General features: G+C 47.5%; 2 protein-coding genes across 9 annotated transcripts; both read right to left on the bottom strand.

The window, feature by feature from the left end:
* Positions 1-25,915: 25,915 nt before the first annotated feature.
* On the bottom strand, positions 25,916-76,937 carry MKNK1 (MAPK interacting serine/threonine kinase 1). Of its 7 annotated transcripts, none has more exons than XM_029617921.1 (14): positions 76,691-76,937; positions 74,320-74,474; positions 70,111-70,205; positions 69,135-69,236; positions 67,012-67,109; positions 53,826-53,905; positions 42,632-42,705; positions 40,690-40,794; positions 40,067-40,122; positions 38,873-38,968; positions 32,018-32,212; positions 28,373-28,537; positions 27,683-27,726; positions 25,916-27,407 (listed from the first exon to the last, which is right to left on the bottom strand). In XM_029617921.1, exons 3-14 carry the CDS (start codon positions 70,124-70,126, stop codon positions 27,176-27,178), a joined length of 1,263 nt encoding a protein of 420 aa, XP_029473781.1. In that variant the 5' UTR covers positions 70,127-70,205; positions 74,320-74,474; positions 76,691-76,937; the 3' UTR covers positions 25,916-27,175. The 7 variants fall into 7 exon arrangements, with proteins under 7 accessions (XP_029473781.1, XP_029473779.1, XP_029473780.1 ...); XM_029617919.1 differs by lacking the exon at positions 76,691-76,937 and adding an exon at positions 76,244-76,368; XM_029617920.1 differs by lacking the exon at positions 76,691-76,937 and adding an exon at positions 76,087-76,204.
* An 11,229-nt stretch (positions 76,938-88,166) lies between these two features.
* Positions 88,167-142,364, bottom strand: MOB3C (MOB kinase activator 3C). 2 transcript variants are annotated; one of them, XM_029618484.1, is made up of 4 exons: positions 142,099-142,364; positions 125,040-125,576; positions 102,971-103,173; positions 88,167-90,074 (listed from the first exon to the last, which is right to left on the bottom strand). In XM_029618484.1, exons 2-4 carry the CDS (start codon positions 125,455-125,457, stop codon positions 90,045-90,047), a joined length of 651 nt encoding a protein of 216 aa, XP_029474344.1. In that variant the 5' UTR covers positions 125,458-125,576; positions 142,099-142,364; the 3' UTR covers positions 88,167-90,044. The 2 variants fall into 2 exon arrangements, with proteins under 2 accessions (XP_029474344.1, XP_029474346.1); XM_029618486.1 differs by lacking the exon at positions 142,099-142,364 and adding an exon at positions 141,703-142,084.
* Positions 142,365-144,179: the final 1,815 nt, after the last annotated feature.

Here is a 144,179-nt window from a genome sequence, read left to right as displayed (position 1 = left end):
CATGGGTATACAATTGCACGCGCACACACAAAAAAATGTATGTAGTATACTTATTGTGTACACACACACACACACAGAAACATTTCATGACCATGTAAGTATAAAAGAAGTACTGAATAAAAGACAAACATATAGAAAGTTCCAACACTGTAATCTAGTGCAAATTGTAAATACTCAATATATCATTTATAAAATATTTCAGTAAGCACGTTCAATCAAGAAGAAACCTACTAGTTTGAGTACCTTTTCTACTTTCAGTGGAAGAGCAGGTGGCAGGCAATACAACAATGCAGTGTCCCAGAGTCACCAGCAGCTCGAGCGGACGGGCTTAATCCCAGAGTCAGAAAACGCTGCTGAGCATTTCCCCTTACCACTCGCTAGAGAAAAATAAAAATATTCAAATGCTGGGTGTCACCTCAGTAAACAGCAACAACAAATCCCTCCACTACCAGCAACATTGTACAATCCAAAATCCTGAAAAAAGTACTCCTGCCATATGATAACATACTGACTGCCAGACAGACTCAAACAGTAACAGTCCTACCTATAAAAAAGTTAAACTGGAAATATAACATCAGACTCTAAAACACCAATACACCTCCTATTAGGAAAATAGAACAAGCCAGGCTACTATAGATCCCTACACAGAAACTCCATGCTAGCAGAATACCTCACCCTGGTCACATATGCAGAATTCAAATAGACCCTCATTAAACACAGAATAAAGAGACCTTAAACTATACATGGAAATGTGCAACAACTGAATTAGAAACTGATGGATTCTGTAATTAGTGCAATGTAAAAACAGAAACATTACCATTCCTCAAAAAACAATAAAATCAAGAATATATAAAAAAATATAATTAAAGAGTCAATCATACTAATACAAATATTCCAAAATAGATATTTAAAACATCCAATAATTTAAAAAGCTCATTAAAAAGTTTAAACATTTACTACAAATAAAATATTTCAAAACAGCAGACATCAAATACAACCAATAATTAAAACTAATAGGGATGAAAAAGAATCCTCTGTCATCCATACCTGGGAACTTTTCGATTTCTAGTTACCCTCAAATTGTCATGGATTAGTAGGGGAGGCGGAAGGCAAACTATCTTCTCTTTGCCACACACACACACATTCATTCTCTTAAACACAATCATACTGTACATGTTCACTCTCACTCTCTCTCATATATACACATACCCACTCACTGTTCTTTCCCCCCTCATACATACACTCACACCGGCTCTCTTCCTCTCATAGACACACACACACACACACACACACACACACACACACACAGACCGGCTCCCTTCCTCTCATAGACACACACACAGACCGGCTCTCTTCCTCTCAGACACACACACACACAGACCGGCTCTCTTCCTCTCAGACACACACACACACACAGACCGGCTCTCTTCCTCTCATAGACACACACACACACAGACCGGCTCTCTTCCTCTCATAGACACACACACACACAGACCGGCTCTCTTCCTCTCAGACACAGACACAGGCTCTCTTCCTCTCATAGACATAGACACACACACACACACACACACACACACAAGGCTTTCTCACAAACCAGGCCTGCTGCAGGCACCAGGGGATATGCTGGGGTTTTGTACTAAGCAACTGCTGGGAGGGGTGTGCTGGCTCTGGTAGCCCTCTTCTTTACCTGTTGGCTGGAGCGACAGGGTCGGTGGCCCCACGGGTCTTTCGTAGTTAGCATCCTGTGGAGAGGGTGTGCCGGCCCCTTCCCGTTAAACCTCCTATTCAGCCCCACTGGTTCCTTTCTTCTGCCGCAGGTGCAAAGGTTTTTTTCTGGCGGCCCTATTAAGAGTTTTTTTCCGGTCGCTGGCAGGAGAGGAAATGTTGGTGGCCCCACTGGTCTTTTTTTTTTGGCCACAAGTGGGTGGGTTGGTGCCAACAGCCTTTCTAGGCCTCCTCTTCTATTGCTTGTTTGCAGGCTGCAGGAGCCGGGGACACTTTCTGCTGGTGTTGCCTTACAATTTTGCACCATGCCCGGCCCACGGTTCCTCAATTAGACCAATTTTGGCCTTATGATGAAAAGGAGTTGATTTGTACAATATATCTAGCAGAGACTGTAGTGTACAAATCAACTCCTCCTGTTAGAATTTTCATCGCTTATAAGGTAAAAAAAATTCTTTAATGATGTCAATTTTATAATGGATACCTCTGAATGTGTCTGTAACACCAATCCCCTAACTCCAACCCACCTCCCGAAAACTCACCCCGATTCAAAGTGCCCCCTTACAATGGTGCATATATAGAGTATCAGGCTGAGCCCTATAAAAAGGCTCTCACTCACTCACAGACTCCTGCGCCTAACCAGGAGCTGTCGCAAACCATATGTTATGCTCACCAGCTGAGGAAAATTACAGGCTGACCCTGCCCATTTGTTCTAGGTGTGTGTACACGCACCCTTCCCAGCTATTCATGTAGCTCCCGTGCAGCCCACTTACACGCATATCTGCCCATCTTTGCGCACACAAGGCTTTTAAAATCTGCCTTAAAGTTTGGTCTGTGGTGGGAGCCAGACAGTTTATAAAATACCACATATCTCTGCCCCAAAATTACACACATGTTTCAGTACATGCACATTTTTTTAATGCAGGGAGCCACATACTTTGTATACCTATTTTATAGAAGTACACAAATATTTTACATGCAAAATAATTCTAATGTGCGTGAAAGCACCAGTTTATGCACAGAGGCAGGCATTTTATATAGAATGCAGGTACTCAGTTTATAAAAATAATTAATTGTGCATGCATTTTTAATCACCTCCACCAGTTCACCCAGACTCTCCAGCACTTAACTCAGACCTCCCATCCAGAAACTGCAGGCAAATGACAAATGCAATTTCATTTCTGTGACTCAATTATCAGGTGTAAAAGCATACATGTAAGTTTGGTAATGTATGATAGGGATGTGCATTCATTTAAAATGAATGTGGCATCTGAAACAAATGAGTCCCATTCATTGTATTCATGGGGGTCCTGAAACAAATGGGGGCTATCCAATGAATGAAACATATCCTATTTGTCTCCCATTCATTTCTATGGGCCACTGAAGTCAATGGGGATTGAGGAGCAGGTGCAGTGCCAGTTAGTAATTGTCAGCCAGCCCCTTCCCTGTGAGTCATGTGTGACCTTGCAGCCTTGTCAGACTGGTGGGCACTGAGCAGGACTTGTTGGCATGGAGACCATTAGAGATTACATATGGACGTGAAGCGCTTTTGTATGACAGCCTATCCCTACTCTCTGGATGCAGGGATGCTGATCCTAGAGTTGGGGCCTGTGTGCAGAATACTGTGTATTTCTTCTGAGACTTTGTTCTGGAAGGAGAGCTTTGTTTGTTCAAAATGTTAAAATTCACTTGTTCTTCAACTTTAGGAAAAATCTTGTTGGCTGCCTGCTGCTACGGTACTGATGCACTAACACGATGGCAGGCAGCTAGCAGCGGCACTTTGCTGCTGAGTGTTTTTTGCTCCCCGGGGGGGGGGGAAGGTGCAGACAGGGTCTGGCTGAAGCAGGCTCAGACGTAACTGTGAAAAGTCCACCCTGGGCTTTCCAAATGAAAGCTCCATGCCTACTTTCCCTCTCCCAACCTCTCTCTGCCTCTTCCACCATCCTATGCTTCCAGACGCATGATGCTAGTTTTAGTTTAAAGACCAGTTCAGTCCAAGTAAACGGGAAAGTGTGCGACAGACTGAAAAGATACGAAGGCTGACGTGGGATGTGGCATTGCTGACTGCTGGAGAACACACAGGGAAACATTAGGTCAGAAACAATGAGAGAGTACAAAATGACATCAGAGGTGAGTGACAGGTCTGCTTTCTAACTCACTCTGTCACGTTCCTTGTCCTTTCATCATCTCATTACTATGCTAATCCTCACCAAGACATTCCCTCTCTTGTCTGGTTAATTCAATAGTTTGAAGTTTAGAATAGGAGGCGTTACAACCTACGTATTATGTATACAAAACCCAACGAGGAACGTAGGAAAACTTTAAGATATATTAAACAAACAAAAAAACAAACAACTTTTTCTGAAGTTTTAAGGCAGGCATCAAGTTTTAAAAGGGAAGGCTCCCCCTCCCAATGTCATCATTTGCCCCAAAATAATCCATTGTTCTTTTGTTGTTCAAAGAAACCGTGCCTTGTGTACTGCAACAATTCAGCCAAATAAATTAATTCTCTTCAATAATTATAAAAGCGACGATGCCCACAACATCAGGCAAGAGAATCCTTAGCTTCTCAGATGAAAATCCACCCAAAACGAGAGCTCGTGACTTCCTCGCTCCCTTGCTGCAGGTCTCTGGAGAACGAATCATTCGAAACATCGATGCTGGGACTTGCTTTCTAGTTTGGGTGGAAAATGTTTGCCCCTCACAAGGCAGGTTTTCTTTTAATATATATATATATATATATTAACGTTTTCTGACGTTCATCATTGTTTTTCTAATTCAGTAGTTTGACATGAAACGCTTCCCTCACCCTATCCTTGTGAGGATGCAGACACTTGCCAGGCATTGAGCCTCTTGTATTTTTAGCTGTCCAAGTGTTTCCCTGGAGTAAAGCATCTGAACATGGGCGCTCACAGTCTCATACCTGTAAACTCCCCTTCACCCTCTTTTGCTTTGCCAATCAGGTGATGGCTCTCACCCTTCTACACTTTTCTCTGTTTTCATCCAGAACATGTGGTTTTAAATGGTTTCAGATGTTGACTGGATTCGAAGGTCGTGGAGATGCAGGGGCATTCTTGTGGACAACGGCATTTTGGAAACCTTTAATAGTAAATTCTCTCAAACAGGTCGATACAATGGAGCACAGCTCTGTTTATTTTTTTTAGTAAGGGCGCAATCCAGCAAGAAACACAAACTGTACGAATTTGTTCACGTACAAGCCTCAAATTGGTCAAGCCAAGATGAGCTCATCATGCAATTAAAAAGCAAGCTTGCAGAATAGGTTCATCTATCATGTGGCACAGCTCTTACGGTGGATCGCTTCATGCTTTAAATTCAAGGCAGATTGTCTAGCCAGGTCATAGTGCCTGCTTGACTGTAACTCAAGAGCTCGTCTTGAGAAGGATTCTTTGCTGCGGCTGCTGGAAATATGCAGCTTATTGCTGCCACAGTAACAGTCATCAGCGATGTCAGCATCTCTCCCAGTTTCCACAAAGAAGGCAGGACATGCTGACACTCATTACCCAGCAGAAGCTAACTTTTCCTGCAGTTTTTACTCCAGTAGATGACTTGACGAGCCAATCCACCGTGTGTGTTTTTTTTCTCTCCTTTGGACACAGAACGTGTGTTAATTTACAATACTATAAGAATATAAAACATGAGACTTCTAAAGCTGAGTGTGAACGCAGAGCAGAAGGGCAGGAAAGAGTTTTTACCACATCAGTGAAATTTCTACCATGCTTGATAAGTTATATTTGGGAATATAACCATAAGACAACATAGCCAGCAATCAGCATGGTAACACCACCGATACCCCCCACCCCCTTTCTTCACATTGATGTACTTGTTAAAATACCTGTCTGTCATGACCTCTGCGGAAAGCTCCCAGGAACCCATTGAGGGTGAAATCACAACTTGCAAACCATGAGGGCAACTCTCCTAGCTTGATATCCATCAGTTTCTTTTGCAAAAGTGACACTGGTCTGTCTGCCATCTTGGTGCTCTGCAGGTGTCAGTACCGCACAGAATCCAGATGTTTATTTACACTAGTGAGAAAAATGCTCCAATTAGAGCAAAAACCTTGAATATATTTGAATCCTTGGCCATTTAACTCATCAGTTAAAAGGCTTAGACCAGGAAAAATGCCAGTGATATTTGTCCAAGGTATAGTTAAACTCTGAAAAAAAGGAACTAGGAAAAAGTAAAAACCACATGTGTTACCATATGTACGTTACATTTGTACATCAGAAGAACTACTGAAAAATTTGTATTCACATCCGCCAAATGGATTCTGCAGCATTAGAGCAATTTCCTGTGAAAGTGATATGATAAATGCACAGACATGTGCCACAACAGGTTGTAGATATGAATTTCTTTGTCCGAGTCTAACATTCGAGGGAAATGTTGCTGAAACATGCATCAACGTAAGCATTCTCCATGAGTTTGTTTAAAGCATGGAAAATATTTTTCTAATAATTAATCCCTTATTAATGTCTTAAACATTACAAGCAAGGCCTTAAAGAATTTTCTGCAAAGATTGTTGCACCAAATTCTACACAGTACCTGCTCATTAATATACAACTTAAAAAAAAAAGTTATTCATGTATGAAAGTTATAACCGATATGAAAATTTGACATCTCTTGCTTTCAGCCAATTTACACATCATTTTGAAAAAACTTCCTGTTTTATCATTGTTAAAGTTAAAAACAGGTTTGCAACTTTTTAAGTGAGATGTCTACTCAACTCAAGTGGAAATTTGATGTAACAGTTGACTGCAGATTGTTTATATCTCCATAATTTTTGATCAGAACTTGACTGTCGTGCATATACAGCTTTACACTTTGCAGCTACTGGATTAGTCGGTTGACTTTATTCACAGGAGATAGTGAAAGGTCAATGGAGTGTTAAGATTTTACATAATAAAAAAAGATTTCTGATATTTTCTCTGTACACTGTGGAATATATTTGGCAGAAGTGAATACAAGTTTTTCAGTAGTTCTTCCGACGTACAAATGTAATGTCCATATGGTAACTCATGTGGTGTTCACTTTTTCCTAGCTCTTTTCTTTCAGAGCTTAACTATACCTTCAACAAATATCACTGGCATTTTTCCCAGTCTCAAGCTTCAATTGAGGAGTTAAACAGCCAAGGATTCAAACATATTCAAGGGGTTTTTTTTTTTTTTTGCTCTAATTGGAGCATTTTTCTCACTAATCCATTCTTTTTGCAGCCTGTAAAGGCTGATTGTTTATTTTCATACTTTGCAGGTGAATTTCTTGCATTTCATAATCATATTCCCAAAAATGTTGAATTTGGACCTCTTATTCAGCTTGCTACTAGTTATATATAGTCAGATTTGACCTATGTCTCATGTCAGAATGGGAAACAATTAAAAAAAAAAATCAAAGGAGTATTTTTCTAAGTTTGTTTCTACTCAAAACTCTCACTTCATATATTTGAAAATTTCTTTTTTTGTCGTTAATATGGATAAGAAAATTACAGTTGACCGTCACCTAAGTGACAGTCAACTGTATATATATATATATATATATATATATATATATATATATATATGTCCTTCAACTTCAAGTTCTATAATACAACCAGCTCATTTAACTGTTCGTTGTAAATATTTAAAATGCTATTAACCTTTTCTTTTTCCTTCCTCTCCCAGTTTAAGCATCCCTGTTTTTTGTAACTGCTTTCTTCCGCACTACAGTTCCAGTTTGTTTTTTCTTTCTATGCACCACTGTTTTAATGTAAACCAGCATGATGTGATTTTATCATGAATGCCGGTATATAAAAACCTTAAATAAATAAATAAATAAATAAATAAGTGCTTTACATTCAAACACTGTTTATTCATTTAGGGACAGATTTTAAAACTTATGCGCGAGCGTAGATTTGTTCGCGCAACCCGGCGCGAACAAATCTACGCCTGATTTTTATAACATGCGCTCGCTGCCACGCGCATGTTATAAAATCCGGGGTCGGCACGCGCAAGGGGTTGCACACGTGCACCTTGCGTGTGCCGAGCCAGAGGGGAACACCGACGCCTTTCCTCATTCCCTCCAAGGCCGCTCCGAAATCAGAGCGGCCTTGGAGGGAGATTTTTTTTCGGTCTCCCCACCTTCCCCCTCCCTTATCTAACCCACCCCCCAACCGTACCTAAATCCCACCTCCTACCTTATTTCATTTCTTATGCCTGCCCGAAGCAGACGTATCTTGCGCGCGCGCTGGCCGGCGAACCTCCGGCAAGGCCGCACGAAGGAGGCCTCGGGACCGCCCCCGGACAGTCGCCACGCCCCGGATGTCCTGGGGCTTGTGCGTGCCGCCGAGCCTATGCAAAATAGGCTCGGCGCACGCAGGGGCAGATTTTCTCAGGTTACGCGCGTAGCCTTTGAAAATCTGCCCCTAAGAATGAGACAGAGGTACATTTTTGAAAGCCTGGTGTGCGCCAAAATCGGGAGATCTGCCCACCGAATTTAAAAATCCACGCAGATGCTCCTGAATCTCCCCCAGCGCGCACATTTCAAAAGTTTTCAAAAAAGGGGCGGGATGTGGGCGTGGCCAAGAGATGTGCACGGAAATCCTTATGAGCCTGGGCGCGTGCCCAGATGCCCTGCTGCGTACGTTTACGTCTGCTAGGGATGAGGGGTAAGTTTAAAAAAAATACAAGACCAGCCATACCTGAGGGGTTTAAAAGGTCTGGGGTAACTGAGGGGAGGGTGAGCTACCAAGCAGGGGGTTTGGAGGGCCCGTTGTTAATTGGGTGAACTGGTGGACGAACTGCTGAAACTGGAAATGGCTTAGACATGCGCCCCTTACGCGGTAGAAGCGGGATATACGCGTACAGGCGCGTGCACGTTTATAAAATGGCCACACATCTGGGCGCGCATGCTGATGCACTTGCGCCAAAGCGCGCCGCAAACCAGTTTGAAAGTTACCCTCCCTGTGTACAAAAGTTTGACGTTACCAGGAAACACAACCGTACAGATATAGATCACTCTCTCTTCAAACCGGTACATGGCTTCAAGGAGTCAGCATCATGACGGTAACGTTCAAACAGCGGCACGGGCTCACGCCCAGAGACGCGGCCATTTTATAGCATCATATGCGCTGTGATATAAAATCGGGTGTACGCACAATTTCATATGGACGCACGCACCCGCGCGCAGAAATGCCAGCTCTATCGCGACAGCGGGGGTATTTTATTAGTACGCGCCGCCGAAGCAATTATCAATTTCTCCAGTCCGTTCCCAGTTCGCCCAGGTAAAGGCTAGGACTTCCTAACCCCCCCGAGTTAATGTGCCCCCCTTTTACCCCAACCCTTAAAACCCCGCTAACTCGGCTCGTTTTGTTTCATTACTTACACGCCCGCCATCCACAGCAGAAGTAATGTTACACGATAGGGGACCCCGGCGCGCGCTTGTGAGCGTAAATACGCGCACATTTCACGTCAACATTCCCGGACCGACCGTGCCCCACCCTTTTTTTTTTTTTTTGCCTATTTGTGCGCGTACTCGAGGGCTTCTTAAAATCTGCGTGGCTGGCGTCGGCCCAAGTTATTCGTGTATCTCCCGGCTTTGGCACATTTAGGGCTTTTAAAGTTCGCCTTTCAGTGGTGCGTTTGACTATTAAAATGCACGTGATCCATGATATTAATCTGACATTCACCTCAGCCCAGGAGGGCAGCGAGGCGCAAGCTTTGGAAGTTGTAACCTGTCTGAAGGGGCATCACACCACGATGACTGTAACCACCACCGTAGGGACAGTATTAGGCTACAATGGTCATCGTGACCCCAAGGCCTCAGGCCAAAAGTTGTTATTGTTCATTGAACAAGCAATTCTGTACAGCTTTCTTACGAGACTATTGTGTATCCTCATTACAAGCCTAACATGTAACAAGCACACACAGATGATTTATTTAAAACATTAATTCCTTTTTCAATAAGGCTGCCCTCCTGTTTCACTGTCAACAGAGCTGGCGAGCAAGGGGATATGTGTGAGGCAAGGAGGCAGTGACGTAGGGAGAACAGGGGTGGAGGGAGAGTACCTGGCGCCTTCCACGGCCACCAGTTTATTATGGCTGACTCCACTGGGGACAGGCAATAGGTACAGTAGCTAGGCAGGGGTGTACCTTGGAGAGGCTGGGCGGACTGCGGGCTCCGTTTTCTGCCTGAAGCAGTCACCATGTTCCATGTGTTGAGCCCTTGGGTGCAGCAGCTGCCCCGACCTCCCCGGGCAGAAAGAGGCATCAGGAAGAACCAAAGACCAAGACCAGAGCAGAACCCAGGAACACAGCCAGGCACCAGTACCCCCAGAGCAAACGCTGTATGGACTGGTAGAACAGCAAAGGGGTCAGGCTGGAGCTCTTTAATTGGGACACACCTAGTGCTGGTCCAACAGGTGGCCTCTGGAGGTGGGTCTCAGTGGCCCAAATAGGGCCTAGGATTTTTTTTGGTAGTCTTCTGTGCCTCCACCAGGGGACCTAGAAGAAATGTTGTTGTGTCACCTAAAGCGGTGCAGGGTCACCTTTAGAGGCTCCACGACCCAACTAGCTTGAAATATTCTGGAGGCCGGTCTCTCTAACTTTACTTTGCTTTGGTATTTGCTGCGGGGTTCTTGGTGGTTCAGAGTCCCTGTAGCTTGCCTGCAAGATCTCCTCCTCTTGAACATCTGGGGCTACAGGTTTAATCCCTGCTGCCCCTAGCACAAGGTTAGTCCTGTGGGGTGGGTGACTGGGGGCCCTGGCATGCATTTAATTCATTTTTAAAACACAAGAATGACAAAAAAAAAAAATGAAAAATACTTTATAAAACCTGCTAAACACAACATAGAAAAAAATAGACCCCTCAAGAGAATTGTACTAATATTCATTTATTGCCATATCTGCATTCCTCATGTACCAATCCTTGTTGACAGGTTTCATGACAACTGTCTCACTGACTTATCAAAATATGAAATACAGAAATTAAAAATATGAGTCATAGAAGCAGAAACCAAACAGCCTCGAGATTGTAAGCCTTATTACCACAGTTTGTATAAATAACACCCGATTATTGCTGTTGGGTAGGAGGGCCCTTTTAAACCCAAACTCCCAAGCATAGTATAGTACAGTTATAGGCAGTCCTACTGCACGGTCTAGAATCATCCTGCATCCCCAGCTCTCCCCCACCAGCATGGATGTCCTTGGAGGGCTCCAGGCCCGCTATCCTGCGGTGGGTGAGCAGGGGCCCTGACCTTCATACATCATAAAGCCTATCAGACCCAACATATCAAAAAATTGAAAAAAAGACCCCATCTGGAAAACTGCCCTGGCTAATATTCACTAAACTTTTATCAGTGTGTGTCATCCTTCGTGTAGCAATCCATGCTGACAGGTTTCATAACAGCTGTCTCACTGAAGAATTATCAAAATACGACATACAGACAAAGAAATAGAGTCGTAGAAACAAATAAAAATATCCCAAGTTGTAAGTCTTAGTGCTACAGTTTACAAAAACCTCCATCTTTCTACGTTGCCTGGTTATTGCTGGGGGGGAGTGGCACTTTTAGCCAAAAATCCCAATCATATTATAGGCAGTGCTACCAGCACTGCCTACAACAAATAGATGCCAAATATCACAGGTAAGAAAAAAAAAGGAGAGAACTACACAGCAGTGTTAATAGTCCACTAGGTTTTAGAAGCACTCAATGTTTCTCCTTTCAGCAGTGAGTAAGTAGAAAACAGGTTTAAAAGTGGTTTCATGCAGTATATAAAGCCCAGCTACAAACTATGCAGAAAAGACCTTTAATGCTAGCATAATCCGTGCAATGGGGCTGACATTATCAGGATAGCTGCTTAATAAAGACATTTCTCTGGAAATGAATTTTAGTAGCGATTCAGATTATCTCTGTCGTATGTGCATTTTATTTACAGGGATCAGATGACCATAAAGAGAGCAAAGAACAGGATACAGGATTACATACTGTGTATGCCTTGATATCAGTTTTTGCAGATGTGAGTCAGGTAATATGACCAGGACCGGGGAGAGAGAGACTGTCAACTGTCTTCTCCCACCTGAAGAGAGAAAAGCCTTTATCTTCTTTGATACCTACATCACAGAGCGCTAATGACATGCATTCTGTGAAGGCCAAGAAGCATCAGCATCAGTTTGCATTGATGAGCGATGCTGGGAGCAGGACCATTCTGGTGGCAGCCTGGATTTCTCTGAAGCGTATCCATGAGGAGGAGAGCTCATCCTCCATGCATTCCTGGGAACTACGACAGTCTAAGGGTGCAGGTGTCAGCCATTGATACACCTTTGACGTCCCAAGAAGACATGACCTCTCTGCCTGTTTCCCAGACCCCATTGGGGGTAATATCCACAGAGTTACAACCTTAAACATTTTGCATCTTTATCTGCCATTTGTTATGTTATTTTACAGGTTCCATGTTGGCTAGGACAGGAAGATCCAGGAGGCTCTGGTTTGTAAGATGTAGAACATCAATGCACCAGCATCAGCGTTTCTGCAGATGGACATCCAGTTTCTGCTGGAATTCTTGCTGGTAGCCACTAGAAGGGCTCTGATACTGGGTCCTAAAGGGGAATCAATATTGAGTACCTCCATACTGATGTTAATCGGGGGAGGAAGTTTTATTGAGGTGCAGGAGTTCATCAGGATCTAGGATGCAGCCAACATGTGCTGTCCTCTTTGAGGCCTTGTCTGTTAGCTGGGTGATATCCAGGTCTATGCCCCTGATCGACCAGTTGGGCTCAAAATACTCCTGGGGGGGGGGGGGGGGGGGGGGGGTATACGCAGTGGACCTAAGGATGTCTCTGATCAAGAGAGGTCAACCCTTGGACCCTTCCCCGCAAGCAAGGAGAAGGTTTGCTCTGGAGGACATCTCCTGCACTGATTTTGTAAACATAATAGTGACTGCCATCACACATTTAAGTTTTAAAAGGAGGAAGAGTCCAGGGCAAAGATGCTTGACACCCTCCAGTTTGTGGAACCCCCAAAGGATATTGAAGCAGTGTCTGTCTAAGATCATTCAGGAGATTCAGATGAGAATTATGGAGGGTCCTCTCTCTGTAGATCCAGTTAATAAGGAGGAGGATGCAATATAGCAAGTCCAGAAGTATTTGAAAAGCAACAGCTGTCTAACAAATTGGTGGTGGTTGGATCTTCTCTCAAGAAAGCCAAGAGGTCTAGAACCCTGGTGCTCCTGGGGAAGGATTCTCATCCCCTGCCTTGCTTAGGAGAAAGGTTTACGGGAACTATGCTCAATACCCACATAGCATCTTAACAGCTCTTCATGAGGCAGTAAATACAGAACATACTAAAGAATGGGAAGGAGATGGTAGAGATGCTTCCTCAGAAGTAAGTGCTTAAAGTCACAGGTGGAAAGGGGTATGGGGTGCAGAAATCACATAGTCTGGCCAAACTTTGAAGTTCACAAGACAGCACTGAGAGCCTAGTGGTGCTTGCAGACTTACCTCTCTGTCCTGGTGGTTGATTCATTGGCATATGGCTGGGGGAATACCCTTCAATTTCCTCCAGTACAAGTTGTCCTAGCCATGGATGCATCCAGCTTTGGCTGGGGTACCCACATAAAGGATCCAGGGCCTTTGGCCTGCTCAGAAGAAACTTCATCAAATAATCTTCCTGGAGCTACGGGTAGTACAGTACACTCTGAAGGCTTTCAGAGATTGGACAGCCAACAAAGTTATCCATGTCCAGATAGGCAATCAAGTAGCAAGGTTCGACATCAGCAAACAGAGAGGAACGGGCTCATACTTCTTGTAGCAGGAGATTGTCCAGATGTGGGATTGGGCCATTTCTCAGGGAATGGTCTTTGGATCCACATATTGGTGGGTGAGGAAAATGTCCTGGCAGACAGATTGAGTTTGGTCATGGAACTCCATGAATGGTCCCTAGACAGGCAGGAGAGGCAGACCAGATATTGTATTATTGGGCTTTCCCATAGATCTGTTTGCATTCCCTCTGAACAGAAAATACCTGCTCTTCTGCTCCAGGATGACTTGAGGCAAATTAGCCTTGGGTGTCTTTGCTGTGAATTGGGGTCAGGGTCTACTGTACACATTCATATCTTTTACTTATGTTATTTTACTTATGTTATCTTTTACTTATGTTATTAACCCCATATGTACTAATCCAAGTTATATCGACCTGTTCATTGTAAGACATTTACTTGTCAATGTTATTGTTTAGAATGTAAACCGAATTGATCAGTAATTCTGTTATTGGAAAGTCGGTATATAAAAATGCTAAATAAATAAATAAATAATATTCAATTCATCAAATGGCAAAGACCTTACTGAAATTCAGAAGAGGCTGGGGAACTATGATTCTCCTAGTGCCTCATTGGCCAAGACAGATTTGTTTTCCACTCCCACAGGTGATGTCCATCAGGTATCTAAATCAGTTTGGGGAATTCACCAATTCTCATTCACGATTGGGGGCTGTTGTGCCATTCCAACACAGAGTCCCTGGCCCTCACAGCCTGGATGTTGAGAGGGTTGCTTTGCAACCCCTAGATATTCCAGAGGATGTAGTTCATATCCTTCTGGCTTCCAAGAAGGATTCAATGAGGAAGTCCTATGGGTTAAAGATGAGGTTTGCCTTTTGGTGTGAGGGAATGCCCTAGATCTTTTATCCTGCTCCACAATAAAAAAAAAAAAAAGCAAAGCTGTGCAATTACCTTTTACATCTTTCAAAATCAGGTCTTAAGATCAACTCAGTTAGGGTTAACCTCTGTGCAATTAGCACTTACTACCACTATAGAAAGTGGACCCATCTCTGCATAGCTTTTAGTTGTCCATTTCATGCAAGGCTTGTTGCATTTGAAGCCTCCTATCAAAGCTGTGTCATGGGATCTCACTGTGGTATTGACTCAGCTAATGAAAGTTCCTTTTAAGCTTACAGATGCCTGTGAGCTGGAAAGTCATATTTTTGGTGGCTGTCACTTCGACTCAAAGTCAATAAGCTCCAGGCCCTAGTGACTTATCTACCCTCTACCAAAATGTTTCACCATACAGATGGTTCTGCTCATGCATCCTGTGTTCTGCTTAATGTACCGTTGGATGGTCTACTGGGACCTCACCAGGAATTACACTGGGAATAAAAAATTGCACACCATCCACATAAAAGTTGTAAACTAAATCCAAGCCAGATAAAATCTTCCATAAAGGTCTAATATGCACATTAAAAGGTGCCACAGAAAGCACAAGAGCTTTGTGGAACACCAATCTTGCATAAAAACTACTCTGAAGAACGACCATTCTAGCAAACTTCTGTGTCCTACCTGTACTAGATAAGTTAAAGCATTTCCAATCCTATCCCATCAATTCTCAATGTAGTTAGTAACTTATTGTGACATACCATATCAAAGGCAGACGAGTCGTCAAGTTGGACCAATATTCCTGATTTTTTATGTTCTAAGGCGCAATGCACTTCTTCTAGCAATGACAAATTATTCCTTATCAGACACATTATGCTAAAAAAGAAAAATCATCCAATTACTTCTAAATACAATTTTAGAAAAATGGGTTCTTAAGGAACATCATCTTCCTGAAAGAGTTTTGCCAGGGGCAGTACTGTCTGGACTTATTACAGGCCCAAGTTTCAGTGGCTCCAATGTCTTTACTACAAAATTAATTCCAGTGGCCTGATCAGAGAAATATTGATAACTGCCCTATAAGAGTCCTGCTTCCCTTCCTCTAATGAGGTCCTGTAATCTAACAGGCATTGTTATCATACTCTGTGATCTTTGCCACCTTTTTTTCTATCTTATGCAAATTCTTTATAAGCTCAACCAACGTTTTGTAAAGCATGGGGCATTGTGCATATGGGATTTCCATCTAACATTTTTCTGAAGGAATTTTATCACAAAGCTCAGAAAGTGTGGTATTCCACTCAATTTCCTCCTCAGGGCAATGCAAATTATCTTCCACCCTAACCTTTTCCCAAAGCTCCATAAAATCCATCATAATCTGGCTCTGCTCCCACCTTTTCGTAAAACATTCACTTTTTATGGCATCACCAGATTTTAAATTGAATTTTAAGAGATGAAGATGTAAGATACATAAATATTACCAGTAGCAGAGGGGAAAGTGTATTATGTTATTTCACCGTTGGAACAGCAATCGTGCGTCCTTCTGCACGTAGTAGACGACGCACTTAATGCCTTGGGCTCTGGAGGACAGACCCCTGCCCCAATACAGAATCCACTGAAGAGGGGCTTGAAGGGAGCAGCTGCGACTGACCCTACGAATGAAAGCATTCCCCGAGCTCAGGGCTACGTGTGGATATAAACACACAGGGGAAGGAGTACAACCCCACCCTGCACGCCATGCAGAGAGGATCTGTAGAATTAGGCGCATTTCTACAGATATTTTCACACCGTATTTTGTGAACTTAAAACCAAAAAAAAAAAAAAAAAGGGTTTCAGAAATGAATTGCTGCCGTTACCTGCAACTGACGCGTAATTACTACCCTAGGAGGTGGACGGGGCCAGCTCCACCCTTTCGGGACAGTTATGGGTAACTAAACTTTGGGAAGGAAAGTGTTGCATCTGTTTCTGAAACTTGCATTTGGCGTAACTGTAGAGCACCAGAAATGCTTAATATTGTTCAGCCACTGAGTGCAGACAGGAGACAGAGATGTCAAGGCTGGCTGTGGTTATGCCCCGCAGGATCTGCACAATGGAGGCCACCTTTCCGCAGCAAGGCAGAATAGGTACTTCAGCAACAGATGACAAGTCCTCCCCCTGCAGTGTTAAGCTACCCATAAATCACTCACACTATGCAGACTTCTGGAAAAGTCTGGGTACTTCCTCCAGCTCCAGAGGGATTATGGGAAAATATGACCAGGAACCAATACCCAGCTTTAAATCTATGGAAAGACCATCTTATGCTTAAAACGTAAGTTGATATATGGTTTGCTTAGGCTCACATTAAAAAATTAATGCAACTTAAATGCTTTGACACCCCCCCCCCAATCACAAACAAAACTCTTTTGGGCAGGGAGGTTGCAAATGTCTTAAGTTGAAGCGTTTTGAGAGAGGGAGACGAGATAGTGCTTGATAAAATCCCTATCTTTCAGTTTCTAAATCAGGTTTTAAGTGAATCTTTTGCCCACTTCAGGATAAGAGCTTGAGGCAGCTGATAAGAAGGTAATTTGAGGAGGGGGACGGGACGACGCAGTGGCTTTTAGTAGCAGTGCTGTGCAGCCCCCTGCAGAGGACCCGGCTCGGTTCTCAGTGAAGCCCATGTGCTGCCCTGGTTGGCCAGCAGGGAGGCAGTGTTTACAGCTTGGGGTGAGGGTGAGGAGGGGGTGTGCCTTAGTCCTTGTGCAATGCCAGGATGCAGGGCCTGTGGGTAAAGGTTTCGGGAAGGAACGCTGTTGCACGGCCCATGGCTGAGGACCGTCTCTGTAATAACTGGGCCACAGTGAGCCGGGAGAGGAATTCCCCAGGGAGCTGCAAAATGAAGCTCGTGGTTCCGGTTCTCAGCACCTGCTTTCCACTCAGCTGAAAGCCCAAAAGGAGCACAAAGGACACCAACAGGACAGAAGGAAAGGAAAAAAAAAAAAAGGAATGTAAATGATGGGATTTGATCTTTGCTTATTTTGAATTCCTACTCGGGAAATCTCTCGGTAACGCTGCCACAGAGAGGGGCCCTGTGTCTGTTCTGCAGGTTGGCCAGGGCTGGGGATGCTGCAGAAGCAGCACTCGTTCTCTGGGGGGGGTTAGAGAGAGACAGAGAGGGGGAACTGTTCAGCTGCAACATCTAGTGGCCAGATTTAGGATGCATGATTGCAGGATCCCAGGGGTAAACCTGAGATCTGTCACCCCGATGGCTGGATTAGCGCTGGGAAGGGGAAATCCACATACACAGCTACAAACAAAAGTTCATGACACCGTGGTCCAACGGGGGTAGGCAGCTCCAACCAAGCAGAAAGGAAGAGAAGAGCAAAGTGCCTGGCCAAAAATAAATAAATAAAAGCAGGTTTATAGCAAACTCCCTCGGTCTTCCCTCCATCCCCTATTTCATGTTGTAAAATAATTCCACCTCCAGTGGCACCTCAGTAACATAAATATCACTCATTCCAGTGACAAGAAAGACAAAGGAGAAGGCCCAGCCCTGTACGTCGCTTCTGCAGATCCGGCAAGTCTTTTGGTTGCCATGGTGCTTCGTTTCCATGGCACCCAAAACAGAAGCCAGTTCACTCGGGATACTGCGGAATGGGCCAGCAGAAGATGTAAAGATAGAGATATATATTTATATAATCAGGCTCGGAAATTAAGCAAGTTCTCAGCTGTTGGAAGAATGTTTATAGGCATTAGGAGGTTGACCTATTCTACTTCTAAAGAAGCAGTAACCTGTTGATGGCATTTGAGCTCGTTTTGCTGCAGTGTTTTCACCTGCTCAAAACTAGGATGGCGTTAAGCAACACGTCAGACCATTTCATAGGGCTGGTGCGCAGTGGCATCTCTAATCGCCTTCAAAACGAGGCGAGAGGCATTGGCATGGACCCCATGTGAATTACAGGACGGGTTAGGGCTTCACTTTTACAACCGGAGACAGTGAGCAGTACAAGAGGGCCTTAAACCAGCTCAGATCGGGATGGAAACCAGTCTTAAATGCATTTGAAAGAAGGAGCCTGCCAGACCTCACACAGTGTTGCGTGCAACGATGGTGCTACATAAAAACACAATGTCACATGTAAAGACACCAAGTCAGCCGTCTTAGACTAAAGAAAGATGTTGAATGGTCCATACACATTTGTGCTCATTCTGAGCAGGAGTAAATGCCACAGTGGGCTTAACGTTTTTTAATCAAACTTCTCAGGACATACTAAGACCTTTTAATTTAATTTAAAAAAAAAAAAATTGGAGGAGGAATTTAATTTACGAAGAACCTCGCAAGTCATGCCATTACAAGTTGTTTGATTTAGAGTCTAAAAATCTCATAATGATAGAGACAGGAGGTTGTCAGAGCTCCAGGAAAGGGCTGTTAGTAACAGAAAAGTTCTGACGGCGCAGTGTAAGAGCGTAAATGTACAGCAGGCTGCCAGCTTTCAAGAAATGGCCTTCCCTCCACAGAGAACAGTTCTCACTAATCATATCAGAGAAACATGCTGGGTCCTTGTGTATCTGTTTAAAAAGGTAAGCAACGATTTGTTGTCCTCCAGCTCTTAGCACTTTTTGTCAACTGTAACAAACGTCTTCACAGAATCGGCAGAGACAAATTTTTTTTTTTTTTATGTAGGCATGCGTTCATAGGCCACCTTTCTGAGGAGCAACCAAAAAGGCTCAAGTCCACATCTCTTCTTTCAGAGGACCATCACTCTTCCAAGGAGCCACACAAGAAACCAATAGATTGTGGATGATAATAGCTAATACTTTAATTGTAAAGCAGCACATGAGATTCAAGATCGTTCTATGTTATCATAGTTTTTCTGGACCTAAGTCGTGTCTAACCTGTATCCTTACTTTCTAAATTGTACTGATGTCCAAAGTTGGCGACCCTGATGTGGTCTCACACGCTTGTGACTTGGTCCTATCAGGAATTGGTATGATCGAAGGGATTCCTGTGATCTTCCAACTCATGTCCACCACTCTAGAGTCTGCCCTTCTCTCACTGCCCTGGCAAGTGAGCAAGGTGTTAAGATGCAGGTCCAAAGAAAACCATCCCAGCACTGTCACTTCACAGGCTGTTAATGGAAGGATTCTTTGCTCTGACCCATCACAACCGTGACTTGCTGTGTCACATAAATCTAAATAAGAACTGCCTTTCCTACAGTTCACAGAGTAAAATGTCTGAAAAATGCCACTGAGGGGACATTAGAAATATGAAGGATGCTCAGTGGACCTGCTAGCTATTCAAACATTGTTTATTCTTTTACCAAGAGATCAAACTTTTTTTTTTAATCAATTGCATGGCTGCCTTTGTAATGTACTTAATACGATGACTAAAATAATCAGTGGAACCAGACTTACAAAACATTGCTCATGTTTACAAACAAAAAAGAGCTGAAGCTCAGATGGTGGGCAATTGCATTTTGTTCTAACATCCCTTTGAAGATCTGTGGTGGTTGGTTATGCGCATTTGGACTGCAGGAGTGAATTGTGAGAAATACATTGAATAATAGATTTTTTTTGATGCCCTGGTCCAGCCTGACTTAATGCAGATACTGAATGGAATGACTTCTGTGTGCACCAGGTGCAAGGAGCTCCTAGCCCTCAGAAAATGAGTGATCTCTGGCAGCTCGAGTTTCAGACCTGGAACTACTAGACAAGACAGAGGAGTCTTTCAGGGACATAGTAGGACCCCAGAGGCAGGCAGGGCTCCAGAGTCTCACTGCATGGATGAGACAATGGTGCAAAGAAGAGGGTTTTTAGGTTCGTTAGGAACAGGGCATCATTTCCGAAAGGATGAGCTCCACCCTTAACCAAAGCGGAACCAGGCTGCTAGCACCAACCTTTAAAAAGGAGATAGCACAGCTTTTAAACCAGATGATGGGGAAAGCAGTCGCTCAGGAGCGCACGGTTCACAATGATATACCTTTGAAGGATACTAAGAGAACAGGGGAATTAGTTCATCCCAGTAGAGAGGTTGCAAGAAATATTAAAGAGGACCAGGTGCCTTTAAGAGCAGAAAGATTTCAAAATTGCCTCTTAACTGATAAGCAAGCTGTTAATATAAAAATATATACTTTGAAATGTCCATATATAAATGCTAGAAGTCTAAAAAATAAGATGGGAGAATTAGAGAGTGTATAGCACTGGATGAAGAGGTAGATATAACCGGCATCTCAGAGACCTGGTGGAAGGAGGATAACCAATGGGAAACTGTGATACCAGGGTACAAATTATATCAAAATGGTAGGAAGGATGGTGCTATACGTTAAAGATGGCATTGAGCCAAACAGGATAAAAATGCAATGTTGAATCTTTATAGATAGAAATTCCAGGTGAAAAGAGGAGTAAAATAGCAGTGGGAGTATTACCGTCCACTCAGCCAGAATGAACAGATAATGAAATGCTAAAAGAAATTAAGAAAGCTAACAAAATCAGCAGCACAGTAATAATGGGTGATTTCAATTACCCCAGTATCGACTGTGTGAATGTTACATTGGGACATTCTAAGAGGGAAAATTCCTGGATGAAATAAATGACTGCTTCATGGAGTAATTGGTACAAGAACCAACAAGAAGGGAAACTATTTTAGACCTAAACCTTAGTGCAACACAGGATTTGGTGCAAGAGGTAACAGTGTTGGAACAACTTGGCAATAGTGATCACAATGTGATCCAAATTCAACTTAAAAACAAGGAGGATACTAAAGAAATCTACTGTGACAGCATTTAACTTTCAAAAGGGTGACTATGATAAAATAAGGAAGACTGTTAGGGAAAAAAACTTAAAGGAGCTGCTGCAAAAGTTAAGAATTTACATCAGGCATGAACCTTGTTAAAAAAAAAAAAATCTTGGAAGCCCAGACCAGATGTATTCCACACATCAGAAAAATTGGAAGGAAGACTAAACAACTACCAGCATGGTTAAAAGTTGAGGTACAGGGGAGGGGGGAAAGAGTCTCACTGTGTGCATCTATTTATCTCTCTAAAGGAGGGCCACCTGATAGTTCGAGGTGAGGTCTTAGTGGTGGTTTAGGGGCCAGTTTCGCATGTAGAATGAGACGTACGAACAGCACAGTACACTTTGGTGAAGATTTGACATCATTTTGAGTGAGGAAAATCTCCAAAAGATGAAATTTTGTACTATGTTCCCTCACCCTAGCTTCATGGTCCCCTGTTATAGAGTCTATCAAGCTAGGGCGAGAGAACATCTCTACATGCGAAACTGGCACCTAAACCACCACTAAGACCTCACCTATCAGGTGGCCCTCCTATAGAGTTATAAATAACTTTACTATGAGGGCCTTGTAAAATAGTCTCCCTCGCTCCCCCCTTAGTACAGGATGTGAAAAATAGGATTCTCGCATTGTGCAGCAAGTTCAATGCAATAATTACCTATGCAAAGTGGTAAGTTACCATGTGGTGTGGTAACTTACTAATTTCCATTAACTCGCCCCTTTTTCATAACACGTGTTAACTTTTTTTTGATAAATGATGGGGATTGTTTGTGAGGAGCTAACTAAACTTAAAGTAAATAAGGCGATGGGGCCAGATGGGATACATCCGAGGGTATTACAGGACCAGAGATGTCCTGGTAGCTCCTCTGGCTGACTTTTTCAATGCCTCCTTAGAGAGTCTGGAGTAATTCTGGAGAACTGGAAAAAGGCAGATGTGGTTCCTACTCATGAAAAGTGGAAGTAAGGAGGCGGCTGGGAACTGCAGGCCAGTTAGTCTGATTTCTCTGGCGAGCAAATTAATGGGATCACTGATAGAGGGATAGTGCAATTTTTGGAATCCAATGGATCAGAGGCAGTGTGGGGACCCCACAGCCAGTCGGGTTTTCAGGATCTCATGCATATTCATTGCGGATATCTTGAAAACCTGACTGGCTGTGGGGTCCCCAGGACAGACTTGGGAAGCCCCGAGGTAAAGTGAAGTTACTTACCTGTAACGGTGGTTCTCTGATGGACAGCAGGTGTCAGTCCTCATGTGCGTTACATCATCAGATGGAGCCCAGATGTGCAGCCCTAGCCACTTCCCTGCCTCCCAGCCCAGGATAAAGCTAAGACTTTGAGAAACCAACTCCAAGGGCAGGCAGGAGGGTTTGGAGACCATGGTTACAGGTAACTTCGCTTTCTGACATGCAGGGTATTATTAATTCTCACGTGGCAGGACCCCAGGCCACAGGCAGCCACAAACAAAAACGGAAAAGCTAGACCCTGCCAGAGGCACTATTGCTTTGGGTGGCAACAGGCCAACCTCACGTTATCTGTTTTTCTATTTTTTTTTTTTGCAGTCTAATAATGGGCTCTAGGAGGGAATGTACAGTGTTTAAAAACCTGATTCGTACCAGAAACCTCTGCGAAAAAAGGGATGCGTTGGCCGATGTGGCAGAATCCTGCTTCAGCATTTTGAATCTGATGCAGTCAGAGCTCCAGCACGGTGAGCCTCGACGGGCCCCTCTAGACCCATAATTCACCCACCAAGAGAGCTCTTGCCTATGCTCATTACAGGTTGTTTTTTTTTTTTGGTGTCAAGAGGAAAATCTGAGTAGACTACCTGGGGTTTTTAGAGTCCTCCAGATGGAAGGCTGATTACTTGTATCCTAAGAGTAACCGGTTGCTTTTACAGATTCATGCATAATATTATTGTGACTAAACACACAGATAGAAAATAGGAAAGGCAGTCTGTGGCAGACCCTGCCTGCCGAGTGACCACTAACAAACGTTTGACCTTCCAGGTCAGATAAGAGAGCAGAGGCTCAAAAGAGCTAAGCCTGGGAGAGCACCTTGCCGAGATCCCACCACACCAGGGAAGGCTCAGCGGGACTGAAGCATTGAACCAAGGCCGTACAGAGATGGACTTACCTTCTCCATGGTGGGGAAAACCCCTCACCGCATCTGTTATCCGACTAATATGGGAAAATGTTGAAGGCAGGTAAACAAGTTTCCTAGGACCCTTCCCCTGAAGCAGACAGCAAAACCTCGTCCTTCCACATCACGGCTTTCCTCCTGGATGCCAGAGGAATAGGAGATAAGTTACCAGGCAGATTATGTGGCTGTGGGGCTATGCCTCAGGCTGAGAGCCCGAACCCAGTGCTGGGAAAGAGCACAGATCAATGCTGGGGGAATTCCCCGGCCTGACAAATGTTCACCAAGGGAACTTCTACTGAATCTGTCTCAGCCAAGAGAGAGCTATGAGGAACTCAGCTGCAGAGCTTCTTCTAGATTTACATAGGGCCTTGTAAACAGAGTATTTGAGGAGAAAGTTATCAAAATGTGAATTAGCCTAGGGTAAGGATGCTGGAACAGGAGACCAGGAAGCTGTTCAAGAGATGGAAACAGCAGTACAGGCGGGTTTGCACGTGTAGAAATCCAGGGACACGAGAGAAGGTTCCAGAACTGGATTCAGTCTCACCATCAGGACTGACAACTCATTCGATTTGCGTAGGGTTTACCCTTACTAACCTCACCTTTTCCTGCTCCGGAAAAGGACCATCGCTCGCAGGACTTGGAGTCTCTTAATATTTCAGTGCCGTGTGAAGCTTTTAGCTTTTTAGGAAGGGGGGGGTGGGGGGGGGGGGGGGGGGGGGGGAGGGGGAAGATATGCAAACTGAAACAGGCCTGGTGCACCCACCGAAGCACCATTACGTGCACTCACACCATAAATAAATGAAGTGCTGCATTGCATTGATCAATGCCTCAGATTATACAGAACGAGCGAGCCAGCTAAAAATTTGTGGGCCTCGTTGTGTTGTTCAACCGGCAAGAATCCAAACCCCGTTTCCAGCAGGGAGGAGTACATGGTCAAGGTGACACTGTGGGTGTTTGTATGAAAGACGCTTGAATTTACATCCCTTAGTCTCAGTTCAGAGCTCTTAACTGCTGAACACCTTGGGACGCCTCCATAAGTTAGTGGCTCAGTCTAAAATGCAAATACTGTTCCTAACAATAAGAAGTGCAACAAACCAGTTACGACCGGGCCAAGTACTCCCGCGCAATCAGACTCCCGAGTGGGCCAACCTTTACCGGTGGCCACCTGGGTAAGCAGGAGCCAAGAGCTGGCTGCACACATTCAGGCGCCCCTATGAAGCCCCATTTAATCTGACAGGAAGCACAGCTTTACGAAGCCTCTCACCTCTAGGTCATGGATGAACATAAGAAAATGCCATACTGGGTCAGACCAAGGGTCCATCAAGCCCAGCATCCTGTTTCCAACAGTGGCCAATAAGGGCCATAAGAACCTGGCAATTACCCAAAAACTAAGTCTATTCCATGTAACCATTGCTAATGGCAGTGGCTATTCTCTAAGTGAACTTAATAGCAGGTAATGGACTTCTCCTCCAAGAACTTATCCAATCCTTTTTTAAACACAGCTATACTAACTGCATGAAATCCTAGATCTGCAGGGATTTTATAAGCCAGCTTCCAATTTCACATCACGTCCCCGATTCCTAGGAGATTGATTTTTTGCTGCACACCTTACTCCTGGTTTGTGACGAGGGCATGGAAGTGAGAAGCCCGTGATGTTCTACATTTGTGGTTTAAAGTTTGACCTACGTTTTCCCTGCATGCCTCACTACCCTCATCCTGTGCCACCAAGATCCTGCTGGTCACACTCTTCCAAGGCAGAGCAGTTTTCTTTGCTTAAACCTACAATATGTAAGAGAAAAATGTGAACGGGTGTGCAGAAAGCCTCCCCCAGCTTAAAGTTCTCTGTGTAGCTTTTGGCCTGCCCGTGCCATCCTGCTTCTTTGCATTTCCAGCTCAAACAAGAAACAGAGCTGGAACCTGGCACCATCTGCTTCTATTTGCAGCTATCCAGGCAGCGTTTCTCCACGGTTATATCCCCTCACAATCTTTGCAGAGGGTCCTGGCCGAGGGACCTGCTCCTTCTGGACCCCTATTCCCACCCCCCACCCCCAGATTCTGAACACGGCCTCCACAACATCCCCAGCACCGACCAGTTCAGGGCGCAGAAGATCCAAGCCATTGACTGAGCCCAGGTCTTCTGTATGGGAGTGGATGGCACTGGCCCCCCCTACATGAACATTTCTGAAAGGCAGGCCCCATGGCACCAGGGTCACATCCACCAAGCAGTGGTTAACCTGCAGAGGTGGCACCCGTGAGAGCGGCCTCAGAGGGGACTTCCACTCTGCCAATAAGGCAACGAAGCCACCTTGACATGCGCTCTCTAGAGTTAGAGAACAGCCAAACCAACTGCAGTACAGACACCCAACCTGCAAGTCTCCTTCTACATTCTCCCCTCACCCCACCCCCCGTTAAATATAATTTTCCTTTTTTTGAGTTAATTGTAAACCGGCGTGATGTGTCCCACGAATGTCTGTATATTAAAAGTTCATAAATAAATAAATACAGGAAATCTGCAAGCAAAGGAAATGTTTTAAAGTGTTTATTCTTAAGACTTAGCATAAGATTTTAATGTAAATGCCTACAGGTCAGGTATTTTGTAAGAACAATGTCAACCCCTGAAATAGCCAAGTTCATCTGGCAACATGAAAAAAGTAATCTTTACGAGACCATCAGGGGCAGTTTAAGATTCCTCAGAGGATCGTTTATTTCATTTTCAGAAAGCACAATTAAAAAACCATGATGTGAGGTAAATGCATTTTGTACATAGGACCATGCACATTAAATACCTGAGTGACAAAAAGCAGCACTTGACATGGAATGTTTCCATAAGTTATTCTCCATTTAAAAAAATAAAAATAAGACAGAATTCTAACATTTAGTTTTATATAAAAAAAAAAAAGCCTTATGTATAACCTTTTTCTAAAAATACTGCAGCGCTGTTTCCAACACATTTCACAAGGGCTTGCGTCCCGACTCCTGCACAGCTCTGCAGGTTGCCTCAGCCCATTAGCTCACGTGTGGAAACCATGCCACTTCCAGGCTCACTGCAAGGTGACTGAATAACTTACATCAAATACAACTGTTTAGCACCATCTTCACCCGCTAGCTTACTGGATATGGAAGTTCTGAAAACTGGCGAGCCAAATTCAGAAAAAAGGAGACCCTCTGCTTTGTGCATTTATGCGCCTATTGTACAATTTTGGTTGCAACTGATGCAGCCTGATTAGAACTCGTATCCTATTCAGCGATGCTGCACAGGAACCTAGCAAGTCCAAAAGATAAATGCAAATTCTGCCCAAAAGGTATCCCCCACACCCAGGGGGGGGTCTCATTTTATGAAGCAAGTAGTTATAGTGATAGGAAATAATTCAAACATTAACAAAAGTTGGATATGGCTCCACAGATAAATACATTTACCGGTATATAAATAAAACAAGCAGATGAGACTTGATGCTCGATAAAGTTTACAGACTGCATAAATAGCAATTTTAAAAATGGCGTAAAATAGATTACTATGATGGGAAGCAGGATCAGAATAAGTCAAAGAAACCAGCGACAAAAGAAAAGCTTCTCGCAAAAAGAATTCAACAAGCTTGATGTTAAAGATAGGAAGGGCCTGTATTTCTCCCGCATTAGTGTCAGACGAGTCTACATTTTGAAAAAAACTTGTTCTTTTGGCACATAAGTCAGTCCTTGCTTGAGCTCTTTTTACGTCGTAACAAAATTGCATCTCAGCCGTGAAAGTGAATAAAAACGCGTTCTGAACAAAATCCAAAAAAACTTCTCACCTAGTATTCATGCTTTTAAAATGTTCATCCACTAAAACCAAATTCTTGACGGGACGAGGTCTTCCAGCAGTCAAATAAGATGCCACTTTTTTTCACCATTCCCGTGAGATGCGGCGGAACAGCGGCCACCAGCGAACGAACGCGGGTTACGAAAGGGCCCCCGAGCTGGACGGCTGGAGGGCGTCGTCTGCACTGGCATGGGTCTTGGCTCTGCGCTTGGCAAGGCGTGACTTGGAAGGGGGAGAAAGCCTCACGGAGCAGACTGCCTGGACGAGGTTCTCGTGCTCTTCGTTTAGCTCACTGTCACGCTGGGAGAGCTGGCGATTCAGGGCCATGGCCTCCGCCGCAAAGAGCGTCAGGTCCTTCGCACTGCCGTTCCTGTAGAGGAGGACAGAAAGCATTTACCTACGAGCCCAAGAGAGATCGTATGACAAAAAACCGCTAGACCTTCTGTGCAAGGACTGGAATCTGAGACAGAGAATTATCAAAGCTATGCTTCTGCGCTATTCCTCACAGCAGAAGGATCTGTGCCCATAATACGCATCGGCAAAGTATTAGGGTCGATTAAAAAAGTTACAAGGTTCTGTAAATTCTTTGCTTTTTAAACACCAGTGAAATCCATAGATTTAAACAGCTTTCAAAGCAGGCATTACCTCTGAAGAGCCAGTGGTGTTGGTAAACGCCGTTCAGGAGCATCCTATAAAATTCCACAAAGCAACAAAATATAAATTTGAAAAGGTTGGTAAAGACATCATGCACTTGGAAAAATGTTTTATTTTGGAATGAAGTCACTTAGTCTGCGTGGGGCAGTCTGGGGCTTAAAACACGTAGCTCCAGAGCAGCCTTGTAATCAGGTCCTGAAGTGAGCGGGCAGCTTAGGCAGCAGATGCCCCAGATCCCAGGGCTTAACAGTCAAGTACTCCCTAAAGCAAAACGTTAACCTATTCCTTTTTGTGCCCCAGGTTGCATTAAAGACTCAATGCCTTGTTCGTTATTTAGATTCTGCTTTCCAGGTACCTCAAAGCAGATTACACTGAGGAACTGTTTGTTCGTACTTGCCTGAATAAATTAAGTTTATATCCTGAATCCTAGTTCTGCACCTTCAGACAAGTTGCAACCATCCCCTTGTCTCAGTTTGCCCAGCCGAAATAATGGAAGCCACCTCACTTTCCCATCCAACTCTACTAGCAGAGCATCCGTGTTTTGCACTGCGACTATAATTAGAAAGCAGATGGGGCGAATCCCATGTGAAGGAAAAGGAGACTGGAGTAAGTGATCTAGCACCCCATACTGGTTAAAGAGAAAAGATCCCGAGAGCCCACAATGCAAGCTTTAGCACTCACCCCCTGCAGCCACGGGTGCTGCAGAACCTGCCCAGCACTCAGCCTCTTCTTGGCATCCCGAACTAGCAGCTTGGAGATCAAATCTTTAGCGTCCATGGAGATGTCAGCCCAGTCCTTTTCAGGAAACTCATATTTGCCTTCCTGGATACTTTCAAAGAGCTTGCTCTGTCCAAGAGATTGATTTTTTTAAGTCATGACGTAGCATGTGTGCTGCAATGGGTGGAGACCCCTGTATATTCAGCAGAGCTCTCCACAAAAAGTTAACAGGTCACCAGACTGACATTTTCAGAAGCAGCTGCCACCGTTTCAGTGAGAACGAGCTTTTGAAAAGTTCATTTTAAGAAATGTTAATAGTAAAAAGGCAATTTAGCATAGAGAGATTACACTGCACCATATCTTCCTCATAAAAAACGTTATCAATTCTTATTTTGTCAAGGAAACAGAGAAGTAAAATGTTAGAACGTCACACGTATCTCGTCTCGTCCCCCACACCATTCCCTCAGCCATTAAACAGCTCATCCTGAACACCAGGAGCATGATTTAAAGCACCTTTGCCTTCCTCTTCCACAGAGCATGAACCTGCCTGCTGCAGAGGCAGAATCTGCTTTGTCTGGCTGTAAATTCCTTCCATGTAGGGCATTGTAAGGCAGCACCAGATTGGAAATTTCGTGTGGAAGCAGGTGTGTGGGGGGCACGTTACCAGAGGTCTCGCAATTCCTAAAAATACAGCCACAGAAGAGCAGACTGCAGAGCCGTCCAAGGAGCTGGCCCTGAACCAAAAGGGCCAGCCCCATGATTACTGTCTGCTGCCCTTAAGTCTGGGCAGAACTGCTACTGAAATATCGCTTTCCGCCCCTGGAGCGGGGGCGAACCACAAATACTCCTCTTATCAGTCACAGCTTGCACAGAACACGAGGCAGCGAGTCCAAGGATCCCTACTCAACGGAGAGCAGACCAGGACGTTACAACTCTAGTAGCCATATTAACCCTAGAGAGAGTACAAAGTGTAAGTAGCTTTCATATGAAGACATCCAGAGAGCATCCCCTTCAACTGAAAGATTGCAAAGCCCATCTTTTTTTTTTTTTTTTTACTGCTCCAATCTAAAAGCTGCCACAGCCTGCACACAGGTGACTGCAGTGGAAGACAAAAGAAAAGCTCAGTCGTTGACAACGAATGACTTATTGACCAACTCTCCTACTTTCTAAAGGGAACACTGCTGAGGTTGTTAAAACTGTGAATTTGAAAGTTAAGGATGTTTACTTACAATTATGGTCTAGCAGCAAAGGCCTCTGAACTGCAGCAACAGGATTTGCTCATCCTGCTGAGCTGTTACTGGGTCTCTGCTGCTTCAATTTGCAGATTTTTTGCTGCTGCTAGATGCACATTGATGGACACAAGCAAGAATACCCACGGCTTAAACTCAATTTTTCATTAAGAAGTTGAAGGGAAAAAAAAAACCAAGGCATAACGAAATAAGCAACACTGGGATAATGAGATTTACCATTAAGGAAGTGTCTCAACCCCTAACAGGATCTTTTATTTAATAAAGTCTTTATTTAAAATGTTAAAGAATAAGTACACACGCTACCAACCGTCGTAATTCAATAGAAAACTATTTACAGCCATCTAAACCTGAGAAAACGAGAGTTAAATGACTCTGCACTCAGACCTAGAGATGACGGCACCCTATTAAACCGACACCGTCCAAGGTGTACATAATCCCAGCTTTACTACTTATGCTGCCTTAGCACAGAAGAAATGTGCAGGGTCACAAGGCAGCGCCAGCTGCTTAGAAGGCAGAGCCATGAACAGGCAAGGGTATCGCAACTGCGTGACAGGAGGACGATACGGCCCATCTAGTCTGCTGACCGTAGACACCAGCGGATCTCTGGCTTTCACTTCGTTTCTCTACAACTAGGGATTCTCTGGGCTTATTCTTTGTTCCCTAAATTTCGATACCCCAGGTTTCTGAAGAGACAAAGCAATAGGGTGAAATATCCAAGCAGATCTCTCTGCCTACCGGACATACTAAAACGGAAGTCGCATGGTTGAATGCAGCTAGAGATGACATTTTCAGTCACAGCACCCTGGATGTGGAAGAGTTAAGACTTCAGAAAGGACACAAAGGGGGTTATTCAGATCTTTGTAGGTCCTCTCTGGGTTTTAAGAACGGCTGGGCAGTACGCAGTGTTTTTGAGGCGAGCGAGTTGGAGAATTTGCTCAGAGAAGGGGGTATTGTATAAGGGTTAGGATTAACTAGAATTGCCTGGATGACCTCCAATGCTGCCATCTAGTGAGCGACGAGATTGATGTTTCTGGATAGGGGCAGTCTTGGATAAATTGTGGGAGCTTCAGTTGTATTATGGGGAGGAGGGTTTGATAAAAGGAGCTGCTGGTTGCTTGCGGCTCGTTAACGTAACAAAGGAAATGGATAGCTGCAATCATTTGGATAGCATAGAAGAGGAATGCACAGCTGTACAGTGTTTCCTAATGGGCGTCTTGACAAAGATGCAAATGAATACGAAGGAACTGTGGAATATTAAATTGTGTAAGGATATTTATATTTGATTCGTATGTTATGTTTGCATGTAAATCACTTTGGACCAGCTAACAGTGCTTCAAAGAACAATAGACCGCCACTAAAACTCAAAGAACAAACAGAGAAACAGATAATCTTCAAGAGTAGAGAGAGACAAGAAAAGCAGAACACATCCTACACAAGAGGTGGACTGGTTTGTGACGGACAGTAAGGGCAGCCAGTACGCGACAGATCACCCACAAGGAAGTTTCTCCAACTGCCATCTCAGCAACATGTCAAAGGTCGAGTGAAGGAGCAGATTTCCAAGAGGCTGATCTAGTGCATCTAGTTATACAGCTTCAGCATAGGGCGTTAGCTATCAGGCCGATTCAGAAGGGATGGCGGGAGAACGGGCGCTCCGTGTCTGGCACCTGCTCTCCCGAAGCGCGCCCAGCCACCTCTCCTGGGCACATGATCCTATATTTAAATGAGTCGCCGCGCTAAAAGGAGGTGCTAGGGGTGATTACGCTCCCCTAGCACCTCCTTGGCCCAGAAGAGAGGTGGCTCTGTCATCAGGTTCAGGAAACAGACGCTCAGTTTTACAAGCGTCTGTTTTCCAAACCTGCTGACAGTGATTGGTTAGGGAAAGACGGACGCCGGTAAAATTGAGCATCCGTTCTAACCAGACCGGCAGCACTTTTTATTTTACATTGGTTATTAAGTAGGAGGCTGTACAAAAAAAGCAGTATTTTCTGCTTTTCTGTACACTTTTCTGGGCTGCTCATAAATTAATGCCTGCCTTTGGGATTGGCTGCACATTTTACTTCAGGAACCCCGGGTGACTTAACAGCCTCAACATGCATTTGTGGATATCCCGAAAAACCCAACTGCCTGCGTCTCCCCCAAGGCCTGGCTCGGCAACCACTGGTCTATGGCACTAGCAAAAAGCAAATCCAGCTCCAAGTCCTCATCTGCCATCTCTTCGAGAGCTTTTGCATCTTCTATTGGTCATTGAAAATGGAGTGCAGGAATCCTCTTAAACATAAAACGAACGGTCAGCTTATTCTGAGGATTGCTCGACTCTGGCAGCCACAGGAGGACCACGGAGTTGAGATGCAGCACTTACCTGACAGACCCTGCACACTTCCCCTCTGTCCCAGCCGCAGTCTGTCCCACAGTTCCCTACGAAAGGAGGATATCCGCTGAGCATGATATAGAGAATGACTCCCAGACTCCAGAGGTCACAGCGTTTGTCGTAGAACGTGGCCTCCTCCGTGAACACCTCCACCACCTCCGGCGCCATGTACTCCGCCGAGCCGCACTGAAAGGAGAAAGGGACGGGTCGGTTTTCAAATGCTGCGAGCCAATCGCTCTGAACTTAAACACGTTCAGTGTGTCAGGTAAGGATTACAAAAGCGCAGGTCAATGGGTCAGACAAGGGAGGAAATCTACAATATATTAAAAAAATAAATAAATAAAATAGATCTTTGGGATAAAGCATTTACCTGGCCAAGAGAACCCTTATCAGTTTCTCGTTTCTATAACGATCAGGTTCAACCTCTTACGTGGATCAAGACATACTGGGCACCTAAGTTTTTGCTTGGGATCCCTTAAAGCAGTGGTCCCCAACCCTGTCCTGGGGGCCCACCAGCCAATCGGGTTTTCAAGATATCCACAACGAATATGCATGAGAGAGAATTTGCATGCACTGCCTCCATATCATGCAAATTTCCTCTCATGCATATTCATTGTGGATATCCTGAAAACCCAACTGACTGGTGGGCCCCCAGGACAGGGTTGGGGGATCACTGCCTTAAAGAGCTGAGAGCTTATCTATAGAGAAAGGTGGTCTTAGCGAGCTGAGAGCTGCATGCTTAGCTCTTATTGATCCAAGAAAGGTGAGTGATTAAGAGATCCATAGATTTTTGTATTGAAAGTAATTGAATTATGAATGCTTATAAAAGATGCATAAAAAAACAAAACACAAAAAGCCAGTGGCTAGGTTTGGAGCCTTGACCGACACTGCTGCTCTCAAGAAGCAAACGTATGTCATTTACAACAGGACTGGTGCTCTCAGTATTAGTCATTGCCAAATTTAAGGCTGAGCAGAGATTTCTAGAGCACAGATAACAGGTAGAAACATGACGGCTCATTGGCAGCAGGATCCCGGTACCCGCTTATGCATTATAAGAAAAACCGGAGAGAGACGGGGTGTGCACCTCTGATACAACTGGAGAAGTTGCACAAAAAGGCCAAGGAATTGTCAGATTCTGCGTTCAGGTCTTCGGTAGGAAATGACAAATGTGCTCCGAGCTTGCTTGAATAAATGCTGCAACACACAATACAGCCGTTGCTAAGCAACAAGCGGGGCTCTGCTGAAGCAGGCACACGGGTGTGACAACTTAATATCAACCTGGACCCCGGGCCAAGGTGATCCAGCACTTCAAAAGCAATTAACTTGCTAAGAAATTTGGATAACTATGTTTCCAAATACAGAAATGCACATCCAATTTATCGGGAAACCTTTTAAAGAAGCTGCAGAACGCAAACCACACAGTACAATTTAGCATTCAAATAGTTTTGAGGAGTTGGACGTATTTTGATCACTGGAACGCCAGAATCAAATTCAATAAGCAATGTGTTTGGAGGAAAAACTGCGGAAGAGTTTACTGCGTTTGCCAACCATTTGTAAAAAGCCCACGCAAGCTTGGTAGCCTAGGAATGTGACAACCAGAGCGGCTGCAGTCTTGCAGAACGAGGGTCCAAGTTTAAGAGGTAGCAGAAAGGCCGGCAGAGAAGCGGCAGTGCAGAAGCCGACCGGCGTCTCCTTCCAAAGCGAGGCCACGTTTGGCTTTCAGTCTAGCACGTCACTAATGAGAGAAGGCTTCGCTTCCAGCGAGACAGAGCAGCGACCTGGGAGTTACGAGCATGCAGCCGCGAGAAGAGGTGCGAGCTTCCAGCGAGGGCCCTGTGCGTCCTGCGCGAGAGAACGAAAGCTACAGGAGACAACATGCTGTCGTCGTCGTCCCCCACTCCCCCGTGCGCTCCGGCAGCCCGACGAGGTCCTCCGAGCGACAAACTGCCGATGAAAAACGGAGCAGGACCCTGGAGAGGTCTTGGATTTCCTCACTTTTTGGACGCGTCACAGCAGGGAGGCGAGCAGCAGCAGCAGCCGCCTCTAGGTTTCGGCTGGAGGGGGCCAGCAGAACGTCCCATCGAGAGCCACAAGCGCAAGTGAGCAGGGCTGCAGATTCCAAAAAACGGGTGAAGGGCAGACGCAGAGCCCGAGCAAGAGTAAAACGCTGCAGAAGTACTTGTGAAAGGTTATTTGAAGCTGGAAAAGCACGGCACTGTGCCAGCACGGTATACCCGGCCGGGGGCAGGGACAGACTGCATCTGAATGGGCCTTGGTAACCATACAGTGGAAGAAACTCAAATTCCAGGTGTCTGCAGGTTCCCATGTCACATTCCCCCCCCCCACCCCTCCTTTCCCTGGTCAGTAAGAGACCGAGTCACGGATCGTGCAGCTCCGTGCCACTAGGCCACTGCCTGGCTTCGTTCAGTGAGGGAATTAAGCAGCCCACGGTGAGCAGAAGTAAGCAGGAAGGAGCTGCAACTGTGGGAGGGAGGAAGACCAGGAGGAAGAAGCAGAAGGCAAGGGAAGAAACAGGCTACTGGGAAAAATATAAGATGAGAGAAGGGAAGCGGAGAAAAAAAGAAGAAAACAAAAATTCAGATGTACCATGTTAGAAAAGATTTAGAAGGGGGATTTGGGAAAGAGATGCATATGTTTGGTAATACACCATCTGTAAAGGCGCTGCTGCAAGCCCTCAACTGCTTCAGGAAACTGGGAACTTTCTGGGCAGACTGGATAGGTCGTCATGTTCTATGTTTCGCCACCTTAAATGCAAAAAAAAAAAAATGTTTCCCCGAGTCTGCCTCCACCAGTGCGGGAGCCCTGCTGCCTGTCAGCTGCACCTTTTGCAGCCTTCTGCTTGCTTTCCATCTTTCGCAGCACCCCTTATAGCCTGGTGGGACTTTTGCTCTGCCCCCTCGTTAAGAGGGACAGCGCAGTGCTGCCGGTGCGCTGTAGCAGCGCAGTGCTGCCGGTGCGCCGTAGGAGCGCAACAAAGGGTCCTGCCCAGGCCTCTACTGGTCGCCTGAAACTCCTTAGCCTTGTTGTTCTATCGACTGAGGTCAGTAAATCCCACCGTACATTTCATCCACTGCAACTATCAGACTTGTCATGAATATCCCAGTTATTACCGGTAACGGGAAATATGAAGAACTCTCAAATAAACGTCAGTGCGCCAGACTATGTATATACAGCCAGGTCATAAGTCCATAACTACTTCTACACTTTCATTACTCATTCTTAATGCTCAGTCTGTAAAGCAAAAGTACCAATTACTTGCAATTTAATTCAGTCTTGTAAACCTGTTTTCTAATTACTGAATCCTGGTTGGTAGAATCCGATGTCGTTTAACGAGTTATGTTCTGAAGGTTATGATTCAGTCTCTCTACCTAGACCAAACCTCCGATGGTTTGCAATGGCCCTTCTGAAATGCTATTTCAGCTTCTGTAGATAACACATGCCTCGTTTACTGACTGCCGTACCAGCATCCTCTGGTTTTACGTTCCTTGAGGCCAGCTGGTCTACGTTCAGAATAATTAATAAAAGTTTAGTTACGCATGAACACGGATACGTGTTGATCTTGTTTTCAGCTATCCTTCTTTTGTTCAAGGAACTTCTATAGACCTAAACTTAAAAATACCTTGGTGTGATCATCTGCTCCTCTCTCTAAGATATTCAATCAAAACCAAACAACAACAAGAAAACTTCTAACTCACACTAACCAAAAAAAAAAAAAAAAAAAGTCTAGCCTGATCAGATCATAGCAACTTTAATGCCTTTGTTACCAGATACACCTGCTGATATTGAAGATGCTGTAGCAGATTGGAATAGGTCCAACACAGATGTCTTGAACACTACTGCACCTGAAAAATCTCTCGCATTGTAAAAATAATGCACCATGGTTTATGCCTCATTTAAGAAACATGAAGAAAATATTAAGTCATGAACATCACTGGAGAAAAAAATCTTACCTATTTGCAAATCTGCCTTTATGGCTTACTTGGGGAAATATTAAAAAAAATAAAAATAAAAATATCCAACTAGCTAATGGCAACCCAGCCATCCTATTCACTATTGTTAAATCATTACCATCTCTAAAAGAAAAGCCTTTCAATCAAATTGATAATGGTTTTTGTAACAAAATGGCCACTTCCTTCACAGGAGAAGTGACAAACATCTCCAAGGAATTCCCTCATCTTACTGTCCCAAAACCTAATGAGATAATCCTGCTCCATTTCTGGGATTCCTTACAAGTAGTACTGTATGTTCCGACACTAACTCAAATACTAGCCAAAATGAAGTCTTCCAGTACTCTAAAGCCCATTCAGACTTCCCTTCTCAAATTAATTCCTGACAATATTTGTCACATATTTGTTTAACTTATCCCCCTCCTCAGGTACATTTCCTACAGCTTTCACCAAGCCCTTAAAAAATAAAACACAGATTCAGATTTGAAAAAGTTAATCAAATAGATTGCTTCAACCTCATTAACAAAAGTTAAGACTACATTAAATGACAATTCCACCTTAAATCGCAAACGGTTTCAGACAAGGACGCGGTACTCAAAACGCTTCGTCATTTGATACCATCATACGCTTTGACTAACGCAGACCATATCCTAGTCCTGTTAGACACTGCGATTGCATTTGACACCCTTGCCCATATCATCTTAAGAACATAAGAACATAAGAAAATGCCATACTGGGTCAGACCAAGGGTCCATCAAGCCCAGCATCCTGTTTCCAACAGTGGCCAATCCAGGCCATAAGAACCTGGCAAGTACCCAAACACTAAGTCTATTCCATGTAACCATTGCTAATGGCAGTGGCTATTCTCTAAGTGAACTTAATAGCAGGTAATGGACTTCTCCTCCAAGAACTTATCCAATCCTTTTTTAAACACAGCTATACTAACTGCACTAACCACATCCTCTGGCAACAAATTCCAGAGTTTAATTGTGCGTTGAGTAAAAAAGAACTTTCTCCGATTAGTTTTAAATGTGCCCCATGCTAACTTCATGGAGTGTCCCCTAGTCTTTCTACTATCCGAAAGAGTAAATAACCGATTCACATCTACCCGTTCTAGACCTCTCATGATTTTAAACACCTCTATCATATCCCCCCTCAGTCGTCTCTTCTCCAAGCTGAAAAGTCCTAACCACTTTAGTCTTTCCTCATAGGAGAGTTGTTCCATTCCCCTTATCATTTTGGTAGCCCTTCTCTGTACCTTCTCCATCGCAATTATATCTTTTTTGAGATGCGGCGACCAGAATTGTACACAGTATTCAAGGTGCAGTCTCACCATGGAGCGATACAGAGGCATTATGACATTTTCCGTTTTATTCACCATTCCCTTTCTAATAATTCCCAACATTGTTTGCTTTTTTGCCTGCCGCAGCACACTGCACCGACGATTTCAATGTGTTATCCACTATGACACCTAGATCTCTTTCTTGGGTTGTAGCACCTAATATGGAACCCAACATTGTGTAATTATAGCATGGGTTATTTTTCCCTATATGCATCACCTTGCACTTATCCACATTAAATTTCATCTGCCATTTGGATGCCCAATTTTCCAGTCTTACAAGGTCTTCCTGCAATTTATCACAATCTGCTTGTGATTTAACTACTCTGAACAATTTTGTGTCATCTGCAAATTTGATTATCTCACTCGTCGTATTTCTTTCCAGATCTTATTCACATGTCTAAAATCCATTGGCATCACTGGATCTGTACTTCAATGGTTCACTTCTTACCTACTCATACTCAAGAACTGGACTCTATAGTTCTGACTGGTTCCTCTCAGCCTGACTTTTCAAAATTTCTTACCCTGTCAACTGCTTTCTGGCCTCAGCATATATTTCAAAATGTATGCAGACATCCAGTTTATCATCCCTTACAATTCTTCGTGGTTTAATACAGCTCTCATTTGTAGTTCTCTGTATATAAAAACTCAGTCAATATTTGGTTCCCATAATCCCCTCAAACTCAATACATCTAAAATAGAAATCCTGCAGTTATCCGTGCTATCAAACCCCTCACACTGCCCACCAAACTAACACCATTGATGGCCACTGCATTCCTAACGCACAAAAGGCTGGAAACGTAGGGATAACTCTGGACTCCGAATTTTCAATGAACTCAGTTGTCAAATCTTTTTATAAAATAAGTTTACTTAAACAAAATTACTTCTGAATGGTACTACAGGCATTGATTGCAGCCAGTCTTGACTGCCTCCACTATCTGTCCTTTAGAGTTAATTCTAACTTCAGCATCTCCCATTCTAACACACATCCCCTATTCTGTCCTCATTGCATCGGTTACAGATTTTATTCTGCATTAAATACAAAATTTTAAAACGGTCTTCAACTTACTTCATCTGGCTATGTATCTCTTCGAATTTACAGACCCACTGGACAACTCCTGACCCGCAGACAAAATTTATTAAATGTACCTGCACCTAAAATAGCTCGACTAGATCTTACCAGGAAGCGCGCATTCTCAACTGCAGAGCCCATCTCTGGAACAAGTTACCTGACTCGTTACGATTAATCTCAGACTCAAAAAAGAGTTTTAAATAAATCTAAAAACTTTTAAAAAGGCCTTTAATAATCCAAGGTCGACGTCTGCTCCCTCTTAATACTGAGAGTTCAGGATACTGTAATGCCCTCTCACGCTTTTTACTCCAGCAGCATTTCTGTATATTTTTACTGCATAGCATCTTTTTATTTCTGTTGATTCAGTTTTAACTTTGAATGTTAGCTTGCAAACCACCCCGAGCAATTTTTTATTGTGCAGCTCGGTATACAAGACTTTTTAAAATAAAAATAAAAAATGTGCTCACTGGTGTTGTCAGCTCGGGGGTTGTGATAGGAGTACATCTGCTGTTCAGTTTCACCCCACTTCCAAGATCAAAGTCACATATTTTCACTGGCGACATCTGCAAACAAACAGAGAAATGGCGAAAGCCAGTTATTCATGCAACTGCGCCAAGTAACGAGCTTTGAGGCGCACGAAGCTCATGACTACACGAGACATCCCTCGGTCTCCATGTGCGTTTTGCTGTTACTGCTTGTCCCGGCCACATGAAAGCTTTCCTTGCTAGCACCGAAAGCAGAACCTGCTCCAGAGGACTGCACACGCCCTTCCTGTGGCGCTTCTGAATTCAGGAAATATTTGTAGCGGCGTGCGGGCCCCAAGCAGATACTGGATCCCAGGAATGCTAGAACAGATTACAGCTTTCAAAAACAGGTGTGCAGCTTAAAAGCAGCCTAAAGGGGTAAACTAGCCCAAACCCCAGGCTAGTTTACCCCTTTAATCACAGATGTTCCAAGATTACTAGAACTTTCCTTTTATCTAACCCAACAGAAACCGGGGCTAGGATAGGAAGAGCAGCCAGAGTTAACACCTCATTACAGACCTCTGTTTCAGAAGAAGCTGTCCTAGAAAGGCAGCCTAATCATGCAACTCTCCAAAGGGGCAGGAGCTTTCCCCCCCCCAGTAGAAAAGCAGCAGGGTGGTCCTTTAGTGCAGACTGGCAGAGCCCCATGCAGGGCCGAGTGCACCGCACCAGCACCTCTGCTCCGTGAGAAGGGGAGATCATTGCCTTCCCCACAGACGACTCTCCTACCAGACTGGCAGGCCAGCAGCACAGGGCTCCAAGCAGCCTCTGATGTCCACATCGGCTCCCCCTGAGCACGGGAAGTCTCGGGGTAGAGAGAGGAGGGAGACTGTCACATGGACCGAGTGCACTGCCCCCATTCTAGCCCGATTAATGCCTGGCACAGTAAGGGAGGAGAGAGCGAGAACACAGGCTTCAGTTCCTTTCTTGCTGGCTTTTCATTTTTCTGCCTTGGCTATTAAGAGCCCCCACTTAGAAGAGATTGTAGGTAGCACAGCACCGTTTGGAGAGGGAGGGCAAAAGAAAATCCACCAATTTAACGCAAAATGGACCTGGGCTTTGCGTTTCTGAAGGAAGAGGTGTGTGCACACAGTATTTGACGCAGCAGAGCAAACCTGCCAGACTAAAATCCCTTACCTTCTCCTCAAACACGCACAATATATTCTCCGGCTTCAGGTCTCGATGAGCAATGCCTGAAAAGAACGGCAAGCAAACGTTGTGCTAAGATTGCTTCGTACGCGTCAGATAAGACCTTCTAGTAATACACTTTGGATAGATTATAATCACAGAGTTACTGTGTTTGACTGAACTAGTCTGCCTCGGTGCACCTTCCTAATCACATTCTAGCAACAGATGTGGGCGAGTTTCACACCATGACGCCAAACAGCTGCCTCACCTGCCAAGCTCAGTTCCGTTACCCTGCCCCTAAATCTGATAAGAGGACGAATCCAGGAACAGACTCATTCAAAATACAGGTCTAAGCCTAGGGAATTCAACTCCAGTGCTGCTCACCCCAGATTAAACGAAGAGCAACAAGCAGCATGCGGACAAGATTATACTTTTACATTCTCTCTTTCACTTTATAAAGAGGCAGAGGCAGGGAACATGCGCCAGCGCCGTCTTACATCTCATCTACAGTGCTGCATTTTTTAAAAAGCCCGGCCCTCGCATACTTAGCGTTAACTCGCATCTGCCATCGCTTTGAAATTACACCCAAACCGGCCGAAGTCTCCGATTAGGAAAGCCTCAGCATTAAGCACCTTTTGTATGCAGGAAGTCCAGAGCAGAAGCAATGTCCTGTACCACTCTGCTGGCCTCTCGCTCACTGAAGTGCTTCCTCCTTTGGATATGAGTCAAGATGGAACCTAGGATAGTGGCAGAGAAGGGAAGATGTGGTTGGGAGCAGCCACTGGTAACACTGGCACAAGTGGCTGAATGGGGCATCACGTTGTCTGGTCCAGGCTTAAGAGAGCATCATGCAAAGCACCAAGCCATCACCAACAGAAAGGTAGCAAACATGGGGGGGAAAAAGCAAAATCAGGACCATCTGATCACACGTACAACCAATAAGAAAATTAGCATATTTACCCTCAGGTGTAAATGATTCCACAAGAAGAGCCATCGCCAAAGCCCTTGTATGAAAACCCAGTCATCAACTGCTATAGCAGCACAATAGTGCAGAGCTTGCATGTTGATTGCAAGTATTGGCAGAATGCCTGCTTTAATGACAATTACCTGCATGTGACATCAAAAAAAGGAGAATCTGAAACCTATGGATTATACTAATGAGATGGACTATGAAATCGTTTAGCATCCACTCAGTGATATGACGGTCTCTCGACGGCGCACTGCTCATCTGTGTTAGCTTTTACAGTAGCGGTGCATTATAGTTTTATGTTCCCTGGCATCACACATTTGGACTACTTAGTACACATCTGGATTCATTTTAGACACAGATCTCCAGAGCTTCTCAGTCTGTATCACTTTGTACACGAGCTGCCCCCTATCACAAACGTGACAGTATTGCTATTCAGACCAGGACTCCCACTACTTGACTTAGCATCACAAGCGTTCTTGTTTGCCTAAGATTAGTTTAATAGTTTACTAGTCTCACATGCAGAGAATCATCCTTTAAAGAGGCGTTCTGCCTACACATCAGAATTGCAGGGATCGATGACCTCTTGCACTATTCATGGCAAGCAATGGCTCGACTCATGCTTCTGGTCCTTGAGCTGTATAGCAGAGATTAACATCCATGACACTACTGTAGGGCTCAAGCAATGCATTTTCTGTACAATGGCACTTCTCACAGTCGATCTACCTTGTAAATAGTTACTGTCAGGGTCACATGTCTTATGAATCGCTTTGTTTTGTTTCCTGGTCTTGAGGTTTCTCAAATGTATAAAACATGGCAGCGATCTTATGAAAAGGAATGGCTGCTCGGTTCTACTCTAGCAGAGATTAAGCACAGTGGAGGAGTCAGTTTAGCAGGCCAGCACTTACTGTCTGCTTGCAAAGGGTCTCGAAGCACAAGTCTGCCAGAGCAACATTTATTTTTCCCCCATCAGGCAATGACTGAAGGAAAAGTAAAATGGCCAGGGCTTTCTGAAATCCCACACAGGGCAATAATCCACACTGCTCCACATGCAGCCTGGGCTGATCACTGAAATCCAAATGTTACAAACAGGGGGAAAGATCTGTTTCGTGAAGCTTCACAATCTGCAGCAGCAAGAGATCTTCCAGTTAATGTGCAGACTCTACCAGTTTAGATGTTGCATGCTCCGCTTTCAGAACTACTGCGGATTTGCTCTACAGTTCCTGAGCCGCGTTAGGGAGGGCACCACAAACATGGCAGGGACACAGTCACAAGTGCTACACAATCACGTGTGTTTAAATAAGGGCAGCACACCAGCCTCTCTGCCACACAATCTGCAGCGCGGACCTTCAGCACCTTTAAGCTGGTGCTAAACCAAACGCTCCTGCAAGATATTGAAAGCCTATTCCCTACTGAGCAAGTAGCAAAACTAAACTCCAGACAGCGATGTTAATGTAGTGCGATGACAGGACTGAAAGTCAATTACGTTTTAGGAGGATTAAACTGAGACACTGATATAAACAACCCCCACACACACACAAACCTTTACTCAATTTCCACCCCTCCCCCGGCTTGAATATCAGACGTGCTCATTGGCTGTACAGTACCTCCTCGCAATTTCTCAAAGACGAGATAAAACCTTCTGTCATCTTCAAAAAATTCTATTAACTCCAAAATGTTCCTTGAGAGGGGGGAAGGAAAAAAACAAAAAAAGGAAAACCAATTAAAAAAAGGGACAAAACCGATGAAGTCTTATATGCATAATATGCCTGGGAATCATCTAGAAACAATGACTAATTCAATTTGCAATCTACAGACTCCTCTGCCTCCCCCATCAGAAGTTTACAGTAAAGGATTTGATTCTGTAACACATCTGCACATGCCGGGCTCCTGGGAGCGGTGTGCCATGTACGCAGGGAGGTCGCGGTGCACGCCGACAGGAGAAATGGGCTGAAGTCCCCCAGAACATATTTCTTTTCATGCAAATCTGCTTGATAAATAAAAAACGCAAGAAAAGGAAAGGCAAACAGCCAGTTTCTCTACATATATTTCCCCAAGGTGCCAGAAGGAATGAACACAAAATGAAAACAGTTCATCAACAATTTGAATTTGCAGCTTTTGGTCTTAAGCTGCAGGCAACGCCACCAGCTCCATGTGCTCCGAGCCCTGCAGTATACACCAGACTGTCACAGGGCAGCACAGTAAGGGACGGTCTTAATAAGCTGAAGGGTAACCCAAGACATTCAGTGACCGGTCAAGCCGAGAGGCAATTAAACCTTTAAATTCCGAGAGGTTAAAAAGTACCCCAAGACTCCCACTGTCAGCAGTCTGAGCCGTAGCCAAGGTGGTCAAAAGGACGAAAGCCTTCAAGTCTAAAAGGCCAGAGCAAAAGCTGGAAAGGCTGAAATAGCTGCATCATTGACCGGTACAGTCTCAGGTAGAAGCCTAGGCAAACACAAGTGGCAACCTGGCACAGAGAAAATATAAAAAAATCCAGTTAGCACACATTGCTGCACTGATTCATGTGAATCGAGGGCTATATCGTCCCGGTCTGTGCAATGCACCAGAGAGGGAATGCATCCAGGAGGTGCTCCTGGAAGGGGATCCAGAACGTAAGCCAATGAGGGAGAAAGCCCATAACGGTCCCATCCTGAAAAGGGGGAGGTATCCTGGTATCCACCTCAAGAGGGGGTGAATAGGATCATATTCTCGGCCAAGACCTCCCAGCACACAGGCGACTGCAGTGCACCAGTAGAAGATGTCTGCCAGTACCTGAAGAACACACATACACATGCAAACAGGTACTTAGTAATTGAACTACAACAGCAGCACTGTGCACCCGCGCTGCCGTACTCCGTCAGTCACGTGCATGCACAGAAAGATGCAGCACCCGTAGGCCTAGCAATCTATACCATGGCCAGGACGGGCACAAAAACAGCAGCAGTGGACCCCGTGTGAGGTGTCACCATTAGTATCCAATAGCAATCCCCAGGTGCCAGAGACATGAAGGCACTAAGAAGTGCCCCTAGCACCACCTGTCAATGGCTCTTGATAGCGCTCAAGAGACTGTATGGTTGTGCACGATACCGGGGTCACCCTGTGTGCTACCTATCACATGCAGTGGGTGTCACCTACAACAGGAATGCCTGAACATACCTACAGTGATGTGGTAGTGCTGCCACTCATGGCACACTCGCAATGACTGTAGCACCCTGGCGAAATGAGGCAGAGACTATTTTTGACAATGACAACCCATCATTGCTCCACAATCTTGATGCACTATGGCAGCGGCAGCACTCACCATGCTCAAACGAGGGCAACGGCGCCAACTACTGCAGGAGCTTGTAAGCCTCCTCTGGCAGCGCCTTTATGATGTCCCTGCTGCTTGCTGGCGTTGACTGCATTCAGTGGCTTCAAGCCCAATGGCAAGATACCTGTGGCACTCAACTTGGAAGGTGGCCCTAGAATCCATCAACACACCTGGCAGGTGAGGGCGACCATGGTGCTCAACGGCATGTGAAAGCAACCCTGGTGCTCAATGGCTCCCAGGTGCTTGTGGTGAACATGGAGCTTTATGTGCACGATAAGCAGAAGACAGTGTCACTGACAGCCTCAACATCCAAGCTGCCCATGCCTCTTTATGGCATCCATGGCACCTAGGTACATGGTGCTCCATGTTGAGGCACCTGATGGCACCCTTGGTGCTCAATGGCAGTGAGGGCAATCTTGGTGCTCACTGGCATCCATGGCATGTGGCACTCAATAAGGCCCCTCTGAACCGTGCCAACAGTGCTCATTTGGAGCTCTGACTGCTCACAGTACTTGACCCAAAGGCACAGACTATGCCCATGGCACTTGATAGTATCCATCAATGGTACCCACGGTGCTTGATGACTTCCCTGACATTGATGGCTGCTATACCATGATGCTTACAGCACAATGAGGCTCAACAGCATTATCGTCTTCAGTGGAGCCCATAGTACTTGATAGTGCCTATGGCGCTCACTGGCATCGATGATGCACATTAGCTCTCGACAGCCCCCATGCCATGGTGCTCAACAGCACTGAGGGTATCAGATAGTGCCTGCGAGGCTGGCTGGCCCTGAAGATGCCCATAGCGCACGATGGCCTCCAAGATGCTCGACAGTGCCTATGGCACTACCGGCACACAATGGCATTGTGCTGTGTATAGCACTTTGTGTTAAGGGCATCCATGGAGCTTGATAGTGGCCATAGTCAGTGCCCCCAGCGCTCAATGGCATCCATGGTGCTCAATGCGCTCCTGGGCCATCTGTGTCCAGCAAGGAGAACTTATTCTGGGCATGGCACTGATGGTGCATCAGTGAAGCTGATCACCCAGGCTCAAGCACATCCTTCTCTGAAGGAGATGCATTGCCAGATCAATCTGACATACTAGAGGGGAGTCTACGTCTTGCTGGGCACCAGCCAAGGAGACTAGTTCCCTGCAGTGTGGGGGAGGATGACCTCTCCTCCCTACAGAAACATCTGGCTCTAAATTCCTCCACTGAGTTTAAGTCTATGCTCAGTGGTCAGACAATTTCCTGGAACACCTGCCTGGGTAGAAAGTCAAGTCCCCCAAGCCAGAGGCCTACAGAGACCACACATGGACTGCACACTGAGAGTCCGAACAGACACGTTAAGGAGAAGACATAGAACATGCTGCAGCATTAAGGAGAAAACCTCTGTTGGCCAAACTGCTCTCTAGGCTTGCCATGCAGCCCACAGAGGTGCTAGGAAGAGGGGGGAAAAAAAACCCCCACACACAAAGGCTCTGCCTGAAAAACAAAAACAAAACAGCTGCTTGCAGCTCTGGAACTGACACAGCCTTAGGTATGAGAACAAAGAAGCTTAATCCCAATCACACAACTCTGCGGGAAGAGAAGGACTGAGGGGGTGTGGCTACAGCTGCACATGCTCAGTAGAGCAGGCTGAAAGCTCTAGAATCTTTTCCACGCTGGGCTCCATCGGATGATGTCAGCCACGTGCGAGGAGAAACATCCTGCTTGTCCTCCGAGAAGAGGGTTTGCATGGCGATGCTAACCCTGTGTGGTGGGTGTGCACTGAGGGACAGCACAGTTTGAAAGCTGCTGGAGGGAAAACAGTGATTCTCTGTATGCTGAGCCCTCAGTTAAAAAAACACAAAAAAGGAAAATTAGTTTCTTACCTGATAATTTTCGTTCCTGTAGTACCAAGGATCAGTCCAGGACACCTGGGTTGTGACTCCGCACCAGTAGATGGAGACAGACTAAAACTTGTGGGCGGAGCATATATGCCCCTGTGCCAGTCACAGCCCCTCAGTCATACGTAATGTCAAAGTAGACAAAAGCCAAAAGGCAACCATAGCTAACCATACAACTTGGTAGGGAAAAGAAAACCAACACCCCTACAGGAACCAGACTCCCCAACCGGGAGAGCGAATGGATCAGCGTACTGAAAAACACAATAATGAGCGGACTCTCCGTTACTATAACGCAACACTGCGGGCGGGATCCTGGACTGATCCTTGGTACTACAGGAACGAAAATTATCAGGTAAGAAACTAATTTTCCTTTCCCTGTACGTACCAGGATCAGTCCAGGACACCTGGGATGTACCAGAGCTAACTTACCGAGGGTGGGAAGCAGAGAGTCCCGCTCGGAGTACCCTCTCTCCAAAACCCCCAGCTTCAGTAGCCTGAACATCCAACCGGCAATGTTTAATGAAGGTATGCAACGACTTCCAGGTATCCGCCCTGCAAAGCGTGTCGAATGAGCCCGAAGACCCACCGGCGGCGATTTTCCGCGCAGAATGTACGCAGAACCAATGGCTTCCTTGAGCCAACGGGCAATTGTCGTGCGGGACGCCGCAGCACCTTTCTTTGGACCCGAAGTTAACACAAACAGATGATCCGTCACCCGAAACGGATTAGTAACCTCCAGATAGCGAAGCCGGGACCTCCGCACATCTAGTTCTCTCAAGTCTTTTGTTTTCGGGTCCGAAGACTCCGCAACTAAGAAAGCGGGAAGTTCAATTGACTGATTCAAATGGAACGACGACACGACCTTAGGAAGGAAGGAGGTAACCGTCCGCAAGGAGACCACCGAATCGGAGATGCGCAAGAAGGTCTCCCTACAGGACAACGCCTGTAATTCTGAAAACACGACGGGCCGATGCAATCGCCACTAGGAATACGGTCTTCAAGGTGAAATCCTTGAGCGTAGAACGTTTCAGGGGCTCAAAACGGCACTGAGCATAAGGCTGAGAGTACCCAGTTGAGGTTCCAAGACGGGCAAGGGGGCCGCAACGGAGGACGGAGGTGCTTAGCCCCCCTAAGAAAGCGGGAGATATCCGGGTGGAGAGCCAGAGAGATCCCCCGGACCTTACCACGCAAACAGCCAAGCGCTGCCACTTGAACCCGAAGGGAATTACACGCTAAACCTTCGGCGAGCCCCGCCTGGAAAAAAAGCCAGAATATCGGGAATAGAAGCGGAAGTGGGGTCTAGGCCCCACTTCATGCACCATTCCTCAAAAACTACCCAGACCCGAACATAAGCTAGGGACGTAGACTGTTTTCTGGATCTCAGCAACGTAGCAACGACCGCATCCGAGTAGCCTTTTCTCTTCAACCGATACCTCTCAAAAACCATGCTGCGAGACAAAAGTGAGCCACATCCTCCAAACAGACGGGGCCCTGACGAAGGAACCCCGGGAATCCCTGTAGACGAAGGGGTGCGGCCACTGACAGCTGGACCAGGTCCGCAAACCACGGACGGCGTGGCCACTCCGGCGCCACCATGATCACATTGGATGGATGCAATTCTATGCGCCGTAGGATCTTTCCGATCATGGGCCACGGTGGGAACACATAGAGAAGCACATCCACCGGCCAGGGAAGCACCAACGCGTCGACTCCTTCTGCTCCCCTTTCGCGACTTCGACTGTAAAATCGCGGAGCCTTCGCGTCGTGCCAGGTGGCCATCAGATCCATGTGGGGCATTCCCCAAGTCCGGCGAATGAAGAGAAACGCCTCGTCCGCCAACTCCCACTCTCCGGGATCCAAGCGGTGACGACTGAGAAAATCCACCTGGACGTTGTCGATTCCCACTATGTGGGAAGCCACGAGATGGCTGAGATGCCGTTCTGCCCAGAGCATCAAGAGCCGCGCCTCCTCCGCCACTAGAGGACTTCTTGTCCCTCCCTGGCGATTGATGTAAGCCACGGTGGTAGCGTTGTCCGACCATACCCGGACCGCCTGTCCGCGCACGAGGGGTAGAAAAGCTTGCAGCGCCAGACGGACCGCTCTGGTCTCCAGCCGGTTGATAGACCACCGGGTCTGCGACTCTGACCACAGACCCTGAACCGACTTCCAGCTCAGGCTGGATCGCGCCTGCCCCTCGAGAGGTAGAGGTAGATAGAAATCCTCGGAAACCGGTTTCCAGCGGGAAAGCAATGAGGACTGCAGCGGCCATAGATGAGCGAACGCCCAAGGGACTAACGCCAGCTTGGATGCCATAGACCCCAGAACCGTCAGGTAATCGCAGACTCGTGGCCGGTGTAGCGACAAAAAACGTAGCACCTGAGACTGCAGTTTGCATATCCGGTCCTGCGAGAGAATCATACTGCCTCGCTACGTGTCGAACAGGGCTCCAAGATATTCCAAGGACTGAGAGGGTTCGAGATAACTCTTGTTGAAGTTGACCACCCAGCCCAGGGACTGCAAGAGCTGTAACACCCTGGCCACCGCCTGCCGACACAGACTCTGAGACTTCGCCCGGCTCAGCCAATCGTCGAGGTAAGGGTGAACCAGCAGGCCTTCCCGCCGCAACTGCGCCGCCACGACCACCATCACTTTCGTGAATGTCCGAGGCGCTGTCGCCAGGCCGAACGGAAGCGCCCGGAACTGGAAGTGCCTGCCCAGAATGCCAAACCTCAGAAACCGCTGAAACGCTGGTTGAATTTCCACATGAAGGTATGCTTCTGTGAGATCTAGGGACGCCCGGAATTCGCCGGGACGCACTGACGCGATCACTGACCGAATGGTCTCCATTTTGAAGTGAGGGACTCGAAGGCATCTGTTGACTCCTTTCAGATCCAGAATTGGGCGGAAAGTGCCGTCTTTCTTGGGGACTAAGAAGTAAATGGAGTACCGGCCCTTGCCGTACTGAGCGGCCGGAACCGGCGAGATGGCTCCCAGTCTTTCTAGTCTTTGGATGGTATCTAGCACCGCCGCCTTCTTCTTGGGATCCTTGCAGGGTGAGACCAGGAATTTGTCCGTTGGGATGCGAGCCAAATCTAACTCGTAGCCATGTTTTATCACGTCGAGGACCCATTGATCCGATGTCACGCTGGCCCATTCCTCGAGGAATAAGGATAGACGCGTCCCCACGTTTGGAACAGCGTGCCGAGGACGCGACGAGGGATGGGCCGGCCGAACTTCATTGCGAAGGCTTGGACCCCGCACCCGACGGGGCCCCTCCTTGCCGGCCAAAACGTTTGCCCCGAAAGGACTGCTGCCACTGGGTGTACCGAGAGGAAGACGGCCTAGGGTCCAGAGGATCTTTGTGGCCTAGACTTCCTGGGCCCCCTGAACCGGGCTCTGCCTGAAAAGGAAAATCTCGACCGGGTCCTATCCTCCGGCAGCTTAAACGCTCGGTTCTCCCCCAGGTAAACCATCAAATCGTCCAACTCCTTGCCGAACAGCAATGTCCCCTTAAAAGGCAAAGCCCCGAGGTGAGCCTTGGAAGAGCCATCCGCTGCCCAATTGCGCAGCCAAAGGAGACGACGTGCCGACACCGCTGCCACCATGGACCTAGCTGAGGTGCGCAAAAGATCATGGAATGCATCCGCGCCATAGGCAATGGCCGCCTCCAATCTGTCAGCTTGGGAAGCCTCCTCTGAAGAGAGACCCGCATTCGCCTGCAGGACTTGAGTCCAGCGCAGACTAGCACGCATAGCAAAATTTGTGCAACTGGCGGCACGCACCCCTAGGGCAGAAACCTCAAAAATATTTTGAGTTGAACCTCCAACGTACGGTCTTGAATATCCCGGAGGGCCGTCGCTCCCGTGACCGGGATGGTAGACCTCTTCGTGACAGCTGACACTGCCGAATCCACCTTTGGGAGTCGGAGGAGCTCTAGCGCGTCCTCCGGCAAAGGGTAAAGTTTGTCCATGGCCTTGCTGACCTTCAGACCTAACTCCGGAGTATCCCATTCCTTGAAGAGGATATCCGTGGACGAAAAAAATGAAAAACGACCGCCGGCCCTGTGAACCCAATCAGAACAGGATCCATATTTGCCTCCTGGCGGACCACCACCGGAGGAGCCTCAATCCCCAGCTCCTGGAGGATGGCCGGAATGAGTGGCGACAGTTCCTCTCTGCGGAACAGACGCACCACCTTGGGGTCATCCCCGTCGACGGCCTGCGCTCCTTTACCTGTACTGGGCTGTGCCGAGCCATCTGCTGCTGCCGTCCCGGCCCCAGGCAGGGGCTCCTCGGAGGCCTCTGTGTCCGCCCCGGAGGTATCTTCGGAATCCGAGTTCTGCGGCACCCCTCGGGGAAGCCGTTTGCCCCAGGCCGCTCTCTGGGTGGTCTTCGCCACCCTCCTTGCCATCTTCTTCTGCGGCGGGGACCGGTGGACCCTTGAACGCGAGGCGTCCCCCCGTCTGCGCTTGCTGCGCTTATAACGGCGCAGCAAAAGCGCCAAATCTTCAGAAAACTTGCCCGAATCCGTTGCGTCGCTTTCCGAATGCCCCCGGGACTGGGGCCCCTCTGAAGGGACCTCCACCGCTGCACCCCGCTGCGGGGAAAGCGTAGGAGGTAAAACCGAGGCCCCCACTGTTTCCCGCGAAGCTACCCGGCCGGTAGACAAAATGGCCGCCATTCCCGCGCTGACCAGGAACAGGTCAGGAGGCCTATCAGGGGGACCCCCCCCTTGCGACGGCGATCGCGCGACCCGGGAACGGGCCCCCCGAGGAGCCGCCGACGATCCCTCGTCTCCCGGGACGCAGGCCGAGCAAAGCCCGTCCCGGGAGAGATGCGCGCGCGCCGAGTCGCAGGCCCTGCACTGCGAGCCGCGCGGCCCTGCAAAAAACCGCGGGAAACCAAAGACGCGCCGAAAAGCACTGAGGGACGCCGAATAAACACAAAAATTCAACGCGGCGAAAATCGGCGACCTCCCCCCTGCCGAAGACGCCCCCCCTCGAGCGGAACGGAGCGCAACGCCAGGGAACGGAGAGCCGACTGAAAACAAAAGTAAAAACACTTTTTTTTTTTTTTTTTTAAATAAGAAAAAACGCTGTCCCAGGTGCTGAAAAGCCCTATGTCCTGCAGGGGTGAGTGAACCGGGCTCCCCGGTGTCACCCCTGACGCTGCTACTAGTCCAGCCGGGTCCTCAACCCTAGCAGCGGCCTCAACCTGGGGAGGGTAGTCCCCTCAGGACCTCTCAACTCCCCAGGGAGGCAGGGCAACTGGGACTAGAATTAAACAAGATTAAATAAAACCCAATTTGAAGAAAAAAACCAAGTTAGGCCTAATAAAATCAACCACAAAAGCGAACCTGACTAACCACACAGAATCAGGCCCGACAGGGCTGTGACCAGACCTGCACCACCTACTGGAGACAGAGTAAGACTGAGGGGCTGTGACTGGCACAGGGGCATATATGCTCCGCCCACAAGTTTTAGTCTGTCTCCATCTACTGGTGCGGAGTCACAACCCAGGTGTCCTGGACTGATCCTGGTACGTACAGGGAAAAACACTATTCATTAAGTTGAGGGAATGGATTGACTTCAGCTCTAAAGTTCAGAAAACATTTTAATCCAAGTCAGCAAGGGGCACCGAAAGTGTTCTAGAAGCGGTTCAACCCACCCCCTGGTCCAGAGGAAGGCTCCTCGCTGACCTGCACGTCACGCTCCTGCTAGAAATGCAGGCCCAGGGTTTTCTCTTACTTCCTAGGCAATTACTTGCCCTTCTCTGCAAACTGGTACAGAAGGGACCACCCCCACCCATAGTTCATAGCTTGTCAGGAAGCTTCCCTGCAGCTGCACATACTTAGTCTGCTCTCCACGGACAAGTCCCCTGCCTTAACCAAAAAAGTAAAGAAATGCCATTTGTAAAATCTCATTTAAATTCAGACCCTCTTAGCTGCTTCCACACCCCTCAACTCATTCACTGCACAGGGAAAGCCAGCTGCAAACTTCAGAATGGCCACTTGACAGCTACAGAAAAACCAACTTTAGGATCAAAGGATTTATCCTAGTGCAAGACGTCCATTTCAGTGAGAGCCCATCTTAGGCCTTTGAAACCTCTCTGCACTGTAATCCTGAAAAGTGATTTTAACAAGCACACTGAGCAGACATGAGCTGAAGTCAGAGGGCGGCCATGTTAGGCTGCAGTAGCTGGTGGCACCTTACAGATTAAGATTTATTGAGGCAGAGGCGTTCAAGGACAAGACTCCACATCAGATGCACGTCACGGCCGTTATTTACAAGCATCTCCAATGTCTCACTTTCACAGCGGCTTACCACTGGGGAAGTGTTTAATACGATGAAATTCTTTGGCTGGCATCAGAGATGCAATACCACGAACAGCTGTCAGATCCTCCAAAATGGACTTGTCTCATCTTGCATTAATATGTAAGGGGTTTTGGTTTAGTTTTCTCACTTCAAGGATTAAGCTCATTTCCAGCTCTGAAGTCAGGTGCAGATAAAAAACTTCCAAAATATTCCCACATTTGCAGATATTGGTATAATTCTTGTTTAGTGCAGTACTTGACAGTCATGGGAGCCGGGCTGCCACGTGCTTGAGATTTTCATGCCCAAATGCAGGAAGAGCTGCCACCACAGGAACAGCTATTCTTTTGTCTGCGTCATACAGCTCAAATCATCAGGAGCCATGCGACGCCCGGATCCCCTCAGTCTTGAGAGAGCTGAGCCAGGTGAGCGTGGGGAGCTCAGGTACCCACTGAGAGATGTGCATGGTGAACAGCTGTTTGCATGGCAGCAGCTAGCAAGGGGGGATTTGAGACACACAGATCGCCAACGTAATGAAAGGTGCGCTGTGCGTGTACGACTGTACTCCCAATCCAGCAGTTCAGTGCACAAAAATGTGCCCCCAGCCCTCCCTGCAAATCCCACATTAAATCAAGGCATTAGCTAATACCCCCCAATGCAGAGAGGTGCACAGGCTTAACTCCTGGCCAGAGATGGGGGTAAGGTTTCTGGGGCTGTGTAATCCACGAGGATGAACCCCGATTTGTGCACAGATTATGCTCTGCATGCACACAGGTTGTTCTGTAAGAAAACATGTTTGCTGCTTTTTATTAAAACTCCTGATGTGGTGGCAATACCATTAGCTTACGGCGTTGGGCGTTAAGCATTTTTACCACATAAAAAACGTGCGCTGATGTTCAGTGCGTATTTTTTCCCCATTCGTCTTCTTACATCGGGGCCTGAGAGATACTGGTGGTGTCTTGCATTAAAATGAAATTTACTAAGCCTCCCTCACCCCCCCCCCCCCCCCAGACATAGAAGGGGGGAAACCATCCGTCATAATCAGACAGTAAAGGAGTGGTGACCTCCCTTAGTGGTCTTCCACTTCTACTCTTCACCCCTTGCCTCTTGCTCCTAGACCCAGAGAAAGTTCGTCAAGGCCTGTTTAATTACTATGTTGTGTGCTTCTGAAACAGAAGTGCACCGACAAGGCACATCCATTCCCGATTCAGGACGACTAAACCAAGATTAGCCTGCTGCAGTCAAGCGGATCATCAGCAGAGCCTGCCCCGTGCATGGGAGAAAAACTTACTTGTTGCCTTGGCACTGGTACAGAGTTTCTACTTCTCGAAAAACTCGAAATCGGCTGTAGCTGGTTTTCTTCTCAATCATCTGTTGGAATAAAGCGGGTAAAGATTATTAAGAGTCAAACCACCTGTATTGGCGGATGCACCGCAAAAAACTGAGCTTTTTTCTAAATCAGAAAAAAATGCCAAGCCCTGGATGAAGCAGCTGGCATGGCAAGCTGCCAAGAACAGTCAATATTTAGCTTTTAGGGTTTCTGAATAATGCATTAGACTGTGGGACTGCAGAAATGTACAGATGTTGATGCTATAAAGCAATGCATCTACGGGTTAAACTAGTTTGTGTAGTATCTACAGCTCTGTAGGTCTTTAACTTCAAAGACTTTGTTAGGGGGTATGAATAAGAATGAGACATAAAATAGGATGCGGGGCTGGACCCAGTGTGCTATCTGGGTCACAAGTACACAACAGGACTGAAAGACTAGACCCAATCCTTCCTCAGACAGGGATAAACCCTTTTAAAACCAGCTACACTAGTTGCTTTCACCACATCCTCTGGCAATAAATTCCACAGCTTAACAGTATGCAGAGTGAAAAAACACTCTAATTTGTTTTAAATCTGCTACCTAATACTATTTGAAAGGACAAATAACCAAGGAATGATTACGAAGGGAATGGTAAATAAAACAGAGGATGTCATAATGGCTCTGTAACGTTCAATGGTGAGACCACACCTTGAATACTGTGTACAATTCTGGTCACCGCATCTCAAAAAGATATAGTTGCGATGGAGAAGGTACAGAGATGAACAGCTCCCCTATGAGGAAAGGCTAAAGAGGTTAGGTCTGCTCAGCTTGGAGAAGAAAGCATTCAGGGAGGATGGAGATCTTTAAGATCATGAGGACTAGAACCAGTAAATGTAAATTGGTTGTTTACTATTTCAGATAATAGGAGGAGGCAGCACTCCATGAAGTTAGCAAGTAGCACATTTAAAATGAAATCAGAGAAGATTCACTCAATGCACAATTAAGCTCTGGAATCCATTGCCAGAGGATGTGTTAGGGCAGTTAGCTTAGCTGGGCTTAAAAAAGGTTTGGATATGTTGATGGAGGAGAAGTCCATAAACTGCTGTTAATCAAGATGACTTGGGGAATAGCAACTGCTTATTCCTGGCATTAGTAGCATGGATCTATTTAATGTTTGGGTATTTGCTAGGTACTTGTAGCCTGGATTGGCAACAGGATGCTGGGCTTGATGGACCCTTAGTCTGACCCAGTATGGAAATTTCTTATGTTGGAGAAATTACCTACCTGATAATTTTGTTTCCCTTACAGTATACAGATGACTCAGGACCAATGGGTTGTGCTCCCCTGCCAGCAGATGGAGATGGAGTCAAGTTGCAAAGCTGACATCACCCTAGATCAGGTTTTCAGGATACCTACAATGAATATGATTGAGACACAAGTTGCATGTTATGGAGGCAGTGTATGCAGACCTGAGAAGGTAATGGCTTTCCTGCCTCCACATAGGCTCCTGTGACTACCTCCTTAATCCAGTGAGCTATGGTAGCCCATGAAGCTGGTTTGCCCTGCTTACTTCTACTGTGAAGGACATACAGGCAGTGGGTCTTTCAGACCGGTTCTGAAACTTCCAGATACCGCACCAAAAGTCTACCAACATTCAAATGACGGAGGCGGCAGACCGATCCAAATGAAACTCAGAGGCTACCTTGGGCAAGAAGGATGGAATGGTCCGAAGCTGTAATACTCCTGGAGTTATCCGGAGGAATGGCTCCAAACACTACAAAGCCAAATCTAGTAGTCTTGAGACTGCAGGCTTCAACGCGACACCAGCGAGCAAAGTGGGTGCATGTGAGCTCTTGCCCACTACTTCCAAGGTTGCCGCCATCAAACCGAGAACTTTGAGATAGCTCCACACAACAGGGCATATTGTATTTATCAACTGAAGGTAATTTTTTTTTTTTTTAAACTTACCTGGGCTCAGTGCTTACTGGCTGAGTACAGGGATGGTCTCTGACTGCAGGGAGAGAGGGCTTTGCTGTCACCACTGCCTTTCAGCTGCTCAAGCAGCAAAGTCCACACTGGGAACCAGCTTCTGGACCAAGGCACACCTCTGAAATCACTTCAGGAATTCCTAACTGGGGGAGGGACCTTTAGGTATCACCACAGGAGAGCAGGGCTCAATTTTCTCTCTAAAAGTAGAATTTTCTCCTTCCAAAAGGTACAGTGATCCCCATAGGGAAAGCACATCCTCTATCTGCTGGAGAGATACTGAAGGGCTGAGGTCACTGCAGGGGTGTATGTAGGATGACGTCAGCTTTGAAACCTGACAGTCTCCATCTGCTGGCAGGGGAGCACAACCCGCTGGTCATGAGTCTATCTGGCTACACGCTAGGAAATCTTATATTAAGACCAGTGCCAGTACATATCCCTGGGGATATGTACTGGCACTGCATTGGGAGAATGTACTGCATTGGGAGAAATGACCACTAGTATAACAACAAACGTGGACAAGGGTGAATCGGTTAACACCCTCAAAGAAATCCAAGACTTCCATTGCCAGTGCCCTATTAGTTTGTCTATCCAGATGCCATCGTGTTCAGAATATTTTCTACATTTTGCCCAGCACCACCGTCAGGTTCATTGGTCTGCAGTTCCCCCCAGACAAAAAGTGTGGTTTTCCACCATCCAATCCTCAGGTACCACAGCCGATTTGAATGAAAGTTATAGATTCCCAGAAATAAGCGTCATTTCATTTGAGTTCTTTCTTCCAGCCATCCGGTCCCAAAGATTTGCTTTTACATCTTCCTGGCTCACTGGGATCCAAGTCAGTCCCTCCGAGTTACCCTCAGAGAACGTTTCTGGTACAGATACTGCTGAGGAGTGTCTGGGTGTAACTGGTCGAGTGTTTCTGCTGCGGCCTTGTCTTCCCCGAGCAGGCCTTTTGTCTCATCTAGTGGCAAGCTTCTCTTACACACAGTCTGCTTACCGTAGCCACATTTTGCTCTTACAAAAACCATCTCAGTTTCCCACCCCTTGAATTAAAACACATTTGTACGTTATTGGCATTGTTAGGGAAAAAAAAAGCCAATGGGTAGCACTTAACTGGGGTTAGCTGCGGGTGTGAGCGACACACAGCAAGGCCCTGCCGAGCTTCGAGCCTCTGGGAAGAGCCATCTTTACGGCAGCAATTGTAACAGAGCGCCGGGCAGCACTCAACAGTACAATGGGGTTGGAAATGGCTGGATTTGTCAAAATAAGTTTCTCAATTAGGCCAGCAACAAAAGCACTGGCCAGACCTGGAGATTACTGTTATTACCTGTAACATTTCTTCAATTTTTGACTTGCACAGATCAAGCAACATGGTTTCTTATTTAAAAACTGTATTACAGGTGCTGTCAAAGCTTTAAAAAAGGCGCCTTTCTCGCAGAAAACCAGTCAAGCCTGCCACTGCACCTCGGAGATCAAGTGTTGGGAAGTTGAGATGCTTTACAAATAGACCATTAACACCGAGTTGTAGGTGCAAACCAACAATTACGTTCAGAGAATACTTCAAACAGAAAATGACACTTATTACACGTCTGTCCTGCTCTCAAAAAGACAGAACTTAAATTTTAGTAACAACAAATCCAAATGCCACTGAACAGTATTTGTCTCAGTTTACCAAAGCAGCATCTAAGGCAAGCAATTAATAAAAAATAAATCCCAACGCACCTCCAACACACACACACGGTCTCTAGTCAGCTTCCTCCAGACAGCTGCTGAGTAGGACTACAGGATGGCGCGACATCTTTGGTTTTTTCAAATGCCTGCTAAACAGATCGATTAAAGATACCACACCCAGCATCCATCAGCTCAGATGGCTCAAGATATATGGCTGTGATCCATTCCGAGCTCACCATAAGAAATTTTTTTTTTTTTTTTTTTTTTTATCAGCTGCTCCTCCAGCCAAACTTAAAGGCCCTTTCTCAGACCAGGAGCAGCTACTCGGGCTCGCACTGCTGGCCTTAGCCAGTGGCCTGGCCCAGAGTCTGATCCAGGATCAGCTGCGCTGCTGCTGCACCGACCCAGTCCTATCTGCCGGAGGCAGAAAATTCTGAATTCCTGCTGCCCGGCACCGGCCCCGTGTAGCGGGAGTGATGTCACAGTAATAATCCGTGCTGGCTGCTGGGAGGGGGAAGCGACCCGCTCGCCAGGGACTGGACTGGTGCCGCAGGGATGAGATGCAAGTCAGGTTTAACGTTTCCAGCCCCGACAGAAATGAGTATCCCCTCTGCTGCTACGTCACAGCTGCAAAACAAACCGCTATTTCCTACAGCACTGAACAAGCCCACGGGCAAGCAGGAACCCTGCTCATGGTTGGGAGGTTTGCAGTGTAGGGGCATGTGCTCAGGTGCAGGTGGGCTTGGGCAGTGCTTGGCAGGACCCTCCGTGTCCCCAAGCTGTCCCTAAAAACCACAAGGGTCACAGCTTCTAAAAATGCACCCAGAATAGAAACACAAAAAATACTCACAGGAGAGCGTTAACTGCCAGCAAGAAGAGCCAACAGTAAGAAGGTTTAACTTTCAGACAGCAACAGAAGAAAACAAGGATTCATACAGTAAATGCTAACTGGACAGGTTTCACTGTAAGCCAGCGACTTGGGAGCTTAAGAGGCTGTCCTCACAAGCAGAGAGATGGGACAGGTACAGTACAAGTCCATGGAAAGCCAAGGCGCCGGCTTCCTAACCAAACAGCAAAACAGACTGCAGAAGGGAGACCGCCACACCTCACTGGGGCGCGTGGCGGAGACAAGCCGGTTCAGTCCTAGCTACCAGAAACTGCAGATCACAGCAGGAGTTAGGCTGCCACCTACCCGTCCAATCATGGATTGCAAAGGAAACCAGGGTCTCGCTGCAAAATCGATCAAGCACATTCACCCCAGCACTGTACTAGCTTGCTTCACCAAATCTCTGTATCCAAGCCAGCCCATGGATGATGGAGAATGCTAAAGCTGCCTTGCAGAAATCTCAGAGCAAGCTATGCATTTCTTCCCACATCTCTCCAAATAAGTCTTACAATTATACATGTTAAAAGAAAATTAGGTCTTACCTTAGTTAATTTTCGTTCCTGTAGTACCACGGATCAGTCCAGACTCCTGGGTTTTGCCCCCCCTCTAGCAGATGGAGACAGAAGTTTACAAACAAAACTCCGCCTATATCTAGGCTGGTGCCACCTACAGTCTGGCAGTCTTACTTAATGTCAAAGCAGATGAAGCCCCCAAATCACTACAAACGAACTATATACAGGAACCTACCAACCAAACTAACTGCTCAACTATCCCCCAAATGGGACCAGAACCAGAGCCATCGATAACGAAGAAAAGAGACAATAGAGACAGAATGGACAGAAAGAAACCATACCGTCCGCAGACCGGATTCTCATACCGAACAGTAGACTCGCCGGGCGGGATTCTGGACTTATCCTTGGTACTACAGGAACGAAAATTAACTAAGGTAAGACCTAATTTTCTTTTCCCTGTACGTACCCGGATCAGTCCAGACTCCTGGGATGTACCAGAGCTACCTTAACTAGGGTGGGATCCGGAGAGTCCCGCTCTGAGCACCTCTGCCCCGAAACCGCCGGTACCCGGTGCACGCACATCAAGGCGATAATGACGAGCAAAGGTATGCAACGACTTCCAAGTTGCCGCTTTACAAATGTCTTCCGCCGAAACCTGACTGCACTCCGCCCAGGAGGCAGCCTGAGAACGCGTAGAATGAGCCTTAAGCCTCACCGGAACCGACTTGCCCTGCAGCAGATATGCGGAACCAATGGCCTCCTTCAACCAGCGCGCAATGGTAGTCTTGGAAGCCGCCTGACCGCGTCGAGGACCGCCCCACAAGACAAAAAGATGATCCGACCTCCGAAAGGGGTTCGTCATCTCTAGATAACCTAAAAGGGCTCTCCTCACGTCTAGCCGCCGCAAATCTCGATAATTCGGAAGCGACTTATCGGCCTCAGAAAACGCAGGCAACTCCACCGACTGGTTGAGATGAAAAGCCGAGACCACCTTAGGCAAGAAGGAAGGCACCGTACGAAGCGACACCCCCGAATCCGTAATCCTCAAGAAAGGTTCCCGACAAGACAAGGCTTGAAGCTCCGACACCCTCCTCGCCGACGCCACAGCCACCAGAAAAACCACCTTCAGTGTCAAGTCTTTCACTGTAGCTCCGCGGATAGGCTCGAAGGGAGCGGAACATAAGGCCTTCAGCACCAGATTCAAACTCCACGAAGGACACGGAGAACGGAACGGAGGACGTAAAAGCTTAGCGCCCCGGAGGAAACGAACGACGTCCGGGTGCGCAGACAACACCACCCCGTGGACCTGCCCGCGCAGCAAGGCAAGTGCCGCCACTTGCACCCTAAGCGAACTGCAAGACAAGCCTTTCGCCAAACCCTCCTGGAGGAAAAGCAACACCTCTGGCACCGAGGCCCGCGTAGGCCGAATATCCTGTGCCAGGCACCATGTCTCAAAGATCGTCCATACTCGCACATACGCCAGAGATGTGGAAGGCTTGCGCGACTGTAACAGCGTTGTGACCACCGCATCAGAATAACCCCGTTTCTTCAACCTATGCCTCTCAAAAGCCATGCCGCTAGACAGAAGCATTCGACCTGGTCGAAACAAACGGGCCCCTGATGTAGCAGGTCCGGCACATACGGAAACCGCAGGGGAGGCCCCAGTGCCAAGTTCTGAAGATCCGCGAACCACGGCCGCCGCGGCCACTCGGGTGCGACTAGAATCACGGGCGACGGGTGAAGTTCGATGCGCCTCAGCGTCCGACCGATGAGGGGCCACGGAGGAAACACATAGAGAAGCACCCCTGTCGGCCAAGGCAACGCGAGGGCGTCGACTCCCTCCGCCCCCGTCTCCCGGCGACGGGCAAAAAACCGCGGCGCTTTGGCATTTTTGAACGTCGCCATCAGGTCTAGCACAGGTGTTCCCCACCTGGCACAAATGCTTCGAAACGCCACGTCCGCGAGTTCCCATTCGCCTGGATCCAGCCGATGTCGACTCAGAAAGTCCGCCTGGACGTTTTCCACGCCCGCAATATGCAACGCCGCAATGCATTGCAGATGCCGCTCGGCCCAAGCCATCAACTGCCGTGCCTCGGCGGCCACCGGCAGGCTTCTGGTGCCGCCCTGCCGGTTGATGTACGCTACCGTTGTCGCATTGTCCGACAGAATCCTGACCGCGAACCAACGGCAGAAACTCCCGCAGGGCGAACCTCACCGCCCTGGTCTCCAGCCGATTGATGGACCACGCCGCCTCCGTCGAGGACCATACGCCCTGCACCGAGCTCCGGAGACACACCGCGCCCCAGCCGTACAGACTGGCGTCCGTGGTGACCACCATCCACGAGGGCAGAGCCAGCGAAATGCCCTTGGTCAAGTTGTTGTGACAGAGCCACCAGGCCATGCTGGCACGGGCCGAACGTGGCAGCGGTAACGGCAGCTGAAACTGTTCCGACACCGGGTTCCAGCGGGAGAGTAAGGCCAATTGTAACGGTCGCATATGCGCGAACGCCCAAGGAACCAATTCCCGCGTGGACGTCATAGACCCTACCATTTGTAGATAGTCCCAGACAACCGGCATGGGCTTGTTCAACAAACGCCTGGCTTGACACTGCAGTTTGATTCTGCGCTCCTGCGTCAAATAAACCATGCCCTGACGCGTGTCGAACAAAGCCCCCAAAAACTCCAGGGATTGCGACGGTTCTAGCCGGCTCTTGGCTCGATTGATCACCCAGCCGAGACTCTCCAACAACTCGATCACTCGCCGAACCGCCAACCGACAGAGACGCTCAGACTTCGCCCGAATCAACCAATCGTCCAGATACGGATGAACCAGACACCCCTCCTTGCGAAGATGAGCAGCCACCACAACCATGATCTTTGTAAAGGTCCGCGGGGCTGTCGCCAGCCCGAATGGTAGTGCTTGAAACTGAAAATGCTGTCCCAACACCGCAAATCGAAGGTAGCGCTGGTGATCCGCGCAGATCCCGATGTGAAGATACGCCTCCGTGAGATCCAGAGAAGCGAGGAACTCCCCCTGCCTCACGGACGCGATGACCGACCGTAGAGTCTCCATGCGAAACCTGGGGATCCGCAAGCACCTGTTGACGCCCTTGAGGTCGAGAATCGGACGAAACGTGCCCTCTTTTTTTGGTACCAGAAAGTAAATGGAATACCTGCCGGTGCGTAGCTCGTGGAACGGTACGGGTACGATCGCGCCCAGGGCTAGCAGATGACGGATCGTGCCCCGCAACGCCAGCCGCTTCTCGGAAAAACCGCCGGGCGACACCATGAAACAAGGCGGGGGCCGCCGTGCAAAATCTAACGCGTAGCCGCGATTTATCACGTCCAGCACCCACTGATCCGACGTGATTTTGGCCCACTCCCCGGCAAACTGCATCAGCCTGCCGCCGATCACCGGCACCGGGGAGTGGGCCGGCAGCCCATCATTGTGGCAGTTTCCCGACCGGAGTTCCGGACCCGGTCCCGGGTCTACCGAACCGGCGCCCTCGAAAGGACTGCGTGTACGCCTGCTGCCTAGCCGCATTGTGGCGAAAAGACGAGACCGCCCCTCGCGCATTACGGGGCCGCCGACCCCCACGGAATCTACCCCGCGTGGCCGGTGTCCCCCGACGCGGCCTGTCCTCCGGCAAACGATGGATCTTGTTCTCGCCCAAAGACTCAATCAAATCCTCCAGCTCCTTACCAAAAAGTAACTTCCCCTTAAAGGGCAGTGAGCCTAAACGAGCCTTTGACGAAACGTCCGCCGCCCAATGGCGGAGCCATAACAAACGCCGAGCTGAAACCGCCGAGACCATCGCCCGTGCCGAAGAACGGAGGAAATCATGAAAGGCATCCGCGCTATAGGCAATCACTGCCTCCAACCGAGCCGCCTGCTGCGCTTCCTCCGGCGATAAACCTTCGTTAGCCGAAAGCTGCTGGGCCCACCTGAGCCCCGCACGGAGAGAGAAACCGCTACAGATCGCTGCTCGTACTCCAAGCGCGGAGACTTCAAAAATTTTCTTAAGCTGCACCTCCAGCTTACGATCCTGCAAATCCTTGAGTGCCGTCCCTCCCGTTACCGGGATGGTGGTCCTCTTGGTGACCGCCGCCACCGCAGAGTCCAGCTTCGGAATCTTAAGGAGCTCGAGCGCGTCCTCCGTCAGGGGATAAAGCTTGTCCATGGCCTTAGCCACCTTCAACCCCAAATCCGGAGTGTCCCACTCCTTAAAAAGCAAATCGGACACCGAAAAATGCAATGGAAAAGCCTTCGGTGGTCCCCTCAGCCCCAACACGACGGGGTCTGTGCGTCCGAGGCGCGACTCCGGCCGTGGCAAGTCTATCGTCAACTCACCGAGGATCGCCGGGATCAGCGGCGCTAATTCGTCGCACCTAAATAAACGCACCACCTTAGGGTCATCGCCATCCGACGCGCGGAGACCACTCGACTCACTAGCTCCCTGATCCTCCTCCCCGTCAACGCCACGCGGTTGCGCTTGTGGATCGGGCTCCTCCGGATCCCCAAATTCGGAGTCCGTCTCGGCATCCCCCCGCGGAGCCCCCAAACGGAGCGGGCGTGCTCCCCCCGGGGGATCCGAGACAGGAGAGGGCCTGGTGCTCCGCTTAGGCTCCGGCCCCCGCCCCGAATCCGGCGCTCCCCGCGATCTTTTCCTGGCCTGCCTGCTAGCTTTAAAAGCTCTATGCATGACCAGAACAAACTCCGAGGAGAAGGAGTCAGAAGAGCTGCGATCCGGATCCTCCTCCGGATCGCTCACCGCCGGAGACTGGTCCCCTTCGGAAACCCTCCGCTGTGGGGACAGTGCAGGAGGAGCGTCCTCCGCTCCCCCCGGCGACGGTGGCGCCGCGCAGCCAGGCCCCGCCGAGCCCAAGATGGCGGATTTTCCCGCCGAAATCGCTGCCTCCAAAATGGCGCCCGTTCCCGCGCTCCGCGGGAACGGACCTACTGCCCCCAATCTGTGTCCCGAAGCCTCCGGTTGCCGCGAACTGGGTCCCGCCGAAACGCCCTCGCCGCCCGAGACACAGCCGGAACAAAGGCTGTCCCGGGAAAGGCGACGGGCCGCCCCGCAGGCCCTGCACACTGAACGCCGCGGCATGCTCCACAGAGAAGGAGCCGAAACAAGAGAGAAAAAAAAAATCAAACACCACCCGCGGCGCCGCTCCCCCTCCCCCGCACGCAAACGAGCCCGAACCGGGAGAGAAAAGAGAGACAGGCAAGAAAGACCAACAAAAGTTTTTTTTTTTTTTTTTTTTTTTTTTACCGTTCGCCGCCGGCTCCGGGACCACCTGGGGGGAGTGAACCGAGCTCCCCGGTTTCACCCCCAGGCTAGAACGCTGGCAAGGGCCCTCAGCCCACCCTCAGCGCGCTCCACTCCCCGGAGGAAAAGCCCCTGCGGGACCTCACCCCCCCAGGAGGAGACAGGCTCGGACCTGCAGGCACCCCACTGCGGTCCCAGCGTCAAGGAAAAAACACTCTACAACCTAAAAACACCCTCTCTAACCAATCACCTTTTTTTTTTTTTTTTTTTTTTTTTTTTTTTTAAACTAGGCCTCTAGCTCAGACTGCAGGTTTTGCACCCTCTCCACCTGCTAGGAGACAGAAGAAGACTGCCAGACTGTAGGTGGCACCAGCCTAGATATAGGCGGAGTTTTGTTTGTAAACTTCTGTCTCCATCTGCTAGAGGGGGGGCAAAACCCAGGAGTCTGGACTGATCCGGGTACGTACAGGGAAATAGCTTCAGGCCTTATGGCCATTACAGGGGGTCGGATTAGTGTTGGTTTCTTAGTGACGCATGGTTTTTGAGAGGACACAATTAGGTGATTTTGCACACAGATATAAAACTGGTAGGACTATATTCAAGAGGGTCTTAGCCTCATTATGATACCAGATACTCTCCCTGGTCCAGCTTTAGTCATGGTGCAATTCCTGTACAGGGTTCCAGTCCAGTATAGCAGCACCAATTTATAGGTTAGGTAAGAGGAGCTTCCCAAATATTCCAAAAAAGCCTTTTCTTACTGCAGAGTTCTAAAATTTTAGACGCAACATGGACAAGTTTCAAATTCCCTAATTAATATTCATCAGTCTCTACCTGCATTGTGGAAATTTTCCTTCCACTGTCTAGGAGGAGACTATGACCCCAGCCCGAGCAGAGCAGCCTCGAACCCACACAGAAGAGGAAAACCGTCCAATACACGGAGTGCGTATTTTATACAGCACGCATATCTGCACCATTAAGACATTTATCTCATGTCTTTATAGCTGGTAGGACTGTGACCCGAAAGTCCACCTACATTTAATTTTTCTTAAGCATTTAAAATTGGCTTTATCTTTTCAGACTTAAATGTTTCACAATTTTCAAAGTTCAATGCAGATTATTACACTTCATTACAACAACATATGAGCACACACATAAAGCATCTTAAATACATAATTTAGAACAGATAACATGCTATTTCAAGTATCATCCCTAGCTTCATATTCCTTTATGAATTAAATATACTCAGCTGAGGGACAATTACACGATATACGTATGCCCCAACTGTGCAGCAGGAGTGCCCTATAAAATCTCTCAGCACCGCCTGAAGTGGCTGGTTCTAGATCATTTTATGAACGTTTGATTCACAGCGAGTACTGGTTTACAAGCAGATATCGTGGATTTTGATAATGCATTCCAGATACCGACACCATGTCAAAATTAAGCCATTGTACTAGAAAGTGTTTTATCCAGCATTTAAGGAATCGTAATTAGTTTAATGAGCAGAAACAAATGTAATACAACAGTGCTGAGCATATGGGAGCCCAAGCCGCCTCCTAATGTTGGTCTAAAAATACATGCAGGCTATTGCATGAAGATCCTGTACCCAAGGCTACAACTTAAGTCTACCCAAGTAATAAAATCATTTAGGATCAGACTCAGAATTTGATTTATCTAAATTCAATAAGCTCTGATTAAAACCATTACAGGATTAGGTATTATAAGGCATACAGCAATTGCTTTAGTGATTTGAATAGATGCTTTCAGTTCCTAAATTGGTACAACCATCAAAAAGTATGCACGGATGTGTGACATTCACAGTTACAGATTTACGTAACCCCCTGATTACTTAGGGCCAAACTAATAGTCACAGTTGGTGTCTGTGCAGTCTCTCCAGGGGCAGACAGCCTTTGTGCTGGTGCCTCAATCCCCCAGTTAGCAGCTGTTTTCAAAAAAAACACAGGCAAGGATGAAGCCTGGCCACAGGAGCTTAACCAGACGCAGCCTGCCTGTACAAATCTTCTCTGCTGTTAGTGCTGGCCCTCAGGGTCTGCGGCAGCTGCTCCCTTGTGCCTGGATTTTACTTTACGGTAAGGGACAGAGTACAACGTACGTGCAAGGATGAGGGCCAAACAGCTTTCACTGGAACAGTCTCCTGGTTTTGGAGACCTGAAGAGTTCACATCTGCCTGGATGACTGCATATAGTCTTAGGAATGCTTAAAAGACCAGCAACACCCAATTAGGATTCGGGTTCTTTGTTTCAGACGAGGCCTGAGATAAACAATTATGGGGCCTTGCCAAATAAAGTTTTTAACACCTTGTTTTTCTGTAATGTCAGCATTTTATAGTCTTAAGCCACAGTGTAAAATTCAAAATCCTCGCTGTTCTTCCATCTAAGTTTGCTTCACAGAAAATGGCTCTTGGCCTAACTCAGATTTGCGACGTTGTGCCCACAATTCATAGAAACCCCATATCTAACTGACATTACCCAGGCTGAGCAGATCCTCTCCGGGGCACAGAATCAGCTGTAATGGACTTACTTAGGAGTCTGCCAAGCCCAAAAGTACTGGCTCTAGTGTGCACAGCGCTGCAGGATCCACGTACTGCACTTTGTAAGCTACACTGTCAGAAGGGCCGAGCAAAGGATTACTGAAGCATTTCATCTCTTTCCTGATTAAGCAAGAGTTTCGGTTCTCAGCTGGACAGATTGTCCCATAACCTGCAAGGGGACTGTAAGATACCAAAATGTTACGCTATGTAGGATGCCACTTGCTGTAATTGGCAACTTTTGATAGAAGAAAATAAAAAGATTTACCTTGCCTAGGCCAGAGTCGGTGCTTACCTTCACTGCGTAATCTTTCCCACTCTGCAAACTGACGCAGCCTTGGACCTTTGCATACGCCCCCTCTCCAAGCAGATCGTCAGTCAGCTTGTACAAGTCTGCCAAAGAATCGCAGTACAGAGTAAACACGACAAATAGACGAACCATGGCAGCAGTTTTAGTGCCATATCACAAGCAATATAAAAAAATGTGAACGCCTTTCTCCAGGAAGACAATTTCAGTAAAATGTTCCAAATGTTACAGTGCGGGGTTTTAATCTGTACCTTCAACACAAGTTCCATGATTTCAATCATTATTGAGGAGCTCAAACCATTGTAATCTGTTTTGTCAGATTAAGAGTCAAATCACCTGCAACAACTTGATCTAATAGGGCTCCCCCTGCAACAGAAGCCAGAAATGCATCTCAAGAACAGGGTTTTTGCAAATTGTGGGTCAGGACCTCAAATGAGGTCACAGAACCTCCACAGCTGGGGTCACAAGTGCCTCAAAGAACGGTGCTCTTCAGACGCTGCCAGCAGCACGAGTCGTGGCAGTCAGCTTGTACTTAAAGGTCCTACCATGGTCCCGCGGTAACAGGAAGCTGTGCGTGAGGAGGACCCCAGAGCTTGCACTGGCTCAGCTGCCATGCGGGCTTTCATTACTAAGTGCTGCTGCCACTTGCAGATCACCACTGGACTTGGATCCAGCCACCAGGGAGGGGGGGCGGGCATGCACAGACCTGTGGAGGTTGCCACTGTTCCTCTATCCTCGCCTGTCATTGAACCTACCCAAGAGAAAAGTGTTGTCCTTGTCAGCCTGGGGTCTAAAAGTAAATGCTGCTGCTGACGACTCTAGCCAAGGGAGTGTTTGAAAAAGGGGGAGGACCATATGCAGGAAGGGTTTGAGGGTTGGATCAGTGTGAGAGGGATTGGCTGTGGAAGGTGAGAGGGGAGAAGGCCAAAAGATCCTGGGGGATGCACGAGAGGGGCTGGAGGAGGAGAGGTGAGAGGGGACGATATTAATTGGGGGTTCTAAAAAAATGGCTTGGAGCTGAGAGGTTCAGCGAGGATGATGTAAAAAACGGCTGGAGGGGGTGAGAGGAGCAGCTGGTACGGTGGAGGTTGAGAGGGGACCAGTTGGAGTGCGGGAAAGTGAGCGTGAAGTGGTTCTTGGAGGTGAACCACACCCCTGCTAATTAGGTTTGGGTGCCCTCTGGGGTCATGAGAATTAAGTGCTAAAATGGGGTCCACAATGGCTAAGTTTTGGGAAACCCAGGTCTAGAAATGAGTTAAGTTGGAATATTTCCTGTGGGCAGACCGTGATATCTTCTTGTGAATGGTTGATTTTGCCAGTTCTCCTCTAGTGCAGTGCCAGTCTCATCAGGGAGCAGTTACTAAAAACGTGAACTGGGCTTCTGCTGGGGGCAAGCGAACCAGGCAATAAACCCAACATTGTACAACAATTCCAAAAAGTTATTCTGAGCACAGAGCAAATTTGAGTCAAGTTACACTTAAAACATCTCTTTAGCACCACTAAACTCTTTCCCAGCACGCTACAAACTGGACAGGACACACCTGCAGGTTTCCTGCAAATCCTTACAGTACCCGAGAATAATGTGCTTTGAAATACCTGACATGCAGAATATAGATACAATTCTAAACACTAATTATGTACACGTTAAACAGAAAAGTAAAAGTAAAAAAAAGTCTAAGCAGAGCATGGAACCGAGCCTTATTTCTTGAAGGCAGGGGTCATTCAGCGCATCCAGACTGCTTTTCATCAACAGGGCTATTCATTAAGCAACGCCAGCAGGAAAATGCAAGCCTTCCAGAAGGATGCGTGTAGACGCAGGACGAGGCTCCTGGCAGTTTTAAAGTTTCCATGGAGGTTTGCTTACAAATGTCTAAAGAAAAAAATAAGTGTGCACACCTTTGAGAACTGCAATAAGAGGGCCAAATAATATCTAGAAATGGCAAATGCAAACGCTCAGGGATTTTACACTCCAGAAGAGCTCAAAGCAAGGACCAGGGCAGCTGCAGCTTGCATACATTGAAGTTTTAAATCTCCCATTCTGAATCAAAAATAAAGTCACAAGGTGAGAGAGGGATGCAAGCAAGGTCAAATATTTATGTGGAACTACTAACCTTCAAACTTCCCAACAAAGTTATCCGTAGCTCTGGTTTTCCGCTTTTTCTTTTTCTTCTTGCTACCGTCTTCTGTCACGAGACACTGCGGGGTGACCATCTCTATCGGAGAAAGGAAAAAAGTTACAAGATAGACCCTGCAAGGAAATCCACAATGTGGCAGAAAGATTTTAAGAGATGCAGCAATTGCATTTATGAAGAGATTCTGTAAATATGGTTTTTGGACTGGAGCACACCTTAAAAACTTCTGCCATTACCCCAAATCGGAGAGGACATTCCCTGAACAGTCAGGTTAATGGAACTACCACCTTCCCTTTGGCTGCACGGGAAACCTAATGCAGGCAGCCCATCCGAGGAGCGCTGGGGAGTAGTTAACGCCGAAGGGTTTTCTAGGACAGGAGCAACCTGGTAAAATTGTCTAGTTTCACCAGGGCAGCTGAAGGAGTAGCTAATTCAAGCACGCTTCCTCTTTAAAGCTGCAATCCAGGCCACTGCATCAGATTTAGGCAGTCCAACTATTAAGGATCTAATTAAAGCAACGTTTCATAAACATCGAATGGGGTAATAAATGCGGCATGAAGCATTCCAGCAGCCAGAGCTGGCTTTTGTCTCAATCGCACCACACTACAACGAAGCAGCAAGCGAGGAGAGTGGTCATAGCTGATGAGGCAGGTAGCACTCCAGTGGTATCCTGGCATCTCATGAGCCTTACCCACAGGGAACGTCGTCCAAGGTCTGCGCTCTGCCACCTGACCCCACTGCATGATATGCACTGCATGTGGCGTAGCAGACAATGTTCACCAATTAAACAGTTACAGGATTCTAAAACTACACATCAATTGCAAAAGCTGTGAAACCAAATATAAAGCTTTATTTGATGTTATAATGGTCATTATTATGCACACAAACATGACAGCAGCAATAAATAAAATAAATTCAGCTTGAAGTCCTGTATTTCATTCTTTTGGACAAATACCTGGTCTGTGCTGCATTAATTTCTCAGGAAAGTTTTGACTGAAAGAGCTGCTTGTTCTTAAAATCGCAGGGCTTGGGGCAAGGCAAATGTTCTACCTAAAATAAGAGAAACACAAGCAATAAGGTTCTCTAGAGCAGCCTCTCAACCCGCGAGCCGTGCCTGGAGTCTCATTTCCCATTTCCCTCCTGGCCTGCAGGGGGCATGGGAGAGCAGCGCTTCCCCTCTGCCCGCTCTCTTCTCTATAGGCTTGCGAGCCCCTCTGGCCCCGTGCAGGACTGATTGATTGCAGAGGGAGGAAGCAGCAGCAGCACTGGGAAAGGTGCACCCAGGCTCCAGCTCTTCAAGGAGTGGGGAAGATTATGTAAGAGGTGAAGGAATTGGAAGAGAAGATGATGCCAGTGGATAAGGAGAGAGTGTGGTGATTATTCAAGGGGATGGGGAGGGAAGATTAGGGGGGCAAGGAGAAGAGAGAAGATGATGCCAGGTAGCAGCAGAAAGGGCAGGTAGTGGTGATTATACAAGAGATAAAAGAAAGAGGCATGCAATGGTGAAGGAGGTGGAGAGAAGGTGATAATGCAGGGGGGGAGGAGGAAAGGGAAGGTGATAAATGGTGGTGATGGAAAGGGGCTATAGAAAGCAATTATAATGCTAGGGGTGGAGGAAAAGGGAAGGAAGAAGGTGACTACGCCAAGGGCTGGAGAAAGAAAGAAGGAATGAGAAGGTGATCGGGCCGAGGGAAGAGATGAGAAAGTGACTGAACTCTGTGCCAGGTGAGAGCCATGAAACAGGTTGGGAACCACTGCTCTAGGATGAGGCTCTCCAGCGGGAGGGGGGGGCCTTAACCTTCCAACTCTTGCCCAGGGTTACAGCTTTCTGGAAGAACATACGAGGCAGTGTACAAGACAATACCGATCCCCATACTGAACAGCCTTAGACGGTTCTGGGCTTGATCCCCCATGGAGAACACCAAAGAACCTACACAAACTCATCTTAGCTGGCAAACACACAATATCACGAAACGGTTTACTGAGTGGCGGCAAGGGATGTAATAAGTTTCCACAGACTGCACAGAAAGAGATGCAACCACACTGTCTGGACTCCATTAATCATCTTTAAAAGGTGTAATACAAATTTACCGTCAGACTACCAGCAAGAAATACAGAGGGTGCAAACAAGGATGCGTTCAATCTAAGGAGCGACATCTTAACCTGGGAAGCTCGAGAACACGAAATGTATAAACTAGTAAACAGCTCAAGAAGAAGTTACTTGCATTTGAAATATGAACTCAGGTGGTTAGCTGGAAAGGCAGGACCACAAGATATGGGAAGTGGAAGACCCAGTTAAAAGGAACAAAGATCTGCTCGTCACATACTTGGACTCTGGTGACAAATCTGCTAATCTAGGACTGGAAGACGTGACAAGACACACACACACACACTAAAAAAGGCTAGAGCACCCAGTCTGAAGTGAGCACTGAACTAAAGGAGTCAAAAAAAAAAAGGCCGAGGACAGAATTAGTACACCCCAAGTCACCAACCTTCCTTCCAAAGCCAGCACTTGATGTAAAGATCAATTAAGTTATCGGTCAAATAAAAACAAAATGTTACCGAACCACCAAGTAGATTTTGATCAAACACAAACAGAATGAAAATAACCATATAACAATACATTTCAGATAAAATGAAAGTCCCTTTACTAATATCCTGTCCTATATTGCACTGAAGAGAGTTTTTCCCTCGATAAGCCATGCTCCATGGGTGATGTCATTCAGCGACACTAGGCAGAGTTGTCTCAAAGCTTTACAGCTTTTGCCCTACTGGGCATGTGCAGCGATTCTTGTGTGAAGGATCATTCCAGAAGGCTCCTTAGTTCTTTTCTTGTCCATGCAGAGCAAGGACGGTGGAATCCGTCTCATGATTCTTCTCCACAGCAAAAAAAAAAAAAAAAAAAAAAAAAAAAAGGGAGACAAACACACACACCCCTCACTTACCCAAACCCCAGATAGCACTTTTTGGTGCTCATCATGGCTCAAACAAAACCTTCCAGATCAAAATATTGTAGTTGTGGCCATATCATGCCCATCACTGCTACCTCTGCCTGGATCACAATCACACAAAAAACTCTTGCAACTGTGGACAGATGTCACGAAGGGCTCAGCAGCAGAGGGCTGACAAAATGGCAAGGCCAAGTAAGAGTCGAGACCCCAACATCTGAACATTCATCAGCCACAACCTCCAGGTGACCGAAAAGGCTGAGGCAGATCAACTAGATCAGTTATGGCACTTCCACTCAGGAGCGTAGGTCAGAACGAAGCCAAGGCAATCATGGGTGTCAAAGAGTCAACTTACACAGCCATGAACTCTGGGCTTCCACTGCAAACGCACATATCCTTGGCGTGTCCTCCCATATCAAAAATACACCATGAACAGAAAACAGCACACAAAGCATCAGAGACAAGGCACACGAGGCCTTTGGAATTAAGAATGCAGACAGACCTTACGACCTTTAGAACTTAAAAACATGGCTATTTGAGAAGGCATTTGAGAAACCAACTTAGCAAATTGTTTGAGAATACATGTTTTGTGGTCAGGATGCGTTTGTGTTTTAGATGAAGGTATTTTCATTGTACTATGTTTTGATATCTTAATATCTTAATTCTGTTTTATTTAATTCTACTTTTATGATCTTAATTTGATTTTATGTTCCTGTCAATTTAATTTTTATTGTATTTTCTGACTATTCTTAATTACTATTGTGTTTCTTGTAAACAGTCATGATTGAAAATCAGAATGACGGTATATAAAAGTTTAATAAAAAAAATAAACATGATGCATCTAAAAATAGTGCACCAACAGTCAAAGACTGCACACAAGCTCTCCAAAATATGGCCTCAAGCATCAAAATTGAAACCAGAACTTACAATGCAATCAGCACCAGAAACAGCACTGCCTGTGACACAGATAAGCAAATGCCTAAAAAGAAGGCACCATAAGCCAGATGACCTTTTCCGCCAAGAAGGAGAAAACAGCAGAGGGAAGAGACGACATCTGTATGAAAGAGGATAATCAACCTATATGATGTCTTGAGTAAGCAACGTTCAAGGATTTTTCTCCGCATACCTTGGTATCTTCAAATGGAGACAGTCCAGAGTTTCTGGATCTCACAGCCCCTAGGAGCGATCCAGAATGCCAACCACCACATGATATACTGACTAGAGCAATCCCTCCTCCAGGGTTACCCAAGGAATATCTATTCCTCCTATAAAAAAGCAGTTCAGGTACCATCAAGGGGATCTGTCCCTTTTCTACCATCTAGCCTATGGCTGCAGGGTCTACAACTCCAGACGCCTCAACCAATATGCTCCATCTTAGCCATACCATCTATTACGGTGGTGCAGCCAGAGGTCAGTAGAGAGTCCCCTCTCTCCCCACCATAGTTCCCAACAAGCAGTGGAACAAGTTACTGACAGGTTAGAGGAAACCAGGTACTGCTCATCACCTAGCAAATACCATCCCTACGGTGAAGAATGGTGTAGGGCTTTGTAGTATTTTGGCTTGTTCTGTTAACTCCAATAAGTGGTGTATTAGTGTTCTAGGACATTGCTGCCGTGTTACAGATAAGGCTACTGCTGTTTTGAGTCCCAGACAGTGCTCATATGGTAAGATATGCCAAGGCTCTAAGTGTCTCTTGTTTTGCAAGGGTTTGTGTTCTCAAAGTGTTTGGCAGTGAAGGATTTGCAGTTCCATTAAGCCCCATGACAGTCATGTGTTCAGTGTGTTACATGTGAGAACCATGTCAGGTGTATCCCAACAGAAAAAAAAAAAAAAAAGGGTTGAGAACCGCTGTTCTAAGCTGCCAGCGGACCCCATGCGGCTGGAAATGAGACCCAGGCAGTAAGAGAGCAAGACAAACCAGGGGGGGGGGGGGGGTGGAGGAGGGTGCCAAATACTTTAGGTACAAAGTTAGAATGGATGCCAGACATTTCTATAGCCCAGTCAAAAACTCTAGCCCAAAAGTAGCCAAAATGTTATAGCTCCTATTATAGGCTATAACCACTATGCAGAAACTAAAAAAAACTCAAACCATATTGGGCAAGATTGTATACAAAGTCCTGCATGTCATGCATACAAATCAAAAAAATCCTGCATCTAATAACTATGGATATAAAAAAAAAGGCTTACATCACCACAGAAAAAGCCAAAGTCTTACCTTTTTAAAACAGCCACACTCTCTTGTGACCCGAGTCGATCTTATGATTGTGTCATCCCATGCTAGAATGTTTTATTTATAGAGAACTGTTCTTTTTATTGATTGCTGTTTTGATGGACTGGGTTTTTAAAAATAGTTTGGTAGAAATTGAATACCTGTTGAAAAGGGGTGGAATTATCAATCTTATTAATAAATGAAAGCCAGTAGCAAAAAAGAAACCACCAGATCAATGCTTCCCTGGCTAAGAAATACTATGCAATTATCCACAGATTAGCAAGGGAACCAACCTCCAAACCAGGAAAAAAAAACCCCAAACATACAGCCAGATTCTACATTCTAGCCTCCTCTTGAAGACATGGGAAGAAGGCTAAAGGGAAGAGACCCAAGAGCAATCTTTATTTACCGAAAGGATGGTGGATGCATGGAACAGTGGAGACAAGGACAGTACCTGAATTCAAGAAAGAATGACATAAACAGAGAAAATCTCGGAGGGATTGTAAGGCTGCTCTGTTACAGTAGATGAGCAAGCTAGAGAAGCTGTAAGGTTCTTAGTCTAAATTCCCCTTGCATGAAGCATCTTTCCAGCCAATTTAAAAATTACTAGTTGCACTTTTAGTCTAGGTAAGCTACAGTTCAGCTATTTAGGAAAGATTTGAATTTATGTTGAAAGATTGTTTTGGTCTTTTTTTTTTTTTTTTTTTTGCTTTCCTTGTAGGACCCAGGATTTGCAGGTGGTCTACAGCAGGGTTGCGTTCTCTTTAGACCTTTTGCAGTGGGGGCCAAAGTGACCAAGTCGTCAGTACACAGACTGAAATAACTTTATAGGCAGGCCAATTTTGCATGTACTATCAATATTATACATAGAATTCTTAAAATAAAATAGGTATATCAGGCATCAGCAGATACAGCTCTTGGGCTTGCAGGCAGCGTTCCTCTCCGCCCCGCCGCTCTGCAGGAGACGCGGGAGTTTTCAATCACCGGCAAGGGCAGTAACTGAATGTATATCCTCCAAAATAAAGCCACAAACGCCGTTAAAAGTAGCTTAAAAAAAAAAACACCACAAAAACCTCAAATTAACAGTAGTCGAGCTCCAAAACTAGCTCAATTGGGCGAAAAATCTGGCAACATTGACTAGGATTAAGGCACGTTTAAAAAAAAAATGAGATTGTGACAATCCGGGAGGTAAAAAACAAAATAGAGTTTACATATCAAGAGCCACGGGCTATTTAAGAAAACTTTTGCTAGGTTTAAGGAAATGACAGCTTTCATCACCACTTCATAGAAAAGCGGAGAGGTTTCCCCATACCTGGAGAGGTTCCCTAACCTGGAAGTGACAAAGCAGAAATGCTCGGAAACCTCCAGCCTTGCTTAACAATTTTTAGGTTTTTGCTAAGTTAAATGTTATAACAATAACCAAAAAAAAAAAAACCCTCCTGATCACAAGTTGAAGACGATGCAATCTTAATTACTAATGCGAACGTTAAATGCCACAGACAGTAACGCCTTAGCTGAACACCTACTTCAGACATGAAAACGAGGGAAGGAAAATGTTAAATGCCCTAAGTTTAATGACAAAACGTTGTAGTAAATGAAGCTTTAATTAAACAAACCAAAAAAAAATCACGCACTCAAACAATAACATAGTTGAGACTTGATGGCAAAACATTTTCATTGGAATTGATCACCCCCTTTTTGAATAGGACGTTCACCCCAAGCGGATTTCGGTACATTAGAAAGAGAAGCACATGAACAGCTTTACAAACTCACATAAGCACCAAAATAAGGAGGCGAACTTGCAGACCGAGTTTTAGATTAATGTGGGCTAAGCTCTCCGGCAGAAAAGCCGCTCTGCCTGGTTACAAAGAACAAATTAACCCTAAACACATGAAAAGGCGGACGCCAGAGCGGTGCCGACCGCACCCACCTGCACGGGCGCCTCCTCCCCAGCCTTCCTCGCATGGAGCAGGACAGCCAGGGCGTAGCTTGCCTGCCCCACGAGGAACTTACTTCCGGGTCGCTGCAGGTAAAATGTCATCAGCCCACGACCAATGGGAGGATAGAGGGGGAGGAGCATTGCAGGCTGCCGCTACCAGCAGCCAATGCTAATCCTCCCCGCAATGCCCCACGGGACTTGGGCGGAACCTTCAGGCCCTCCCCTTCCGACCCACTTGGGGGAGGAGAATACGGGGATGGCTGTGGTGGGAGGGAGGATAAGAAACATGGCTGGCAGACCAACCCAGCCTCTTTCTCCTTCCTCCCAAGGGTTGGGCTGCTCTGCTCTGCTCCGCTTCCGGCGCTCCTTGCAGATCCCTGCCACTTGTGTAAAAACAAACCCAGCAAGAAAATATTTGTTTTTATTCCGCTTGCTAACCTTTGCAATTTTCCTTGCAGCAGCAGCAGCAGCAACAGCTTCCAATTGTCCGGCAGTCTTTCTCCCTCGCTTTCTGCAGCCCTGGCCATCTGAGCCAAGTAAATCCCGCCGCCTATGGGGTGCCCTGGTTCCCCGAGGGGTCAGTGGAATGCACTAGCGGTTCAGGACAGCGGCCCCAGCCCGCTGTGTGTTGAGCAGAGCAAATGCCATGGCTGCAAACCAGGCTGAAGAGGCGACGGTGGAGCGGGCAAGTTCCTCTGCAGCAGGCTTGGAGGCGGGCACTGGGGGTGGGGCTGGGGGCCTCCAAGGAGGAGGAGGTAGGGCAAGGCAATCGGGTTCCTGGGCTGGCCATCACGGCAGGAGGGACTCTGGGAGAGGCAGAGCAATCTGGATGCTGCATCTCTCCCAGGGGAGGATAGACGGGAGAACCTTAGGTCGGCCCCAGCTAGAGGTGGTTGCAAGGGGCATTCACGCACGTGTTTCTGCCGGCCCAGCGGTTGGGCATCAGTGGATTCCTGAGGGGCAGGGGCAGTTGGGTCCTCCACAAGCACCAGCATGGTATCCACCCCCGGCAGGTACTCCCCCTTCCCACCCGCTCCAGGTGTTTTTGCACTTTTTCCCCACCCGAGCACAGCGTGGGCATGGCCTCGGGGGGGGGGGGGTTGCAAGCCAGCAGTCCCAAGGGACCTCAGCCCCTAGTGCCACCCCTAATCCTGGGAATGGAGGAACTGCTGTGCCTGAAGTGACCCTGGAGCAGTTGGCCACGCAAGCAGCGCACCTGCAGCAGCAGATAGCCGCACCGTCAGCAGCCCCATCCCAGGAGAGAAGTGAGGCCTGGCAGGAGACAGCAGTGCCTTTGGGAGGCGTGTCGGCAGCGGGGGTGGAAAAAAATATTGGGGAGGCACAGGAGAAGTTCATCTCACTCTGATTCCTCTTCCTGCAGTAGCTCATCATCCTCTTCCAGCTCATGGTCTTCCACAGCTGGGGCAGCTGGTGGCTGCCACGAGCCTTCCTGCTCCGCTGTGGAAGGGTATTCCACGATCCTTTCGCCGCCGTATTATTCGCAGGATGTACGTGGATATCTTTGCTGGAAGGGCGAAAGAGCAGGGGTGGAGGCAAGGAGGGCAAAGAGCACGACCCCCCCCAGCCGTAATAAGAAAGTACCACACAATATAGTCAATTGGGTTCACTCATTCACCAGATTGGCAACAATACTTATAAAAGCAGACCCTAGCCAGACGTCTTGTGGTCATACGATCATCGGTGCACACGTGAAGGCTTCACTTGGTTAAATTGCAACAAAGCCTTCAGGGAGAGGATGGTGGAGATACCTCTGAAATGTCATGGGGATCGCCCGATGTGGACTTGTGGCTTACCCACATGACCTCCAAGGACCCTCTTCTGGGCAGGGTGGGAACCGATCCTTTCGGGGGGCTGCCAGCAAGAGGCAACCCGGCTATCTCCAGTGCCTGTTGGTGGTTCAGTCGGGGTGGTGCTCAGCTGCTGAGGGCACATATGTGCAACTTGTGCAGCCAGCTACCCTGCCATTAAGTGCCCCAAAAGAGGTGCATTCGGCTCTCGACAGCGGCACCAAATAATAAGAACGTAAGAAAATGCCATACTGGGCCAGACCACGGGTCCATCAAGCTCAGCATCCTGTGTCCAACAGTGGCCGCTATGTGGTATGTTGAGGCTGTTCCTGCTCCTTCTTTGTTGCGACGCAGCATGCCAGGGCCTGCTCCCTCTTTGTTACGAGCAGGATGGGCTCCACTAACTGCTATTAATCAAGCTGACTTAGGGAATAGCCACTGCTATTAATTGCATCAGTAGCATGGGATCTTCTTAGTGTTTGGGTAATTGCCAGGTTCTTGTGGCCTGGTTTGGCCTCTGTTGGAAACAGGATGCTGGGCCTGATGGACCCTTGGACTGACCCAGCATGGCAATTTCTTATGTGCTTAGCAGTGCTTATCAAGGCTTCTGTGAATTGAAATTAATGCCATCTCTGCCAGCTGTTGGACAACAGCAGCTGTAGATTTTCAAAACACATCCGGGCCTTTGCAGCTAGAGCATAAGACATGGATATGGGGCAGCAACAGGGGCTGGATTAGCTGTCTGCTCCAGGCTCAGACCCCATCCCTCCTCTTTCCTGTTCCTTGCAGGCTGCCTGTGAAGGGAGAGGTCGGAGCAGCAAACAGCTGATGTAATAAGGTGCTCTCAGCAGAGTCTACAAACTTTAAGGCCTGATGCAGCAAGGAGTTCTACATCCATTTAAATTAGATGCTAATGAAGGCATTATCTGTCCACCCCAGTACAGGGAGATGAGTAAGCTTAACCCATGCTTTGTTATCCCTCAAAATGCAACTCCTGGACAGAGGTGGAAGAAAGTTCCTGTGGCCAATAGTCTATGAGGCTGAACAAGGACTTTGAGGTGTAGGGTACTGTATTTGGGATTTATGTGCAGAAAACAGGATCTGTGCTCAGAATACCCAATTTGAGCAAAAAGCATTATTTCTGCATATAAAACATTTCAGCACATATGTCATTCCCGAGTTAAATTATGCACTCAGCCTATGCAAAAAGATGAGGAGATTTTAACCCTGGTTTATGCATACATTTTCAAGTCCGAGTCCTTTTTAAACTCCCGATTGCATTAGTATACTCTTGGGGCCAAATTATAAAACGTACGCGCGGGTGTAGATTTGTGCGCACAACTTGGCGCACACAAATCTATGCCTGATTTTATAACATGCGCGCGCCGCCGCGCGCATGTTATAAAATACGGGGTCGGCACTCGCAAGTGGGTGCACGCGAGCCCTAGGGGAGCCCCAATGGCTTTCCCTATTCCCCCCCGAGGCCGCTCCGAAATCGGAGCCGCCTCGGAGGGAACTTTCCTTCTGGCACCCCCCACCTTCCCCTTCCTAACCTGCCCTCCAGCCCTACCTAAACCCCCACCCTGACCTTTAATCTTCAAATTGCGCCTGCCTCTGGGCAGGCATAGATTGCGCGCGCCAGCCAACAGCCAGCCCGCGATCCCGGGCACAGCGGCAAATGGCCGGTAAATTTGCTGCCCTGGGATAAACGGGTGCTCACAAATTGAGTTTCTGTTTTGGTGACTCGCACACAGCCACGCCTCCTGGGTGCCCGATGCCAAGGACGCGCTAGGGACGCACAGTCTAAGAGCGGCAGCTCATTTACATATTGCATCAAGCGCCCAGGAGAGGCGGAAGTGCGTTCACCCAGTCTGAAGGCACATTTTTACGCGTGCTCCCTTCCCCTCCTGCATGTCTCGTTTCTCCTCTTCTGACATGTTGCTTCTGAACTGACTGCAGCACCTTCTGGTCCCATTCCTCTGCTTAGCCAGCACTGAAGGAGCGCCTCCAGACTGGGAATCTTTTAATTCCTCGCTGTCTCCTCCTGGCTCTTCCCTGCCGATCTGCAAGCTCTGCCACGGCGTCTGACCCGAATAGAAAATCTACAAAATAAATACAAATCTTAAGCCGTGACTTGATTCCTTTACTGTCTCCTCCTCTTTCTCTAGTTCACCCTCAGCTCCTCAATGACCTCTGTTCCGTTTCTCCTCTGAATTCTTTCCCTCCTGCTTCTTATCCATTTATTCAAGCATTTTCTTTGATACAGAGAAGCTGGATATTTGGCGGACCCGCGTGTATTCCTAATCACTTTTTTTCAGTTCTTATACACCTCTTCTGGCTCTTCCCCTCCTTCAGGCATTTGTTGTTCCCCCATTCTCTTTTTAATTTCTCTGACTGGTCTTTGCTCTCTTCTTTCAGCCCTGGGTCTCTTCTCACCATCCTCCGCTGTCGTTCCCCCGTCTCTGCCATTCTGCTTGGATGAACTCCAGGCAGCTCGGGCTTAATCTTTCCAAAACAGAATGCTTTTCTCACATTTTTTTTTAAGTGTATTTATATCATTTCAAAGTACATTTCAAATATGATATTAAAGTAAGAAATTTGGAAACAATTTGGAAAATGCCAAGCAGGCACATAAGAAATACAGACACTCGTTCCAGCCCACACACGAAAAGTGGAAACTCCCTAAGGAGGCAAGATAAAAATAAAGGCAAAACTACAAGCAGATGAAAGGGGTTAGCAGATTATATCATCACTATTCTGCTCATATACTCTGATTTAACTGGAAAATCGCTCAGGGGACTCACTTCTCACAATCATTACAGAAAAAACTCTGCTAGATAGAGAGAAACCATCTCAATTGTTAGGGTCAAAGGACTGTGCTTATTATCAGCAGGTTTTAGCAAATATTTACATGGGAATTTAAGGAGCAATTTGGCACCAATAGCTAAAAAATCTTGGCATGCCTGCAGAAAAAGCTTCTGATTATGTTGTTTGGCTTTAGATAAATCAGGAAACGTCCCACACCTGCGCCCTCCCCCGAAAAAGAAACTTCTATAGTGAAAAGAGTCTCAGTATGCAATCTGTCCGGTTCCAAACATCTCTTCAACCAAGGGTTTTTCCCACATCCCAGTAAGGGTTCAGTTATCCATCTAAATGGCTTTTGGATATCGACCTCACAGGGTCTGAAAATGTTCTGGTAATTAGTTACTTACACTACCAGTATAGTGGAAGTCCTGAAACAAGAATTGCACTCATGCTGTGCTCATTTGCTCAGCTCTCATCCACATGGATCATTCATCATCAAATCAAACAACAATCTCTTAGTGAGGGCATAGGCTGAGGCCCGAACGCAAGGCCAGAATCTTGGCCTAGGACCAGGCCAACGCTGGTGCCTCAGCTGAGACGCCTGACCCGGAGGCCCGGCCCGGAGGCAGGGGTCCTAATACAGGGCCTCAACTTGGACCAAGTTCCGACAGCTGGGCCTCAGCCCATGCTGAGACCCAGACTCAGACCCGACCCTGGGAGCCGACCCGGAGGCCAGATCCCGATGCCTAGGGTGGGGCCCAGGCCCAACCCAGAGGCCGAGTTCCCATGCCGCTGCCCGGAGGCTGGGTCTTGACACTGGGGCCTCAGCCTGAACCCAGTCCTGATGCCGGCACCTGGCCCGGAGGCCTCGGAAATCCTCTTCTGTTTCTTTTTTCTTCGGCTCTTCTATGCCAACTGACGGCATCCGCTGGGGTTATCCTGGCGTTAATTAACTCCAGTGCATTCACCCTAGTGGTCGGCGCCATTTTGATACCATCATGGCGTGCAAGCAAATGGCGCCGTCCGCTGGGGGCAAAAGCACTAAAGTTAATTAACCCTTCTTTGCTTTCCTTCTTCTGTTAAAGCCTTGGGGCCCACATTGATTCATCCCCGTCCCCTTCTTCTCACATATCTGCTTTATGTTTTTCACACAGTTTTCACCTATTTATCAGGGACATTTGTTTTGCTAAATAGCATGTGCTGTATTCTGAAGTGAATAAACATGAAAACCCCCACAAAACAGAAAAAAAGCAAATAAAAAATGATCCAAACATGAATAAGACAAACTGAAACAGCAAACATTTCCCTGCACATCCCTAGTTTCTTATTTGTTTTTCAGCTCCTGAATAGAACAGCCAAGGAGCTTTGCCTTCCTGTACCTAAAACCCGACTGATTCATGAGCCACTCTATAATTCAATTACAGGTAACCTTGGCGGCTTTACAAACAGAACATTATACAATTCCTGTCACCACAGCGTAATCGCCTCCCTGCTCCATAACACCCCAAGCGCTGAGCAGAACATAAGAGCCGTATAAAATGCAAGTGCGATATATTTCACCTCGCACGGTTCTCACTTCACACATTTCTTAGGGCACACGCTCTTCCAGGAGTTATACGCCCTCTTAAAAAGAGCTGAATGCATAAAAAGTGCTACAGGCCCCAGCAAAGTGCAATACTTTCACTGTTAACCTAAGCAAGGGAAGAGGACTGAAGAGTTTATTTAAACTCAGCTTTGTAATGGTGCTGCTTTAATTCCTTTTTAGAGAGACGGCTGGCAGGACTGCTTTTCTGTGATCAGGAGCTTTCCCCGGTCCCAGGTTATTGGGGAGAAAAAAAACCCTTTCACTTCTTTCCCTTGCAAACTGAGGCACTTTAATACTTAAGCGCTGGGCTGTATTCCCTCCGTTTTTATTCTTTATTCAAAACATGCTTTTTTATTTGTATTTAATTTTTTTTATTTGTATTTATTTTTGTTCTCAAATTAACTGCTTTAGATGGCTCTTAAAATCGTCTTTAATGTAAAGGCACTAGAGGAGCGAGGAGAGACGGAGAGCTAGCAAGCCAGCATAGTTTCAAAAATAATATGCTCCGCGCTCCTCTCTTTAAGACGAGAGTCACTTTACATTAAAGATGATTTTAAGAGCCATCTAAAGCGATTAATGTGAGAACAAAAATAAATACAAATAAAAAAGCATGTTTTGAATAAAGAATAAAAACGGAGGGAATACAGCCCAGCGAGTAAGTATTAAAGTTACTCTTGCTGTGTATTTCTCACCGGACAGACCTCAGCCAGCAAGGTACTTAGGATCCTCACGTTTGTTATTTAAAATGCAGGATTTTAAATTCCTGCCATGTTCACCTCCACCAATTTATCCGGATAAAAACTTTGCCGGATAAATCAGGATGTTCTGGTGCAAGGCTGACTTATATGGATATGTTAGCCAGATGATGCCTCTATTTAGTCTTATTCAGGCCTTAATTTGTGAGGGAACGGCCTGGAATGCAGTTCCACAATTCCTTTCAGACTTAAGAGGCAGAGCAGCAGGGGTGTTCTGCTCCAGCCCCTCCCCTCCAGACAGCCTACAGGGAAGAGGAGAGGAGGGGGTGAGCCTGGAGCAGACAAGGCAGAGAACAGCCACTCTGCTCCCTACTCCAGCCGCATCCTCCTAATCTGTAGAGGAGAGGGGAGTGTGTATGTGTAAGATCCTGAAGCAGGGCAAAGAACAGACACAAAAATTTGAATGAGCCCAAGCTTGAAGCTTGTATACAGCAGTGCCAACGAAGGCTTCAGCCCTGGCATTGATGATTGGTGCTACTGCTCACAAGTTTTGAATTTGTGTTAATTCAACACTTTTTTATGCCTGTTACTCAGGCCTTAATTTCTGGGAGAACGACCCAGAATGGGTGTTCTGCCACCTTTCTTCCGGGACCCGATGAAACAGTGCAAAGCTGGTAGTGTAAATCAGTAGTGGCCCCCCTGCAGAAATGGAGTGTGAAGAGTGCGTTTGCATATGTGTGTGTGTGTGAGTGTGTGAGAGAGAGAGAGAGTGTGTGTGTGTGTTTGGGAGAGAGAGTGTGTGAGAGAGAAAATGTATGTGTGTGTTTGGGAGAGAACATAAGAAAATGCCATACTGGGTCAGACCAAGGGTCCATCAAGCCCAGCATCCTGTTTCCAACAGTGGCCAATCCAGGCCATAAGAACCTGGCAAGTACCCAAAAACTAAGAGAGAGAAGGTTCATGCCCTGGAACTGCTCCCTCCCTTCTTCCCCCCCCCCCCCCCCCCCACACACAATTCCACTTCCTTTTTGTTTACAAATTAAGCTCTGGTCTTATTCAGCTAAATTATCTGGATAAATCTGGTCATGCTGCAAGTTAACCTAAGTTATCTGGAGAAACTTATCTGGATGATTTAAATATTCTGTGGTGTAACTGCGCTTCTGACTATCCCATCTAAATTATCCATGAACGTTTATCTGGATAAGTTAGCCGGTCTGCCTGTGGCTGAATACTGACCTCGTATTGTATAGTAAGCCATCATGCTTCCCTTACTCTGTTCGGCAAGAAGATTTCTCTCTCCTGCTTGATCAGTTCTCACCTTAACGTTCACTTTTGGCAGTGACACCATAACCCTGTCCATCACCATTCTGTCTGATTTGGAAGTGACTGGAGTTAAGTCTTCCCTATTAACAGTTACTGGGAGGGTGGCACTTCCCCATCCCCCCCTCTAACATCACCCGGGAGGGAGGTCTTGGAAGATCTTTGCTGCCAGCCAGCAGGGATCATGGCAGCAGCCTTCCCCATCCTGGGCTCAACCCTGCATACTCTGTTGAGAGGTTTCTCTGCACTGCAGCACTCTGTGGCAGAGCGCCAGCCCCTGAAGTGGATAGGTCTGTGCCCTTTTGGAGGTGGAACACAGGAAACAAGTCCCTTGGGCCAGGTCGCCCGCCCGCTCGTGCGCGTGTGCTTGCACAATTCTTGCTTCCTGTCCAGGTGATCTGAGGCCGGGACCTGGCTATGTTCCTCTATCAGGCATCCCTATCCCCCATCTCTAGTCACTCACGGTCTGTATACAAGTCACGCAGTGACAATGTACCTCATGTCTGTTATCTGCCACAAATACAAAAAAAAATAATCATCCTTCAACATTGTAATGTTTCTAGGCTCTAGCACTGTGTCAGGTAATCTTAAACTGCATAACAGTGCTTAATAGCAAAATATTATGCAATCTTTTTGGCAAATTATAATGTAAGAAAGTATTTAACAGCCTTGCTCAGTCTGGTGTAAGTGAGACCTGCAGGCAGGATCTGCAGTTTGTTTTATTAAAATGCAGGACGAAACTGAGATGTGAGACCCTTATCTCAGGAGGCTGCATAAGCTAAAACGTCCAGAGCAATGCCCCAGTGGCATCTTTGGATGTGACTGATAGAGGAAACCCCCTGGATTTAAAGGATTGGTAGGAGACGGGTACAGTACGGTGATTGTCGGCAGGAGGTTTCAGAAGCTGTGAGCATTTACATCTCCTCAGGATTACATAAACATCTGAACTAAACCGTGGATCCTGCTGACGGGCTTTATTTCGACTGTCACTGGAATCGTGTAACCGAGTATCTGGAAGACAGCCGTCCCTTTATTTGAATTGTTGTTTCGTTGCATTAAATTCCTGCCTGTTTTTTTCCATCTTTGCTGCGCCCTTGCTTGAATGGTGGAAAGAAGAGCGAGTGGGAAGCGAGCGCCTGCCTTATACAGATCTTCCCATCACCGCACGTGGCCAGCGGCCACAAAACCTTCCACCGCGCTCCAGCACTTTCCTGGCTCATCCGCGCTGCAGCTGCTGTGGAAGGCGAAGCTCGGGGTGATGTCAGAAGCATCATTAGCAGCTGTGTGCGGGGTCACCGCCGGCCTTTGGTTGCCGCTTCGAAGGAATCAACAAGATGCCCCCCTGTGCAGCCGGATAATGACAGGACAGGATTTTCACATCTCCTTTCCGTTCAACTCTGATGAGATGCAACCATAGAACCCACTGGTGCCTACAGCCAGCTTTCAGATAATTGCTTTTTAATAAAAACACGTTAACCTCCAGAAGGGTGCAGAAGGCTTTATAACGCACACTGCTTCCCAGAGCTCATCATCGTCAGCCATATTACTCTGTTTACTTTCAGGAAGCTGACTGTGGCTCATGGGTGCAGTATAGGTTTTATGCAAGTAACCGAACCTGTCGGGTCATCATTAAGCCACGGGCAAGTTCTTTGCCCAGCAGAAAAGTGCAGGTCAGCAAGGGGGAGGAAACCATTCAAATCCTTTGAGGGGCCTGGGAATGGCCGTCACCCTATCAGGCCTTAGAACAGCTCTCTCCTTCTTTATAAGTTATGGAGGGGTAGGAGCTAGTGAGGAGCTAACCTTTTTTTTTTTTTGTACTTTTCAGGCCCAGTCAGGCTAACCCAGCCTGCGATTGCTGACCACGTCAGGAGGGTGTTCCTGCCAGTCTGCTCCCTAGTTGGGGTTGTTTTCAGGAATTTTGAGATTTTCTTGGTGAACTCCTGGGCCTTTCCTGGACTCAGGGAATGGGGAACCCTGTGTTTGGGACACCCAGGGACAGGGAAGACCTGCCCATCTGAGGTGGTGACCTGCTGCTAGGGGTAACTCCGGTGTTAGCTTTGGTTAAGGGGAAAAGACACTCAGTTAAGACATCCAGGAGGAAGATTGTTTTGGCTGCCCCCTTCCTCCTTGCTTTGTAGCAGGATAAGATATCTGCATCCAGGGATCCCTGCCCTCAGGGGTCCAGAGGAGAAACCGAGTCTGCATAAATCTAAGGAATTGGAAGAAAAGACCGAGGTGCTGGAAACATATTTATTGTGCCACCTGCAACTGTTTTTATCAGTAAAAACTTTAACACTAGCTCAGTGGGTTGGGCATCTTTATTTGGGCAGGCAGCACTCACAGAGAAGAGAGATTACCCCTCTCCCAGGGATAACCAGAAGGAAGATAGTCACCCCTGCACTGGGCCCTGAAAGGAAACCTTTCCCCCCATCCAAAAGAATCTACACACTGGGGAAAGTGGCACAGAGGAGAGAGAGTCAGGGTTCCTGCCCCAAAGAACTTACAAATACGTCTGTGGCCCCAGCCATGCAGGACAGGCACACCAGGGTGGGGTCACATGCTGATGGCTTGCAACTTAGCTTACCTATCGTTAATTTGATATGAGGTTTTAGAGTTATTGACTCATTTCATACAAGAACTAGAGAGCTGGATGTCCACTAATAAACTGGTTTTAAAGTTGGCAAAAATTGAGGTTTTATGGGTAAGCCGTACACCAGTCCCCATGAATACTCGGGAGCTTCATATTTATCACTGTAGACGCCAATCTTAGTTTTAAAGGCGGCTTTTTCAGAAGCTCCAGCCAGTCAGACACCTGAGACATCCTGTAAATAAGGCCTGGGAATCTGCGGCTCAGGCACTGGTTGTTATCTGCACTGGACTCTTGCCGTGCCAGTTATGTGGACTTTACCTAAACAGTCGCAGAAGCCGAGTAAAACGAGGCTGCTAGCCTCATTGCTGGGCTTGGAAGGCAGGAGCACATTGCACCTAGTTTGACAGCTCCCTGGAGCTGCCAGGTTTTGAGGTTAGTTTTCAAAGCTTTACAGAACGGGCCTGACTATTTGAGGCCGTTGTTGCCTTCCTGCGTACCCACCTGAACTTTGCGGTCAGCAGATAAGCAATTGCTGATTTTTAGGGGCATGCAGGCCAAAAAATGTCATTTTTTTTGTTTCACCGGGGAAAGGTTCGAATTGTTCGAATTCTGGTTTTGTTTCAGCAAAAACAAAAGAAAACGCAAAAACATTTCATGTTTTAATTCTATCGTTAAAAAAAAAAAAAGACCCAAAACAATGCAGACGTTGTCTATGGCAGGGGTGGCCAACTCAAGAGCCACAAACAGGTCTGGATTTTAAGATATCCACAATGAACATGCATGCGACGAAGGCAGTGCGTGCAGCTCTCTCTGCTGCATATTCACGGTGCAGATCCTGAAAACCGGACCTGCTTGCGGCCCTTGAGGACCAGAGTTGGCCACTCCTGCTCGATGTCATTTCAAACGAATGCACTTCCCCGCTGGTTATCCCTTCCGTTCAGGAGTATCGGCTCTAAGTTTCCCATTCCAGGGCGTTTTCATTTGTAAGCCCTGGGTTATGGAAGAACTTAACATTCCCCCGTAGGTAAGAATCCAACATGATGGCATTTCGAAAAAAACTGGAGGCTCCTCTATTTGCTGAAGTATTTTCTCTCAGTAACTGCGTATGCTCCTTGCGCGGCTGATGTTTCATTTAAGTCATTTGCATTCGGGTTTATTGTTTAGATGTATTGTTGTAATTTTTTTTTTTTTTGCTTGTTTCGCATTATCTCGATGTTTTTATGTGTAATCGTGAAATCCGTCTTGAGCAGTATTTCTGGAAATGTTTAAACAAATACAAAGGTTTACATATTACTGGTATATCTGTAAAATGGGAAAACGAAAACCCCAACCCCATCAGATTGCAACGCGCTGGATAGTGCTCGGGCCGAGTTTCCAAAGCGTTACTCCGGTGCAAACAATTCCGTCAGTCCAGCGCCGCACCCCACCTCCCACCGAAGGCGCCAGGATGTGGTCACTGATTGGCTTGCGGCAGTGGTCGAACTGGAGCAAGCATTTGATGAATCTGTCTCTCTCTCGGTTGTGACTCTGAACCAGAACGTCACTTATGCAACAGAGCACACTTTGCAGAATGTTTGCAAACTTTACTTCAGCGCGTAGGAAGCATCCAGGCCTGCAAAAGGAGAACCAGAATCACCACACTCTGCGGCATAACTAAATGCTTCAGGAATGAACCTTTCACACGAGGCGACTGCTGTGCACGTGAAGACAGGGCTTAATAACGGGACCGTCCTGCAAAACGCAAGCGTCACAACGGCAGAGCGAAGGACGTGAAGGACGCAGAGGCAAGCTTCGGCACATAAATCCTTCACCGCACGCACACGACAGATTCGGGAAGGAAAATCACAGCAGAAATCTTCTATGGCTCAGTTTCTTTATATTTGTCCTTACTGGAATGCGGAAGGGAGAGCTTTGAGGGTTCTGCCACAGGGATGGGGGTGAAACGATTTGAATTTGCCCAAGGAAGGACTCTGATGCTGGAGTAAAGCAGCAGGCAGCAGGGGGGCCATTTGCACTAGAGCCCGGTCAGTTATTCCTTCCTCCCCGGTTTGCACCATCTTCCTGCAAATCTGCTGACGTCCATCTGCAACTTAACCACAGGCAAGAAGAAGCTGTAATATGTCTGAGAATTTTTAAATGGGTCTTGAGAGAGCAGAGAACAAAGGTGGATCCGCATGGTTTTCTTCTGTTTCTGCTGCTTTGCAGGGACTTTTCTCTAGGAATGTGAACCGGGCTTCACTTTTTTTCAGGCAGGCTGACTCAGACCTGGGTCCTGGGCCATGCAGGGACTTGTAGTTCTGCTTTTCTCATGGAAATCAATGGAAAACTCAGAATGGCAGGTCCTTGCATTCAGTCGGGGCAAACCAAGAGTGTCTCAATCCGTCCTGAAAAAAACGGAGACCGCCAAAGATCTCCACACACCAATCTGGAGGAAAAGGGAAAGCCGACAGACTGAGGGTGACTTTAGGATTCATCACAGCTTTTTTAAAGGTGGGAGGGATGAGCGTTCGACTTGAAACACCCCTCCCGCTCTGGAAATAACAAGTAAAAATGTCCTTGGATCAGGTGGGCTTTATATACCGGCTCAGTGGTACTGTACAGTCACCTTCTGAACTAAAACAAATATCATTAAAAAAAATAATTTATCCACGTGATAGCTGGCAGAAGTCAGTTCTTCAGGAGCAGGCGCTCTCAGTACAGTGCATGGACGGACTCACCACCCCTTGAGATGCAGTCACCAGTCTGAGACCTGCAATCTGTTTAATTTTGGGCAGGATTGTGCCACGGAAGTCCGTGGCGGTGAATGACGCCGTTCGGAGGGTGATCCTCTTCAGAAACCCCACCACCCTCCAAGCTTTATCTTTGCAAAATCTACCAGCAGCCTGTCCAGCAGAGTCACTTTGGGAGCTGGAGGGGTCCCCACATCCCATAGGGCAAGGCCTTCAGCAGTCGATCCATCGGGCGCCGGGAGCCTCTCTGGGTGTTGGCATCAATGGCAGATTCTTTCTGTCATCTCTCTCTGAAGGGGAAAGAGAAGAAGAGCGCTCGTGTTAATAATATTGGCATTCAGCAAGATCTGCGCTCACAAGGATATCGCCAAGGTCAAGGCTCACCTGGTAAGCAGAAGCCCTGCCAGCACAATTCTCCTTAGAAATGGGGGAGGGAAGGGAAAGCTTGGCTTCCGTGCAACACACACAGGGTTTATTTCTCTCTCATTTGACTTACTCGGGAAACAGCTGTCTCCAGTTCCAGTGCCAACTCTAACAACATCCTGCAGGCCCTGGATGGGTTACTAAAATTATCAATAAGCACAGCGCAGGCCTCATCTTGCCTGCAAAATTATTTAAAACGCATTCCAGCACGGCTGTAGACGGGTAGTTTTGCAATTCATTTTCCGTAAAACTTCCTCCTGCTCCCACAGGCTTCCAGCTGAGTCGAAATCAGGTCACCATGAACCTTCATTCACCGCTCCTGGATGTTCTTCCTTCCTTTTAACCCCTTCCCGTCTAGCCCCGCCATCACAGCGCCTATCCTGCTCCCGAGAGGCAGGAGGAGCTCTGCATGCGTACTCCTGGTCAACCAGCAGGCTGCAACTAACTTCCCCCGTTCTCCTCCCTGGGCTGGGAACGTGCTCTAACCCCAGCCCTGACCCACCCGAGATGCAGAACCCGAGTCTCCTGCACCTTTTGACATTTTAGAGAGGCAGAAAGTCTATTGGTTCAGAACTCACCCAGAAAGGTACTAAAAATATCCCGAGCCATGGGTTTAAAGGATTCTATTTGTGAGATTCCTTATTTTCTGCACGGTTTGTGTAAATGAACCACAAAAATGTATGCACACATGTAACACGCACAGGCCTCCATATGTGCACACGCACATATGCAACATGCACATCAATGTGCACACAAAGTCACATGCTCAGACACATCCAACAACAAACAGACATGTTATGCACATGCATGGAGTCTGTGGCCCAAATCAGTCCCCTACATTTACTGTCAATATTTATCACTGTGCTTATAAGTGCAAATACATCAAATTAAAGAAAAAAGCTTTCAAAACTATGTGGGATAAAGCAGTGTGGTTGCCATGTTAGTCCGTTTGGCTATGTAGAAAAATCCTAGGTGCTGAGTCCCCATGGCAACCAAAGATTTTTGTGCCTCATGGCAGCTGCTGTTCCTCTGCCTTCAGCACCGCAGGACTCTTGGGGAGCTGCACGGTTCCCGAACACCAAACGCTGGTCTCTCAGTTTTGTCAGACTGGGAGGAGCGGGAGACCTGTGCCAGAGTTCAGCTAGAGAGGATCTTCAGTTCTGACTGCAGCCGGCAAGGTGAGGGGGACGGGTAGATGACTTTAGAACTGGGATGCAGCTGAGCGGGGGAGTGGCTGGCTGGAGCTGTCTCGTTGTGGGTGGTTGACAGGTCGGGGTGGAGTGAGGGGGGAGTGGCTGGCTGGAGCTGTCTCCTTGTGGGTGGTTGACAGGTCGGGGTGGAGTGAGGGGGGAGTGGCTGGCTGGAGCTGTCTCCTTGTGGGTGGTTGACAGGTCGGGGTGGAGTGAGGGGGGAGTGGCTGGCTGGAGCTGTCTCCTTGTGGGTGGTTGACAGGTCGGGGTGGAGTGAGGGGGGAGTGGCTGGCTGGAGCTGTCTCCTTGTGGGTGGTTGACAGGTCGGGGTGGAGTGAGGGGGGAGTGGCTGGCTGGAGCTGTCTCCTTGTGGGTGGTTGACAGGTCGGGGTGGAGTGAGGGGGGAGTGGCTGGCTGGAGCTGTCTCCTTGTGGGTGGTTGACAGGTCGGGGTGGAGTGAGGGGGGAGTGGCTGGCTGGAGCTGTCTCCTTGTGGGTGGTTGACAGGTCGGGGTGGAGTGAGGGGGGAGTGGCTGGCTGGAGCTGTCTCCTTGTGGGTGGTTGACAGGTCGGGGTGGAGTGAGGGGGGAGTGGCTGGCTGCAGCTGTCTCGTTGTGGGTGGTTGACAGGTCAGGGTGGGGTGAGGTGACTGTCTGGGGGTGTTGGGGGTGACTGGCTGGGAGATAGAGGATGACTGGCCAGAGGATGGGATGCCTGGCTATGGGATTGAGACTGCTAGGGACATGAGGGAGGGTTGAGAGAGACAGAAAGAAAGAAAGACTAGAGAGGATGAGGGGGATTGAAGAGGAAGCAGGACGGAGAAAGACAGCTGGGGACAGGGTAGGGGATGAGAGATAGATGGGAAGTGAGAGAGAAAGTGACTGCTGGGAACAGAATGTGAGGATGAAGACTAGGTCGGGGAAGGATTGAGAGAGGGAGATTAGTGGGGATCCAGCTATTAGGGGGGTGCCCATATGCTGCTGATTTCCTATGGGCCTTAGTAAATCATAACTTGCGTACCTCAGATGAGGGACCCAACAACCTTAGGAGCCAGGGGCTGAGATCGCTCCTCTCCCTCACTCCCATCACCACCCCCTCGGCTCTCCAACCTTGTTGGGGATGACGGAGAGACTGAAAAAGCTCTCAGCTTTTGGCTCCTAAATTTTTGGGCTGGTTCCTGCATCCAAAAAAGATTTGTCAAAGTCTGGACTAAACACGTTTGTAGCTTGCTTTCGACAGTCACGCGTGCTTCATCTGGACAAAGCAAAATGGGCAGATTACTGATGACGCTATCTGCGTATTCTGATAATATGCGTATGCACAGGAAACATTTTCTCCGGATCTTTTCATTCTTTTCTATTGCATTTTTTTGTTTCGTTTCCATTTGTTTAATGTGCATAAAAGAGCTACGAGCGAATAGCAAATGAAACGAATGGAAACAATTGCACACCCTTAATATTCGATGGGAGAGACATGGCAGAGGGGCAGGCGACTGTTTTGAGGATTTTGTTTTTTGTAATGCTCATTAAAAAGAGGGGCATAACAAGAACACAATGTGACCCGTCTGAGACTAAGGTAGAAGGCGTGTCAGTTCAGCAAGAAACTTCCTCTGAAGGGCATAACGTGGCGGCAATTAATTAGCATAGAAAATAAATGGAACATTAACTGGAGAAGCTGTACAGAGCCCATCTTCCCAGCTAATTGTTTGCCAGAATAGGTTAATTAGACTAATGGAGAGCTGGTTTATCAGGCTGCGTGGTGGGATAGGCCAGGCTCTGCTGAAACATGCTGCAGACGCTTGTCTGTAAGGCAGTGCATCTTTGACAAAGGTCTTTCTCCTCCCCGTTCTCCTCCCCGAGGAGGCGTCACGCACCGGGCACTGCCGTAAAGACATAAAGCAGCAATTCAATTCAGCTCTGTCAGCACTGCCAGAACTGGGGGGCAGCTGCCCTAGGTGTCAGGTCAAAAGAGACATCCATCAGCAGGGAAGGAGGAGAGTTCAGGTGTTGGAGAGGGCGACGGTCAACATGGAAATAATAAAAGGGGGGGGGCCTATCCACAAAAGTTTGGCCAAGGCCTCTTAAGTGGCTAAAGTGGCCCTGATCATCATTTCATTTCATTTATTAAAATGTATCAATCACCTAACCCAGACAGGCCTAGGCGATATACAATAAAAACATACTTAATGAATTTGTCAAGCATATAAACAATCATACACTTAACACACAAACGTTTTTAGTGTGTCACAGAAACTAACATAACCAAAACCATATTTAGGTAAACTAAATAATCAGTATATCCCCGTGACTGTGGCAGCAACAAGAGGCAAAAATCAGCAGAGGGCTTGCGAGCTGGTGCCCCCTCACAAATCCTTGCACTGGTTTCCTAGGTAACAGGAAGCCTGTGCAGGAGGAGACGGCAGGGCTGCCTCGGGCCTGTTAGCTTGTGCTGATTTTACTTCAAGTTGCTGCTGTACAGAGGGTTGGGTGAGGGAAAGAGGAGGCTTCTGCTGCTGGACAAAGGGTTGGGGAGAAGGGGGTTGCTGCTGCTGCTGCTTCCCATGGGGGCTCGGGGCAGGGGACTTGGTGGGAGTGAGGGCTGCTGGGCAGAAGGTTGGGAGGAAAGAGGGCTTCTGTTGCTGAGGAGAGGATTGGGAAAAAGAGGGGCTCCAGGACACAGAGGCAGGAAGGCTTCTACTGAGCAGTAGGTTGGAGGAGGGAGAGACAGGGGAGAAGCTACTGGGAAAGGGGGAGGTGGGAGAGAGAGGAGAGAAGCTGCTGGACAAGGAGCATAGGGGAGAAAGTGGATGAAGGGCAAACAGAGGAGGATGAGTGGCAAGGCATCCGGTGCAGGCCGGTATCCTGGGAGGCTGACCCTATTCTGGTATCTGAGGAAGATGTCTTGTCTCCTCAACCCCAGAGGACACAGCGGTTCGTGGACCAAATATCAGAACTGATGAAGAATTTCTTTACCTCTTTGATGGCCAGTGACAAGGAGGGCACCCTTCAACCCTTCAAAGGTGTCAGATTTATTCTCACAAGGGAAGTCCCACCCTCTTCCATGCCACAGGATGTCCAATCAGTAACCCCGGCAGTGGAAGTCAGCCTGCTCTGCTTAGGCAAACCTCCCCCCTCCATGGAGGAGTCCAGCCAACATTCAGAGTTTGAAGCAAGGAGCATGCATGGCCGACCTGCACGAGATCCTGGACACTTTGCCAGAAGTTTCAAAGGCGTCTCAGCGCAATCAGCCTATCTACCTGGAATCACCAATATGTTATCTGTTTAATAAAATAGTGGCAGATAGACTGTTGACCTTTGGGGGTCTTCCATCCATCGATCTATTCGCTTCAGAAAAACTTCAGGCTGGTGCCAGATGGCAGTGGGATGCGGATCTTCTCGATAGCATTTCTGCCACTTCCATTTGTGGCCAGCACTGTTCAGAAGGTCAAAGACAGGGCACGTCTGATCCTCACTGCTTCACTTGGCCCACACAAGTGTGGTTCTCATATCTAGTCAAGTTGCCAATCCACCCTTCGATTTCTCTGGGAACTGATCGTTCACTATTAACGCAGGAAGGAGTCATTTGTTCCAGCTTAATCTCTCCTTGCTCAACCTGATAGTGTATATGTGGAGCGCTCGGTAGTTTCCTCACTTGCTCTGACCAAAGAGGCTGAGGATATTGCGATCTTGGCTTGAAAGTCATCTACCAGAAAGGTGCCCAGTTTTAGACAGAAATGTTTTTCTTCTTGGTGTCAGATGGGATCCTTGGACCCCTTTGCCAGTGACCCTACAGATCTGCTTCAGTACTTATATTCCTTGTCTTCCTCAAGCCTCAGCATGTCATCAGTGAAAGTACTTCTCAGTGCTATATCTGCATATCACCCTCAAGTGGGGGATAAGTCTATCTCAGTTAATCCCTTAGTGTCCAAGTTCATGAAAGGTCTGTGGCATACCAAGCCACCAGTTTCAAAACCGTCAGTGCCTTGAGACCTCAATGTCATCTTGACCCAACTGATGAAGCCTCCTTACGAAGTGATGGAGTCAGGATCACTGACGTTTCTTATGTGGAAAGTGGTGTTTCTCGTGGCTTTCACTTCAGTCAGAAGACTCAGAGAATGGTCTCATACTCACCGTATCTTCGGCTCTTTCACAAAAGAGTGGAACTCTGTCTCCATCAAAAATTTCCTCCCCGAGTGGTTTTTGCTTTTCATTTGAATCAAGCAATTGTTTTGTCCATGGTTTTTTTCTGAAACCTCCTGCGCAGAAAAGAGAAAAAGCCCCTTCACACTCTGGACTGTAAAAGGGCCCTGGTTTATTCAAGTTATAAAGCCTCATTGTCAAGCTTGTCAGCTCTTCACTTCCTACGATGCCAACAGAATGGCTGTAGCAGTTGACAATCATACTATTTCCAACTGACTATTGGACTGTTATGCACTGACGGGACTCCAGATTTCAGCCTCTGTTAAGGCTCAAGTCACAGCCACGGCTACTTCATTGGCTCATGTGAGAGCTGTTTGAATTGAAGATAACTGCAAAGCCTCAGTTTGGTCATCCGTTCACACCTTCACATCCCCCTACTGTCTGGACAGTCGTTCAGGGAATGATAGTAACTTTTGTGCAACCTGCTCACCCATTAGTCAATTGTCCTCAAGGAGTCAGGTGCCTTATCCAGTAAGAGCTCTGCTTGCAGCCCTCCCTATGTGTCATGGCTAATTCAGTCCTGCTTCCTGATGGAGAAAACAGAGTTTGCTTACCGTTAACAGGGTCCCCCATAGACAGCAGGATGAATTAGCCTCGCTTAATGCCTGTCCGCCTGCTTGGAGAGTCGACTACCTAGCTAAAGATAAGGGGCTCACGAGGCAACGCGCACGCCGGTGTTCCCAGGCATGCTCAGTAGTAAAACTTTGCTGAGCTAGAGAGCTGGGTCCATTCTGTGCCGTCAGATGACATCATGCAAAGCTAATTCATCCCACGGTCTACAGAGAACAGCATGCAAACTCATTTTACTCGCCTTCTCCCTCCTGATTTCAAGGCTAGTTACACTTCAGGAATGGTAGATATTTCCCCCTGAACTGGAGCAGTCTGAAAAAAAAAAAAATCTTTATATGGAAAGCTGTGCTCTGAACAATGCAACAGGATTTAAACTGGCCAGAGACTACATGGGGCTTGTGGTCTTTATAGGCTGTCGTACTCTGCGTTTCTACATCCTGAAACCCAATGAAAATGTCTTCAGATCCACTGCGCTGATGGAAGATGCACGGGAAGAAACCAGCCAGGACAGTGGCTTATTTTTCCTATTTTCCCCATCGATCTGCTGGTGAAGTGGAAGAGACTGGTGCACTCTTCCAGCAGCGACTTCTGCTCTCCTGACTAAGCAATACTGCCGGATCACTGGGCTCCCTGCCTGCTCTGGTTTTCTTCACATCATCCATGATCAGAGCAATGGAGATCATCAATAAGATGATATTCAGTCAGAATCCACTAAGCGTGTGCTATGCACTGATCAGAAATGCCAAAAATAGAAAAGCATCCTTTATTTCACTAAAAATTCATAGAAACACAGGACTAGGTACTCATTTTTTGAGAGTGGGCTTTTGTGAGCCACTGCACCCCTTGAACGAGAGTTTCATGAACGGTAAGTGTGCATAAAAGATTCTTTCCTTTTTCCCCTTGTGCTGTACATTTTTTACGTTCTTGGTACCGTGTACATGCTCTGTTGTCTTTGACTGTGGAAACACCTTTAGAGTCTGCAGATAGCGCCTGCCGTGTGCTTGCACACCCGTTTGCTCCTTTGCCATGGCCCCTTCTGGGTGGTCCGTGTCAGGGGCTGCTTCCTGGCACTGACAGAGGTCGCCTTAGGCCCCAGCTGTGTCATTAGCGCTGTGCCCTTGCCGTTCGCTCACCTGGCTTTAATTAGAGAACAGGGTGTTCATTACTCGCAATTATGAGACACTGTTGTACTTCCCAGAAGAATCCTCTAACTCCCTGGGCGACCGCACTCACACAGAAGCACTAAAAAGGAACAGCGAGCTGTGAAGCGAGTGCACCAGTCTCTCCTGCCTGGAAACGGAGAGCAGGCCATCGAGCTCAGCACGCTTAGATTCACCCACGTTTTGTTTGTTTGCGGTAATCCAACAGAAGGCAAAAAGTTAGACATTTCTTTTCTATCCCCACATAGGCTAGAGGAGCAAATCCCAGGTATAGAACGTGGCTGGCCAACTGTGGACCTTGACGGCCTCAAACTGATGTGGTTTTCAGGTTAACTGAGATGTGCACCACCTGCCTACAAATCTCTTTCACATTCATGATGGATAATCCTGACAGCCAGACTGACACACACGTCCTCAAGGACTGGAGGTGCCCATCCCTTGAATCTCACAAAATCTATAAAAAAAAAAAAGAAGAGCTTTGTGCTTCAAAACTGCAGTTTGGTAGCAACCAGGCAAAATTGACAGAAGAGGCAAATAGCCGAGGAAAATGAGAGAAGAGAAATTCCTCCGTTGGAAACGGTGGCACTCTTTCATATTTGGTGGATAGATGTCAGCCGTCTCTTCTCCAAGCTGAAAAGTCCTAACCTCTTCAGCCTTTCCTCATAGGGGAGCTGTTCCATTCCCCTTATCATTTTGGTAGCCCTTCTCTGTACCTTCTCCATCGCAATTATATCTTTTTTGAGATGCGGCGACCAGAATTGTACACAGTATTCAAGGTGCGGTCTCACCATGGAGCGATACAGAGGCATTATGACATTTTCCGTTTTATTCACCATTCCCTTTCTAATAATTCCCAACATTCTGTTTGCTTTTTTGACTGCCGCAGCACACTGAACCGACGATTTCAATGTGTTATCCACTATGATGCCTAGATCTCTTTTCTGGGTAGTAAGATAGAACCTAACATCGTGTAACTATAGCAAGGGTTATTTTTCCCTATATGCATCACCTTGCACTTGTCCACATTAAATTTCATCTGCCATTTGGATGCCCAATCTTCCAGTCTCACAAGGTCCTCCTGTAATGTATCACAATCTGCTTGTGATTTAACTACTTTGAATAATTTTGTATCATCCGCAGATTTGATAACCTCACTCGTCGTATTCCTTTCCAGATCATTTATATATATATTGAAAAGCACTGGTCCCAGTACAGATCCCTGAGGCACTCCACTGTTTACCCTTTTCCACTGAGAAAATTGACCATTTATTCCTACTCTCTGTTTCCTGTCTTTTAACCAGTTTGCAATCCACGAAAGGACATCGCCTCCTATGCCATGAATATTTAGTTTTCTTAGAAGCCTCTCATGTAGGACTTTGTCAAACACGTCCAAAACGCGTCCCCAACCCCCTGCGAAACTAATAGCGCTCATCATATGCAAATACATGTTGATGAGGTTATTAGCTATTCTCCACGATTCAAAAAAATATTTGCTCCCGACCTGCACATTTTTATTCTTAGAAATGAACGCCCACTCAGAGCAGAACTAATTTCTGATCAGCTCAAAAAATTGTTTGGAAAAGCAGAAAATACAGAATGTAAAAAAATAAAATAAAATAAAAATATGTGGCGGTGGTCAGGTTAGGAAAAGGGAAGCTGAATTAGTGAACCTGTTCGCTGGTGGCCCAGACGGAGAGAAGCAGCAGGGAGAGCAGCGCAGGTCAGCCGAGGCCGGAGAGGCCTAGGAGCAGCAGCAGACGGCAGACAGCGGCATCAGGAAGGTGAGGGGGAAACGAGACACTGAAGGAGCTGGATGGGGAGAGGGGAAAAAAGAATTTAGGGCTGGGGAGGCAGAGGGAAAAAGAGAAATGCTAGGAGCTGGGGGAAGGAAAAGGGAGGGGTAAGAGAGGAGAGAAAATTGTGGGGGGGCGGATGAGGTTGGATGGAGGAGAGGAGGGAAACTGATGAGGGACTGATGGGGCTGGGGAGGGGAGAGCGAAACTGATGAGAAGGAGGAGGAGGCAGTGGATGAAGGTTTGGGGCAGTGGATGAGCTGCTGCCCCCTCTCGTCCAAAAGCAGCACAGGGCAGCCAAGGTAGAGGGGGCTTTTAAGCCAAAGAGTCACGTGGGGGCTGGTTAGCCTCTTGTTTCTGTAGGGGGGTGTTGGGGGGAGGGGCGTTATGTTGGGGGTATTCCTGTCATTGCCCTTGTGGAAGGGGGACGTTACGTTAGGGCCCAAAATGTCCAGACACAGAGAGAGAAAGAAAGCATTTGATTTTCGGTTTAGTGATTGGCTTTGAGCAGGGGTGGCTGAAGGCGAGGGGTGAGATGGCACCTCCCCCACCCCCAGCACGGCATGGCCAAGTCTCAGCACCGGGAATCCTGGGGGGGGGGGGGAGAGAGGGGGGATACAATCTGTGCCGAGCGGATGCTTTAAAATGTCCTTCCGTGCAGGAAGAAAACAAAGATCAGAGCCTTTCTCTGCAGGCAGGGAATCACTCCCGCAAACCAGGAGGGTCATTTTATCCGCTGACTTCACGCTCATTTTCAAGGCAAAGTCTGCGCATCCTTTCCCTCAAAAGTAATCCCAGAAAAGCTTCCTCCACGTATTTACACCTGCTAATTTGTGCTGCTAGATTTTTCAGGAGAAATGATGCCCGTACTTCTGAAAATTCAAAAGTAAGCGTGCAAGTGCAAACCGCCAGCCCAGGATCGCCTTCTCTCACTGCGGTTAAAAAGCACACAGAGAGGGCATATGCATGTACCGCAACCCGTGTCTCGGGCGGACGATTTCTAAAAAGCACTCGAGTGAGTACTCTGCCCACGTGCTCTGCACCGGCTGTTTTGTGCGGGTGGCCAACTGGTAGAACAATGCACAGACCTTTGGAAACGTCACGTGCATGCCGTGTTTTCCTCCTCTGACCCAAGCACACCCCCCAGGAATGCTTCCTCACAATCTGGCTAAAGGTGCACCCCCTTTGGAAGCCCCTGGGTCCTTCTAGCCAGGCTAAGAACAACTTTCAGCCAAGTCCAGTTTGCCCTGGCAAATGGTCTTTGCCATCACCAAGAAGAGAACGCTACAAACCCAAGGGACCGTCCTTGCGTGTATTTAACTTCCTTTCACACAGAGCGTGCAGGAGCTGCTGATTCATTGTCATACTAACATTTTCCTGTTATTATGTCTTCAAGGCAACAAAGGGGAGTCAGTATTGTAGGCTGGTTCTCTCATACTCTGCAGCTTCCACAAGATTTGGGAATTTAGATTTCACTTCGGAGGTTACTTCTGTGCCTGCATCTCTTTCACTTAACACTAAGAGACTCTCTTTGTCAGGAACTCAGCAGGGCCTGTGAATTCATTAAATGGCTGGGAAAGCAGGAAGCATGCATACAGTACAGTGGCACTAAGAATTCCTCTGACATCCATTTTTTAAGGTAACCATATATGCAAGAAGAGAAGATATTAGGCATGTATATATCAGAATGGAGCTCCTACAGTTGTACAAACATTATAGATCGTTTTTTTCACCATATTACATGGATTCATGACTAATTCTATACCTACAGGCACTAAGGACTTAGTTATGGGTAGTCACATCTTTCCGACCCATCATATGAGTGATGGTTAATGCCAAAGCCTTTCTAGAGAAGTTCAGCATCCTCCACATTATCTACTGTTACTGTATTACTGAAGGAAGAAGGGTCTACATACGCCAAAGACAATTCTAATGCAATAGGATAGGGGTGACCAACTCTGGAACTGAATCCATCCTCTTGGCCATCATAAATGAGATTCAGCTAAGTGCAGACCAAAGGGTAACTCCATCCCATTCTTACTAGATTTCTCCTCAGCCTTTGACATGTTCGACCACAATCTTCTGATTCAGCGCCTAGGAAACATTGGCATTGAAGATACTGCACGTAAGTGATTCAATTTTTTTCTCTCCAACAGAACTCAGTCTGTCATATGGGCCAACAAATCATCCACCCCAGAAAACCCCACTTGTGTAGTGCCTTAGGACTCTGTGCTCTCCCCACTTCTCTTCAATATCTATGTTCGTCCAATCAGTGACCTTATTTAATCCTTCAACATCAAATGTCACTTGTTTGTAGAAGAGCCAAAAGAGGAGGTGGATGAAAACAAAACCTCATACTGGGAGATAAATCCAAAGCAAGAGTAAACACCGTCCACTGAAATGCATCAATTTATTTCTCCAATGATAGTGGTGCAAGCACATTTGAAAATTTCTCTCAAATCTTAAAATATTTCCAGATTTTGCTGGTGGGGAGGCAAAACCCAGCTGTCCTGGACTGAACCGGGTACGTACAGGGAAACAGCGATTAACCCAAATGTATTGCTTTCTGAGTGCTGTCCACAGCTACATCCCTCTTGAAGAAGCCGCTCAGAGAGAAAATTTCAAATGTGCTTGCACCACTATCACTGGAGAAATAAATGAATATATTTCAATGGACAGTGTTTACTCTTCCTCACACTAACTCTTCATTTGGACTCTTTTGCAGATGACATCCAACTTTGCGCTAATATAGGAGCTGACCTAGCTTCTCCCATCGCCAACCTTAACAACTGTCTGACTGCAGTAGCCCAATGGCTCAGTAAGCATAAACTCAAACTTGACCCGCTCCAAATTGGAACTCTTCAGGCTTAGCTGTTGTGGTCACCCTCAATGATCTCTAATGACCCTATCAGGAACCCCGCTTTAGCCCAAAATAATCTGTTCAAAGCCTAGGGGTTCAACTCAACCCAAACCTCAAGATGGATTACCATATCGCTAAGGTAATGAGAGCCTCCTTTATGCACCTCCACCAGATTTAGCAACCACTCGGCTACCTGGGACAGCATAACCTGGCTTCTGTTATTCATGCTCTAACCAACAGTCGATTCAATTATTGCTACTCCCTACTGAATTGTACTTCCTTGAAATGGCTACAATGCATGCAAAACACGGTGGCTAAAGCCTTGGTTTGTATCAAAGCATCACACCACATAAGGCACATTTGTGCGCGCTACCCGGCGCGCACAAATGTACACCCGATTTTATAACATGGCGCGCGCTGCCGCGCCATGTTATAAAATCCAGGGTCGGCGCATGCAAGGGCGTGCACCAAGCCCTAGGGGAGGCCTGATGGCTTTCCCCATTCCCTCCGAGGCCGCCTTGAAATCGGAGTGGCCTCGGAGGGAACTTTCCTTTCTCCCCCCCCACCTTCCCCTCCCTTCCCCTATCTAACCCACCCCCAGCCCTACCTAAATCCCCCCCTTACCTTTGTTCTCTAAGTTACGCCTGCCCAAGGCAGGCGTAACTTGCGTGTGCCGGCCAGCTGCCGGACTCAGGACCGCCCCCGGACCACTGCCCCGCCCCCGGCCCCACCCCTTTTTCAAAGCCCCGGGACATCCGCGCGTCCCGGGGCTTGTGCGCGCAGGAGGGTTTTTAAAGGGTTACGCGTGTAACCCTTTGAAATCTACCCCTATTTGAGCTGTAATAGTGCACACTAACTCAAACAGTGCACACTAATTCGAAACAGGGCGCCCTAAACAATACATTTTTTAAAAAATGCAAAATTTCATGAATTTTATTACATTTCAGTTTAGAAACGAAAGGAAAGAAAAACAAAAGCACGTGCCTACTTACCAAAGGCTCCAGCTCTCGGTGGCTGATGAGGCTGAACTGGGTGATGAAATAGTAGAAGTGTTTGTAGCAGGTGTTCACATGGGCTTCGGCCCCCACGTTGATGATGCCATCAAAGTGGTGAATGTACACGTGGACGAAGACGCGGAAGAGCCTGGTGAGAATCTTCGTGCACACCTGTTGGAAGTTCTTGGGAAACGGGACCCCTGCAGAACAGAAGCCAAGAAGCTGATAAACTCCTAGTCAGGAGGGCTGAGATGCTGCCTCAATGCAAGAGGAAACACCAGGGGCTGGGTTGATTTTCTCTACCTCGGTTCCAAGTGGGCCTGCTCTTCAGGATAAAGATAAGTGAGGTCAGCCCAGGCAGCCCAGCCGAGGGCTGAGTCCTGTTTACCCTGACTTAAGAGCCCTGCATTCTCAGGTTTTCTCACAAGGCCCTCAGGAATGTTAATGACTGGGAGTAACCTGATGCCTTGACCACCCCTGCCAAGTGCTGCATGCTCCCCAGAAGCAGACTATACAACTATAAATACAGAGGGACGGCTTGCAAGCCTGAAATCTAAAGCATCCAGTGCTCCATAAACTCACTGCTTTCATTCATCACAAATCTCACAGCCCTGGTCTCGCACACCCAGCAACATCACAGGAGGAAGGGTCGGGAAACATTGAGTGAGATCAGATTTTTGTGAGAGTGTGGATGCTAGCAGCAGAAGGAGAATTTTAATTTCAATAAAAGGTAGCAGTAATCGTATATAAAAAGAGATTTTGACAGTTTTATCTAAAAGAAAGTGTGCTTTTGTTTCGAGGAGTCATTATTTGGTACTGGCTGCTGACTTTTGCAAAATGCTATCCCAGGAATGTCCTGAGCACACACTTTTGGGAGGAATCCTAAAGATGTCACTCGAAAACCAGCTAGGTTTCATGTTTCTGTTTATGATTGTACATCGCTTTGAGGCAGGGAAGGCCGTTAAGAAATATTTTTAAATTAAAAAAAATAAATCAGCCAATCTAGGGAACACAGCCCTCTGTCTAGTGCATGATTATGATTCTGTTAGGTTAAGACCCTCTGACTCTTGCTTTACTGACAGTTGATGTACACGCTAAAGCTTCTTATCTTGCACCCTAAATTCAGCTCATTTGCTATCGATTTAGCACAAGTACAAATTTTGCATAACACTGGGCTTGCAATTTCATGCAAAATATTCAAACAGAGAGACGAGTTTATTAGTTACTATCAGCCAGTTACCTAACAGGCGCTAAATTTACCAAGCTTGCTGGGTCCTGGTAAATATGGCGGATGGTGTTAAACATTTTAACACGGGGCGAGATTATGTCTTCAGGCATTCCCCCCCCCCAAAAAAAAATTCCCTTCCTCCTGACAATAAATCCACCTGTGAAACCCCAGCTCCTTCCCTCTCACTGCAAGCAGAAAAGTGCTTTGAGGTCCTGTGACGAGCAAAGCCGGTTTGAAAAGTCCATAAACAACTAAGAGCATAAGACGTGTTACACGGAGTCCATCAGCAGCCAGTCTGGGTCCCAAAAAGCAGACCAGTTTCTTACTACTGCCAGGAAAAGCAATGGCGTTCCCTAGTCTGCCTGGCGAATAACTTTTTAGGGCCTTTTTCTCCAAGAACGTATCCAAGCCACGTTTTCTGGCAACAGATTCCACCGCTTGACTGTGTGCTGAGTGAAGAAGTCCTTCCTGTGATTTGTTTTAAATCTGCCCCACTGCTGATACCTGGAAGTCAGCAACAAGGAACCGGATCTGCTCTCTGGGGTCTGCTGGGCGCTTCCTAATGGCCCACTCTGACCACTGTCGGAGGCGGGATGCTGGGCTTGATGGAGCATTGCTCTGGCTCAACATGGCCCTTGCTTAACAGGACGCTTGGCTGCTCAGCGTTTCCCGCTGCGGGGCCTATATAATGCGCACATGTGCGTGCTCGTGCACCTAAGGGAAGGTGGCAGAAGTGGTGTCTCGTGCCCAGCTGGATGGCATGCAGGGCAGGGGGCTGTGTGCTCACCGCGGGACTTCCCGTGAGCCGCCGGACGTAATATAAAATTAGGGCTATTGTCTAACGTGAGCGCGTACATGCACGCAGGATATAAAATTGCTACGTACCTGGCTATGCACCCGTGCACATGCGTGTATGTGCACCCATGCGCCTGTTTGAAAATTGCTGTTCCTGAGATGAAAATCATTCTCATTTTTTGACTCTGAGTTGAGTTCACTGTTGCATATTAAGAAGGTGGGTAGAAACTGGTTTTGGTTTTTTTGGTTTACAGTTGCACACTGTCCCTATCTATCCTGGGAGCATCTTGCTACTGTTATTCGTGTGCTGATCACTGGGTGCCTGGATCGATGTGTTTTTATGAGCGTCAGTTTACACAGAATTACAACTATATAAACTGAAGTGTGTTCAAAACACAGCTGCTCATGTTCTGTTGAGCTTTAAGACTGCCTGACCATATTACACCTTTCCTTGCATAAACTGCATTGGCTTCCAATGAGTCCAGAAATCGAGTGTAAGCTTCTTTCTTTGATTTATAAAGCTTTTTTTGCATATCTTAAGAATAGGCTCAGTTGGGCCGTATGTGTGTCAACCTTTCATGGATTGTATAATGCAACTTAAAAAATATTGTATAAAAAATACCAGGGTAGATCTATGATTAAATTAAAGAGCCTTTAAACGCTGCAATGACATAAAATAGCCGCAGTGAATAGGTGTTTCTGGTGAGCTCTCTACGACGTATATTTGTGCACTCTTACGGGTGGTTATTATATTTATACACATCAGTTGGCATCAGCCATCAAGAGCTTTACGTTCTTCGCAAGAGGCTCTCTTGTGTGTTCGGTCGCTTTCAACTATCCATTATGAGAAAACGTACAAATGGGCTCTCTCTTGTTCTAGACCCACACTCTGGAACCGCATCATCTGATGTAAGGTTGGGCGGAGATTATCTGGCATTTAGAAATGTTGCTAAAACTTGGTTATTTAATTTAAACTTTCTCATCAGGTTTCTGAGAAGGTTTATTTGTGGCTTGAATGTTGTAGGAAAGGCAGGTTTCTTTAGATCTTGGGATCTGCTGGGTAGCAAATCAGCCTGTGGGCTATTGTTTTTGTTTGTGTTTCTTTGGCTTTCATGTGTTTTTGTGCTATTTTGTGCTATATTTTAATTATGATTGGATGCCACCTACAGTCTTTTGAGTTAGGCATGTAATAAATGTAAATATAATAATAAAAATAGTGAATTTCACAGCTACAAGTGTTTAGCACCTTAATATGTACTTCAATGGTCAAAATCTGTTTCAAAATAAAAGTTATTCTATTAGAGATATTTTGTGTGGCATAAACTAGGAGCCTCATTTTCCTGGTTCTCTGCATGGTTCTACAGCCTTTTTTTGGGACTTATCTGCTCTCCATCAACTTCTTTGGTTATGTAACACTCTGATATACTCACCCCTAAGCATTTCAACATAACAACATTTTGGGAATGTAGAGATGGAATGGATTTTAAATAAATCAGGGTAAAAGAGCCTTCCACCTTCAGGTCTGAAGAGTTTAATAGGCTGGTAAAACCATGCAGATAGATCAATATGAAAAATCTACCCACTATATCACATTCAACATAAGGTACACTTTATAGATATAAAGTAATCGGCCATCGTATAGAAACACGATGCAGGACAATGAAGCACCTGTATAGCATCGATCTCATAAAAATAAAAATTCATAAAACAAATAAACATCCAGTTCCCCAATAAAGGTACGGCAAGTCTTATCTCAAGAAACTGGCTTAGATGAGCGTTGGAAATGTCCAATCATAACCGGCACGTTTTAGACATCCTCTGCCTCGGGGGCTGGAACGCACTGCTAAGACTAAATTGCTCAGGGAAGGGTCACACAGATGCAGAGCCATTCAGCAGCTTATGACCAAATATTTTGACTATTTGAGAACTATTTGGTGGCAGCTGAAACAAGCTGGCAGTCTCAGTTCAGATTCGAGCACCCCCAGTTGGCCCTGTTCTCAGATTGAATCCCTAGGCCTAGAGGAAGTCTGTTCTGATGGGGCAGCTGTACTGCTTGATGGATAAATGGAGGTCCCTTTCACTCCCAAACCTCTCACAAGCACCAGATTCTCGCAATCCGTGTGAATGTTCTTGGTTGATGAAATCCTGTTTGCCACTAGAGAATAAAAGCTACTGCTCCTATTTAGGAAGATGACATTCAGCCGCCCTACAGCGTCACACCTCTATAATTGCGATTGCTTCCTTGGGCTGCCTGGAAGGAGCTTGAAGTGTCATTTTCATACTGTGAAATTATGATTCGTGCAGGTTGTAAAATACACATAAATATGTAATTAAACTTGGGTGCGCATATGAAAAATAGTGGCGTATACCAGTTCTGATTTATCCAAGTAGCAGCTTTGCTACTACTCAGCCGGATAAGTCTGAAAAACACTACCTAAGTGGACAAGTAGCGCTTTTCAGACTTATCCAGTTAAGTAGTGGCAAAGCTGCTATTTATCCAGATAAGTCTTAAAATGCCACTTATCCTGTATTGAAGGCTGGATTTGGAGTAAGGAAGACAAGCAGTGTGATATCTCTCCTTCAGAGGAGAGGCCTGATACTGATCTAATGCAGAGGAGTTTGAATTAACTGGTTGTGCACTCTCTCCTCGGTTTTATTCCGCCCTTTCTGTCTCCTGCTTGATTTTTTTTTCCCCCTTTTTGGGTTGAAAGACTATTTTGTTGTACTGGGAGCTGATGGCCCTTGGTATCTGTGACTCAGTAACCAAACCTTAGGAAGAGTAGGCATCTTTCACCCTGAAAGAAGCTGGATGTGTGGGGAGAGGATCCCTGCCACTGGCACAAGAGGGAAGGAAACGGGAGGATTGAAAGTAAAGGTAATGTTGGGTCTGTGGACCATCGGGCTGAGGCGAGATTGGCTCTACCTGCAGGGAGGAGCCCTGCAGATTCTCACCGACAGCAGGCGGACCCAGGCGAAGCAGAGACCCATCAGGATCTTCCCCTATACAAGCCCACGTTCCCCTCAGGTCAAGCCTTTGTGTGCCAGGAACGTCAGGTGAGGGTCTCTGCTGCTGACTGAAGACATGGTCCGAGGCCAGGCAAAGGTCATAGGTGGGTGGCCAATAGACTTGTCGAAGTCTGGGCAAGGGTCAGAGGCAGGCAGCAGTTAGGTGTATCCAGAGTTCAGGCAGTGGTCAAGGGCAGGAACTGGTCAGGCGTATCCAGAGTTCAGGTAGTGTTCAAGGGCAGGCAGTGGTCAGGTGTATCTAGAGTTCAAGCAGAGGTCAAAACCAGGTATCCATCTGAGGGAGAAGAAGAGGAACATGCAGGGCTGAGGCAGACAGGCAAGGCAAGAGCAGGTGGAGCAGGCGAGGACTGGGGCAGGCAGAGACAAAAGACTGGGACAGGCCTAAGAGGAAGACAGGAATGCTGGGGTGCCACACACACTATTAAACAGAAGCTGGACCTGTTGTTGAGGCAGTGAGGGAAGGAGAGAGAGAGAGCCCTTTATAAGGCTTATCGTGTGAGGTCATCAGGAGGCGCTGTGAGGCTTTTCCTGCCGCAGGCCCTTTAAATATCGTGATGTCGGGTGCGTCCTGCCTTGTGATGCTCTGGTGCTGCCTCGCTATGCCAGAACATGGTGGCCCCGCTGCGAGGAGGGCTGGCAGCCAGTGGGGGCGGCTCGGCAGGGGAGGAGGGCAGCCCACAAACCGCTGATCGCAACAGGTAACGAGAACTTCGCTGCTGCTAAGGCAGGTAAAATTTAAGGAAGAGTTAAGAGCCCATCAGGCGCAGCCTAAGGAATCAAAAGATTTAAAGAAAGGACTAATACTGGGACTAAGTGTTGATAACATATTGGGACTTTATTCTAACCACCTACAGTGGGAAGAGCTGGGAATATACATTGGGAAGATTAAAGGAGATTTGAGCTAAAATTGAGTAACTGGGAAGAGAAGGAATCCAAGTGTACATAAAAGTGCTTTCAGAAGTGGAGCTACGCGTTTATTAATCTTTCTGCTGCCTCACTATTTATTGACTTTAATTGCAATCCGGATTTAAGCTGTAAATATTATCCAGTCATCTGAAGCTGGGAACCTCTTTGCCTCTCAGTGTGCTTATTGGATGCAGAGACAGTGACGATTATCGGTGCAGTGCACAAGGGCCGGAAAGGAGAGTATTGCTAAAAAAGAGCCGGGTATAAGAACTATTGTTCATCCCCCCAGTGGAGCCTCGGAACAGATAATTCACGCCGTCCGTGGAGAGAGAGCTTTCAGAGGAGTCGTGCGCAGAGCGGGTCCGTCTCTCTTTTCTGTGGGCCCCTGGGGGCCAGCTCAAGGATCCCTCCCACCCAGGGGTTACACAAGTAATTTGTAAGCTCTCATTAAAATCATCTACCCGAAGACTGGAGGGTGGCCAATGTGATCCCGATCATTAAAAAGGGCTCCAGAGATGATCGGGAAACTACAGACGGGTGAGCCTGACTTCAGTGCCAGGAAAAATCATGGAGACTGTTCTAGAGGCAGCAGGGGGTGAAGGTTAAAGTGGGAAAACCCAATGAGGAGCAGTTCTGGTTAAGCTGAAAGCCCAAAAGAAGCCGGAGGAAACTGAAACAGCAAAAAAAAAAAGGTTTAAAAAATGCTAAAAATCTACCCTTAAAACAATAAAATGTGTAAAAGGAAGCAGTTAAATTGGGAAACAGGATAAAACGGGGATGTTCTAGTCCAGTTCAGGAGCAACAGCTGAACACTGGAAGCTTCTCCTGGAAACCTGGAAGGATTTGAAGGCTACAAATCAGTGCAATGGGTCCCAAGCTATGGAGGCTTTTCCTGTGCAGACCTGGGTACCACAGGCTTTGCACCTGCCGAGCGGCTGAGGGGCATAAATCAGCGCATGCGCTCTTGGTGATGTCACGTCCGTGCATTAGTTTGATCCCCCCGGGAACACCTCCTCACAGTTCAGCTACAAGTCCTCATGCCGTGGAAGCCAGGCTGAGTAGGGTCATTTTCAGACAGGGCAATCTGTCTTTCCCAACACATAAAGCATTTATTTATTTACTTAGCCAAATAAATCAAGCTGCAAGGAAGCAGGAGTTGTTGAAGCCAACGAGCTCGAGGTTGTGAATTTGGCCATCCAGTCACATTTGTAGATGGTGTTGATATAAAACTGGTACACATCTGTACATCTTTTTCAATTAAGTATTAAGGATGGATCGCTGTGAATGATGGAGAGGGCAATAAAGAAACCCCAGGAGAGCTCGCAGAGGGGCTGCAGGCCTACAACTCATTCCTCAAAGGGAAAATTCGGCCCCGTGCTCCCACGCACGGACCAAACCCGTGGGCAGCGCTGAAAGGGAAAGAATCTGCGTAGTTTGTCTTTGAAAATCAGGTGCAAGGTTGGTACCCATGGACTTGAACGTTCGTACACAGGAAGCATCCCTGAGACAGGGTCCCCAAGGAGGGTTCAGAAAGATCCCCAATGAGGCCGATATTCAGAAGAAGCTGAGGGATTAGGGCCCTACATTTTCAGGTGAAAATTCACCTAATTTTAGGATCCTTAAACTTAGGTCCTCTTCATTTCGGCTCCTAAATTATTCCCTACTTCTGAAAATCAGTGCTAAGCTCCTAACTTTGTTTCCCTGCCCCTGTAGCCTCCCACTTTTTAGGGTCCTAAATTTAATGAAAGTATGATCCTAAATTTAGGACCTCAGGCCTAGTAAAGTTTCAAAAGGGCCAATTTAGGAGCCTAACGACAGAAGATAGGAGCCCATAGCCTCCAGTGCAAACTCAGGGCCAGATTCACTAACGCGTTTCTCCGATTTCTGCGTCTATGGGGAAAATGCCTAATATACGGGGCCCTGAGATTGTAGATCCTCTGCAGGGAGGACCAGGAAAGACCTATTGTACCTGAATGTAACCCACCTTGAGCTGAATCCAAATAAATAAACAGAAATGAACCCTTTCAAAATTATCCTCAGGTCATGTTGCAGGATCAGATGGCCCCACATCTCAGAAGCAATTTCCCAAAGAGCACTTTGAATGCCCGACAAAGGAGACAAATCCACTAGAGACGCTCCCTCATAGGCAGGATGTACCAATCCACCTGGAGGCAGAACACAATTACCAACTTCTTGATTAGATAACGGAGCTTGCAAATGATTTCTCTGTGCTTAAAAAAAGAAAATCTGGCAGCAGCTGACCCACGGCCATGAATATTTAAAAAAAATAATGAGCGCTGCAGAGTTGTGACATGAACACAGCCTTCTGAGATCTAGGATGTGGTAGCACTCGATGCCTCGGATCATTAAAGATTCATTAAATATCTACTGAGTTTGATAATCAGATGTATTGCTCGTTAATTACAGGGCTGCATTCTGGGCCTGCTCTGCTTCTGAGCTCCGTCGCGCGCACATAAAACTGCAAACACGAAGAATCAACTGGGGCGACGCCGGATAACTGGCAAGATTCATTTTCCTGTGATTTACGAGGCAGGCGAAACGTCTTCCCTCTGTCCTGCCGCTCTCGCACGGTGCGCGCATGGCACGGCGGTTCCAGCTGGCCCTGCCCCGCACACACATGGCGACCAACGCTAAGCCCCAGGGGGCTGGACATTCACCAGGGAACGCACAAGGAGGATTCGGCTTTGAGGACCAGCGCGACGGAGCTCTGAGGCAGAAGCGTCGCTTTCTGCACACCTTTCACAGCTCACAGCTCGCTCCTCGCTGCTCCGTTTCCGTATCAGCGCCAAAGTGGCCTGTGTCACTCCCTAATGGCCATCAGAGCCTTTTACTGCGGCAGGTGGCACCACCTTCTAAGACTGAGGTGTCCAGTGACTTCATTGGTGACTACTTGAGGGGGGGGGGAGGGAGACAGAGCCCTTCCCTTCTAGTCCAGCCATTGCAGCAACAGACTTCTGGGAGGCATGGACCACAGCTCCTGGCACTTGAGGGGCAGTAGCTGGATGAAATAATTGTACCCGGGCCTCCCACATGGGAGGGACACTGCCGTTCCTTGCCTTCTGAGAAGAGGTCAACCCCAGGGGGCAGTCTCTTTATCCACTGACAATAACTAATCCCCAAAGGGTAGGTAGGTAACAGAATAGAGGAAAAAAGTGAGGTGGCACAGAGGAGGAGGAGGAGGAAGCATTTGGGGAGAGGCCCTCAAATGGCAGCCAGAAAGCCAGCTCTTCATTAAAGCGAGTACACCAGTGAGACTGGCTGTTAATATTGAGCCACCAGGAAACGCTTTCTGAAGGCTGGCGAGAGACCCTGGAGATAACAGCACGCCGTTTGATTTCCAGGAACTGTTTGCAGGGTGCTCTGCACTTGAGAGTTTATCTTTTCCTGTTCTTTAAGCTAAGACAAAGGCAAGAAACAAGCTTCTTGCAACTGTGATGTTCCCAGCACATACGAGCAAGGCCCAGGTTCTGCCTCTGTTCTACAGGGAGCAGAATTTGTGTACAGAGGCAAAATCCCTTCTTCATATCATTCTCCACTGCTTTTGGCACTAATAACTGAGGGAGCGCGGGCCGAAGGGAGTCCCAGCCATCACTTAGAGGTGACACCTGGTGGTTGGATTTAGGGCCCACTGAGAGAGCCCCTGCATGTGGCCCCTAGCCGAGGACTGGGCTAAGGCAGATGGCAGGGGATGTAAACTGGTCATGAAAACTTGATCGCTCATGGCTCCACAGCCCAAAGGAAACCGGTTCTGATTTTGGCCGGAGGCCCAGAATGAAGGAGGAGGAAACTGCAGTGCCAAAAGTAAAATGGTAACAAAAAAAAAAAGGTTAAAAAATATCTATGCTTACAAAAAAGAAAGCAAAATATGTGTAAAGAAACAATGTGAGTGGAATTAGAAAGGAGCATGTTGGGGGCTGGTTCGGTAGCAAGATGCGCAAATGTGTGAATTATCCCGGAAACCTAGAAGGACCGAGATGACTTTCCTCCCTGGGGAACCCAAAAATAACTCTAATGTATAAATAGTGCATGAGAAGGGAAAGACACTGGAGAACAAGAGGTCATGATAAGAGGCTTAAGGGGGGAGACGCGGGAGTAATGGAAGAAGGGTGGCGAGACAAAAGCAGTAACAGAATTCAAGAGCGCCTGGGAACGGAGGGATCAAATGCCATGGAGCTTCTGCTACTGAACGCAGAAAATCACCAGACCAGATGGGCCTGGAGGTCTGAGTTATGAGTTTCTGCTGGGCCTGATTTAAAAAAAAAAAAAGATGAGCAGGAACATCCTCTCCTAAATCAGATCCCGTCTGTATAGGAACACTGTCAGATGTAATTAATTGCATTCAGGTACCTCCCGACCCCAGAGGCATTATAATCCAAGTTTGCAGCAGAGGTAATCGATTGCCCGGGGTCGCAGGGAGCAGCAGCAGGATTTGAAGCCAGGCTTCCTTGCATTTCAGCCTCTGGCTCTAATCCACATAGGCAGCCCTACACAGAGACACCGCAGAGACGGTTCCTGCTCCATAGAGCTGACAATCTAATCAAGACAGAAATACAGGGCCAAAGAGACGCTGGGGCTTTTATTTGTAAGGAAATGGCTAAAACCAATGAGGCTCTGAGTGGGAGAGTGAGGGGTTAAGATTTAAAAGCAGCCTCCCACAGGTGGGTTCTTAGACTGGAGCATGACGGGCGCCAACCAATTTCCAGTTTCCAGGTGTCGCCCGCTCTTATTTTCTCACCCACTCCCCACCTCTCGCTCTTGTTGCTAAGCAAACTGCGGCCCTGCTTCCCCGTCACAATGAACCCTCCATGTAAAGGACATGAAAGGCCCGAGTAGCCTAGCAACGTGGAAGATAAATAATTTAGAGACGCCATCCAAGGCTGTGCATCCCCTTTGGGCTGCAGGAACACAGCAGTAAGAGACACAAAGCTGCTGGCAGAGCTCAATGCCCGCCTTAACCCCAAGGAGCTGCAAAACTCCTCCAGCGCCCGCTTCTGCCTGAAGCTCCTCCAGGTTCCCTCTTCTACTGTACCAGCAACTCCAGCCACACTCTTCAGGAGCTCAGCTGGCTCGCTCCTTCCTTCCAAGGCTCCCGTATTTCCTTTCTTTCTTGTGCTGTTTTATTTGGAAAGATGTTTAAAATAAAAGCTATGCATCCTATACTGCCCTGTCTCCTGTTTTAAACTCCCCCCTCTACGCATGGGAGGTCTGTGCTGGATTTATGATTTGTACGCATCGGGGAGACCCCTGCATGGGGGCTCTGATGAAGACTCACACTTCAGCTGTCCGTGCCGTATTCAAACGTTGCGCGTCAGCTTCCTGGTACAGCCAGTGAACTAAGCTGCTCTGTAAACGGTGAACTCTGCACTGCCGCTTCCATTATGAGACCTTGGTACAATGTGGAGCGGGGCTTGAGGGGATAGGACACGGATGATCCAATATCCAAAAGGCAGAAAGAATGCATGCAGGGCTGCTGCTGGCTTTTTTTGCTGCCCTGTATAAACAATCACTGTGCTGCCCCTCGATTTATTCAGGCTCTGTCCTGGGCTTGTCCGAACAAAAAGCTCAATTCCCTCCAGCAATCTCAATTTTTAAAAACTGACACCCGCCCCGGGGAACCCATGGTCAAGAGAAGAGTATGAGGTAACCTAAGCAAACCTTACAGCCTTACACACACACACACACACATTCCTCCACTCCCACACCCTCTAAGAACATAAGAACATAAGAAATTGCCATGCTGGGTCAGACCAAGGGTCCATCAAGCCCAGCATCCTGTTTCCAACAGAGGCCAAACCAGGCCACAAGAACCTGGCAATTACCCAAACACTAAGAAGAACCCATGCTACTGATGCAATTAATAGCAGTGGCTATTCCCTAAGTAAAATTGATTAATAGCCATTACAGACACACATAATTCAACTATGCATTTATAACAGATTTTACATGAAAAAGAACATTCAAAAGTACTGAGGCAAAATATCACTTACAACCTGCACATTATATTTACATGCACTGCTGATAACAGCACAAAAGATACTTGGAACTCATATGGAATTAGACCTTTTGTAATGTGTGTTGGGTGTGGGCTTGGCCCTCAGAAAGCCACAAATAAACGGAATTACCATTACAATATAGTAAACTTCCCATACCAAAACAATCCTAACTGCCAGCACTCAAACAGTAATAACCTTATCTATGAAAAGGTAACACTGCACATTTTACACCAGGCCCTAGAACACCAATACACCTCCTATTAGGAAAACAGAACAAATCAGACTGCTATAGATCCTTACACAGAAACTACACGCCAGCAAAATAGCTCACCTTGGTCACACATGCAGAACACAGACAAACCCTGTCTAAATACAGAAGAGACCAGACAGTATAAACAGAAACGTGCTGAGAAGAACTGAACTGGAACCCACAACAAGTCAGCCTCTACATGCAGAGCAACCATGGAAAAACAGAGACATTACCATTCTTCATAAAACATTAAATAATAAAATAAATAAATATAAAACAGCAATCATAACAGTAAAATCATATTCATAAAAAGAATATTTCAAACCAGTTAATGAATAGAATAGCCAAACATTCTCAAACACCAATAAAATATTTCAAAACAGCAGACACATCAAACACTAAGCAATAATTAAAACAAATAAGGATAAATAAAACCACTCTTTCCATACCTGGGAACTTTAATTTCCAAATGCCCTGACATTATCGTGGCTTAATGAGGGAGAGGAGGGGAAGACTCACACACACACATACACAACCCAAGCAGGCTCCCATTCACACACACACACACACAACTCTATCAGGCTCCCATTCATACACACACACACACACATCCTTTGCAGGCTCCCATTCACACACACACACACACACACACACACACATCCTTTGCAGGCTCTCATTCACACACACATGCACATGGAGGCAGGCTTCCTCTCTCGCACACACACCCACATAGGCAGGCTTCCTCTATTTCACATATATACACATACAGGCAAGCTCCCTCTCTCACACAAACACACACACAGGCAGGCTTCCTCTATTTCACATACATACACACACAGGAGGCTCCCTCTCTCACACAAACACACACACAGGCAGGCTTCCTCTTTTGTACATATACTCAAGCACATAGGCAGGCTTCCTCAGTTTTGGCTGCCAGTGAGTTGGGTTCTGCCAATAGCGCCACAGCCTTCCCCCTCCTCAGGTGTGCCGCCCCACGCAAATCCACAATATGCACAGCCAGTCGCACCAGGCCTTAATACATTTTAGAACAAGAAGTCACAGGTATTGGACCTTACAGTCCCAGGCACACAGCGCAGGTTAGAAACTCGCCAGCAGCCTTGGACGCTTGCTCCTCCTGCTTGCAATATTTCCAGCTCGCGCTCCTCCTTCAACGCCTTTTAGAAGCTGGAAGGAAGCGAAGGTGCTGCTGGGTGCACGTGTTCGAGGATATTTGTGGCAGTGGGTTGGACTCCCGAGGCTGTCCAGGGCTGAGGATGCCGCAGCCCCAGCGTTCACCGGCCCCTGGAGGAAGGCAAGCTCAGTCCTTGTGCAATGGGGACAGTTAGAGGCCAGAGCCAGCCCGAGGTCTGCGGGAAATCCCTGGGGAGCTGGGAATGAAGGCTCAGGGCACCACTGCCCATAGGAGGCTGGTTGTGATGGAGCAGGAAGCCCAAAACAGGAGGAGGGAACTGCTGGGTAAAAAAAAAGAGGGCATTTTCCAAGTTCAGTCAGAGAAATCTCGGAAGGGGGTTGGTCCGTTTTAATGGGAAAATGGGTCCAGTTGGCAGTTTTTGTGGTCTCTTCATGGGTTCATAAAGTCTGCTGGTGGTGTCATTGATGAGTTAAATGACCTTCCCTCCCCCCTTTCCAGGCGTGCTGGATCATGTGGCAGCACCACTGGGCCATCGGGCCAGCCCCAGGTGCTATGTTCAGTGCATCATCACCTTCTGAAAAAGTTATCTCCCAAAACTGTAAAAAAAAAATAAAATAAAGCAAACAGTTCTCCCCCTTCGGTCCGGTCCCGGTCAACAGTAGGAGGGGTGAGCAAGGTCCTGGGACCTCAGTGCTGGCTCTTTTGGAGCGGGAGGATCAGTGCCCTCTCTACGCCATGCAATGCTGTGAAACGTTACGAGCCTCGTGGTTGCCTACGAGCCCTGTAATGCCAGGTGAGCAGCTCGCTGACTGCGCTGCATCCTTACGAAGGCACAGGAAAGCAGCATCGTGGCCAGCGGCAGGCAGAGGCAGGCGCCCTTTTCTCAGATAAACCCCACTGTTTATTTCATTTCATTTCTTACAAATGCTTATTTCCTTCCCTCTCCAGTGCGCTGGGCAGGGAACATATTAAGATAGAGAAAATCAAAGGTGAGAGAGACGTAAAAACAACAACACATCAGATCTGCACAGAAGGACTTGCAAACCGCAGAGCACGGGGTCAGTAATAGCTCAGCATTGATATCAGCAATAACATTAAATTGCAGAGGTTTGTACGCACGGCCTTGAAATGGCCCGAAGGAGGACACTAGGTGGGTTGCTGTAAAGTCGTCTTTGACCAGGAAGGTTGTAAGGTCTCCTTGACCTCTTGCTGCCGTACGCTGTGTACTGACAGACGATGCTCAGCCCTGCTGCACAAAGAGATGGGATTTCTCCAAGATGTTGATCAGATGAGTGGAAGCTACGAGCCGGGGTGGAGCGGCGAAGCGTGACACTGATGCAAGGCCACTCTCTAATGTCAATGAGTGGAAAGCTAAGATTGCTTTCTAGCCGTGGAGATCGGGAGTGCAAATGATGAAGTGCTCAGCGGGCACCAAGCCGGCGAGAGAGCAGGGCTGGCGTGGCTGAATTCTTTGCATCCTTATGGCTGTTTCAGATGATTCCTTTAGTTTTTATTTGTATAATACTTCCCCCGGCCCCACCTAGAATCGAACAGCAAAACTGCCGGAGACACGTATCTGTATATACACGTGCACACACGCACACATACACACACACGTACACCTGCACACACACACATACACACACACACGCCCTCTGTGTTGCCTTTCTAATCCCAGCTCTGCCACTGACCCTCTGGTGATGCTGGGCATGTCATTCTGCTTCCTTGGGCTTCAGTTCTAATCCCAGCTCTGCCACTGACCCTCTGGTGAAGCTGGGCATGTCATTCCGTCTCCTTGGGCTTCAGTTCCAATCCCAGCTCTGCCACAGACTCTCTGGTGAAGCTGGGTATATCATTCTGCTTCCTTGGGCTTCAGTTCTAATCCCAGCTCTGCCACAGACTCTCTGGTGAAGCTGGGCATGTCATTCTGCTTCCTTGGGCTTCAGCTCTAATCCCAGCTCTGCACTGACTCTCTGGTGAAGCTGGGCATGTCATTCTGCTTCTTTGGGCTTCATTTCTAATCCCAGCTCTGCCACTGACTCTCTGGTGAAGCTGGGCATGTCATTCCGCCTCCTTGGGCTTCAGTTCTAATCCCAGCTCTGCCACCGACTCTCTGGTGAAGCTGGGCATATCATTCTGCCTCCTTGGGCTTCAGTTCTAATCCCAGCTTTCTGCTCTTTCTATGCGACCTTGGAGAGGTCACTGTCTCCCTGCACCTCGATCACTGACTCGGTGTGACCTTGGATGGGTCACCGTCTCCCTGTTCCTTGGTCACTGGCTCTCCGAGTGATCCAGGACAGATCACTATCAGTTTACTCTGCTGTAATTTGGTAGTTATGATCTGAGCATTGGAATGTGCTGTCAGATACTTCTCCCCAGAGCTGGCTGAATGTGTATTGATGAGCTGTTGTGATTGAATACCCTAGTGAAATCCTGTCTGCATGAAAGCTGTAATCTGACTAGTTACACTATCAAATAAAGACATAAAACAAACATTTTTGTTTCTAAAAATGAATCGACCTGGAATGACATTAGCTAGATCATATGGTGGCGAATTCTGGAAGATGCAGTTGGTTTGATGTATTGCATGAATTTGGATGGAAGTGTACAGCAATCTCTACCATGCATATCTGAGGCCTTAAGGGCAGAGATCCTGAAGTGGACACAGCTGCATAACATGTGGATGGAGGGGGTGAGGGAGATGGCTCAGAATCTGGGGGATGTGTTTTAGCAGCACTGGTTTCCTCTTTCCTCTACGTGCTTCTAGTCCTTGTCAGGGGAGTACCAGTAGGCAGCTATTGTAAGGAGAAAATTCAGGGTAAATTCCAGCTGTGTGTCAGCTGATTCAGCTTTCAGCAGAGCAGAAAGTTGTTTGTTATGTGCAGAGGTTTCTGCTTTTTGGAATTCTTGGTTTTATGTAAATAGTTGGATATCTGGACATTCAGCTTGCTGCATATTTTCCTCAGCTGTTGGAAGCAGCTGGTAGAATATTGGGTTCTGTTGCCCCAGAGAAAGTGGTTTGCACAGCTTCGCTCTCCTCCTCTGTTGCGGCCCCTCAAGCTGGATCCATAGATCCTTCCCCTTCCCTTCCCTTCCCTACTGCCAGGGATCGAGCCCCTTACCTCAGAAGTCCTTCCATGCATACACCACTCTCTCAGTGAACAAATAATTCCTTGTGTTACTCCTGAATCTACCCCCTTTCAGCCTCGGTTATTTACACTTTTGGATAACAGAAGGATTAGGGGGCACTCCATGAAGTTAGCGTGTGGCACATTTAAGACTAATCGGAGAAAATTCTTTTTCACTCAACGCACAATAAAGCTCTGGAATTTGTTGCCAGAGGATGTGGTTAGTGCAGTTAGTGTAGCTGGGTTCAAAAAAGGTTTGGATAAGTTCTTGGAGGAGAAGTCGATTACCTGCTATTAATTAAGTTGACTTAGAGAATAGCCACTGCTATTACTAGCAACGGTAGCATGGAATAGACTTAGTTTTTGGGTACTTGCCAGGTTCTTATGGCCTGGATTGGCCTCTGTTGGAAACAGGATGCTGGGCTTGATGGACCCTTGGTCTGACCCAGTATGGTAACTTGTTCTTCTGTGTTAGAGAGTCTCACTGGGCTAAGGTCTCCTCTCCAGGAGCCAGGTCGTGTGGGCAGCTTTTGTTTTGCAAGCATTCCAGAGGTTCCTGAAAATGGCGACTGAAAAAACCGATCCTGACTCGTTTGTTCTTCAAGAGCTGGAGGCAGGAGCACTGTACACACAATCACACCTGGAGATGGGATCTGCGGTATCTCAACAGGGCAGAATGGATGAACCAGGCAGATCAGGGCTTCTCAAACGGATACCGGGGACCTCACAGTTAGGGATTCAGGATTTCCACGTAAATATACATGAGATAAAGTTGCATATCTAAGCAAGTTTCTGTCAGGCATACTCTTTGTGGATATCCTGAACACCTGCTGGCTGTGACATCCCCAGGACGGCTGTAGGAAGCCCTGAAGGAGATCTAATTTGCTGACAGCTACTGTGTTACTTTTCCCCCTTCCTCCCCTTTCAGACTGACAGGTGCCCAACCTCTGTTGCTAAAAATATGAAATTAAATAAAAAATGATCAGGCCCCCCCCAACTGTGGTGATAAAGTCCATTTTCTCTAGTTTTAACAATTCGAAGGAGCCCAACTAACTCTCCCTAAAGCACAATGCACCAGGCAATACATTGCTGCCCAGCCAACCATGGTGATGCTTTCCACACCACAAGTCACTGCTCTAAAAGATCAGAGCAGGATGGCAATTAGCCTGAATGTTACACTGTTCCTGCTGACAAAGCACCGGCTAACTGAGAACATCTATCGACACCGGGACCAGGCCTACCGAAGAAGATGAGGCTGTTGATCTTGGCGTTCATCCAACGCTTCCTTATCCAGAGGAATCTGGCATTAACCTTTCAGTCACTACGAGCTCTGCTTCCACCTGATGTCTTTACAACCGCGTCACAATAGCATGTGGTTAAATTAAAGATTAAAAAGATAAAGCAACTAAACAAGGCAGACCCTTTTTTTTTTGTGTGTGCGTCGTTATATGTTGTCATATTGTCTTCCTTAAGCACATTTGATGACAAAGCTTCTTGGGAAGGGTGGATAAAAGTGGTAACAGAGGGGGAGATTGCAGACCAACCAGTCTAAGCTCAGTGGTGGGAAAATCAACTCAGGCTCTTTCAGGTGAAAAGGTAGAAAAGTGCGTAGAATTCAGCGGGAGCTGAGGCGGCATGGTTTTAGCAGAGGAAGATCGTGCCAAGCAAATCCGACCAGTTTCTGTGTCTGGGCGACGAAGGACTTGTGTCTGGATTTCAGCAAAGCTTTTGATCCGTCCTGCATAGAAAGCTGATAAACTCACAGCCGCCTACGGGAGGGTCCAGAGCTGGTGGACCGGATTAGAAACTGGTGGAGTAGGAATGTGTCACCCATCTGTTTGGAAACTTTGGGTCAATTCGGGGAAGGTACTGGGAGGGGGATGAGGTGAGGCTGGATATGGGATGGACCCGGAGGAAGAGGATGCATTAATATCCTTGATGTTACAATCTTTACTGAGTGGGGAGAAAATTGAAAACGTATGGACTGTATGCTCGATGTTTCCTGGGGTGCATAAGTAACAATCACGCGCAGGGTATTTGTTAGATTTTATTTCAATAAAAAGTTTGAAGATAGAAACTTGCTGAGTGATGGATGCCAGAGGGTAATGGTAAATGGAATTTCTCTGAGGAAAGGAAGGTGTTTTATCCAGCGCCCCAGGGATCAGCCCTGGGACCAGCTCCGTTCAATATCTTTATGGGTGATAGTGGACGTTGCGCTTCCTGGCCGCGTTGGTGCCGCGACCGGGCCTGCTCACCTGGTGCGCCCGTCTACCAGCTCCTCACTCACAGACTCCGCCAGCGCTGCTCGTCCACGGCACACCCGGGAGTCTCCAGGCCCATCGGGGCCTTCTTCCTCACAGCGCTCCTTGCATCGGGGCTCGGCGTCCTCCACGGCGTCGGCCCCGCCCCCTAGCGTGTGCAAGCGGAACTCCCGGACGTTTAACAGGGCCAAGGGCGGGAAACTCATCCACGGCGCACCCCGATGACGTCACCTGAGCCCTGTATATAAGCAGGGCTCAGACTACTGCTCTTCGCCTTGGCAATCAGGTCGACACCGTTGGTGTGATAGTTTGCCTCTGTTCCAAGTGTCTCCTGTTCCAGCGTCTCCTTGTTCCTGTGTCCTTCCCAGGTAGTACCTATCCGGACTGACTTCTTGGTACTGACCTCTGCCTGCCTGACCATTCTCTTGCCTGCCACCTGGAACTGACCACTGCCTGCCTGACCACTCTACTGTCTGCCGCCTGGAATCGACTCTCACTTGCCTCAACTACGCACGGACTGATTCTGGTAATGACCTCTGCTTTGGCTGAACTCTCTTGGACTGTTACTCTGGCTCTGATCCTTGCGCTTCACTCTGACACTCTCTTCTGGCCCCCGGTGACCACTGGGCCAACGTACTTGGATAACAACTGTGGCTTCCACGTGGCTGGACCTGCAGGCGCTGCCTGTCTCATCCGGAGGACCTCCCTGAACTGTTGCCTATCCGAGGTCTCCGGAGCTTCCGGTTCAGGTCCAGCTCATCCACTCTGCATCAGGCCGCTCACCCTTGCTTGTGGTGGGCACACCTCTCCAATACCTCTCCGGGAGACCACCTGAGGCCCACCTAAGTCCAAGCGGTCCGAGTACCCAAGGGCTCAACCTGCGGAAACCCCGGACTGTTATTGGTGGAGCTCCAGCCAGCCTCTGTCTCCTTGTGTGCTCCGCCTCCTGGTGGCAGCCGCTCTCTGGGTCCGACCAGAGGGCCGTACCAATCCTGCACCAGGCCAAGGGTCCACCTCCAGCGCAACAGTGAAGAGGGGTCAGAAGGAAATGTTTGCCTTTTTGTGGATGGGAGGACACTCCTGAGGGAGTAGACAAAATGCAAAGTGATCTAAGAAAGATCAAGGAATGGCCTAGTGCTTGGCAGTTAAGATTCAATACAAAACTGCATCATTTATTTAGTATTTTTAGCTCAGACCTTTTCAGTGGTCGCTCAAGGCAAATTACATTGCAGGTATAGTGTTTCTCTGTCCCCAGAGGCTTACACTGCAAGTTTTCACCAGAGAGTGATGTGACTTGCAAGTGGAAGAGGCAGGATTTGAACCCTGGTCTCAGCCTACCACTCTAACCTCCAGGTTCCTCCTCTGCTCCAGACACATTCTGCATTTTGGGGATGTAGAAATCCACAGAAGCAGTACAAAATGCAGGGTGAGATACCGATGTACACTAGTTACGACAGAGACCTTGGGGTGATCACGTTGGATGATCTCAAGGGACCGAAACAGTGTGATAAAGTGGTGGCCAGACACAGGGAGAGATATAACCAGCAGATAAAAAGGAGGTGATAATGAGGTCTGACCTAGAATATTATGTTCAATTCTAGAGGCCATGCCTCCAAAATGATGTATGCAGGCTGGAGACAGTCCAGAGAAAGGCTGCTGTAATCGTGCAAGGTCGGTACCAAAAGCCATATGAGATGAGATTGAAACCAAAATATGTATACACTAGACTAGAGGAAAAGAAAGACGGTGAATATATGATAAAAGCATTCAATTACCCTGAAGGAATAAATCAGGCACAGGAAAAGCAGCTCCTTCAGAGGAAAGCAGGATCTAGAGAACAAGGAGTCATAGCATGAATCTCCAGAAAACAGATCATCATGGAACTGGTGGTAGACACATGGCACAGCCTCCGAGGGGAAGGGTTTGGAGAGGCAGAAACGATGATGGGAATGCAGAAAGCCCGGGATAAGCACAGAGGATCCCCAGTTGCAAAGAAACGAGGGGAACGTCAGAGATGAACGAGAGGCCCAGTGGTCCTTATCTGTCACCATATGCTCTGTTTCTCACAAAATAATATTCTGTAGACATAGCAGAGACATTCTGCCATCTGCAGAGATCTTGCTTTAGGAAATGCCTAGCCAATGTGCAGACAAGAAGCAGAAGTCAGTGACTTGGTGCATTAAATCTCTCATGCAGCGCTTTCCTAGAGGTCATAAGAACATGGCATAACGGGTCAGACCAAGGGTCCAACAAGCCCAGCATCCTGTTTCCAACAGTGGCCAAACCAGGCTACAAGAACCTGGCAAGTACCCAAAAACTAAGTCTATTCCATGTAACCATTGCTAATGGCAGTGGCTATTTTCTAAGTCAACGTAATCAATAGCAGGTAATGGACTTCTCCTCCAAGAACTTATCCAATTCTTTTTTAAACCCAGCTACACTAACTGCACTAACCACATCCTCTGGCAACAAATTCCAGAGTTTAATTGTGCGTTGAGTGAAGGAAAACTTTCTCTGATTAGTTTTAAATGTGCCCCATGCTAACTTCATGGAGTGCCCCTAGTCTTTCTACTATCCGAAAGAGTAAATAACCGATTCACATCTACCCGTTCTAGACCTCTCATGATTTTAAACACCTCTATCATATCCCCCCTCAGTCATCTCTTCTCCAAGCTGAAAAGTCCTAACCTCTTTAGTCTTTCCTCATAGGGGAGCTGTTCCATTCCCCTTATCATTTTGGTCGCCCTTCTCTTTACCTTCTCCATCGCAATTATATCTTTTTTGAGATGCGGCGACCAGAATTGTACACAATATTCAAGGTGCGGTCTCACCATGGAGCGAAACAGAGGCATTATGACATTTTCCGTGTTATTCACCATTCCCTTCCTAATAATTCGCCTATAAAATGATCTGCATTCCTGCTCTATAAAGTTTCTAGGTTAGAAGTTTGAGTAAAAGGCCATATTGTATATCAATAAGATTTATACACCTCACACGAACACCTTTTTGGAACGTGGACATTCAGTGTTTGCGATTAGATGCCTGGGATGAACCAGGGTTGGGGGGGTGCATGCTTTTTAATGAAAACCTAATCTCCAGCTCATCAATGTGTTTTAATAGGGTTTGCTCTGGGGCAAACTTCCTGCAAGGCCCCCCCCCCCCCCCCCCCCCCGCTGTGGAAGAGTCCCAGTGCTGCCCCACCGCACATAAAAGCAGAGGCTGGCGAGTGAAACAGGTGATTGGGTGTCTGCCAGAGACCGGACGCTACTTTCCAAGCCCCCCCCCCACTCCGCTCTGCACTAACCTGTTGTGGTAGGGAAGATGCCCTCGTTGTTAATGAGGGTTTCAATCCAGTCCATCAGCATGTTCATGTACTGGGGAGCAGATAACTTGGTGGGCCTCTTGTATTTCTGGTCATCCTGCCAGCGATACTCGTATTTCAAGCCCCCCGACATGACCGGGCAGCTCCTCTCCGTGCAAAACTCCGACATGGTCCCGTAAATGAGGTTGATCCTGTTGAAGAAGTCGACCACATGCACGGCAATCCAGTCGTTGATGTTCTCCCCGGGGGGCAGCTGGACCACCGTCTTCAGGTCCAGGCCTGATTTCAGGGACGCCTGGGCCTTTTTGTACAGCTCGAAGCGCTGAGTTCCTGGCTCAAATTTCTTTCGAGGGCGAAATGTCTTATCCTTGTTGAAAACTTGCTTCAGGCACAGAGCCATCCTGGGCTAGGAAAGCCAGGATGAAAGCGGACCACTGTCTGCGCTGGTAACTCGTCCGCTGGGGAGGAAATCCGGCCTTGAGCCAAGAAGATTGCTTACAGAAGGCAAGTAAATAATTTCTAAGAGATAAACAGACAGAACGGAAGAGTAATTAAAAAAAAACTGTGTCAGAAGAGGAGACTGAAGAGACCTGCCAGGCATACAATTAATTTTGGACAAATAAAAAACATTCCCTATACAACTTGTGTAAAAAGTATCTTAATCACTATTTATGCTGCCAGAATTAAACATGGTGAGAACTTTTGGAGCCATAGGCATTATGGGTATTACAAAATATTCAGCTTAGCTTATGCAATTATTTTTCTATCCGTAGGGGATTCCATACCAATAAAGATATTTGTCTTCTCCTCGGGACATAAATACGATCCTGCTCAAAGCTCACTTGTTAAATGGATAAGCCTTGAACTGACGATGTTACAGAAACCAGTGCTACAACTGTTATTCCATAACGGTTTTCAGTCCTACAGTGTATGGTAACCATCATTACAAGTCCAGATAACGCCTTACGGAGGGCAAATATCATTAATGGAAAATAATGCAATGAACAGGGACGATGCAATTTTCTCCAAAGGAAAATCTGTGCATCTGTGACCCGGAACAGACGCCTCCGTGGTACCTTCCTCTCAAGCCCTCACAGTAATCCTGCCTAATCCTATTCACATGCACGGCCTCCCTCCCTTACAGAACGGGGCCTCTTTAGCATCTGCAAGGCTTAGCCTTGCCACTTCCATTGTTTTTCCAGAGTTAGTCCTGGTTTTATCTCCCTGCACTCAGGGACACAGAGAGTTGCTAATGAGGCAGGACTACATGTCCCTGCATGCAATGGGGTAAAACCAGGACTGGATCGACCTGTTTAGGAAAACGAAGCCAGCCCCAGTCTGAGTAGATGTGCAGTCCGCAGGGCTCTAATTATCGCACAACGCTAGAGACGCTGAAAAAGAGGTGGGAAAGGCCTTTGTTTTCATTCTTGTTTCCCTCCACCCCTTTCAGTCAGTGGGAGATTTCCTTTTTCCAGGGAGGGAGGGAGGGAAGTTTCTCGAGTCTTCCTGAGTCGATGAGATTATTTTCCTGCACCCGTCATCTGCCCGGCCATGAAATCCCTCTTCCCCCACTACCACCACCACCACCAGCTGGAGTCAGGACGCCGGGCTTGAGGGACCCTAGCTCTGAGCCAGCAATCCCCCTCCCGCTTCCGACTGCAGGCTCACGAGCAATGCTGACGCTCCACCTAACCCAGGAGCCGGCAAACGTTTGGCCAATGAGGTCCAAGCAGGGGCGGGGGGAGGGGGAGGGTTCCGGAATCCTAGGTGCATGCGTCATAGCATCACGAGAGGCGCATGGCATGTCACAGAGTCCCTCAAGGGCCAGCATCTGCCGCCCCGTGCAGGATACCCCCATGGTTCTCTCAAGGGTAGTAACTGCCGCTCCGTGCAGTTACCCCCAATGATGACTTGTGATAAGAGGAGTAATATTTATAATCAATAAAAGCAAAGCCACTGCCAAACCCATGAACTACTGCTAGCAACATTTTTATGGGCGAGGAGCCTCTCGATAATTCAGACAGTGCTGATTGACGTTATTTGCTTTGGGACTTCGGGTAGAAGCCATCTCGTGCTGTTTCCCTTCTGTCTGCACGTCAGTACCCCAGACCATAAACGTCAGGGCCCATGCTGGTTGCTGTCTGTATCCAGTTCCCCCTTTTTTTCCCCCCCAACACTGCTGTCAAAGTGGGGAACAATGTTGCATTGCATCAAAAGCATGAAGGCTATTGAATGAGGGTAGTAATCCCCGTGCCTTCTGTTAAGGGGAGTAACTGCCGCTCCGTGCATGTTACCCCCATGCCTTCTGTTAAGGGCAGTAACTGCCGCTCCGTGCAGGTTACCCCCACGTTTCTGTTAAGGGCAGTAACTGCCGCTCCATGCAGGTTACCCCCATGTTTCTGTTAAGGGCAGTAACTGCCACTCCGTGCAGGTTACCCCCATGTTTCTGTTAAGGACAGTAACTGCCGCTCCGTGCAGGTTACCCTCCTGCTCCTCTTCTTCATTTCCGTCCTCATGCCTTTAGGGATCCACAGTGTTTATCCCATGCCCCTTTGAATTCTTTCACTGCTTTTGTCTTCACCACCTCCTCCGGAAGGGTATTCCAGGCATCCACCCTCTCCATAAAGAAATTGTTTCCTGACATTGGTTCTGAGTCGTCCGCCCTGGAGTTTCATTTAGTGACCCCTAATTCTACTGTTTCATTTCTGAAAGAAAAGGCTTGAAATTTGTGCATCATTAAAACCTTTCAGGTATGTGAAGGTCTGTATCCTATCTCCCCTGCACCTCCTCTCTTCCAAGGCTGTACATATTCAGATCCTTCAGCCTCTCCTCATAGGACTTCTCATGCAGACCCCACACCAGTTTAGTAATCTTTCTCTGGACCACCTCCATCCTGTCTCTATCCTTTTTGAGATGAGGTCTCCAGAACTAAACACAGTACTCCAGGTGAGGCCTCACCAAGGACCTGTACAAGGGCATTAGCATCTCCTTTATTTTACTGGTTATTCCTCTCTCAATGCAGCCCAGCATTCTTCTGGCTTTAGCTATCGCCTTGTCACATTGCTTTGCTGTCTTCAGATCTCCAGACACTGTCACCCCAAGGTTTCTCTCTTGGTCTGTGCACATCAGTGTTTCACTCCTCATTATATACAGCTGTTTGGATTACCACACACCAGATGCAGGACTCTGCACTTCTTGGCATTAAATCCCAGCTGTCAAATCATCATTCACTCTTCAGGCTTCCTTAAATCACTTTCCATTCTCTCTACTCCTTCAGGCATGCTCATTCTATTGCAGATCTTAGTATCATCTGCAAATAACAAACCTTACCTTCTATCCCTTCTGCAATGTCACTCAAAAAGATATTGAACAGAACCGGTCCCAGCACCGATCTCTGTGGCACTCCACTTAACACCGTTCTATCTTCAGAGTAGGTTCCATTTACCATTACACGCTGTTTCCTATCAGTCAACCTATTTGTAATCCAATCCACCACCTTGGCCCTCACTCCCAAGGTGCATCCACTCTGTTGCAGATCTTAGTGTCATCTGCAAAAAGACAAGCTTTTCCTTCTAAGCCCTTCTCAATATCAGTCACAAAGATATTGAACAGGCCGCATCCCAGAACTGATTCCTGAGGCACTCCACTTATCACTGTTCTATCTTCAGAGCAGGTTCCATTTACCATTACACGCTGTCTCCTGTAAGTCAGCCAGCTTGTAATCCATTTTACCACCTTGGTACCTCCTTACAGGCTTCTTATTTTATTCACGAGCCTTCTTTGCAGGACCGAATCAAAGGCTTTGCTGAAATCCAAGTAAACCACAACAAGTGATCTTCTTTGATCCAATTCTCTCCAATCAAATAAACCAATCAGATTTGTTTGACACAACCTTCCTCTGGTGAAAACATGTTGCCTGGGGTCCACTGGACTGTAGATAATTCACTATCCTTTCACAGTAACATAGTAGTGATTAGAGATGTGCAAAGCCCGAACCAAAAGGTTCGGGCTTCGTTTTCAGCCCGCCACAGGAAATTTCGTATTTCTCGCAGTTCGGGCCTTTGAAATTCAGGGGACCCGAATTTCGGGTTAGTGCGCACTAATGGGAGTTAGTGTGCGCTAACATTTTAACATTAGCGTGCACTAACTCCCGTTGGTGCGCACTAACCTGAAAAACGAATTTTCTCGAAATTTCGGGAAAATTTGGTTCGGTTTTTGGTTTTCCCCGAACCAGGATGATTGCACATCCCTAGTAGTGATAGCAGAAAAGGACCAAAGGGTCCATCCAGTCTGCCCAGCAGGCTTCTTATGACAGTATCTGCCACACCGTGCAGCAGTCTCCATTACTTGTCCTATCACTGAGGTAAGGCTAACCAGCCTAGTTTCCAGCCTCCTCTCTGCTACCACCTTTGTGAAGCGGGACCACATCCATCTCCAAGGATCTAGTCAACAAATCCTTCAGCAGACCCACCTGGGGTGCATCTCATCTGGTCCCATGGCCTTGTCTACTTTCAATCTTGCTTATTCCGCTCAGGTACTCTCTTTTGTAAATGGGGTTGTATCTACCCCAGTCCCATCCATGCTCTTACTAACCAGCAACGTCCACCTGCAAAACCTTTAGAGAACACTCAACTGAAGTATTTGCTTAAAATATATTCTGTTTCTTCACAAATTGTTCCTTGTTTTCTTTCAATTATACAACATACCATCTCTGGCCTTCCTTCTTTCCTTGATATATCTGAAAAATGTTTTTTCAGATCACTTATCCTCTTTGGTGATCTTCCACTAGACCTTTTGCTTTCCTGATTTCAGCTTCACCCAATATTCTTCTTTTGGAGTTTTTGATCTTTTTGCCCTGATTATTTTGACCACCTCTTTGGAGGACAATATTGGTTTCCTTTTCCTCCTACTTGTATTTATTTTTCTTATAGAAAGATTTGTAGCCTGCATTATATTTCCTTTTAATATGGCCGACTGTTGTTCCACTTCACCCATCTTCTCCCAGTTTTCTAGTTCCTCTTTCAGCCACGTTCTCATTTTGCCAAAGTCCGTATGTTTGAAATCCAAGGCTTTGATCTTTGTGTGACTTCTCGCCATCCTGGCTGTTATATCAGACCATACCATCTGAAGTGACCAGAACCTGTCACAATACTCAAGGCGCGGTTGCACCTTGACCACGTTGCTATGCTGAGGGCCACTCTGGAAGATGTGAATGGGGAACACGCAGTGAGTGCCGCTGAAATGCACTGGACCGGATACGGTTTTCTGCAGGACCCCGCCCTCCTGCCCCCTTAAAATGAGAAGCTAACACACGTAGGTGTGTGCGTGGAAGGGGGTACAGTCCCTCTATGCATGCATAACGCTAGTCTTCCTGGGCTGAAGTCCAGGGAAGGGTCTGGTTAGAGGTGGGTCATGGTCATTCATTAAGAATGCCTGCAAAATGAAAAGCCAGGCCCAGCCACTACTTCCTTCTCTTCCATACACGAGGCCTAAAAAAAAAAACCAACCCTCTGTCAGGTTTTCTAATGCCTGCCACCCCTCTCTATTTTAAATCTTGCGACTCAGATACATTGCAGTTTGAGATAATCTCTGTCATTCTCAAATCTTTCCCAGGCAAACACAAAATAACTGCGGATGCTTATTAGATGTAACTTGGAAGGGCAGGGAGTGGCTTCTTCTTTCATTTTCTGGTGGCAGGAACCGATAGCAGAAGTCATTCGTACAAAGGAAGCGGCCTCTGTCACTGGCAAACGCCCCTTCCACTGCCACTCGCGTCCCTGTAAGAGAGGCAGCTTTCTCCTCCAGGAGAGGGGGTGTTTCCGACCGCCACAGACGTCACATCCTGTGCCTGCCCCCTCGCTCATTCTGATTTTGTTTGATTCCTTCCTTTCTATCGAGGTGTTTGGACCACAGGGGGGCGACTCAAGGCAATCTGCAGCTCTGAAAGACCCTCGGCAGGGCGTCTACTGGAAGATGACATCGTTGGGGGGAGACACGGCACTATTTGCGTGATGGGCTGCGTCCTGAAACCTGCAGATTTGGGCCGGGGAGATGCATATTTTTACAGATGCCACGGTATATCAGTGGCCCAGCACACATTGCTTAAGCTGCTTTGCTTCAGCTCAGGGTCCATAAGTGGATAATAAGGACTGGTACCATGGTATGGGAGAGACCGGGGAGAATACGGTCCCCCTCCAGGTGAAGCTCCAGCTGAAGCTCTGCTTCTGTGAACACTGTGGCTGGTTTTCCAGCCCCTACTAGAAAGGGGCGAGCACGGCCTGTCAGCCCCTGCCATATGGAACGTGTAACCTTTTCATTTATAATTAAAATGCATTCAGCGAAAGCCAGGAAAGGGGGAGGGAGTCAGATGAAGAAAGGCAAGTTACAGCAAGCCAAGGGTGAAGAGGTAAAGTATGTGCAGCCTCCGTGAAGGGCACAATAATAATGCAGAGAACGCTACCAAAAAAAAATCCTGCATGAAAGATCCTCCCCAGCTGGGCGTGCAAAGCCTGGAATCAGTGCTAGCAGAGGCAGCTGCTGAAAGCGATAACGCCGAGCGGAACCGCGGCGGCGGGGCCTCAGTGTGAGCGCATCCTTCCTGCACCCGGCAGCAGGGGGCACGGCAGCCCCAGCCGGCTGAAGGAGGACTCGCCGAAGCATGAAGGAAGCGGAGCCCAAGGACCCTGCTGGACGGTGCTGCACACCCACGGCAGGCAGGTCAGCCCGAACAAGGAGGCGTGCGGAGTACAGCGCACTTTCTGTAACCCTCAGCCGTGCGCACAAGGCAGGGATTCTATGCACAGAAAATGCAAGTTTCCAGGGGCGACTCAAGGCAATCTGCTGCCTGAGATGATGCCCCCCTCTCACACATACACTCACACATACATACTCTTATACACACCCACAACCTCTCTCACACAGGCTCTGAAACCCTCTCTCTCCCCTCACCCACCACACACAAGCTCTTATTCTCCCAGATTCTCTCATACACACACACGCACACACACACACTCACACACACCCAGGCAAGCTCCCAGCCATACTCACATACATACACACTCCCCAGGCAGGCTCACACACACACACACACCCCCAGACAGGCTCCCATTCATTCTCACACCACTCCCTCCCCACCCCCCAGGCATGCACACATTTATTCCTACCCACATACACACACACTCACAGACCCCAGGCAAGCACCAATTCATTCTCTCTCACACACACACACACCCAGGCAGGCACCAATTCATTCACCCACCCACACCCAAGCAGTTACACCTACACACCCACACACAGGCTCTCACCCCCTTCCCCCACCCAACGACACACACAGGCCCGATCCCCTCAGTGGCAACCCCGGGCGCAGGATTCGCCTTTTTCCTGATGTCACCTGCTGCCATCGGGCCAGTCTCGCGGCAGCAGTAGATAACGAGTCGCGTTTCTCCTGACATCATCTCCTGCCGCCGCGAGGAAAAACATGACTCCTGCTTCTCGGGGTTGCCACTGAGCGGATTGGGCAAGGGTTTGGTTTATCCCTGCCCGATCCGATGTTTGACCCTGGAGGCAGGGTGAGGTGGCGGCTGTGGTAGAGGTGTTTTGGAGGGGCACTTTTTGCCGGTCCAAAATTCTGCCACCTGAGGCCGCTGCCTCACCCTGCCTCCTGATAGAACCGCCCCTGCAAGTTTCCAAACAGGAGCACTGCTAAGCACCCTCGCATGGAAATCCCATGCAAACGAGGACATCAAGCAGTGCTCTCGATGCATCTGGCCAGCGCACCTTTCTTAGCGCTGGAAACTTAACTTCAGGTCTGAGTTAAGCACTGCAAAAAAAAAATTGTTGTAAAGTACAAAAAAAAAAAGTTTAAAAACAAATGAGAAACTCTCCAGGTAAGTGCCAGCGGCTGCCACCATTAAACGGGATAATTACTGACGTATTCAGGTAAGTGGTGGCAGCCACTGCCACTTAACCAGATAAATTCTGATTTTCTGTCTCTCTGGCACCGGGAAGCAGCTGCCAGATAGCTGCATAAGTCCGTACATATCCGGCTAAGTAGCAGCAACTCGCAGCAAATAGCTGTATGAGTACTGACTAATGCAGTTATCTAATGCCAGATGGATAAATCACAATCTGCCTGGCTAAGTGTGCTGGGGGTAGCCTGTCACGGATGCCTCCTTCCTTCCGGAGTTAGAATGTGCGTTTGGCCTGCGCCAACGCACATTTTAAAGGTTATGCCCATTTTTTAAAATCCCAATGCATTAGCATAGCATTAGCTTACTGCATTGGGAGTTAAAAAAAAAATAATAATCTGGACATTAAGGACGTGCACCCACAACCAGTGCACGTTTTATAGTGCCCAGATTACCGCATGGGCCTGACTGTATGCAGAGCAAACTCTACTGCCAACGCAGCCAGGAGTTGTGTGCACACTACACTGCGTATTTAAGTTTGCCCCTCTCATGCTAATGCTGGCCCTGGGCATTACGCACCGGGTCAGAGCAGTGCGCCGGAAACGTAACTCCTAGTCCCAGGTGGAGTGACGTTTCCAGGGCTGGTATGAGCAGGGCACAGAAGGGACAGTCCCCTGGGGCTGGCCGGGTGTTTCAGCAGAGGGTCCCCCCTACCTAAAGCCCAGATTTAAAGCTGGGGGTGGGAGAGAGAGAAACGCACACGGAGTTCACTTTCTGCAACTTATGGAAAGGAAAAACCTTGATTCTTAAATTCCCCAAAGCCCCCGGGGCATTTCCTCGTGTTTTGCCTGAACTGGTTTTGTCTGTGGGATTTTTCTTCTCTTCCAGAAGTCGCGGGACGTCAACTCCTTAGGCTAAACTGTGCGGAGAAGCTCAAAGGATTTTTGCACATTTCTTACCCTACTGTGGTCCAGTCTAGTGCTGCCAACTCTGGGGGGGGAGGGGGGAGCCCAGCACCCTCCCTCCCCCCCCCAATCTGTGCAGTCACCTCACAGGCTGGCGGGGCCTACGGCTTCTGCAGGGCGGAGCTTGCAGTGGGGTAGGGTGGAGGGAGGGAGGGCAGTTCCCTCCATCTCAACTGGAACCCGAACCGGGAGTCTTCCACCCCCACCACGGAGGGGGCGAGTTTCAAAGCATCCGGACACAAGCGGTGGCTGCTTTGCACCTGGGGATTTCACACCAAGTTTCAAAAAAAAAAAGATTTAAAAAAAAGTCTGCAACTTACTGCAGGTACAAAGCACTCTGGGACCTTTGCTCTTGCTTTCTGTGGGGTCCGTTTTTCACAGGAAGAAGCGTGCATGATTTTCCGATCCCGCACAAAACTGGCCTCAGGGGGCATCTCCTCTAAATGCGGCTGAAAGGATTGTGGGTCGTGCAGCAGCAGCCAAAAACCATTTACCCATGCGAACGGCCTTTCAAAATGTCCTCTCTGGGCAGTCATCATGCCGGCCCCTATAGGGCCCCTCGTCTTGGCTCACCTGAAGACCCCCACTCGGCCACCGAGTCACCAGGCTGACCCCCAAGTCGCGGTCATGTAGTGTGGCAACCATCGGTCTTCTGTCATCACTGCACTCTCTCACTGGCAACGCCTTTTGGGGAAACCCTAGGGAAACCCCAGGACATTTGTGTAGGGAGAAGGCCTCAGATAAACTCCCGCTCTGTGGGTTACCCCGTGCCAGAGCCAGCCCTGGAGCAGAATGAAATCACCGCCAACTAAACCAGTGCCAAACGAGTGGACGAGCTCAGGCTAGCGGCGTCGTTGTGCAGGCCGCTTCCTTCCTGCCTGGATACAAAACGCAGCCCATCTGTGCCTTCCAGAGCTCCCACGGCCCTAGTATATAACTAAGAGGTGTCCATTTCTCCCCTAAATCTCACTGCTGTGGCTTTCAGAGTTTGCTAACTTTAGACAGAGGGCAGGTCACTAAAGACCAACTTGCACAAGTCAGCACCCTGCGGGCAAACTGTACAGAAAAGCCCAGAATGTGATCTCCCTTCTCGGCCCCAGAGACACAGCAGGCGGGCGAAACTCAAAAAAAGCAGATTGTTAAAACACCAGGCAGTTCCTTTCGTTATTGCGCTCTATTCCTCATTATCCACGTGGCCAGGCAGCCCTAAGGCTTCAGTGCTGCCCATCCGGAAAGCACTGCCTTCTCCTACAGTGCAATAAGCACAGAAACAAAACCAAACCCCAGTACTCCCAGTGGTGCATTCAGCAAAGGATGAATCCGAAAGACTAATGAAGCATGATTCACTGCAGTGACTCATATCCTGATGTTTCAAAAGCCCCACGCACAGAGAGACTGTGGTCACAGAAAGGACACGAGGACACTTACACATGCAGGTCTCCGATCCCTGCCAAAAGTGGAATCATAAACTCTGCACCAGAGGCAATTTGTAGCAGCTCTGATTTCACCAAAACACAAATGGGTAATCCTTTACCACATAAGAAAAGCGATGTCATTTTTTGGTATTTTTCATTACAAATACAAACTTAATTTCAAAGCGGAAGTGAAACTAAGATGTTCATACTGCACTCATCTTGTAATGCCTAAAAAAGGCAAGAACCAAATTCCGCCGGGAAGGAACAACCAAGCAGGTGAATTTTCAAAGGAGTTCCGCACATAAATGTAAGATCCCACCCTAGCAATTTTCAAAAGCTCACTGCCCTTACAGGTGAATATCCCATGGACAATTAAATGGCACTTTCTATAGCAATTCTTAAAAGCCCACTTACACAGGTACAGTGCATTTATAAGTGTGAAACCCACTTACACAGGTACAGTGCATTTATAAGTGTGAAACCCAGTTTTATGCCTGTAAATGCTTTTGAAAATCAGGCCCTAATGGAAGAGCTTAGCTGCAAGGCTCAATCAACGGGAACCACTGCTGGCTCTCAGCTCTCTGGAGGTAAACTCTCACACCTTCTAAGTATTTCAGTGAAGAAAGCTTTGATCTACTCTGAAATATAAGCTAGGGGAGGTGGCTCCGTTCCTAAACTGGACTATAGGCTGACTTGGCCCCACTGCCCAGCTGAGAAGGCATGACCTCCAGCAGATGATCAAACCTTTACAGCTGACAGCTCAGACATGTCCTTAGGGGAGCGGGGATGAGGAGGAAGGGTGATAATAACACAAGAAGCGCCAGGCTGGGTCAGACCAATGGTCTAGCAAGCCCAGCACCCTGCCTCTGACAGTGGCCAACGCAGGTCGCTTGGAAGCTACGGAGGAGATCCAGAAGAGGTGGGAGCTCCCCTATCTCTACGGCTGATAACTGCTGGCGTTCCTGTTCTCCGGAAACCTGCTGAAACCTGTCCATGCTACCAGCCTTGCACCATCCTCCGGCAGCAAATTCCACGGCTGGATCGGGCGTTGAGCGAGAAATTACTTTCTCACTCTGCAACCGGTTATTATCATGGCGCGACCCCTAGCCCTAGTGTGACTTGAAAAGGTAAATAACTATCCCCCCCCCCCCCAATGGGCCCAGCCCACCCACGATTTTATTGCCCTCTCTCATATCATCTCCAGGCTGAAAAGCCCTAACCTCTTCAGCCTTTCCTCCCCTTTAGCATTTTTTCTTGCCCTTCTCTTTCCCAATAGCGCCTATTATTGAGGGTCTGTCTGTCTGTCTGTTTGCCCGTCCATGCATGCACGTCTGAAACTACACTCTTCTGAAGGGGGAGTGCCTGAGGGGTTCTCAGTCCTCACAAGGGGAGGAGAAGAGGGGAAAGAGAGAGGAAGAGAGAGTAGGGAAGGGGGTGACTCACATGCCTCACTCACTCAGACACATGGCACCCCATCATTTTCTACCTGAGCAGTCACACACTTACTCACACACACACTCACTCACTCACACACACACACTCACAGACACACACACTCACTCACACACACTCCACACACTCACTCACACTCCACACACACACAGACACACACACTCACTCACACACACTCCATACACTCACACACACTCACTCATCAGTCCACTCATTCACTCCGACATGCACCTTTCAGGTACACAACTACCCCCTTGTAGTCAGCCCTCCACCCCCACCTCTCCTCCCATAGCTCCCACTTTCTTCCTAGCCACATCCACTCCCAAAATGTGGATTTGAATTGTACATCGAGAGACGCGTTTGTGTCGTGCTTTGAACATGCACTTTCTGACTTGTCCTTTATGAGTTGGGGGGACTCAAGGTACAATCACACCGCACAGATTTATACAGAACAACAATGAAAGGCCCCCTCCTGTCCCCCCGGTCCCTTCTTACCCCCTCCGCTGGTCTTTCACGTGTAACAGAACGGCGCCAGCCTCCCGTGGCAGGGCTGCAGTGACTGGGGACAGCTCCTGCTCACGAAAGATCGGGGGATGAGGTCAGCGGGACCTGGGGAGCTGGATGGGGCCTTTTATTCTTACAGGGTTGGTGGGCAGGAGGAAGGACCCGCCCTGGGGAATTTATTTATTTTTTTTAAGATGACTTCAAAGCGAAATAACAACACAATTTCACTTGTTTTTCTTTCATTCCCCTTTGAACATGAAACAAAAAGAAAAAGAGGAAATGTCGCTGCCGTTTCCTGTATCATTTCAGCTCTGTTAAAAGCCGGTGTTACGCTGGCTACCCTCCAGTGCTCGGGTACAGGGACAGATCTGAATGATAGGTTACAGATTATCAGCAGCTTCGTTAGAGTGAATACCATCAAGGCCTAAAGATTAGCTACACTGCAGTTTATCAACGCGTTCAGATTTTAGTGATTTGTCTTAGCTCTTCTGATTCAATCACCTACAGAAAAATGTGGTTTTGGTATAGGTATCTCCCCAGTGATGACCAAAGCAAAACATTAATTCAGTTTTCTGCTGTGGCCTTACGCTTCCTGCAAGACCTTTTACTCTCTGATCATCTAATTGTCCCACTGACTCTTATTGCAATCTTCTTGTTTTTGATGAAAGCAAGTCTCTGTGGCAAGTTTCTCCTCATATTCTCTCTTCAGCTGCCTTATTAATCTCTTACATCTAAATTTCCAGTGCTTATGCTCTTTCCTATTTTCTTCATTAGATCCTGTTTTCCATTTTTTAAAGGAAGCCTTTTTTGACTTCAATAGCCTCTATCAAAGCATCGTTTAGCAAATATTTGGTTTTCTTTTAACATTTTTTTCATTTCTGGAATACATTTTATCTGGGCTTCCAAAATGGTATTTTTAAACAATCTCCATGCCTCATGCAGACTTTTAACCCTTATAACTGTGCCTTTTAGTGACCTTCTAACTCAGGGGAGGCACCGCCAGTCCTGGAGTTTCACAAACAGGTCTGGTTTACAGACTATCAACAATTAATATGAGATATATTTACATACAGTGGTGGTAGAATGTGCAAATATACCTCAAACATATTCATTATGGATATCTTGAAAACCAGACCTGTTTGTGGCACTCCAGGACTGGAGTTGCCTACTTCTGTTCTAACTAGTTTCCTTTTATCACAGTCTCCCTTCTTAAAGTTAAATGCTTTCTTATTTTCCCTCCAGGAATTATATCAAATTTGATTATATTGTGATCACTACTGCCAAGCAGCTCCTCCATCTTTACCCCTTGTGTTCCACTGAGAACTAAAGGTAAATTAGATTCCCCTTCTGGTTGGTTCCAGAACCAGCTGCTCCATGAAGCAACCATTTATGGCATCTAGAAATGTAACCTCCCGAGCATGCCTTGCGACACCTACATGTATGTTATTGCTGTTCACATGTATGTTACTAGACGTTAATTCGGGTAATTGGAAATCATTCATATTCTCTGTTCTTTACGTTTTAATATCATCGTTTCAAAATACCTTTTTCTGAACCATTTGCTCCTGAGTGATTGCTGGCTTTCTCCCATGGTTTAATTTAAAGCCAGCAGCTAGGTTCCCATTTCAGTAAGGTGGAGCTTCCCTTCCCCCCAAAGCTCCTCAGGTCATGATGAATGTAAAGTCCTCCTCCCTGCACCATCATCTATCCACACATTGTTAATCTGGAGCTCAGCCTGCCTCTGGGGTCCTGTGGGAGGAACTGGAAGCATTTCCAAGAAGTTTCGGCCTTACGTTTCCTAACTAGAAGCCTAAATGTACTTCCCAGAACCTCTCTCCTGCGCCTCCTTACGTCATTGATATCCACATGTACCATGACAGCCAGCTCCCCCCCCCCCCCCCCCCCGGCATTCTCCAAAATCCTATCCCAGTGATGCACGAGGCCTGCTACCTTTGCACCAGGCAGGCAAGTTACCAAGCGATCCTCATGGCCACCAGCTATCTACACGCTGTGATGGCCACAGCAAGAACAGTGAAGGCAGCCTGAGAGCTGAAAGATATCCTTCGCTAGAGCACTGCTGGCAGGAGTAATGGAACCAAACGGTCCTTGTATGCTACATCTGACTGACTGATGACTTTCTCTTATCCAAACACAACCCTCTGAGAAACAAATTGAAGGATTAAAAAAGAACAAAATGACACAGGCTTTGGATTATTTCCCATAATTTGTTTATTATTAGCAGCAGCCCTGCCTCCTCCAAAAAAAAGCCATATTCCCAAATGCATTATCAAAGTATTGCTCCGCCAGCGGTTTTTGGGCTGCCAGAGAGGAGAAAGCTCCGGCCTCAGGTCAGGGTTGAAGGGTAGAAGGAGCCCTCTAAACGCGAAGAAAAAAAAAAAAAAAAGCTCATGGTGGCTCTTAGCTCTAGTTCCTCAGCGAGCCACTACGGCTAAAAATTAGAATTCTCAAGAAGTCAAAATCACTGGTTCTTCCCTTTTATCCTGCAGATCTGACCTTTTCTTTCCTTCTGTATGGGTGGATCCAATGTGCATTGTCTCGGCTGTGCCAGGACCGTCCCAGAATCCCAAGCTGAGTCTCAGATTCTGCAAAGCCTAAACTCTTCCAATATGGACCAGACCAGCATCCGGTCTCCGACAGGAGCCAATCCATGTCCCAAGAACCTGGCAGATCCGTATTGCTTGCTTGCTGCTCACTTCCAGAGATACGTGGTGGGTTTTCTCCTTGTCCATTCAGGGCTAGGCGGCCGCCTAGGGCGCTGGGAGTGGGCGAGGCGGCGGCGTCAGACGCGAGGGCGCCACTGTTGAACAGAGAAAGAGGCTGGCGACGGCGGGGAGGTGGAGGTATGGCGGTTTGGTGAGATTCGGAGAGGAGAGAGAGAGCGAGAGAGATCTCAGGTGATGTGGTGTCGTCATCACTGGCTAGGGCGGCTGCAGACCCTTCCACGGGGCACTGAATCCACCCGTCTAAAAATGGACTTTTCCTTCAGGATCTTACTCCAACCCATTATAAACGCAGCTGCTTCTGGTTACTTTCACCACATCCTCTGGCAACGGGTTCCGCAGCTTAACTGTGCACTGAGTGGGAAAAGTACTTTCTACGATCTGTGTTAAATGCGCTACCTGCTAATTCCACGGCATGTCCCCTAGTCCTGGTCCTATTTACCCGTTTCACCCCCACTCATGATTTTATAAAGAGCTGGCTTCGAGGTGACACTAGGAGCAGGGTGCGAGTTACGAGCTGGGCCCTTATCCTGCCTCCTCTCAGCTGCTCATTGCGCTGGAGTTCCTGGTGGTCCCAGAGAACAAGTCTCCAATCCGCTTCCCACAGAGTGCGCGCACACGTTCAGCCCAGTCGCGCACGTTCAGGCGTTTCTGCCCGGAACAACGCGCAGACTTGGCATTTACCGCTCCTCCCTCCCAGTTCCTCAGTAAAAGGCGGGTGCCGAGGAAGCAATCTGCCACTTTTACCACACGGGCTGTGAGGTAGGGAAAAAAAACCAAACACCTCTGCTTTCCCTTGGAAAACTTCACCCTCCATCGCCTCGGGTACATACTTAGATTATTCCTACAGTACCAGAATGCAATCCTCTCTGAAGTGCCAAAAAAACAGAATATTAAAAAAAAAAAAAAAATCAGTGCCCACTCACATTTTCAAACAACGCGGGTGATTCAAAATTCCGCCCCAGCAAAGTTACGAGACAAAATTGCAAAGAGTCTCCGGCCCTGAAACTGGCAGGGGGTGTGGAGGGGAAGGGTCGGAGAGGGAGCAGCCTCTGGGATGACACCTTATGCTCTCAGGGCAGAGGGATGCCACTGTGACTGGCCATGGGCCGGGATACTCCCCACTATCCAGGCGGGCTCAGGCAACTCAACAAGATGGCAACCAAGGGAAGTCATAATAATAATCATAATCCACCTTCTCAGCCACTAACCCTTGTGCATCGTAACCCAAGCTCAAGGTCAGCATTTAAACTGCGTAAAACGTGTGAAAACACCAGGCAGGGAGCGTCTGACGTCCCAAAGCTGCTCTTATTACCTTAGTCCCTACTGTAACTTTTAAAGTCTGCTTTGTTTTGTTTTTAAACTTGGAAAAAATTAAATCGCAATTATCAATTTGTTGAAAAGAAAGATAATATTAGTACTGTGTACATTAGGGTCTAAGAGAGAGAGAGAGAGGCTAGGGACCACCACCAGAACCAGGGACGTCACCTCTCCGTCTTCTTGCCGCACATTTATCTTATTCTTATTTGAACTGCAGTTAAGCTTTTTCTCCCTTTCATTTTAAGCAGTTTGGGCAACACTTTGTCAGGCTGATAGTTTCCTGAATTTAAGAGCGAGAACTCACACCAGACAGAAAATTAAGAATGTAAATATACACTTACAGTCTCAGTCCAGGCTGCAATTCAGGGTGCTGCTGAATGTGACACCCTCTGCTGTCTCTGCTTCCTGTAGTACACTCTGTTGTCTCTCTGCCTGGTTATTACACACTCTGCTGTCTCTCTGCCTCGTGTATTATACACTCTGCTGCCTCTGCCTCCTGTAACACACTCTGCTATCTCTCTGCCTGGTGTATTACATACTCTGCTGTCTCTCCCCCTCCTGTAGTACACACTCTGCTGTCTCTCTGCCTCCTGTATTACACACTCTGCTGCCTCTGCCTCCTGTAACACACTCTGCTGTCTCTCTACCTTGGGTATTACATACTCTGCTCTCTGCCTGGTGTATCACACGCTCTGCTGGTTTTCTGCCTCCTGTACCACACTCTGCTGTCTCTCTACCTGGTGTAGCACTCTCTGCTGTTCTTCTGCCTCTGGGTGGCTGTCTCTTTCTCTCAGCTTCGGTTGCCAGCTTCAGCCTGCACTGGGAATCCGCTGCGAGCTCGAGGGCTGATGAAGCCACTGCCTGTGTCGGAGCTTTTCCTTTTCTCCTCGCCGTGATGTCACATCCTGATTTTGTCTAAACTCTCTTACAGCTGTCCCTGTGATAACTTACTGCAGAGCTCCCAACCCCCACTGTGCCTCCAGCTCTCTCTCTCTCTCTCACACACACACACGCAACCTGACCTTCTGTCCTCTTCACAAACACCCCCATCCTGCCCTCTCTCTCACAGTCACATACACTATCTCCTGTCCTCTTTCACACACACCATCCTTCTCTCTCTTACACAGCCCCCACCCTGCCCTCTCTGACTCTTATATAGGCACACAAACATGCCCTCCCCTCTCTCTCACACTCATGCACACACACACACAGCACTCACATCCTGCCCTCCCCTCTCTCTCACACTCATGCACACACAGCACTCACATCCTGCCCTCCCCTCTCTCTCACACTCATGCACACACACACTTACATCCTGCCCTCCCCTCTCTCACACTCATGCACACACACACTTACATCCTGCCCTCCCCTCTCTCACACTCATGCACACACACATACAGCACTCACATCCTGCCCTCTTGCCTATAGTGGGTAGCCCTAGTTTATAAAAGAGTCTTCTGGGAGTCTCTGGGATGAGGAATTGGAATCAGTAAGCAGACTCTTCCCTCCCCCCCCCCCCCCCCCCCCGCCCCCCCCAACAAGTACAAATATAGCATTTCAATTGTAAATATCCATTTATATCCGTTTCCTCCCACATCCAAGTTCTTTTCTCCCTGTTCAATGTAACTATTTCTTCTCTTTCTTTTCTTTTCCCCATGTTATTCGATGTTAATTGTTTGCTATCCTAGTTCCATGTAAACCGATGTGATATGTATCTATGAATATCGGTATAGAAAAATCTTAAATAAATAAATACCAAATACAGAAGTGAGTTCCTGGGAATAGAGCAGTGCTAGTTTTGGGGGGGGGGGGGGTTTAAATACTTTTTTTTATTAATAATATCATTGTCTTATTCCCAAATGGAAAGAAAATGAAAGATACATTCATATAACACCTGGAACCCCCAACCCAAACCCCACAGCCCCCTCCCTTGAACGAGTCCCTACGTTCAAAGGGCTTCCCTATAGCTTCAGATGAGCAGGACCACGTTTGAACTTGCACTCCATGATGTGCAGCACTGGCTGAGATCCTCTGTGTACCTACAGTTATGCAACCTTCGGCCACAGCTCTGCATGGAATAATGAATGACACATTGTACAAAGAACATGCAATCATGTAATACTTAAAGTCACCTCCCCATCATGGGAGTCTGGGCTGCTTCTGATCCAGAGGAATTATCCAAACATTTTGTGCATCAGCTTTCAAGACCTCACACAGGTGCTTTCTTCAGCAATGAAACAGCTGAAGAAGAGTCCTCTGTGCTCTCAAATGGTTTAGATAATTCCTACATTGATCCAATGAAATCTCTTCCAGCTTGCAGAGATTCCAGTTTACTGCGGGAGCACTACAGCACTGCCTTACATACTGCAGCCACTGATGCAACGAGAAACTGCAGCCAGAACACATGCAGCCTACTTTCTGGGTCAAGGGCATGCACACATCCATGGTCCACAAGTATGCCTGGATCTGGGGGGCAAAAAAGCAGCTCTTAGAATCCTCCAGTCCCCCCTGACATATCCTAAAAATCTGCAGGGCGATGCAATACTGGGTGCTCAGGTCAGCACGCCGTTTTAACATGCGGTTGGATGCGTGTTTAGGGCGCGCTAGACTTACGCCCGAGGCAATATGAGGATTTGTGCGTCCAAAACACACATCCAATCGAGCGCATAGCTAATAGCGCTCACCCCATGCAAATTAGATGAGGTCATTACCCTGCAATGCCAAAAAACTGCCACGCAGCCAAGGTGCACATTTTAACGCGGCAAATTTAGTGCCTGCCTGGGACTCCCAGGAATTAAAGAGCCGCGCTCAAGGGCTC

The sequence above is a fragment of the Rhinatrema bivittatum genome, chromosome 10 (assembly GCF_901001135.1).
Source record: "Rhinatrema bivittatum chromosome 10, aRhiBiv1.1, whole genome shotgun sequence".
Classification (NCBI taxonomy): Eukaryota; Metazoa; Chordata; class Amphibia; order Gymnophiona; family Rhinatrematidae; genus Rhinatrema; species Rhinatrema bivittatum.
The sequence above is the reverse complement of the archived record's forward strand: the minus strand, read 5'-3'. Positions and strand labels throughout refer to the sequence as shown.

Excerpts from the sequence above, each read along its gene's own strand:
- MOB3C (XM_029618484.1), bottom strand. The coding sequence starts at position 125,457 with ATGGCTCTGTGCCTGAAGCAAGTTTTCAACAAGGATAAGACATTTCGC. Across the intron at positions 103,174-125,039 it reads CATCTTCCCTACCACAACAG|GGGTCCCGTTTCCCAAGAAC; the intron begins GTTAGTGCAGAG and ends TCTGTTCTGCAG. Across the intron at positions 90,075-102,970 it reads ACCGAGAGCTGGAGCCTTTG|AGAGAGATGACAGAAAGAAT; the intron begins GTAAGTAGGCAC and ends TTTCCCCTTCAG.
- MKNK1 (XM_029617921.1), bottom strand. Across the intron at positions 67,110-69,134 it reads CTTTGTTGGGAAGTTTGAAG|ACTTGTACAAGCTGACTGAC; the intron begins GTTAGTAGTTCC and ends ATTCTTTGGCAG. Across the intron at positions 53,906-67,011 it reads GGAAAGATTACGCAGTGAAG|ATGATTGAGAAGAAAACCAG; the intron begins GTAAGCACCGAC and ends TTATTCCAACAG.